The 144,179-nt window shown below is 47.7% G+C and overlaps 1 long non-coding RNA gene across 1 annotated transcript; it reads left to right on the top strand.

Moving 5' to 3' along the window:
* The first annotated feature begins 64,906 nt into the window (after positions 1-64,906).
* LOC142295641 (uncharacterized) lies at positions 64,907-130,068 on the top strand. Its single transcript, XR_012751507.1, has 4 exons — positions 64,907-64,993; positions 115,098-115,258; positions 115,380-115,535; positions 129,558-130,068. It is a non-coding gene; the product is annotated as an uncharacterized LOC142295641 (long non-coding RNA).
* Positions 130,069-144,179: the final 14,111 nt, after the last annotated feature.

The raw sequence follows: 144,179 nt of genomic DNA, 5'->3' as shown, positions 1-144,179 counted from the left end.
CAGCAAGAGCAGTTCTGGGTGTATATTGCTAATCCCTGCGTAACCGTCCCTGTATACACTAGCATAGATAAAGAGATCTTTAGAAAAGTATTTCTAAAGATATTTTATCGTATGCTAATGAGCGAGGGGACTAGTCCCTTGGGTGTTAGTTCCCCTGGCTAAACAGCTCCATTAGCATGTTAGTACGCCCCTTTCGGCGTGCAAATATGCTAATGAATGAACAACGTCAGAGGATGATCTCAGTCACCTCTCCGCTGCCATCGTGTCCAATGCTGGATTTAGGCTCAGTGCGCATGACCCCGGAGTTTAGGTCATGTGCACTATGAAGCCGGGTGCACGTGTCCTGGCTTCAAACTGATGTAGTGCCCATGACCGGAACACCAGGGTCATGCGCACTGAGCCAAAATCCAGTGTCCGGGCAGTAATGGCAGTCGGAGAGATGAGTGAGATCATCCTGTGACACTGCACATTCATTTGCATGTTAGCACGCCCACAGGGGCGTACTAACATGCTAATGGAGCCGACTAGCCAGGGGAATGAACGCCCAGGGGGCTAGTCCCCTCGCTCATTAGCATACGATAAAAGAACTTTAGAAATACCTTTTCTAAAGCTCTCTTTATCTATCCTAGTGTATACAGGGACAGTTAGGCAGGGATTAGCAGTACGCACCCAGAACTGCTTGTGGTTCTGGGTGTATATTGCACCTGACAGGTTCCCCTTAATATTTGGTACAGAAACCTTTGTTTGCAATTACAGAGGTGAGACGTTTCCTGTAGTTCTTCAAGTTTGTACACACTACAGCATGGATTTTGGGACATTTAAAAAAACACTTGTAATAAAACGCACTCAAAACCACAATGAAAAAAAATGCAACTAACCCATTAATAGGTGCCGAAAGTCTGCAACATCAAAAACCCAGCAAATACTCATTGTGGGAACATAGTTTGAGGGGGTTTCCTCAAGGTTCTCCGGTTTTCTCCCACAGTCCAAAGACATTACTGGTAGGAAATGGTACAATGGTATCTATGTGTTCCCTTTATTTTTTTGAGCAATATAGATTGTGAGCCCTAATGAGGACAGTGATGATGATGTCTGTAAAGTGCTGTGTAATCTGACTGATCGATAAGCAATGCCTAATAAATAATATACTTGGCTTAAAAAATATTGCTTTTGCCTTAAGGCCCCGTTACACGCAACAACATCGCTAACAAGATGTCGTTGGGGTCACGGAATTCGTGACGCACATCTGACCTCGTTAGCGACATCGTTACGTGTGACATGTACGAGTGACCGCTAACAATGTAAAATACTCACTTGATCGTTGACACGTTGTCCATTTACCAAATGTTGTTGCTCGTGTTGGACGCAGGTTGTTCGTTGTTCCTGAGGCAGCACACATTGCTACATGTGACACCCCAGGAACAACGAACAACACCGTACCTGCGTCTTCAGGCAACGAGGTGGGCATGACTTCCATGCGGCTGTTCTCCACCCCTCTGCTTTAATTAGACTCCTGCCGTGTGACGTTGTTGTGACGCCGCACGAACCGCCCCCTTAGAAAAGAGGCTGTTCGCCGGCCACAGCAACGTCGCTAGGAAGGTAAGTAGTGTGACGGCTCCTAGCGATATTGTGCCCCACGGGCAGCGATTTGCCCGTGACGCACAAGCGACGGGGGCGGGTGCTTTCACGAGCGACATCGCTAGCGATGTCGCTGCGTGTAAAGCCCCCTTTAGTGCCAATTTCTAATAATGTCATGGCATCCCTGGTGACAGTAGTATAAAGCTATTGAATATATAAAGAGCCACTGGTAGGAGAACCAGGCTCTGCAGAAATGCGAGAATTGTAAAGTGTGCCAGTGTTACACACCTACAAAAAATATGTTTTGGAAAAGAATCAGAAGACGACTTGTGCAATATTAACTGTTACAACTATGAATCACAGTATGCTGAGTGGGGACCCCGTGCGCTGATTCAAGCTGTTATTCATACCAGTGAACCTTACAGTCCATGCAATATTCAAAGCCAAAAGCCGCTGACTCATGAAGGTGTGTGCGGTGCTGAGCAGGACGGTAATCCAGATCACACCTTCCCTTGCACTGGATTTCACAAATGTAGCAATTCTGATGTTTTTGGTGAATAATAGACCACAGGAAGTAGGTAAAGAGTTCGGAACATCCTGTGGGAATCATAGGTGTTTACTAAAATGTCATAGCGTAGGTGGTTACGTCACATCGGAGGTGTTGTAAGAGTTTTCAGTGTTTTTACAAACTCCAATGTATATACAGTAGATATCTTTACAATCACAATTAACCTGTCACCTCTGCAGACCATTTTCATTTTTGCTTTATCATTTCCTCCCACAAATGAAAATGTATCAACAAATTATCAACATTCCAAACTGAGTAAAACTTCACCTTAGGCTGCTTTCACACTACGTTTTTTTAACATGCATCATGAACGTCTTTTTGCTGTAAAAGCGGATCCTGCTTTTACAGCAAAAAAATGCATGCAAACGCATGTGGTATTTTGCAGGATCCTGTCACTTTAAGTTTATGGGCGGGCATTGGAGTCATGTGATCGGGAGTCAGTGGAACTGAACGTGATATTGTTACAAAGAAAACCTCGCATCACCTCTCGTGGGTGCTCTGGAGAAAAATAAGTCAAGTAATGGAAACTCCGGCACACTCACTATCACCCTTGGAGACACAGAAAGTCGGAGACATGTAACTGATATCAAAATCCTTTTCTTTTTATTTTGTGGTGAAAAACGTGTATCAAAAAAGTGCTGTACAATAGTCCGCCAATCTCAACGTTTCGGCCTATCTGGCCTTCTTCAGGTCGGACGGGCTCAAGGATGAAAGGACTGGAAGTGGATGAACATGCATAGGACACTATCGTTAGACCAATGCTGAAATGCAGTAAGGATTATGGGATACAGGGTAATGGAAAACCACAGTGCGGTCACACTCGTCAGTGTTTAATGGAAAACATTGTTAGCTTAAATGACTGCCTGGCTGAGACTCCACTGGTATTTTGTCTGGATAGGGGTCCTAGAGGTACAGTGGTGGGAGTCCAGGTAACATGTGCCTGTGTGATGTAGGGGTGAACCGCATAGGACGTGACGAGTGTGACCGCACTGTGGTTTTCCACTCCTGGTCCCTATGCACTATTCCAGTCATCAATAGAGATCACCATATCTAAACAGACCACTCTAGACGTCTGACCACGTCATAGACCAATCTACATACTATGGAACACTGAGGTGATGGCTCTTAGATAATCCAGACCCTTTGCGTACGATTGGGTATCATTATACCATTGATTCAACACAAGGTTTGAGACCCATATGCCTTGATAACAGCACTATCCGACATCGTCTACGCATAGTGTATCCTGACATTGATTACCCTGTATCCCATAATCCTTACTGCATTTCAGCATTGGTCTAACGATAGTGTCCTATGCATGTTCATCCACTTCCAGTCCTTTCATCCTTGAGCCCGTCCGACCTGAAGAAGGCCAGATAGGCCGAAACGTTGAGATTGGCGGACTATTGTACAGCACTTTTTTAATACACGTTTTTCACCACAAAATAAAAAGAAAAGGATTTTGATATCAGTTACATGTCTCCGACTTTCTGTGTCTCCAAGGGTGATAGTGAGTGTGCCGGAGTTTCCATTACTTGAACTGAACGTGATAGACTGGGAGCCGGCATCTGACAGCTGCGGAGGCTCGTAACCAAGGTAAACATCGGGTAACTTGCTTGGATACCCGATATTTACCTTGGTTAAGAGCATTCGCAGCTGCTAGGAGCCGGGCTGCCTGCTCCCTGCACACATAACCAACGTAAACATCGGGTAACTAAGAGAAGCGCTTTGCTTGGTTACCCGATATTTATCTTGGTTACGAGTGTCCGCAGCTCTCAGGCAGGGGAGAGAGAGAGGAGAGGGAGGGTGGAGAGTGGGAGGGGGAGAGGGGGAGGGGGAGAGAGACAGAGAGGGAGGGTGGAGAAAGGGAGGGGGAGAGAGAGACTGATCACCCGAGGCTGGTATCTGGGCATGCTCAGTAGAGCAAGCAGGATCCTGTCTATCAGCATGCCAGCGTTCACATGCGTTTGCATGCAGTATAATCAGGATCCAGCAATTTGCAGTATTACAAAGTAGCATTTTTGAAAAATGTTAAAAAACTGCAAGTCGCTGGATCCTCACTATAACGCACGCAAACGCATGTGAACGCATGTTGACGCGAGTCCATTGCAAATGCATTGAAATGAAAACGCATTTGCACTGGATCCGTTTTTGCGTTAAAAAAAGTTCAGGACGCATGTTAAAAAAACATAGTGAGAAAGCAGCCTTATTGTATATTAAATTGGTCGAAAGTAGAATGCGCCTTTTAAATGGAATCTGTCACTATGGTAGTAGAGATGGGCGAACCCACAGATGTACGGGTTCAGCAGGTCCTGCCGGACTTTAAAAAAAAAAGTCTGTTTTGGTACTGAACTTGACCCAAACTTGACCAGGGACGCTGAACCCCGTATAAGTCTAAGGAACCCGAACCTAATTGTTAGAAAATGGTGTTAGTAAGGCCTTGGGGGACTGCAAAAGCAAGCAAAATGGGAATTGACCCTAGAACGCGCAATTATAGAAATCTAAACTTTCACATACCTGGGGCCTTTTAGGCCTGTATGCAAATAACATGGAGTAACTCAAATAGAAATACTTTTCAAAGTTTATTTGAGATGTGAATATTTCAAAACATTAAGTTAACAAGTAATCTTGCAGAAAATAGAAAACAAGTAACCTAGCAGACCTGCGAGGCCCCAGGTATGCGTTCTAGGATTAAAGCAGGACAGTTATACTTACTGAGTTTCTGCGTGGCAGTCACACTGCTTCCGGGTCCGCTCATTGAGGCTTATGAATATTCACTGCTTCCCTCACCCAACCTCTGGGACAGCATCTGTTTACTTGCAGTCAGACTGCCGGCATCTGTGATTCGTTGCCTGCACACTAGCTGTCTAGGTCCCGAAGTGGAGTGTAAAAATGAATAAATAATTGAATAAAATGACATGCGGTCCCCCGTATTTTGATACCCAGCGCAGATAAAGCAGACAGTTGGAGGCTGCAGACCCCAGCTGCGTGCTACATTTTGGCTGTGAATCAAAATACAATTTTTCTATTGATGGCTTATCATTAGGATAGGTCATCAATATCTGATTGGAAGGGGTGGAACACCCATCACTCCCGCTTAACAGCTTTTCCTGGTGTGTGGTAGAGGTCAGAAGTGCTTAGTTGTAGAGCTGCACATCTCCTTCAACTGTATAGTGGCCATGGTCGGGTGCTGTAAATCTGCCCCTTATTCAACTCAATAGGGGGCATATATGCAGTACCCGGCCGCAGCCACAATACAGATGATCGAGCTGTGCAGCTCCACAACTGAGCACTTCCACCCACTGTTGGCTCCAGGAACAGCTTGTCAGCCAGGTTCTGTGTGTTGCCCTCTCACCAATGAGAAATTGATGACCAATCTTAAGGATAGGCCATCAATATAAAAGTCCCAGATAACCCCTTAAGTTATTGTTCTTGATAGCACATCCACATCATCCAGTGCAAATATGTGCTGTCGAGAACAATAATATTCAGTATGCACACAAAATCTATGCGAAGTGTGGTCACCCTGTCTAAACAGGATATTAAAGGGCCGCTGATCGGTAAACATGTAGCCATTTGGCAGTCATATAGTGTAAACCCGCCCTAAAGGCCGCTTTACACGCAGCGATCTCGCTAGTGAGATCGCTAGTGTGCGTACCCGCCCCCGTCGGTTGTGCATCACCGGCAAATCGCTGCCTGTGGTGCACAACATCGCCCAGACCCGTCACACTATTTACCTGCCTAGCGACGTCCCTGTGACCGGCGAACCGCCTCCTTTCTAAGGGGGCAGTTCGTTCGGCGTCACAGCGACGTCACTAAGCGGCCGCCCAATAGAAGTGGAGTGGGAGGAGATGAGCGGGACAAACATCCCGCCCACCTCCTTCCCTCATTGCGGGCAGCCGCAGGTACGATGTGGTTCCTCATTCCTGCGGTGTCACACATAGCGATGTGTGCTGCCGCAGGAAGGACGAACAACCTGCGTCCTGTAACAGCAACGATATTTGGGAACTAGACAGCATGTCAACGATCAACGATAAGGTGAATATTTTTGATCGGTAGCGGTCACTCGGATGTGTCACACGCAATGACGTCGCTAACGAGAACGGATGTGCGTCACGAATTCCGTGACCAAATGACATCGCGTTAGCTATGTCGTTGCGTGTAAAGCGGCCTTTTCTAAAAGTTGTTTCACATGCTCTAGCACTGATAGATGGAGAAGATGTTTCCTGCAAATGATTTTTATTGTGTATATTATGTCATCCATAAATGTTTCTGTATTTGTCTTACTTTTGTATTTTTGAACTTGTGACCCTTTAAATTGCAGATTTTAAGTCACAGATGATTTATTACAAGACTTATATTCCTGTAGTTATACCACACATAATGATTGGCAATAAAAGGAAACAATGTTTGTTGTAAAAAGATTACCATTGTCTTTCAAAAAACTTCCATGATTTTTTTGTCTAAGTTCATGTATTGTGTAGTTTCCCTCTACAATCCTTTACTGAACTTATCTGTTTACACACAAGTAGGTCGTAGGTGTTCAGATTGAAGACACTTTTTAAGTATGTGCAAAGTAGCTTTGAATTATTCTTAAAGGGAACCTGTCACCAGATTTGGTAACTATAAGCTGTGACAATCACCACTGGGCTCTTATATACAGCATTCTAACATGCTGTATATAAGACCTAGGCCGCTGTGTAAAATGAAAAAATGACTTTATAATGCTTACCTAAACGGTCGGTTCGGTGCAGACTGGTCAAATGGGTGGCTCCGTTCTCCGGGAGGAGCACCTCCTCTTTTAGCCATCTTTTTTCCTCCTTCGTCTGAAGCCGGGGTGCATGACGTGCCCTATGTCATGCACATGTCGCGGCCGGGGAGGGCGCTGCGCTCACCCACTGCTCGGGTCCGGCTGCTGCTGCTGCTCGCTCGGTCGGTGGCTCGAGTGGTGGGCCGGATCCCGGGGACTCGAGCGGCGCTCCTCGCCCGTGAGTGAAAGGGGTGGTTTGGTTTAGGGATATTGTCCGTGACACCACCCACGGTTTGTGGTGAGGTTGGGACACCACCGCTGCTCTGTACGGGGATCCTGGGAGCGTTGACAGGGAGCAGCTGAGATGTTTTCTCCCCTCCGTGGGTAGGGGGTTTTGGTGGTCCCGGGGACCGGTGGTGGAGGTCGGAAGGTAGGTTGCGGGGCTGGGCCAGGTGCAGGGTCGCGGGGCAGCGCAGTGCCAGACGGCACGGTGGTACTCACTCAGCCAGTAATGCACACGGAGTCTCTGGTAAAACAAACGGCTGGATGGACGAGTCCCACAAACGGCTGCGGCGGTCACTCCCGGTAGGTTGGCGGTAACTGTCTCTCCCTGCACCGGTGTTCTGTTCTCGGCCCCAATGGCTTCCCACTGATAGCCCGCTCCCCAGCGGTATGTTGGCTAAGGGAGCCCTTCCTTTGCCCGCAGGCTCTGGCCCTGGGAGCTCTAGCTCTGGCGGTAGCTTTATCTCCCTCACGGTTTGGACGGTTGCCTTCAGTTGGGTCTTTACTGCTGGGAAACCCCGGAGGTTCCCGTCGCTGACGGATTTGACCGGTTTAACGGCGACTCCTAGCCTGGTTGGGGTCCGTAGGCCCTGCCAGATGGTGCTGGCTTCTCTTCGCTCCCCAGTTCGGTACCGGCGGGCCACCGCCCGTCCCCAGTCCTCACGGTTGTGCATCAATCGGCCTCTCCTGCAGACGGTCACCACCGTCTGCCAACCTTGCTGTCAGGTGCCCGGGCCACGTACCCGGACACGGCCAGTCAGCTCCTCTACTACCACTTCCTCGCCCTTTGACTTCCCTAACGGAACTGCTTTCCTTTTCCTGCCTCCAGGGCTGTGAACTCCTCGGTGGGTGGAGCCAACCGCCTGGCTCCGCCCCACCTGGTGTGGACATCAGCCCCTGGAGGGAGGCAACAAGGATTTGTGTCTGACCTTGATGTTCCTAACCGGGGTGTAGGGTGTGTTGTTGCAGTACCTGTGACGTCCTGGCTTGTCCAGGGCACCACATTCCCCCTTGGTTAAACGCAGAACGCTGCTCGTCCATCACCGGTTTTATTTTCACAACTAGGAAAAAGGTAATAAAATGGTAAAACATATAAAACACAAGCATTCTTATAAAACGTCCCTTAACGGGAGGCACTTTCTTTTAACGTTACTAAACGGTAGTCAATTTTTATTAACGGTAACGGCTTCCGCTCTCCCCCCGCCCAAACAACCTGGCCCTGATGCTGCCCTTAAGAAATGGGCAGCACCCCTTGCCCCAGTCCAGAACCAAATTGCCCGAGCGGGTACGGTCTCTTTCAGGGGACCCACGTCCATGGGGGACCCCTGACCCCCGGAGGATCGCCACCAGTTACGGTAGTGGCGGGCCTGGGCCATCCCTTTCCTCCAGGCCCATCCTTCCAAATCAGCCTCTCCGGAGGCGGTCACGATATAAGCCAACAAATATATTTACATGCCACTAAGTTTGTGGTTGCCCTGCAAGTTCTCGGGCTTGTCCGTAAGAAGTTCCCTACGCAACAGTTGCAGAAAGTCCCTACAGGGACTAGTTGCCGGCAACGGCCGGTTCAATCACGGTGTCAATCTGATAAACTTCTTCGGTTGATTCAATCTTATCATTCAACAATATTTAACAACATACAAGAACATCACAGGGTGCTGGTGGTCCCAACGGGGACTCTTGCAGCGGGGCCGCTGCCATCACTTTAGATCCACGGTGTCGGTTGGGGGAGGGGGCTGGGCTGGTACTCGGGCCTCATGTCTGCCCCTCAGCTTGGCGTCCAGAGCAAACCAACCCCTCTCCCCGCAATGCCTAGTGTACTGGACCAAATCCCCTGGCATCAGGTTATAGCCCGGGTGGTCCTCCGGCAAGTGGGCATTGATGTCCCGTCGGGCTATAAAGACTTCGGCCTCCAGGCCCGGCTCATATATAAATCCGTACCCCCAACGGACATCAAATCTCCTCACTTGTCCCTCATAGATCGAGCCCCGTACGCGGAAAGTGGCCTGGTGGAAGCTCTCCTTTTCTCTAATCGTGCAGGCTACCAGCTCCGCCTTCCTCCTCTCTCTGCAATTTCCTGGCCCAGCGGGGTCTGTTCCCTGTCCCAGTAAGGGGCTACTGCGGGCCCTGGCGCACGGGTCGGGCCCCGCGAGACCTCCTTCACGCTGCCCACTACTGGCATTCTGGGTGGAAGGTTCCGCGGTGTCATGGCCTGGGGTGCTGCCTCACAGCGGCGACCCGGCGCGGCCTCAGCCGAGGCATGGGGGATGGGCACAGGGATCGTCTCCCGCTTAACCTCCGCTCCCTCCTACACGGAACGGCCTGCCGGAATCGGTATGGCATCGGGCACGGTTGTTGCGGGGGCCTCCGGTATAGATCCGCCGACGGGCTCGGCCTTTGGCAACTTCCAAGGAAGCGATTCGGGATGGTGACGAGCTTCTGATGCAGGTCAGTCCGCTTGGGCGGACGGGCGGGGTACCGCTACCGGTTGGGCGGGTAGCGGGCCTAGTGGCAGGGCGGTAGCGACTAACGCGGGTAGCGGGGGAGTCAGCAGGGTGAGCGGGTGCAGGCCGGGCCCCTCAGCTGCAGTGGCCGATTCCTCGGGAATACAGGGGCGTGGGTCTCTTACCCGTTCCTCCAGATCTTCCTCCACCTCGCGTCTCCGTGCAGCCGCCACCACGTCCGCCATGTCGGCCTCCCACTCCTCCAGGAGGAGCTGCACACGGAACTGCAGACGGCTGCTTAGCTGGACGGTCCGGACTTCCACCCACGCTGCGGTGCCAGGCGCGGGCGCGGGGACTACGGTGTTGTCGGTCGGTCTCAGCATCTTAGCAGCGGTCTCTTCCAGGAACCAAAGATGGCCGCAGAGTCCTGGCATCCCTGCTTTTATAGCCGCGGTCTACATGCGGCCAGACGCCATCCGTCCCCCTTGGTGTCTTTTTGGCACCTCCTCTTCAAGGGCGGAGCTTCGGCTTTTGCGCCTCCACTACTAGGGAGGACGCTCGAGTGGGGACTTTTCGCGCCCAATATGGCGGCTTCCGAAAATTTTCGGCCGGACACCTCCGGCGGGACACAAGGCGCACCTCTACCAGATGGCAGAGCGGTACGATCCTGTTCGTGATGCCAAGTTGTCGCGGGCGGGGAGGGCGCTGCGCTCACCCACTGCTCGGGTCCGGCTGCTCCTGCTGCTCGCTCGGTTGGTGGCTCAAGCGGTGGGCTGGATCCCGGGGACTCGAGCGACGCTCCTCGCCAGTGAGTGAAAGGGGTGGTTTGGTTTAGGGATATTGTCCGTGACGCCACCCACGGTTTGTAGTGAGGTTGGGACACCACCGCTGCTCTGTACGGGGATCCCGGGAGCGTTGACAGGGAGCAGCTGAGATGTTTTCTCCCCTCCATGGGTAGGGGGTTTTGGTGGTCCCGGGGCCCGGTGGTGGAGGTCGGAAGGTAGGTTGCGGGGCTGGGCCAGGTGCAGGGTCGCGGGGCAGCGCAGTGCCAGGCGGCGCGGTGGTACTCACTCAGCCAGTAACGCACACGGAGTCTCTGGTAAAACAAACGGCTGGATGGACGAGTCCCACAGACGGCTGCGGCGGTCACTCCCGGTAGGTTGGCGGTAACTGTCTCTCCCTGCACCGGTGTTCTGTTCTCGGCCCCAATGGCTTCCCACTGATAGCCCGCTCCCCAGTGGTATGTTGGCTAAGGGAGCCCTTCCTTTGCCTGCTGGCTCTGGCCCTGGGAGCTCTAGCTCTGGCGGTAGTTTTATCTCCCTCACGGTTTGGACAGTTGCCTTCAGTCGGGTCTTTACTGCTGGGAAACCCCGGAGTTTCCCGTCGCTGACAGATTTGACCAGTTTAACGGTGTCTCCTAGCCTGGTCGGGGTCCGTAGGCCCTGCCGGATGGTGCTGGCTTCTCTTCGCTCCCCGGTTCGGTACCGGCGGGCCACCGCCCGTCCCCGGTCCTCACGGTTGTGCGTCAATCGGCCTCTCCTGCAGACGGTCACCACCGTCTGCCAACCTTGCTGTCAGGTGCCCGGGCCACGTACCCGGACACGGCCAGTCAGCTCCTCTACTACCACTTCCTCGCACTTTGACTTCCCTAATGGAACTGCTTTCCTTTTCCCGCCTCCAGGACTGTGAACTCCTCGGTGGGTGGAGCCAACCACCTGGCTCCGCCCCACCTGGTGTGGACATCAGCCCCTGGAGGGAGGCAACAAGGATTTGTGTCTGACCTTGATGTTCCTAACCGGGGTGTAGGGTGTGTTGTTGCAGTACCTGTGACGTCCTGGCTTGTCCAGGGCGCCACACACACGCTTCGGCACTGAGGTTTTGCTCAAGCGCAATACAATACTTTGATCTACCCTGCTCATGGCAGATCAAAGTGCACCTGCGCAGGACCTCAATGACGACACGTGTGCATGACGTAGGGCGCGTCATGCACCCCAGGGCGCGTCATGCACCCCGACTTCAGAAGAAGGAGGACAAAGATAGCCGAAAGAGGAGGCGCTGCAACCGGAGAACGGAGCCACCCATTTGACCAGTCTGCACCGAACCGACCATTTAGGTGAGTATTATAAAGTCATTTTTTCGTTCGTTCTGCACAGCATCCTGGGCTCTTATATACAGCATGTTAGAATACTGTATATAAGAGCCCACTGGTGGTGGCCGCAGCTTTTAGTCACTGACAGGTTCCCTTTAAAGTAGGTCTGCACACACACACACACACGCACACACACACACACACGCACACACACGCACACGCACACACACACACACACGCACGCACACACACACGCACGCACACACACACGCACACACACACGCACACGCACACACCAGATTTCTGACCAATTACTCAAATCTTACAGATGATGAAGTGGGATTGAGTTGGTTTTATCCCATTTTTATGGGATAAAAAAATTCCCATGTTTCTTTTGTGTTTTTATCCATTTTATTTTACATTTTGATGTTACCTTGTATCGGCAAGCGCTCCTGTGTATAGGAGAGTCGGCTGTGATTTCTGCCAGCAGAACGATCAACTGAACAATCTGTTGTGTATGGAGATGTATGTTAAAATATACAATAGATCTTTGCCGTAAAGCTACAAGAGTGTAGATATAGTATGTTGTGCATATTGGCTCCTACTAGTCGTTAGCAGAGCTATTGTCATTTATAGCCGTCTGGTTCTTATAAGCTGGGTTTACACACTGCAACATCGCAAACGACATCGCTGTAACGTCACCGGTTTTGTGACGCAATAGCGATGTTGTTTGCGATGTTGCAGTGTGTGAATCCTATCAGCGACCTGGCCCCTGCTGTGAAGTTGCTGGAAGTTGCTGATCACTACAAGTCGTTCAGGACCATTCCTAGGTCCTTTGTTTCCCGCTGTGCAGCATGAAGTTTCAGTGTGTGAATCCTTTTCAGCGACTTTGTTAGCAACTTCCCTTTCAAAAGGCTGCTTATCAACGTCCCCAACACCCAGCCAGGTCGCTCTGCAGGTCCGGATCGCTGGTAAGTTGTTGGCCAGGTTTGCCGGGTTGAACGCTCACCAGAGACTTAGCAGCGACTTATGGAGATCGCTATTGCGTCACCAAACCGGTGACGTTACAGCGATGTCCTTTGCGATGTTGCAGCGTGTAAACCCAGCTTTACAGATGCTAAATATTTGCATGGCCACATCAGTGTTATCAGCAGTCATTAACTATTTATATGTAAAGTACCTGCACACTGAGGCCTGCCTGTCAGGCTATGTTTTCTTTTCTCCAGTCTCACTATATGCTTATCATTACAGAGGAGTGATAGTGTGAGTGAAGAGTTCTCCAAGTACACTTAGCGAGCACTTAGCTAATGCAAACTATGCCTAATTGGTGCAGATACAAATACCAGCTTACATACTGTACATGTGTTTTTTATATATGTATGTATATATATATATATATATATATATATTAGTTGTCGCGGGCGGAGAGAGGTCTTTGGGGAACGCCGCTCGCCTGGGGAATCTCTGGCGCTCGGGTCCGGTGCTTCTGCTCCTCGGTGGCTCGAGCACGGGGCCGGACCCGGGGGCTCGAGCAGCGCCTCCTCGCCCACGAGTGAAAAGGGGAGGTTTTGGTGGTGGGATGTCGGTTGTGACGCCACCCACAGGGTTGTGGTGATGGTGGGCACCACCGCTGCTGGTGATGGGGGTTCCCGGGAGCGATGGCGGGGAGCAGCTCAGGTGTTGGCCCCTCCGTGGGTACTGGCAGTTGGTCCCGGGGCCCCGGTTGGGAGGATTGGTTGGAGAGTAGGGGATAGGTGCAGTTGCCGATGCGGGGAGGCCGCGCGGATGCGGGGCAGCAGCGCAGCGCTGTGTCAGACGGCACTGGTGTACTCACTCAGGTAGTCAATGACAGAGTCTCTGGTAAACCAAACGGCTGGATGGACGGGGCCCGCAGTCGGCTGCGGTTTCTTCACCTTTCCCCGGACGGATTGGTGGCGGCTGTCTTTCCCTGCACCTGTGTGTAAGTGTTTGACCCCTATGGATTCCCACGGGTTGTCCGCTCCCCGGCTTGTACGTGTTGGGAGAGCCCGTTTTGCCCGCAGGTGCTGGCCCTTGGATCTCTGGCATTTGGCGGTGGCTCTTATCCGGACGGGTTGGGCTGTTGCCTTCTGACGGGACTTGGGTGGTAATGAACCCCTGAGGTCCAGACCACAATCAGGTAATTCGACTATGGTGGTGGCATATAGCCTAGTTCGGGGTCTGAGTACCCTGCCTGGTGCTCCGGTATAATGTTAGATCCCCGATTCGGTTCCGGCGGGCCACTACCCTGTTCCGGTCCCTTACGGTTCCGCTGGTCATGTTCCTGGTCTCCTGCAGGCGGCCACTGCCGTCTGCCTTCCTGACTGTTCTGCACCAACTCTCCACTCCACTGTCCTGCAGTCAGGCCAGCAGATTCCTCGGGAGGCGTGTCTTTCCATCTGACTCCGCCCACCTGGTGTGCCTGTCTAACACTGAGGGAGGCAATTAGGTCTTTGTGGTTGACTGATGGTACCTTTCTAGTGTGGGGGGTGTATGTGGTGATGTTGTGACCTGTGACCCCTGGGGTCCAGGGCGTCACACAAGCCGCTATGAATTACTACAATCCTAATGGCCAATGATGGGCCCTAATGACTTTTATAGTGTAGAACAAGCTTCTCGAAAATTTTGATATGAAGACTGCGGGCAAAGGAGCTCCTCCGATATTTACATGCCGGGGAGCGGACTACCAGTGCTCAGGCACAGTGGTCAAACTACAACATAGGTGCAGGAGAAAGGTGGACATTGCCAACCCGACTAGGAAGCTGCAGCCGGCTGCGGGCCCCGTTCATACCTTCGTTTGGTTTACCAGTGACTCTGTGTGGTTTAATCGTGAGTACACCAGTGCCATCAGGCACCGCATCGCGCTGCACTGCAACCCTGCGCCTTGCACCCCGGCCCTCGCACCACCGGGCCCCGGGACCAACACCCCCTACCCACGGAGGGGTCAACACCTAGCTGTGCCACTACACCGCTCCCGGGAGCCTTCACCGCAGCGGTGTAGTCCACCATCAACACAACCCGTGGGTGGCGTCACGAACAATCACCCCAAAACCAAATACCCGCATTCCCCCGTGTGTAACGCCAACCCCCTTGCAGAGCGACGTGACCCCCGCGTCCGTGAGAGGCTCGAGCCACCACCCGTAGAACGCGAGCACGGATCCGAGCGGCTCGGCGGCCGTAGCTGAGGCCGCAGGGCGGTCCACTTGTACTGTAGATGGAAGCTATTGTGACCAGAGCTTTAGAGGAATAGATTAACGTTTAATTTTCAGATATATTTTTTTATATATATATCTAAGAGATGGTTAACTCTTTAACTTAACTTTAACCTAGCGAAGTGAAATAAAAATGCCCCATACTACTAAAATCATCACAATAATAACAGCGCATGCAGCCAACCTGATACCAAGTGCAGGAGTGTGGGTAAAATAATACAGGAACGGCTAGTGAAATCCGTACTGTAGCAATATCATTATACACACTATTTATCTGATCAAATCACAGATAGGAGCAGATTCAGAAGCCCTTAGTGCGGTCACAGGAATAATCAGAGGATTGTTTTTGCTGCCTTACCTGATGCTTTTGAAGCTTGCAGAAATGTCTGGAATCTGTTTGGAATATTCCCCCTTTGTAAATTACGCACCTGACTGGGCACAAAAGGGATTTGGTGTGTTTGTCTTTTTGGCTGCCCCGTCACATGTTTTTCATCAGACCCTGCTAAGAGCAATATGAAGGGAACATTCCTCCTAGTGCTAGTGTTACATGCCCAGGTTAAAAAATGTTTGGATTTTTTGATAAGCTTTATAGCTCAGAAAAATATTGCTATAGGGTTGCCATCCTGCAAGTTGTGTTGTTCAGCTATGAATTCCAACTCCATTGATTATACAAATACTAGTATATAGCAAGTGTTAGAAGTGGAGGTATAATGCAGTGCATGGGATGTTATAACACCTGCACATTCCTCCTCCCTGGAGTTACGTCATTTAGAGCCATATGTCATAACATGGTCCACAAAGTGTGCTTGGATTTAGTAAAGAGGAGTCGGTTTCTTTACAAGAGATGTATACTTACTTAAAATATATACTATAAGGAGATATGTAGAATATGACGATTTCTTGCTATAAATGGTCACTGTGTAAATGTAACCTGCCAGCGGATATATGCTGCCCGATCCACTTGCAGCATAGAATCATAGAATGTTAAGGCCCCTTTAAACACTGAGACTTTCTAGCGATCCCACCAGCGATCCGACCTGGCCGGAATCACTGGAAAGTCTCTACATGGTCGCTGGTGAGCTGTTGACTCGCCCACCCCAGGGCTATGGGACACCCGGTGCCGGGCCGGACTAGTCCGGTGGTAGTCAGTGGTGGCTGGGCCCGGCTCCGTGGCCCTGGTGGGTGTCAGTAGAATATGTGGCTTGCTTGTTAATGGTGGTGTTCGTGACGCCACCTGTGGTATGCGGCTAATAAGCCGCCGCTGCTGTGTGAGGCCTCCGGGATGATGTGATGGCAGCTATGGTGGTACTGCTCCCCACAGGTGGAGCAATGCCCGGGGCACTGTTGGTGCTTGTGAATGTCTATGCAGCTGAAATAACAGAGACCACTTCAAGGGTGCAGTTCAAGTTCTTTACTCACAGTTCTTGTCACAGCTGTAGGGACCCTTGGACTGCTGGGACCACTGTCAGGGACCTCCGCCGTTTCTGGGTGATTCTGAGTGAAAGCCGGTGCCCTTCTCTTAGTGTCTCTTTCTTCCGCTGTCTCCCTTAGCCTTGCCTTTGTTAGGGTGGACCTGGCTTGGCCTCCACTACAGCCTCCAGGCTGGGGGGTCACCTGTCGGCTGATTACCCCTTTTCTGAAGGTCTGCTGTGGGTTCTGGCCCTGGGAGCTTACAACGTCCCTGGGCCTCGGTTTTTACTGTTTGGAGATTGTCTTTGCACTCCTCCAGTCTCTAGGGACCGTCCCCTGTCGCAGCTTAATCACTCCACCGATGTCAATGTGGAACAGGCCACCGCAGCCTGCAACTACCCGTGGTGCCTCTAGGCCCTCGCTTCGGTACCTATCAAGGACTGCTTGTGGTACCTCCAGGACTACCCGTGGCCCTGCGACTCCTTCTGTCTCCTACGTGGTGTCACCTGGACCTCTGGGTCCCAGGGTCTTCACCAGGAAGCGTCTCTTTCAGTTCCTCTGCTCCTGGCTGACTTGGAGCTTTCTTTCCTTCTTTCTTTCTTTCCTTTCTTTCTCCTCCTTGCCTGCCTCCAGCAGGCCTCCTCCTCCCTCCTTTCTCTTTCACAGCTACATGCTACTTCTCTCACTCCCTGAGGTAAACTGAAACTAACTTGACCTTCCTTTCTCTATCTGCTCTCTGGTGGCTCCTCCCACCTCCCCAGTTGCTAAGCTACCACCCTATGGGAGCAGGGATGGGTCTTACAGCCCCTCTCAGCATGCAGCATGGGAGGGTTGCCTGCCACTTTCCCTGGTCCTGTGTGTCCCTAGCAATGGGTGTAGTGTGGATTTACCAGGGGACCGGAGTTCACTCTCTTCCTCTCCCAGAATGGGGCATCACACCGCTTGATGGGGTGCAATGACCTGTGGCGACGGAAGCCTCAGGGGCGCCACACTCCCCCACAGCAAATCCCAGCACATCCTCGGGCTGAAAAACAACAAAAACATATGGAGAAACTGCAAAACATTTTTGGTATGCAAAAAAACATAAAACAATAAAACATTTCTTCCCTTTATGGGAGGCACATATCAGTAAACATTGCGAACTTCTTATAAAGAAACTATGCGTGCACTTTCAGTTCATTGCACAGTTTGGGCACTTCCCCCATAATTCTGGTAGGGGGCACAACGGGTGCAACTATATACATTTTCGGCTACAACAAGTCCAGTAGCCCGGCAGTTCGTTTCTTTCAATCAACAATGGGACATAATCAACCAGCCACTAAGTCCAATGGCCTGGTTACATAAGACACATAAGACATTCACCGGGGCCCACATTCCAGTTCAGTGGCCCGGTACACATAAACATGGGGGGGGTGACGTCTTCAAAAAGCATGAGGGGCAGTACAGCAGGAAAGGGTGTCATTTCGAAAAGAACATTAGGGCAGAACACAAGGGACATCTTCAAAAAGAATGAGGGCAGACAGGGGCTATATACAGTTCAGCTGCTTCTTACTTCTTTACATGTAGAGATTCTTCTCCGGCTCCCCACCTGGCAGCAGGTAGACAGCGGTCAGCACAGTCTGCGTCTGCTGGTCTTGGCGGGCCGTGCCTGGCATGGCGGCGGCCTGTATTGGAGTCACTGCTGTGACTGATTCTTGACGGGCCGCACCTGGCGTGGCCGCGGCCTGGGCTTGGCGGGCCGCATCTGCGGCGTGGATTAACGTCGCCGCTGCGGCGGGATCTTGCTTGTCCGAGCGGGGTATCGCTGCTGGGGCCTGAGCTGGACGGGCTGGGCTGGGCGTCGCTGCTGCGGTGTGGATGGGCGTCGCTCCGGCGGTGAAATCTTGGCGGGCCGCACCTGGTGTGGCTGCGGCCCGGATCGGCGTCGCCGTGCCGGGCATCTTTCCAGGGACCGCGGGCATGGCAGCGGGGGTTGGGGCACTCGCACCGGCAGGGGTATTAAATGACTCACCCCTCAGTAGCATCTCCGGTGTTCTGGCGGTCGCTGCTCCGCGCGTCGCTTGTCGGATCTGCTGCATCACCTTCGCCTGCAGCCCTTCACACCACTGGTCCATCTCCCAGCTCCACCAGTCAGCGGAGTCCAGCTCTGGATCGCTGCGTGTGGACGCCATCCTCTCTGCGTCTCCTTCTGCACGATCTCCCAGCAGCAGACTCGTCGCTTCTTCTAGTAGCAGACTTTTGATGTTGCTCAGCAGCAGGCTGGTAACTTCCCGCTCCTTCATCCGGTCAGCCATCCTCCCGACCTCAGCCTTCAGCCCAGCGGCAGTCACAGGCCTGATCCAGGTGAGCTCCTCTTGGCCTCCGCTTACAGGAGCCATTTTCTTTCTCTGCTGGTCTGGCATTTAGACTCTTCCTGCCAGCCGGCCAGCTTTTCTAGTCGCCATTTCTTCTTCCTCCGCCTTCCATGGCGGGCACCGCTTCGCGCTCTTTTCTTGGACAAGGGGGCGGGGCTTCTCTTCGCGCCCTTTCGTCTTGCACGCCCCCCTTCTTCCCGCTCTCAGCAGCGCTAATGGCGGCGGTTTCTCAGTAAAGTACACAGTCTGTCACATGGTTCTTCAGGCGCACAGTACCCGGTTAGACCGGGCACGAAATCCTGTCCGTGACGCCAAAAGTTGACTCGCCCACCCCAGGGCTATGGGACACCCGGTGCCGGGCCGGACTAGTCCGGTGGTAGTCAGTGGTGGCTGGGCCCGGCTCCGTGGCCCTGGTGGGTGTCAGTAGAATATGTGGCTTGCTTGTTAATGGTGGTGTTCGTGACACCACCTGTGGTATGCGGCTAATAAGCCGCCGCTGCTGTGTGAGGCCTCCGGGATGATGTGATGGCAGCTATGGTGGTACTGCTCCCCACAGGTGGAGCAATGCCCGGGGCACTGTTGGTGCTTGTGAATGTCTATGCAGCTGAAATAACAGAGACCACTTCAAGGGTGAAGTTCAAGTTCTTTACTCACAGTTCTTGTCACAGCTGTAGGGACCCTTGGACTGCTGGGACCACTGTCAGGGACCTCCGCCGTTTCTGGGTGATTCTGAGAGTGAAAGCCGGTGCCCTTCTCTTAGTGTCTCTTTCTTCTGCTGTCTTCCTTAGCCTTGCCTTTGTTAGGGTGGACCTGGCTTGGCCTCCACTACAGCCTCCAGACTGGGGGGTCACCTGTCGGCTGATTACCCCTTTTCTGAAGGTCTGCTATGGGTTCTGGCCCTGGGAGCTTACAACGTCCCTGGGCCTCGGTTTTTACTGTTTGGAGATTGTCTTTGCACTCCTCCAGTCTCTAGGGACCGTCCCCTGTCGCAGCTTAATCACTCCACCGATGTCAATGTGGAACAGGCCACCGCAGCCTGCAACTACCCGTGGCGCCTCTAGGCCCTCGCTTCGGTACCTATCAAGGGCTGCTCGTGGTACCTCCAGGACTACCCGTGGCCCTGCGACTCCTTCTGTCTCCTACGTGCTGTCACCTGGACCTCTGGGTCCCAGGGTCTTCACCAGGAAGCGTGTCTTTCAGTTCCTCTGCTCCTGGCTGACTTGGAGCTTTCTTTCCTTCTTTCTTTCTTTCCTTTCTTTCTCCTCCTTGCCTGCCTCCAGCAGGCCTCCTCCTCCCTCCTTTCTCTTTCACAGCTACATGCTGCTTCTCTCACTCCCTGAGGTAAACTGAAACTAACTTGACCTTCCTTTCTCTATCTGCTCTCTGGTGGCTCCTCCCACCTCCCCAGTTGCTAAGCTACCACCCTATGGGAGCAGGGATGGGTCTTACAGCCCCTCTCAGCATGCAGCATGGGAGGGTTGCCTGCCACTTTCCCTGGTCCTGTGTGTCCCTAGCAATGGGTGTAGTGTGGATTTACCAGGGGACCGGAGTTCACTCTCTTCCTCTCCCAGAATGGGGCATCACACCGCTTGATGGGGTGCAATGACCTGTGGCGACAGAAGCCTCAGGGGCGCCACACTGTCAAACAGGCAGATCTCACCAGCGACCAGCCACCAGCCAGCAGCGACTCGTGTCGCACTGAACATACCCGAGCACACTGCTGCTGTATCGAGTGGTCAATTTACATAGAGAATCCAAACTCAAGCACTGATTTGTTTTGTAAAGCCCGTGTTCAGTAGGAACACTGAACTTTACTGTTCAGGTTCACTTATCTCTAGTGGTGAGTTCTCCTTCAAGGAAGTCTTCAAACAGAGGCTGGACTGTCTGGGATGGTTTAGTGAATCCTGCATTGAGCAGGGGGATGGACATGATGACCCTGGAGGTTTCTTCCTAAAGGCCCCTTTACACACTGCAACATTGCTAGTGATATCGCTGTAACGTCACCGGTTTTGTGATGTAATAGCGACCTTACCAGCGACATTGCACTGTGTGGCACGCATCAGCGACCTGGCCCCCGCTGTGAGGTCGCTGATTGCTACAAGTTGTTCAGGACCATTTTTTGGTCCATTGTTTCCCGCTGTGCAGCATGCATGTCACGTCCCCACCAGATTCCGCTCCTGCGACTTCTGCTCTGATCGCCAGACGACGCCATGTTCCCACCATGGATAGTGCTGGTGATGGGAGAGGAGTCGGTGCCCGTGGCTCTGCGGAGCACAGGCTCCGCTCATCCACTAGGCTGGGTTTTCCTGGAACCTGCAGTACCACTGGCTGACTGTAGGTGGCGTGTCTTCCAGCTGATGTTGCCAACATTCACCTGCAGCCAATGGGAAGACACCACACCCTTCTTATTTCCCCTCCTGTCACATGACCACTGCCAGAGATAGTTCTGTACTCCTGGCTCATGTGCTGTTTGTATTGTGATTCCTGTGCGCTGACCTTTGCTTGTTGTTAACTACCCTCCTGCCTGTCGTTTTTGTACCCTGCTGCCAGTTCCGGATTTGACCTCTGCTTTGTCTCCTCACTACGCCCTTGCCTGCCGATTCTGTTCCTGTTTTGCATCTCCTGGTTTTTGACCCTGCCTGACGACCACGGACTACAGCCTGGCACAGATAGTGATCTCTGCGGCTCTGTGTAATTCCACATCCCTGTATAGGGGTTAAAGGGTTGCAGAGTTCTTGGGGTCCTGCTTTGTGAGTGGCTTTTCACTAGATTCCCCTTACAGCCAGTCTGAGTCTGTGGCTACACTCAGGAATTACAATGCATTGCTGTGTTTGACAGCGGTGACCAACGAGCACTGACTTTGTGTAAGCGGTGTACGCTGGTAACCAGGGTAAATATTGGATAACTAAGCAAAGCACTTTGCTTGGTTACCCGATATTTACCCTGGTTACCAGCGTACACTGCTTACAGGCTGCCGCTGCTGGCTCCCTGTACACGTAGCTAGGGTATACATCGGGTTACTAAGCAAAGCGCTTTGCTTAGTTAGTTAGTTGCTGGGTCGCGTCCTCTTCTACAGTCAATTTATAGATGACCTGCTTTTTATATGGTCTGGCATCCAGGAGGAAGCAAAAACATTTGTATGTACTCTCAATTCTAACCAGTGGACAATTTTTCTTGAAAAGTTCTTTAAATTGCCACAGTTAATTTGTTATCTCTGTACTCCAATGTCCATGAAAATTACTCTTTTTATTTTTAAAAATTATTTTAGGTTCTGAAAATAGTTGTGTCTCATAGTGGGTATAGACTAGGAGTTGAAAACTAATGTTAATTTTGAAAGATTTTGATTATCTAGGGTAGACGTGAGTGAGCTGACCGCTGTGAAAATTATAGACCATCAGCCTCTAATGTTGTTCCACAGCAATAGTTGTTATGCACACTATAGTGCTCATGTGGAAAAATAAAGAAAACTAAGGTCTAACTCAACACAGCTACACTTGAGCCACCTGGTTCTTGCACAAACTAGAGGTCCCAACTGCGCAGTCTCTAAAGGCCCCTGCACAGACTGAAACAACCTTAACCAGGTGATTTAAGATAAGCCATCAAGGGTATCACGTACCTCCTTAAGAATCCGAGGGAAGGTTCAGCATAAAAAATAAATTTAACCCAAATAGGTCACAATCTGACAGGGAATATCACTTGGCTGAAAGGCTTTAATTCAAAGCAGGGTCTTTAAAATATCACCAGATGGAAAGAAACGCTATCGGAAATTTTAAATAGTTACAACTGCCAGTTAATAAGGCAGGGCTGAAATGCAGGATAGAAAACACCTGCTGGTGGAAAAGGAATGACCACAAAGTAAAGATGATCAGAACCTGACAAAAGACTGAACTTCACTGTGGCTCATTAGAGAGGGAAAGAGATCACAGCACAGAGCATTGCTGGATCAAATCCTGAGGCATGACATCTGCCATCTCCTATCTCAGTTATGGGAAAATCTTCCCTGAATGCAGATTTTACTTCAGAATAATATAATAATAATGGTTGATAATGGTTGATCAATTCTGGCAGAGAAAGAAGCAAATTTGTCTGATAAAATATGTTACAAAGTTGATTAATTTCATGTCTACTATTGATTTATGAAATAAAACGTAAAATCTTAAAACAACTACTACTATTTAAGTACTAGACCTCACCAATGTGACTGTATTGCCATGTTTGATCAATTTAGATAAATTGATCACTGCAGTTAAATGATCTCTTATCAGCTGTACATAAGCCAATCAGTGGTCGTTTAATTGTCTATTCAGACAAGCCAACCAAATCTCTGTGAGCACAGAATAATCTATTCGGTGTACAATGAATTGTTAATAGTGGATCAATCATCCCTTTCCACAAGGCAATGTGCTGTGAAGTTGATGACTTTAATGCTGACTTGAAGGATCCAATCACCCGAAAAACAAATATTTTGCTTCTTCATCAGGTGCTTGCTGGTACGTTTACAATAGCCAATAATCAGTGGCCAATAGCCAATTGTGTTCTATCAATAGCTTGTTCCTGATTATTGGCTGGTCCACATGGGCCTTTAGGGGTGCTTCACACATAGCGAGATCGCTATCGAGATCGCTGCTGAGTCACGGTTTTGGTGACACAACAGTGACCTCATTAGCGATCTCACTCTGTGTGACACTGAGCAGCGATCTGGCCCCTGCTGTGAGATCGCTGCTCGTTACACACAGCTCTGCTTCATTTTTTTGACGTTGCTCTCCCGCTGTGAAGCACACATCGCTGTGTGTGATAGCGAGAGAGCAATGATCTGAATGTGCAGGGAGCAGGAGCCGGCTTCTGGCAGCCAGTGGTAAGCTGTAACTAAGGTAAATATCGGGTAACCAAGGGAAGCCTTTTCTTGGTTACCCGATATTTACATTAGTTACTAGCACCGCAGCTCTCACGCTGCCAGTGCCGGCTTCCTGCTCCCTGCACACGTAGCTGGACTACACATCGGGTAAATAAGCACAGAGGTTTGCTTATTAACTCGATGTGTACTGTGGCTAGGAGTGCAGGGAGCCAGCGCTAAGCGGTGTGCGCTGGTAAGAAAGGTAAATATCGGGTAACCAAGCCCTTGGTTACCCAATATTTACCTTAGTTACCAAGTGCAGCGTCGCTTCCACGCGTCGCTGCTGGCTGGGGGCTGGTCACTGGTCGTTGGTGAGATCTGCCTGATTGACAGCTCACCAGCGACCATGTTGCGATGCACCAGCGATCCTGACCAGGTCAGATCGCTGGTGGGATCACTGGAGCATCGCTAAAGTGTGACGGTACGCTTACATGTGAGATGTAGAGTTTTGTGTATTGTGGTGATAGTATCCTCTGACTCAATCACTTTCTCATCAGTGCGTCGTTATAGAGGAGATGATGTTACTTTTATCTGCAGTACAGGAGACAATATACATAATCGTGTTCCACTCATGTTTTCATCACTTGTCTACTGATGTGGTCACTAATAATTTCCTGTGTTTCTCTGGATGATTCATATCAGTTTTATCCCAAGACTTTCCTACACCTTCCACCTTTCCTTAGGCTAAGTTCACATTTCCGCTAAAATCTATCAGTCACAATCCGCTGCTCTTGTAAACAGCGGAATCCGTTTAGCGGATTCCGCTGCTCCCATAGACTTGTATGAGCAGCGGATTGTGACTGATGATGCTGCGTTGCACCCTCCGCCCGACTGATCAGTCGTGGAACGACTGACCGCCGGGCGGGGGGAACGCAGCATGTAACGTTTTTTGAGCAGCGAGATCCGTCGGATTTCGCTGCGCATGCTCTCTGGCTCCCTGCACACGTCACCAGCTTTGGTTGGTTACCCGATATTTACCCTGGTTACGGTGCAAGGAGCCAGCGCTAAGCGGTGTAGGCCCGTAACCAAGGTAAATATCGGGTAACCAAGGTAAACATCGGGTGCTTTGCTGTTACCCGATATTTAGGCTGGTTACGTGTGCAGGGAGGCCGACACTTCCCCGCTCGGTCCCGCCCCCTCCCGCACATGTATGTACACACACACACACACACCTGTCCCCAGCCATGCAGACAAGCACTGCCACTGACACCCTCGTCTGGCCCCGCCCCCTGCTCGGCTCCGCCCCCTCCCGCACTTTGCATGTGCACACACACACACATACATACATACATACATGCACATACACACACTCACTCACACATACACTCACCTGTCCCCAGCCATGCAGACCGCAGCACTTCTACTGACATCCTCAGCGCCTGGCCCCGCCCCCCGCTCGGCTCCGCCCCCTCCCGCACTTTGCATGTGCACACACATACATACATACATACATACATACATACATGCACATACACACACTCACTCACTCACAGATACACTCACCTGTCCCCAGCCATGCAGACCGCAGCACTTCCACTGACATCCTCAGCGCCTGGCCCCGCCCCCCGCTCGGCTCTGCCCCCGAACTCCGCCCCCCGCACACAACGGAATCCGACAAAGAATTCTGTTCTTTGTCATCCGTTGTACAGCGTTGAACAGCGCATCAGTCACATGCGTCAAGCGACGCATGTGACTGATACAAATCAACGGAAATATGAACTTAGCCTTAGCCTTTAACATGCTATTACAACAAAATAACCCTGCATAGCACTGGAGGCTTATGACATAATTGCCCTCAATCATTGGTCTTTATGTGGCTTCACTGCAGAAGGAAATGTCTTCTTTGGCCTGCCATAAAGCTGACCTTCCAGACGGTGCCCCAAGCCATAGTCAGAGACAGGGACGGTTGCATGGCATGTGCTGGCTTATTTCTGTATGAATACTTTCATTCAGCAGTTGTTTACTTTGGCATAACATTGAAGTTTCCTTCATGTGACTGAAATGATTTTATAGCTACTTGAACTTTTAGTAACTAGATAAGCCTCTCGTATGATTCATCGCGCTGTATGTACACCCAAGCCTATCAGGTAGGAATTTCCTATTTTCAATATTTTAATGATTTTGCTCAACAATATTATTTTTATTTCATGGTCCGAATGGTACAGGCTGTATACATCTTTGTGCACATTTTATTAATCTAGAAACATGCCATAGCATTAGTAGGAACCTGGTTTCTGGGATTAAATGCATAGATATAGAGATTGCATAAGTGAAGTTGCACATTGTATTACAATTCTTCTCTTACTTTTAACATCCTTCCACTCGATCTTGAGCCATTGCGTCTTGATGGATGAATGCTCTTTAGGAAGATCGATCTTGTGCGAGCCTAGATAGATCCACAAGGGTCTTTTTTGTTCTTACCTTGATAGAATCAAGCCATCGCGTTGTTGGTCTTCTTAGCATTGATCCTTCTATTTTTCCGACCATGATGTCCCTCTCTAGTGATTGCTCTCTTTGTATGATGTGTCCAAAGTAGGCAAGTTGTAGCTTGGTGATCCTTGCTTCGAGTGACATGTCTGGCTTGGTTTGTTCCAAAATTGATTTGTTTATTCTTTTTGCCATCCATGGTATTGATAACATCACATTTCAAAGGCATGGATTCTTCTTCTGTCTTGTTTCTTTATCACCCAGGATTCACATCCATATGTGACTACAGAAAAGACCAGACTGTATGTGAACCCATCTTTGGTATTGTAGTATATAGTGTAAATTTCCGCCTCCTATGAAGCCCAGCCTGTTGCAGAGCTTCACTGGAGTACCAAGATGGCAGCAACGAGGACCTTCAGCAGGCCTACTGCGGCCACGTAACCCACTGGTGCCCTGCGATTTCTTCACAGGGATCTGATGGTAGCAAGTGCGCTCATGATCTAGCAGTGATGTTATTTTAATGCTGCTGTCACAGATTGACATCTATGCCATGTGGCGGAAGCCCAGTTCCTGAACCCTCTCCACACTTGGTCACCCCAGAGTAGGATGTGCAATTATGCCCATATGCACAAAGGTGTCAGGTTTCAGGACTCTGTTTTTTCTGTTTATCCTTTTTGGGCTTTTTTTGCACTTTTCCAAAATGGTGTCCCCTACTTCATTCTTCTAAATTTGTTCTGTGTCCTCTTGCCTTTATAATCCCATTCCAGCCTCCAGTCCACTGCTTGAGTATTCTTCCCGGTTTCCTACGCCTAGTGGCATCTCAAGTTACTCCAGCAAATCCTATGTGAAACTCCTGTTGCTGCTCTTCAGAGGTTCTGCCACCTGCTGCCTCCAGCTGCTGATGGCTTGCCCCTGCTGTGGTTCTAGCCTGACCTGCCTTGCTGACACGTAAGCTGGCTTGCTTAATTAGCTGCTCTGTTGCTTCTGTCGCGGGCGGGGAGGAGGGTGCCGGCACCGCGCTCACCCCTCTGCTCGGGTCCGGCTGCTGCTGCTCAGTGGTGGCTCGAGCGGTGGGCCGGATCCCGGGGGTTCTCGAGCGGCACTCCTCGCCCGTGAGTGAAAAGGGGATTTTGTTGGGGAGATTGTCCATGACGCCACCCACGGTTGTGGTGATTTGTAGCACCACCGCTGCTCAATCTGGGGATCCCGGGAGTGGTGATGCGGAGCAGCCAGGTGTTGTGTTGCCCCTCCGTGGGTAGGGGTTAGTGATCCCGGGGCCCGGTGATGGGGTGGAAGGGTGCAGGGCCTGGTGGGCGCAGGGACGCGGGGGCAGCGCTGTGCCTTGCGGCACTGTGGTACTCACTCAGCCTGAGACGTTGACACAGTTTTACGGTAAACCACACGGCTGGAAAGACGGTTCCCACGGACGGCTGCACTTGCTCTCCCAGTAGGTAACGGTGATGTCCCTTTGACCTGCACCTAGATACGGTTGTTGGTAGCAATGGATTCCCACCGGTTACCCCACTCCTCGGCCTGGATATGAGCCAGAGGAGCCCACTTCTCTTGCCTGCAGACGCTGGCCCTGAGGAACTGGTGCCCTGGCGGTGGCGGTGTTCCTCACTAATGGTTGGACGGTTGTCTTCAATCGGGACTTGGTTGTTGGGGGATCGACGTCCCCTTCACTGACGGATTCGGCAAATTATGGCGACTCCTAGCCTTGCCGGGGTCCGAGAGGCCCCTGCCCTGGTGCTGACTGTCCTTCGTATACTGCTCCAGACCGCCGGGCCACTACTCGACCGCGGTCCTTCCAGCAACCTCCGAGCAGTCCCCCTCCAGACGTTCACCGCTGTTGCTGACCTTGCTGACCTGTCCTGCACTTAGCTGGACTCACTTCAGGCCTTTCTACGCTCCCTTTTGTTCCTTTTCTTCCTTGCTCCACTACTACTTCACTTTCACTTAGCTCCTTTACCACCTCCTTCTACTTCCACTCCCTTCTCTTAACTGCCTGGTTCTTCCCGCCTCCAGGGCTGTGTACTCCTCGGTGGGCGGAGCCAACCGCCTGGCCCACCCCCTGGTGTGAACATCAGCCCCTGGAGGAAGGCAACAAGGATTTTGGTAGCTTAGGTGTTCCTAACTGGGGTGTAGGGTGTGGTGGTGTAATGACCTGTGACCCCTGGCTTGCCCAGGGTGTCACATTCCCCCTTAGCAAAATGCAGACCGTCCGCGGGCTGCCCGTCCAACACCGGTTTTACTTTTCTGTAAAATGTAAAAATAACATGTAAAACATAACATCATCCCACAACGGGAGGCACATTTCTTAAACGTTACTAAACGGTTTTACTGGTACGGTTTCCGCCCTCTCCCACCCAAGCAACCTGGCCCTGATGCTGCCCCTAAAGCCCAGGCAGCACCCCTTGACCCACAGTCCAGCACCAGTTACCCGAGCGGGATCTGTCCTTCCCCTCCAGAGGGTAGCCACCGGTTCCTTTGGTGGCTGGGCCCCAGCCTGCTCTGCTGAGGGCCCTCCCTCCAACCTGCCTCTCCGGAGGCGGCAACTGCGGAAACGGTACTGTAAAACAACATATTTACAAGCCACTTAACGTTTGTGGTTGCCCTGCAAGTTCACGGGCTTGTCCATGGATAGTTCCCATGCTAGCTTTTTAAACGGTCCCCACGGGGACAACGGTGCCGGCTCCAGCCGGTTCAATCACAAAGAATCAGGTGAAGTACTCGGTTATCATTTGGCTTATCATTCTCAAAACTTTTCAACACTTTTAAACAAACTCAAAGGTGGTCCCAACGGGGACTGGACAACGGTGCTCCGCTGCCCTACTCCAGGCCTTCAGCTTCATCCGAGGGAGGGGGTGCAGGACTCACTCTGCTCTCCTGGCTGCCCCGCAGTTTGGCATCTAGGGCAAACCACCCCCTCTCTCCGCAGTGTCGGGTGTACTGAACAATGTCTCCCGGCATCAGGTTGCGGCCGGGATGCTCCTCAGGCAGGTGGGCATTCACATCCCGCCGGGCTACAAACACTTCGGCCTCCAGGCCCGGTTCATAGATAAACCCGTAGCCCCGGCGGACATCAAACCGCCTCACCTGCCCCTCGTACAGCGGACCCGGAACGTGGCCTGGCGGAGATTCTCCTTTTCCCGGATAGCTCGGGCCACCAGCTCGGCCTTCTTCCTCTCCCTCTCTCCGATCTCCAGGCCCAGCGGTACCGGCTCCCTGTCCCAATACGGCGCTGCTGCGAGCTCCGGCGTACGGGTCGGGCCCCGCGGGACATCCTGGACGTTGCCCACTGTCAGGAATCTGGGCGGCGTGTCCCGCGGTGTCTTGGCCTTGGGCGCTGCCTTACAGCAACAACCCGGCGCTACCTCAGCCGAGGTGTGGGGGATGGGCACAGGGGCTTTCCGCGGCTTGGCCTTCGGCTCGGAGCGGGTCATCGGCTCCAACTCGGGGAACTTCTCAGGGGCTGCCTCCGGTGCAGACTTCGGGGCCTTCCACGGCAACACCTCCGGCTTGCTACGGGCTCCGGCTACAGGTCGGCCCGCCGGGGCGGGCATGCTGGGTATCGCTACCGGTTGCGGTGGCAGCGGGCCTAGTGGCGGGGTCACGGCCTCCGAGACGGGTGGCGAAGAGGGCAGCGGAGGGAGAGGGCTTGGACCGGGTCCCTCAGCCGCAGCGACCGGTCCCTCGGGGACATAGGGGCGTGGGTCACTCACCCTCCCTTCCTCCGCCTCCTCCTCGCGTCTCCGCACGGTGGCTATAACGTCCGCCATGTCGGTCTCCCACTCCTCCAAGAGGAGCTGCATCTTGACCTGCAGCCTTAGGTGGAGCTGTGCGGTCCGGATTTCCACCCACGCTGCGGTTCCCGGCGCGGGGGCCACGGTGTTTCGGGACGGCATCCACATAGCGACTTCTTCTTCCAGGAACGGAGTGACTGCAGAGTCCTGGCGTCCCTGCTTTTATAGTTGCGGTTACATGCCATCAGCCACCATCGCGTCCCCCTTAGCTTCTTCCCGGCCACTCCTCTATTGGGGCGGAGTTTTGGCCTTCGCGCCTCTGCTACTCGAGAAGACGCTCGAGCGGGAACTTTTCGCGCCAAAGATGGCGACTTCTGGAAATTTTCAGCCGGATACCTCCGGCGGTTACAAGGCGCACCTCTACCCAACGGCAGAGCGGTAAGATCCTGTTCGTGACGCCAAGTTGTCGCGGGCGGGGAGGAGGGTGCCGGCACCGCGCTCACCCCTCTGCTCGGGTCCGGCTGCTGTTGCTCAGTGGTGGCTCGAGCGGTGGGCTGGATCCCGGGGGTTCTCGAGCGGCACTCCTCGCCCGTGAGTGAAAAGGGGATTTTGTTGGGGAGATTGTCCATGACGCCACCCACGGTTGTGGTGATTTGTAGCACCACCGCTGCTCAATCTGGGGATCCCGGGAGTGGTGATGCGGAGCAGCCAGGTGTTGTGTTGCCCCTCCGTGGGTAGGGGTTGGTGATCCCGGGGCCCGGTGATGGGGTGGAAGGGTGCAGGGCCTGGTGGGCGCAGGGACGCGGGGGCAGCGCTGTGCCTTGCGGTACTGTGGTACTCACTCAGCCTGAGACGTTGACACAGTACGGTAAACCACACGGCTGGAAAGACGGTTCCCACGGACGGCTGCACTTGCTCTCCCAGTAGGTAACGGTGATGTCCCTTTGACCTGCGCCTAGATACGGTTGTTGGTAGCGATGGATTCCCACCGGTTACCCCACTCCTCGGCCTGGATATGAGCCGGAGGAGCCCACTTCTCTTGCCCGCAGACGCTGGCCCTGAGGAACTGGTGCCCTGGCGGTGTTCCTCACTAATGGTTGGACGGTTGTCTTCAATCGGGACTTGGTTGTTGGGGGATCGACGTCCCCTTCACTGACGGATTCGGCAAATTATGGCGACTCCTAGCCTTGCCGGGGTCCGAGAGGCCCCTGCCCTGGTGCTGACTGTCCTTCGTATACTGCTCCAGACCGCCAGGCCACTACTTGACCGCGGTCCTTCCAGCAACCTCCGAGCAGTCCCCCTCCAGACGTTCACCGCTGTTGCTGACCTTGCTGACCTGTCCTGCACTTAGCTGGACTCACTTCAGGCCTTTCTACGCTCCCTTTTGTTCCTTTTCTTCCTTGCTCCACTACTACTTCACTTTCACTTAGCTCCTTTACCACCTCCTTCTACTTCCACTCCCTTCTCTTAACTGCCTGGTTCTTCCCGCCTCCAGGGCTGTGTACTCCTCGGTGGGCGGAGCCAACCGCCTGGCCCACCCTCTGGTGTGAACATCAGCCCCTGGAGGAAGGCAACAAGGATTTTGGTAGCTTAGGTGTTCCTAACTGGGGTGTAGGGTGTGGTGGTGTAATGACCTGTGACCCCTGGCTTGCCGTAGCAGAGCACGGGACTGTTCTGGACACTAGAAACTGCTCTGCATTTGTTTTCTGAACATTGTATACTGCTCTGCATCTTTCTTCGGACTTTCAGAGACTTCCTTCTGGAGCTTCAAAGCTAAATCACATTATCATGTGATGTTTTCAAGAGACTTTCCTTAAAGGCTTCATTTGACATTTTCACTGTGTTTATGGACTTCATTATTTTTCCTCTGCACTTGTTTGCTAATCACCGTGTGTTACAATACAAACTTTATCACCTATAAACCGTGTTCAGTTATGTCACGCAAAGAGATTTCTGAGTTATCCATTATAATTATTACAGACAGTGACACAGTATGTAGTATTGGGGAAGAGTCACATCAGAAAGTGACTGGTGATTTCAATTCTCACTAAAACTTGTGGTCTCAACATGGTTTTCCTGAGTAATTAACACCTGACTCCAGAGGATTGTGGCAGCGGACGCTCCATCTTCTTCCTACAGGTGCTATTTACTCACCAAGGGATTATTTGAGCATTAAAATATATTTTTAGACAATATTAACACTAGAAGTCCCAGAAATTTTAAGCTCCCCCCCCTGAAGGCCTGAAAGAGGGTCAAATGACCCTTAGTCCAAACTGAATAGAACTAGAAACTAAATGGCTAAACTCAATGGAAAACAACAACCTCCTGTGGTGCGACAGTAATGGCCTTAATTACAGAACAAAAGACGGTGATTATAGGATGTTAGCTAAAATCCTTCAGGTCATTCGATCCGTCTCTGGGTTCCAAAGGTAGAAATGTTAATGACCCCTCTCTGGGACTTCTAGTGTTAACTGGGTTGTTTACAGGTTTGTAGCTGTAGATACATTACTCTAGTTAAGTTTTTGCCCCTTTTATTCTTTACGTTCATATTCCCCAATATATGAAGTACATGTGTTAATGCAGGTGTCCGCCATATTTGTTCAGCTTATCTTTTACTGAATTCTCATTTCCGCAACTGAACAAATAATTACATATTACAGTGACAACTGGCAAGGACGCATCTATCATTGAATTATCACTGTACATAATGCATCTGTCATAACAATAGCTCTAAGGAGAAATTGCGGTTAATTGTTAAAAATGGCTTCCCAGATGCTTTCACCTGCAAAAGCTGGAGTCACACCTCTGAACCCCTCCAGGCGTTGTACCCAATGCCAACAACGCACTGCACGTTCTGTGTGGGGTGACATCTGATCCTTTCATGCTCTACCCACTCCCACAGAAATAATACAAACTTCACGAGTGAAACAAACAGACGTTTATGGGACCCCGCTGACAGATGACTCAATGTTTGCTCAGCAAAGTTGCTCAGCCTGTGTTCCTGCAGGTTTGCTGTTACCTGGAATTGTACGAGTTCTAGCTTGCACCATACAGCTCGTCCATTTGACACTTGAGCTGCACCCACCTTATCAGCCCGGTATTACTATATAGCCGGTTACCAGCTGTCCTTCATACACTTTAGATAACTTTCAGCCGATCGGTCGGCAGCCATCTCACCCAACTGTCCCATACAAGAATGCTCTTGTGTTTTCTATGAAAGAGTCACTGAGATCTCACCACATCTCTGGTGGTGGTTATCTGTTGGAGAACAAAAGGATCAGCAATCTGAAATCAGACACACCAGATCCTTATCTCCCCAGAAGATCATCTTATGGCCACCAAATGCTGACTGTCAATACCGGCAGGTTCACCTGACTGACTGTCAATACCGGAAGGTTCAGCCAACGTCTGTCTAATATGTATGAGGGCTTTAACACTTGACAGCCATCGACACCTAAAAATTCAACATGGATTGTAAATGCAAGTACAGTAATATGCCAATATGCAATCAATGTTTGTACCAAGAAAACCAGGTTTTCAATTGTGCAGGTTTATACTGTTAATAGCCAATAATACCCGATCAGTGGGGGTCTGACTTTAGGCATCGCTGACATTCAGCTGTCTGAAGGGACCACAACACTACGCCAGTCCTGCAGGCTTTTCTACTGTGTTCATCTGATCTGCATACTGTCTGTTTAGTAGTGCTAGGTATAGCAAACTTGATCAATATAAAGGGAACTTTTAACGTGGAAAAATGCTATTAACTTGCAGATATGGGGTTAATCTGCAGGTTAATAGCACTCTGAACCTGCCCGGCACAGCACATTAAACGCCGCTGCCAGGAGGAAATGAACTTTAATCCTCCCAGCAGCGTTCCGGTTTCAGTCATGGAGGCGGTGTCAGTGCGGGTTCAGTCACCTCTCAGAGCTGCGGCTGTAACCGCGCCCCCGTACTGATTGACGCCACTCATCATTAGATCCAGCTGTCAGTCAGTGTGGGAGGTGCTGTTACAGCCATCGCTCTCCATACACAGAGCGGTAACTGAACCTGCACTGGTGCTTCCCCCATGACTGAAACAAGAACACTGCTGGGGGGATTAAAGTTCATTTCCTCCCGTCAGCGGGGTTTAATGAGTAGGCACCGGGCAGGTTCAGAATGCTATTAACCTGCAGATTAAACCCATATAGTAATTTAAATGCCCCAGAATTCTGCCAGAATGAACCCCCAAAACAGTCACATATCCAAGTACCACGTTTATAATGTGTTTTCCACTTTTTTTCAAACTCACTTAACAAATGGGAGTGACTTGTCTAGAAACTATGGTGGATAAAATGTGACATGTCACTAATTGGTGATGTGAACCTTAGGCGGGCTTTACACATTGCGACATCGCTACCGATATATCGTTGGGGTCACGTCGTTAGTGATGCACATCCGGCGCCGGTAGCGACATCGCAATGTGTAAATCCTAGGTGCGATGATCAACGAGCGCAAAAGCGTAAAAAATCGCTGATCTGTGCCACGTCGTTCATTTCTATAATGTCGTTACTGCTGCAGATACGATGATGTTTCTCGTTCCTGCAGCACCACACATCGCTGTGTGTGAAACCGCAAGAACATCTCCTTACCTGCGTCCACCGACAATGCGGAAGGAAGGAGGTGGGCGGGATGTTATGTCCCGTTCATCTCCGCCCCTCTGCTTCTATTGGCCGGCCACTTATTGACATCGCGGTGACGACGCTGTGACGCCGAACGCACCTCCCCCTTGAAGGAGGGATTGTTTGGCGGTCACAGCGATGTCGCCGACCAGAAATGTGCGTGTGACGCTGCTGTATAATGTTCGCTACGGCAGCAAGTGTCGCGGGCGGGGAGGAGGGTGTCAGCACACCGCGCTCACCCCTTCTGCTCGGGTCCGGCAGCTGCTCCTGGTGGCTCGAGCTGTGGGCCGGATCCCGGGGTTTCTCAAGCGACACTCCTCGCCCGTGAGTGAAAGGGGGTGTTTGTTGGGTGTGGGGATTGTTGTAGTTCGTGACGCCACCCACGGTTGTGGTGATTGCACCACCGCTGCTCAGTGTGGGGGTCCCGGGGATGGTGATGCGGAGCAGCCAGGTGTTGTGTTGCCCCTCCGTGGGTAGGGGCTGGTGATCCCGGGGCCCGGTGATGAGATGTGAAGTGTAGGGCCTGGAGGGCGCAGGGACGCGGGGGCAGCGCTGTGCCTTGCGGCACTATGGTACTCACTCAGCCTTACACACGGACACAGTTTGTACGGTAAACCAACGGCTGGTAGGACGGTCCCACAGACGGCTGCACCTGCACTCCCGGTAGGTGACGGTGATGTCCCTCTTCCTTGCACCTGTGTTGACTGATGGTAGCGGTGGATTCTCTCCGGTTACCCGCTCCCCGACTGCAATCTGGGCCGGAGGAGCTCTACACTTTGCCCGCAGGCGCTGGCCCTGAGAAACTGGTGGCGGTGGCGGTGTCTCTCCAATACGGGTTGGGCTGTTGCCTTCAATCGGGACTTGGTTGTTGGGGGATCTGTGTCCCCGTCACTGACGGATTTGGCAAATCTGGCGACTCCTAGGCTTGCCGGGGTCCGAGAGGCCCCTGCCCTGGTGCTGACTGTCCTTCGGAACACTGCTCCAGACCACCGGGCACACAGCCAACGGGGTCCTTCCAGGAACTTCCAAACGGTCCCCCTCCAGACAGTCACCGCCGTTGCTGACCTTGCTGTTCTGGCCCTCACAAAGCTGGACCCTTCAGGCTGTCTTTCTCTTCTGTCACTTTACTTGCTTTTTCTCCTTTTCTACTTTCACGTTCACTTAACTCCTAAACTGAACTCTCCTCTTTACTCTTGCCCTGCCTGGGCTCGACTTCACTCCTTCCACTTCCTCCTCCCTGACAGAACTCTGTTGTTTACTCAAGCTCGTCCCTGAGCTATCTGCCTGGTTTCTTCCTGCCTCCAGTGTTGTGAGCTCCTCGGTGGGCGGAGCCAACCGCCTGGCCCACCCCCTGGTGTGCATCATCAACCTCTGGAGGAAGGCAACAAGGATTTGTGGTTAGCTGTGATGTGCCTACCTGGAGTGTGGGGTGTGGTGGTGTTGTGACCTGTGACCCCTGGCTTGCCCAGGGCGACACATTAGCACCAGATATCGCATGTGCGACGGGGGCGGGTGCTATCGCGCTCGACATCGCTAGCAATTGCTAGCGATGTCGCAGCATGTAAAGCCCGCCTTACACTACATTGTAACTGACTTCTACAGTATATCCAGCACCAGTCGCTCCATCCTCCTCCTTCCTCCCTGTTCTTTTGCAATTTGAAGTGCACTTCTGACATTCCCCACTTCCTAATAGACAGATCACTTAAACTTACAGAGTATTCAGGTAGTTTATATCCACGCTGCTTCAATTAAAAACAAAATAAACAAACACCCTGCAGTAATTAAGTACGTAGTAATAGTACGTCTACATAACAGAAGGCACTGTTAGTGGACACTATTATGATCAAAAGAGAGTAAAAGCCATCCCACTGCGACAAGGTGACCCCAATTAATATGGTCCCTAACTCTTGTAGTTCACCTTTCTACATTCCGGCATGCTTCAAAATAGTCCAGAAGTGCCTTTACTTATTTTCCAAAATAGACAGGTGTAGAGCCTGACCCAGACCGACTGTTTAAACACCTGCCTGTGGAAAGTTACATAGACTAAATGCACACCCCAAAAAGGGGGAGCCATGATCCTATATGCAAAAGGTATAACAAACTAAAGCAAGACCAAAGAATTTAGCCTGAACACATGTTGGTATAAATGCAATGTGTAGGTACATATTCAGAGTGTTATTTACATGTACAATTAATATTTATTCATTTATTTATTTACTTACTGCAGGGTATTTGTTCATTTCCTTTTAAGGCTGGACTCACACGAACGTATAAAAAAACGGTCCCATTCTCGTTTGCGAGAGTAGGACGATTTTTTCACACTTGTCATCAGTGTTCTCTCAGTGTGCTGTCAGTATGCTGTCCGTGTGCAATCCGTTTTTTACTCAGCAGCTATTAGTCATTTACAGTCAATTACAGGAACATTTACAGTGTTCTATGCTACATGATAGAATTGTATCCATAAAAACGGATGTCACTAGGATGGTCCGTGTGCCGTCCATGTGACGTCCATTTTTTTCTTGCACCCATAGACTTGTATTGGCGATTCTCGGCCGTTTTACGCATGAATACGCAGCATGCTGCCGCTTTTCTCGCATCCAGAATCTGGATGCGAGAAAAGCTGACCAACAGCTCGCACTCATAGAATAACATTGGTCCGAGTGTAATGCGAGAATTTCTCGCATTGCTCTCATCCGTTTTTGTCGCTCGTGTGAGCGTACCCTTATCCTCGGTTTTGTCTGTTATGGCGACAGTGTGAATGTGCACCTAGAGATTTCACTTATGCCAACATGTGCTCATTTCTTTGGTTTTGTTTCCATGGATTGCTTAGGCTAGTTTCACACATTCAGCATTTCGCCAGATTGCTGGATCCGGCATACTCCAGTACAGTGTAATACAGTACAATGGCATCGCGGCACCTCAGGTCACATGCTGTCATGTGACCAGAACATGTGAGCGGAGCTTGCCGCAATGCCATTGTATAGTATTAACACTGTACTGGAGTATGCCGGTCTGGCGCCCCTAGACTATCAGGCCGTCACAAGGTTTTGCACAATCTGCCCTCCCGTGCAATATCCACCTCCTTCTTGGTTATGGGTCCCCAAATACATGGTGTTGCCTACATCAGCTAATCAAAATCCTAGGTACACTCTGCCCCACACCCACCAGACACACCAGGGGACGGCCTGAGTGGAATAGGGTCGCCCACTTGGGGGGTTGGTGAGGGGAGGTCAGGAGTGTCAGGAGTGGAGAGTTGAACTTGAGAAGTGAAGGAGAGAGGAGGTCAGGAGCCAGGCTCCTAGGAAGCTATCTAGGTGGCAGACGATGGTCTGGGCCTAGAGAAGCTGGACCCCCGGTCGCAGGGGATCGTGGCAAGGGACATGGAACTGTCAAGGAAGACAGCCGTGGGCCTTGCACCATCACCGGGCTGGGATCAAGGCACGACGGGGTACGTGGACCCTAGGTCAGGGAGTAGCTTCAGGCAACCTGACAATTTAAGCGACGAGAACGAAGCCTTCAAGATCCGCTCTCCACCCGCTCCAAAATCAGGGTACTAGCGCAACGAGGGGGATAGGACTTTCCACCCAAACGGTCCAGAAAATCCCAAGCGTGAACCCTGAGAGCAAGCTCCCACACTTAGCCATAGTGGGGAGCGGGACCCGGCAAGTTCCATACTACTGGGACCAGCAGAGAAGTAAACTTAGTGCCAGAAGGCAGGTCACGGTGTCATGGGAGGAATTTGGGTTGAAGACTGCTAATGGAGTCCTTATTTGGGATATCCAGAGACGGTGCCGTATTAGCTGTATACCAGTGCCGAAATATCCATGTATCAGACAGTGAACACACTGACATGCTCTCCTTGAGCTAGCATCACCAACTGAGCTCGTGTATTCTATTGTTCACGCATTAAACACATCACTTCAGCCTGAAAGATATTTTCAAAAACCTTTCCATTTGCTCACACATACTGATAAAGAATAATTAGGGGAGAGTGCGTATGGGTAGCATTGGGAGAATGCATGAGATCATACATCATCCCAAATAGTACACTTTGAAGACGACAATGAGATTCTGTAGAAATAATACATGGGAGTATGGGATCACCCGCCTCATCCTACAAATACTACATTCCTTCTCCTGTGAATTTTACTGATAAGGCTTCCAATTAACTTAATGAATATCTCCTTTGTTCATTTATACTTTGGCTAACTTTTTCAATATACAGCTTAGAATTATACTATGGGTCCATGCGATGGCTACATAGACAGACCGATAATTATGCTTCTACATCTACATTTTGATTATTTATATACACAGATATTCTTATTACATTTCAACAAACAAGATATTGCTCAGTGCCACCTCCACAACGGATCACCAGGCAGCACCATTAGGGATGGGACCCCAACTAGCTCCCCTCAGCAGCAGCGGTATACAGAACTTTGGTTTATCCAGTTGTCCGTGTCAGCTTAATGGACTGAGTGAGTACGCAAGTGACCCTCTTCACTCCCCACGGCACTCCCCAATCACAATCACTGAGTCCCGGGGCATCCCCCCTACCTGTGGAGGTTCTAACACCTGGCTGCCCCATTCAATCACCCCCGGGTACTCCCAACTGCAGCAGTGGTACTCCAAATTACCACATACCTCGGGTGGCGTCATGAACTCTAACATGATCCCCTGTAAATACCCCCTTCATTTGAGTGGCCGCACAACCCCCGGGTCCGGAGACCCCTCGAGCCACCGTGGATCCGGATCCGAGCAGCCCAGCTGCTGGCACGGGGGTGGCACACCGGATCCAGCAATCCAAAGAAATGCTGAATGTGTGAAACTAGCATTACCTGGTCTGCAGCCCCTTTCACACATCAGTTTTTTTGCATCAGTCGCAATCTGTCGAAATGTGAAAAAAACGGATCCAGCACTGGATCCGTTTTTTTCACATTGACTTGTATTAGCAACGGATTGTGACGGATGGCCTCACGTTTCATCCGTCGTACCATGGATCCGTCAAAAATTGTCTGTGTGGCCGACGGAAGCAATGTCCACAGCCACGTTTTTTGTGAACGTCAAAAAAACGGACAACGACGGATCCTTCGCCGTTCGTTTTTTTTTTAGAATGGAAGCCTATGTGCGCAGGGTCCATAAAATGACGGATTCCGGTGACAGACTCTGTTTTTTGTAACTGAGCAAGCCCAGAACGGGTAAAAACCACTGTTGGGCTGGTACGACGGATCCGGTTTTTTACAGGATCCGTCACATCAGTTGTACCACAATCTGTGACGGATCCATTGCATCAGTCACAAAACGGATTGTGACTGATGGGAAAAAAACTGATGTGTGAAAGATAATGTCCTTCAATTCTGTTATAACAGAGGTGCACAACATTTTTTGGTGCAAATGCCACATCACCATACTGATCCAATCCTAAGGGCCTCAAAAATTTGAAAGAGGTACTTACATAAATACATCACCAGAAACATTAACAGTACATTAATATATCACCAGAAGCAAGTATTGAGTACTTGAACAGGATTTTGAGAGTTTCTGCTCCAAAAAAAGCAGTGTGAACATACACTAACTTAAACTGAGTTTCTGGAGCAAAAACTCACCAAATCCTCCTCATAGTCTCAGATCTTGAAATTTTGAGGATTTTTAAGTTTATCATAGCCATGAAGCACCTTATTTATTGCGACGTGTACAAAAGCAGAACCACCATTAGCACATGTATGAGGCACCAGTATCCCGTCAGTGCATGACCGCAGTGCAAAAATCAACAGCACATAAGTATCTCCTATACTGCACCTCCCTGTACTTCTGGCATCAAATACCCCACCCCCCACAATGTCCATTTCCATAAAGTCAACCCCACAGTGCCCCTCTCCTTAATCTCCCCCATAATATCCCTCTCTGTAATGTCCCCTACACACTGCATCTCTCTGCAATATCCCCCCACACAATGCCCCTCTCCCCACTGCCCTCTCCATAATATCTCCCCCACACACTTCCCCCCACACAGTGTGCCATTGGACTGGGCTCACTCTGGAGGGGCATGACTAAGCAACTACCTTGTCTTTGCTAGAGCCTCATCTTCACTGTTAGGTTAGGTTTGTGCTGGAAACTAGTCATCAGGTACCATTCCAGGGGAACTCTCTGCACTGTAGCAGCTGTACCCAGGGGTCAGGGATGCAGGTATGGACTCAGGTGCAGGCCGGATGGCTGGAACAGACTGGGTTGGTATATACTGAATGGCTGGTTGAGATTGGACAGCTGGAACAGGCGGATGGCAAGTATTGAGTGGACGGCAAGTACTTGAAGGATGGCTAGTATAGACTGGACAGCTGGAACAGAATGGACAGGTGGTACAGACAGGATGGCTGGAACAGACTGGACTAAAGGATTAGGCAGGAACATAGGTATAGGTTATCTGGCACAGGATAAGGGCTCAGATTATGGGCACAGGATATGGGACCTGACAACTAGCAACCATGCATCAACAGAATGAACCCGAATTGGGAGGATGCCTTAAATACCCAGTGCCTCTCAGCCATAGGCAAAAAGGCACTTCTGACTTAGGGCACGCTGGCCCATTAAGAGCAGGAAGGAGCGTGCTCATGCCCTAAGCATGCTCCCGGAAGACCCGTGCGGTGTGCGCAGGCCCCGGGAGCAGGAGGCAGGAAGTAAAGTGTTCTCCCAGACAGAAGCCACCACTGAGCAGTCAGTAAAGTGAGTGTGACACGCCCACCAGGGCCGCGGGGCACTCAGAATCGGGCCGGTTCCGTTCAGGAGGTCACAGCAGCAGGGCCCATCTCCGTGACCCTGGCGGTGTCATTTTAAATGGGTGATATATTTACAGAGGGGAATGAGTCGTGACACCATCTGTGGTATTCGGCAACGTATAGCCGACGCTGCTGGATGGGACCACTGGGGCCGATGGTGACACAGCTAAGATGGTACAGCTCCCCACAGGTGGAGCTGGGCCCCAGGGCAGCCGTAGGCAGTCTTTAGCAGATGAAGTGCTTTGAATAGCGCTGGGCTGGTTGCGCAGACTCCAGGACACAGCGGGATGCAGTCATTAGCTTTTTACTCACAGTTGGCAGTTCCAGGTTATCACGGCCGGCTGGTCAAACACCGCACTTGGAATGCTGATTTCTGCGGTAACGGGATCCAGCCAATCCCCAGGTAATTCGGAGGCACATAATTGATGTCCCTTTCTGTGTCCCTTTCCTGGTCATCTTCCTGCGCTGGCTTCGCCCTCCTGCTCTGCGCTTCACACACAGTGCCCCGAGCCAGTGTCCACGAGCCTTGCTTGGGAGGCTCCTCTGCCCTGTCCCCTAGCCCTCTGTGGTCACCTTTTCAGCGGATTTGTGTGTGGCTGCGGCTTCGGCACATAAGGTACCTCAGCCTCCGGTTTGCTAGCTGAGAATGGTTGATCTCCACTAGCCTAGGTGCCGGTTCCCCTTTGTGGCCTAGTCCCTCCACACCGGTGCGTCGGCTGTGGATGCGAGCTCCACGGGTAGATCTTTCACTGCCCGTGACTCTGGGATCCCTTCTTCCTCTCCTACTCCCTCCTAGTCCTGGGACGAGCTCCACCGGCTCCAATCCTCAGGACCTCTCTCTTCCTTCTATCGTTTGCCTTCTCTCTCTTCGTTGTTTTATCTCCTTCTCCTGTCTAGTTCCACCCACTAACTAAGCCCCACCTTCAGACTGGCTCCGGTGCTGTGCTCTCCCTTAGGAGCAATTTTGCCCTAACCCTGGCCTGAAGTGGTGTGTCTATGCTATGACTTTGTGGATAGCGGCCTGTGCCCCCTCCTTACCAAGGAATGGGTTACCACACCTCTGGCTGAGGTGCAGTAACTCTGTTGCGACTGGACCCTGCCGGGAGGAGGAAGCGGGACAACGCGAGAACACTGGTGCCATTACACCCTCTCCATATTATTTCCCTACACAGCCCCTCTCTATAATGTTGACTCAAACTGCATCTCTTAATAATGCCCCCACCTCACATTGATTCTCCTTAAAATATCCCCTCACACTGCCTTCTACAAAATATTCTCACACACTGCTTCTCTTCACACTGTCCCCTTTCACAATCCCCCCTTATTAACACCTATAATGTTCATAATTGCCCCATAATATCTTCCATAGCTCCATCATATTCCCCATTGTTAATAATGTCCCCCCCAACTCCATTATGTCTCCCATTGCTCCTTAATATCCCCTGTAGCTAAATCATATCTCCACAGATTCATAATATCCCCCACAGCTTCACAATGTCCCCCACTGCTCCACAATATCCTCCACAGATCGATAATATGCTCCAAAGCTCCATTATGTCCTCTGGAACATAACACCAATCCTGAAACACATTTCAACCTTGGCTCCTCCTGGAGAACTTACCAGTCCCTGCTGCGTCATCTGTGGCCCAGGACTAGCAGCAGTGTGATAAGGGTAGAAGTGTGCTGACCTCATCACCCTGCTTTATGTCGGGGCAGGGGCCTACAGAGCTTCTCTTCTCTGTGCTCCTTTGCCCCTGTCCTGGCGCCACAGTGTTCTAAAAGACGCAAATATATTTAAATATAGGAATAAGGGCGTTGGCATATCCCGGTTCCAATGGGCCAAATCAAACCCTGGCCATATGTTATACAGGACTGTGCTATATAATTGGGGACTAGTTCTATATTGCTCCCCAGTTCTGCCTTAGATCATGGTGACAAACCTACCTCTGCTACATCACTGGGTGCTCTGCTATATTGCTACCGTACTAGATCTACTTTGGATTCGGCAACAAAATTCTGTTCTTCTATAACACAAAGTCAACTCTACTGTTGGACCAGCTTGGCCTTAGACTCCATGACAAGCTCAGCTTTGCTACACTGCTGAGACAATTCTGCTTCAAAAGTTCCTTGTCACTAAAACTCAACTCTGCTTCATCAGATTCTGAGATTCTAGTTTACTCCTCCTGTTACCACAGCTTCTGATGTTCCATCTGGATCTTCCTTCTAACCAACGTCATCTGTTTGTGTTGCCTAATGACTGATCATTGGGACCAAGGATATTGTAGACCCATCTCTCCAGATGAGACATACCACAAATTAATGTACGGTTTAAAGAATCACTGGAATTTGTTACGTTCTTGTGCATACATTTCTTAGTTATGGCGTGAGCCTTAGTACATAAGCACAGGGAACAGTCAGTAATAAAATAACAAGACTGTTTTGTAGGAGAAAGGTATGGCATATTCGTCATAGATGTCCTAGAGATGAAGACCGATAAGACGTCTAACAAGACCTGACTCGTCGGTGATCCACATATTTCTGATGTGTGTTTTTTTTATATAATGCATCTCTGTGCAGGACATTTCTGATCATTCCTCCAGTCATGTTCCACCTATCTTATTTTTATTATTTGATTATTTGCAGAGTAGAAAGGAAAAAAGCAGAAAATAGAAATAACAAAATGTCTGTAGGAAGTTCGAACATTTTTTTTTTGGGTATAAGAAAGGTGTCAATGAGGAAACATACAGTAGCTGCCAAAAGTTTAACATTTTTTTTAAAAAAGCGTTATTACTTCTGTGTGGTTGTTGTTATACCATTTCCCTGGTGATTTTAGTAAATGATTGTCAGATCCAGGTATGAAAATTGTGTTTGGCATTGTTTTATCCCTTTATGTGTTAGTTTTCCACATATGCAGGGCCAAATGATTTGCATATTTTGTCATGGGTAGCCTAATTTTGCCTAAAAATTTTTTTTTGCTTCTTTGTGTATTTTCGCATTTTGTATCTATGTTTATATGTATGTGTATAACTGTTTTTTCAATATACAGTATATAAATAATGGGTATATGTTTTTAGGGGTGTTTTTTGTTTAGTTATATATGGGTCTAGTTTCCAAAATGGGTCACTTGTAGGGGTTACTTAGGAACCAAAAGTTTGGACACACCTTCTCATTCAAAGAGTTTTCTTCATTTTCATGACCCTAAAAATTGTAGATTCATATTGAAGGCATCAAAACTATGAATGCAAACATGTGGAATGAAATACTTAAAAAAGTGTGAAACAACTGAAAATATGTCTTATATTCTAGGTTCTTCAAAGTAGCCACCTTTTGCTTTGATTACTGCTTTGCACACTCTTGGCATTCTCTTCATGAGCTTCAAGAGGTAGTCACCGGAAATGGTTTTCCAACAGTCTTGAAAGAGTGCCCAGAGATGTTTAGCACTTGTTGGCCCTATTGCCTTCACTCTGCGGTCCAGCTCACCCCAAACCATCTCGACTGGGTTCAGGTCTGGTGACTGTGGAGGCCAGGTCATCTGGCGTAGCACCCCATCACTCTCCTTCTTAGTAAAATAGCCCTTACACAGCCTGGAGGTGTGTTTGGGGTCATTGTCCTGTTGAAAAATAAATGATGGTCCAACTAAACGCAAACCGGATGGAATAGCACGCCGCTGCAAGATGCTATGGTAGGCATGCTGGTTCTGTATGCCTTCAATTTTGAATAAATCCCCAACAGTGTCACCAGCAAAGCCCCCCCACACCATCACACCTCCTCCTCCATGCTTCACGGTGGGAACCAGGCATGTGGAGTCCATCCATTTCACCTTTTCTACAAAGACACAGTGGTTGGATCCAAAGATCTCAAATTTGGACTCATCAGACCAAAGCACAGATTTCCACTGGTCTAATGTCCATTCCTTGTGTTCTTTAACCCAAGCAAGTCTCTTCTGCTTGTTGCCTGTCCTTAGCAGTGGTTTCCTGGCAGCTATTTTACCATGAAGGCTGCTGCACAAAGTCTCCTCTTAACAGTTCTGCTAGAGATGAGAAAGTGTGTCCAAACGTTTGGTCTGTACTGTATATACACTCATATTCTGCATTGCATTTTTAGTACAGTATATTTGGTTCTCTTTAAAAACTCTAATTCTATTTTAGTCTTTGTTCATTAAACCTATGTGTCATTCATGACTTTATAGTTATACAGATCAAAGGCTGGGGGCACCAGATCACTTCTCCTCCCTCTGTAAACAGGTAATTGAAACAGGTTATCTGATGAAGAGCAGACATGGAGTGTGTATAGTAATTAACAGGTAGCTATCAATGTTGGATAATCATTTAGGCCAGCAGATCTGTCCTGTACACTGGCACATAGTGTGTTAAATGTAGGAGTGTCCATGCTTTCACTTTGTGTAGCCCTTCTGACTGCTGAGACCCACACCCCGCAAACAAGACCCTCCCATGTCCGATTAACCACTCCGAGACCAAATTAGCCAAAATACAAACTTTATTAGGAGAGCTTTATCAAAATTAAACAACTCTCATCTTTTATTGTGGATGGAGGTCGGTCACAGCACAATTAACCATTATTAATCAATACTTTCAAACGAAACTTTGTGCCAGGCCGGACTTCCGGCGCACTTTAGCTTTCGTAACCGAACAACTGTTTGGCTCAAAACCGCTGTGACTTGAAAAGATTAACCAAAAGATAGGGAGGGAGGGTGGGACAGCAGCGTCCGGATCTCACAAGGTGAGGAGAGACCGGAACCAGGAAGAGGGGGAATATTTATAGGGGAAAGAGTGGGATCATGGGAACATTCCCATTGGATAACACCCCTGGAAGGGGGAGGAGGGAGAATCGGACATGAGAGGGAACTTAATCCCTTACTACCAGGGCACAGCAGTCAGGGTGCATTCAGTAAAACACTGACATGCCCTATAGACTGCTGAGACCCACACCCCGCAAACAAGACCCTCCCATGTCCGATTAACCACTCCGAGACCAAATTAACCAAAATACAAACTTTATTAGGAGAGCTTTATCAAAATTAAACAACTCTCATCTTTTATTGTGGATGGAGGTCGGTCACAGCACAATTAACCATTATTAATCAATACTTTCAAATGAAACTTTGTGCCAGGCCGGACTTCTGGCGCACTTTAGCTTTCGTAACCGAACAACTGTTTGGCTCAAAACCGCCACGGAGGAGCAGAGGCCCTAGACTGTGCTCCGACCCCCACCCATAAAGAACAAAGCCTGCTCAATACCATCTTGCGGCGGGAACCGAGGTCATTTCACCCGGCATGAATGACGAGGACCACTGGAGTTAAGGCAGACCTGGCAATCTCCACAACTTCAGGTATAACTTGAGCCCATATGAGACCCCTGATGCCTCTCCAATTCACCTCGAAGCCACGAAAGCCAAATATAGGAGTGGCCCAGTAACCAAATTACAGACTTAGCCGCGCCTAAAAGGAAAAAACTGTTAGTGACACGTATACAATAAGGTAAACCTGTTTAAGTAATTGATTAAAGAAGCAATAATACCGGACTAATACATTTCGCAAAACATGCAGAAAACCACCGGCCTATGCATTGGGCAATCCCACCCAAGCGGCCTCAGTCGCCGCCCCTATCCAAAGGAGTGAGTACCAAACTCGCTGGCGGGTAGACCCAGAAACGTCAAACATTTACTAAAAACCGCTAAGAATTGGAATCTCGTCAGAGGGGAACTGTCTTCATGGACTAGAATGAAGAGTTACCATGGCGCAAAGTGATGTAGTTACGGATCAGTCTAACAGGGCACGCTGGGCCAGGAATAAAAACAAAAATAACCAGCAGCCATTCCCGGTTTGATCAGTCTTAGATTGCCGAATTCTTATCCTTAAACCCCCATTACCCGATGTGATGTCGTCGTGCCGAAGGCCCCCGTGGGTGCCTCCGGCAGGAGAAAGCAACTCACCAATGCGCAATGCGCCAAAAAGGCTATAGCAAAAGAAGCAGAGAAAAGAGCAGACTCGAAAGGAGGCCGATGATAGTAGGAAGAAGGCTAAAAGAAACCGGCCTTCTGCGCTCCCTTCTAGGCTGCCCCCTGCCCCACGCCTTAACTGCTTGTTGGACTATAAAAAATTTAGTAATGTCCAACCAACCTCGTAGTTTGAAATGGAAAGCAAGCCCCGGCAGATAGTTCAGGTGATACAGGTACTGGCAGGTAACATCCAATCTGGCAGAATCAAATGTAGAAACCGTGTAATTTGCTGCGAAAAAACTAACCATTCCGCCCATGCCTTACCGTAAGCCAGCCGGGGCCCCTGAAGACGTCACCAACGGCAACAGCTGCATTCCAACAGATCCCATATGCTGTGTGGGCACGATATTCCCTCTGTTTGGGCGCAAGGACAGAGCTGTCGGAACTTCTGAAATTGAAAACGGGAAAGTGAGTCGGCGATAGTGTTGCACCTGCCAGGCACATGGCGAGCCCGGAACCAAATATTGAGCTCAAAACTTGAAGCACAAAAATTTAAGTAATTTTGTAACTGGCAAAGAGGATGAAGTCAGGTGATTTATCACGTACACCACCCTCATGTTGTCAGTCCAGAATCAAATCCGTTTATTTCTGAAGGGCGGGCACGAGATGGCGACCGCTGTCACAATGGGGAATAAATCGAGGCGAGTTAGATTGGACACGAGACCATTGGCGTGCCAAGATTGGGGCCAATGCTCAGCACACCATTGAACACCGAAATAACACCAAAACCCAACGATCCAGATGTGTCGGAAAAGAGTGATAGCTCTTCATTGGGGGCAAAGTTATCCTAGAAACAAGTTTGTCTATTGTACCTGGATACAAAATCGTTCCAAATTAACAAATCAGCCCCTAGGCGGGATGTAATCCTGGTACGGAGATGGGGAAGCCAAACGCCTTTTGTAACCAGTGATAACCTCCGGGAAAAACTCGACCCATTGGCATGACGAGACAGGCAATACTAGAAGGGCCAAGAAAGATTGCATCTGATGGAAGGTCACTCTACGGACCGAACAAAAACCCCATGATCAGTGAGCGCAGCTTCAATACCTTGTCATCTGGGAGACGAAAAAACCATCGCATTTGAATCTATCTCAATACCAAGAAAAGAAAGGACCGGCAAAGGACCGACTGTTTTTCCCCTTTGCAACGGGACACCAAATCTTGACATCAAGCTGCAAAACGTATGTAATAGAAAGTGGAAGTGAGTGGAATCTTGGGGGCCTACAAAAAGAAGTCATCAAGATAATGAGTAACGGATTGAGAACCGGATTCAACTTGTACAACCCATTCCAAAAAAAAGAACTAAATAGCGCAAAATAGGAACAAGAGATTGAGCATCCCATAGGAAGGCACGTATCGTAGTCATAACAACCGTCTGCAAAACATCCCAACAACTGGTAGCAATCAGGGTGGACTGGGAAGAGGCGAAAAGCCGACACAATATCTGACTTGGCCATCAGCGCCCCCCCGCTTGCCGAACTAAACCCATAGCTTTGTCAAAAGAAACCTACGTCACTGACGTGTCCAATTCAAGTATACCATCGTTGACGGATGAACCTCTCGGGTGAGACAGGTGATGAATTAGACGGAATTTTCCTGTTTCCTTCTTAGGAATGACCCCAAACGGAGACACCCGAAAGTTGTAAAAAGGTATCACCTTAAAGGGTCCCTTAAACCTGCCTTTATCTAACTCGCTGTTTAGTTTATCAAGCAAAACCTCATGGAGTTCCGTTGCTGACTTTAGGTTCCGGACAAAAACGGGTTGTCTGTTAAGGTTAAAAAGGGGGTAAAGAATCCAAAAGTGAAGCCGAAGTGCAGCTGAGCTGCCGCCTCTTTATTGAGGTACCGATCGAGCCACAGCCCCGTCTCTGATACGCTCACTGGTGTCTCGATTTTCAGGTGAATTTGACGACTTTGTTGGGAGCATTTTTCTGCTGCATGGGGGCCTCCGCAGGTAGAGCATTCAAGCTTATATCTGCAGAGACCAAAGAATCGGCAGTGCCGCTGGGTCTACGCACGGCCACTGAACTGGAACCGGACGAGCTGCCAGGGGCCGCGACATGAAAGGGGACTTTAGGAGTCATCATGAAGCGCAACCAGGAGTCCGTAGCTTTAACAAGTCAACATATATAAAAAGCTCAGGACAACAGTCAGGATGTTTCTGACCCATGCACACCCTAATACGAAAAGGCTTGCAGCCAATTATTAATAGTTTTTGCAACCCTGGGGTTTTGTTTTGTTTTTTTAAAGGCCGTTCAGCAGAACCCTCTCCTTGTCTACAGTAAATTGATCAGTGGAAACAAGCAACCAAATGTCTATATAATCATTTGCCCAAAATATTTTTTTTTTTAATTTTATTTTTTACAGTCTCTGGGTCAAAGTGAGAGTCTAAGGGGGGGGGATACTGCAAAAGAATGTATCCTTATGTATATCAGCCCTAGGAGGGGGCTCGTATCTCTTTTCAGGTTGATTTCAGAGTAATAAAGGGTTAACCAGAATTTTTTTTTTTTTTTCACTCGGGGTATTTAAATGGGCCAACAGAGCTTTTAATGACATAGCTGTAGTATCGGCACCTCCCCAAGCCGGAGAATAATTGTACTCACCGACCGCTGGAGCATCCGTGGGATTCACCGATATATGTTGAGCCGCTACCGATCCGGCGGCATGTGGTTGAACCACATAGGGTTCGGCATCTCTCTGGCGGCACGATCTGCGACGAGAGTGCCTGCTGGATGTCCTGGAGTCGTCGGATGAATCAGCCGTGGTTGATGGCGAACGCCATCCTGATGACCGAGACCGACGGCTTCTGCGAGAGGATGTGGACCGTCGCTCAGAATAGGCAGAGCGGCGATCGCGATCCCTACTGGATCGCCTGCGTCTATATAGGCTACGGGAATGTGAGGAGTCAGAGGAGTCGGAGGCAGCGGAGCGGTGTCCGCGCCCAGGCGTCACCTACCATGGGCCGTGCTTCCAGCACCCGCTGCATCGTGGACAGGGAGGACCCGGGGTAGGTTCTGCAGCTCCGGGGGCAAGGCCGACACTGTATGTGATGCGTGAGGCAAGGCTATCCCCTCTGGTGCCGCTGGGGGGCAATGCCAGCACCTGCGGAGCAACAGGATGCAAAGCCATCCCAACAGTAGCTGCAGGAGCAGCAAGCGGCAAAGCCATCACCGCAGCTGCTGCAGGAGCCATAGCCATCACTGTTGCCACCGCAGGGGGCAAAGTCATTCCCCCACTCATGTCTATGTGTTGAAGAGACAACTGGGGAGATAACATTGTAGTTGAGGGAGCAGCTGCCCCCACCCTGCCTGCTTCTCCATTAGTGCATTGTGGCAGGGGAGGTAAGAGTAGATAATTGCATCCTACTAGCAAACTCCTCTGCTGAGGAGGATCTGCAGCTATTATTTCCTCCCATGGCTGTGTGTGGGGACGCTATTACAGGTGGAGTGTTGGGCTGAAGCAGCAAGGATGGGGTTAAGCCTTGCTTCCAGAGCGCAGTGATTTGATTTATTAATTACAGCGGCGCCGCTTTGCCTGTAGGACAGGAGAGGCTTGCGGCCGCCGCGCGTGGTACTGTGGTCGGGCGTGTGGGCGTTACTGAGCGTGGGAACGTGCACGGCGCGCACGTGATTCGCAGGCACGTGGGGCGCACGCCCGCCCCGCGCTCGTGCGCAGTGTGTGACTCAGATGCTCTGGCGGGCGGCTTAGACAAGCAGGCCGCCTGCCGGCCGGATTTTGCGTCTGAGCCTCAGGAGGAGGGGAACGCTGCTCACCTATAATAGCAGCAAGCCACGCGTCACCCTCCTTCCTGATCCTGTCCCTGACAGCCTTGTCCAGCATGTCAGCCATCTCTCACCGGGAACGACAGCAGCGTCCGGATCTCACAAGGTGAGGAGAGACCGGAACCAGGAAGAGGGGGAATATTTATAGGGGAAAGAGTGGGATCATGGGAACATTCCCATTGGATAACACCCCTGGAAGGGGGAGGAGGGAGAATCGGACATGAGAGGGAACTTAACCCCTTACTACCAGGGCACAGCAGTCAGGGTGCATTCAGTAAAACACTGACATGCCCTATAATCTGTACATAGGCGTGGCGCCCCAGGGCGTCAGGCCCCACAGGGTATTACAACACTTTTCAGGGGTAATCTATCCCGGGTTAGGAGGGGGTTAACTGCCGGTGCCTTCACAAAACACACACATACAATAGTAAGGTGCTTAGTCACAGGGGGTTGGACTAGGGCAGACTGGATAGTAGATAGCCATCAGGAAGCATGGGACTTTCCCAGTCGCTAGGACAACCACTGGGGGTGGGCACAACATTGGGTAAAAAGAGGCGCAACCAACACACTTACAGCAGAACCTTCCTGGGCAGAGCTTGGGATAACATCTAGCACTGACAACAGGAGTTAGTGTTTCTCTCTCTTCGTGAATCCGTAGCTTGGAGCAGGAGGCTCAGCCCAGGTTCCGGATAGCAACCGAGGGACACTTCACTAAAAGACTTTTACGAGCACCGGCGGTGACCGCCGACTAACTGTGATCGGCTGGAGCCCATCGTGGAAGAGATCGGTACTCTGTGGCCGCGCCTGAACTACTTGTGAGTAAAAGACCTGGAACCTCTGCATCAACGGGGACTACTCCCACCCCCATCATCCTCACTGGGGTAAGCCCACTCGCTCCGCCTGTGGGGAGAGACACCATTTCGGCTGCACCCAACATCTTCCCCGGTGAAAGACCCTGCAGCGGCGGCCCCATCCCTGGCCGCTTACCACAGGTGGCGTCACGATCATCTAGTAGACTTTCCTAACCGTCACTACTACCCCCATCCTCCATCCTGCCTCCCTACCACCCTCCAATTCTCCATTCTGTGTGCCTCGGGGCAACAGAACCGAGCCAGGCCACCCCGTGACAACGCAGAGGATCTGCACCCCCGACCCGGCAATGAGTAGGTTAAAACACCTGCCCCATGGGGCGCTACATAGGCAGGACAAGATAAAACAATATTTTAATTTTTTTTTTAATTTTTATTCCTATTTCTACAGAATCCATGGATATATCCATGTTTAGAGACCATATTGCATCAATTGGTGAAATTGCAAATGTTTTGCGAGCTGGCAACCCACCTGAGCACAATATCTCCCCAAATTATGGATCTATCATATTCATGTGTGGTAAGTACTGAATGTTGGAAGGATGTTCAGTAAGATGATGGCTATATTGTTTGTTTAGGAGGTTCCTGGGGAAAATATAAGAGCAGAAATGAGGGCAACACTTGATGAAAATCTAATCAGCCATCCTCCTCTTACCTCAGCCAAGAGAGCAGCGAGGAATCTGATAAGACCCTTTATAACATCTTATCTAAGAAATATCATTTTCAGACCCCAGGAGAAGCAACAAGTATTGCAGATCTCTCCATATTTCCCGAGCGTTCTTCTCCACCAGAAGCTCTCATGGGTCCAATTTGTTAGGCCGAAAACACACTTCCGCATAAAAAACGTACGTGTCTCACATTCCGTTTTTCGGGTCCGTGTTCCGTTTTTTTTGGGGCGTTTGTCCGATACGTGTGACATCCGTGCGATGGCGTATGCTTGTGGAATGTCGGTGTATGTGTTCGTGAAATGTCCATGTGAAATGTCCGTGTGTGTGGTAAAATGTCGTTTGATACATGTCGGCAGACAGCAGACAGAGTTGCATGATGAGAATGAACTCGGGTGAACTTCACCCGACTTCATCCTTATACCGCGGTTCTGTCTGTGTCGCGTACTGTTTAGCGGTCACCCGTGAAGGACTCACCAGTGACCGCTAATCCCCTGAGTGACTGCAGTGAGCAGCGCGCTTAGTGCTGCCGTCACTCAGGTTACCCGCTGGATCCTCCACGAGACCGCACCTCACCTGTGACTTCATCGCTGTCACTCGGGCGACTTGCTGTCACAGTTGGAGGATCCAGCGGTGGCCGCGAGTAACCTGAGTGACAGCTCAGCTGATCCCGCTACTCACCTCAGTTGCTGCGGGGAGGTGACAGGAGCGGCGGTGTTCTTCTGCAGCTTCTGTCACCTTCATGTAGCAGAGCTGGAAGCGACGCGGGACCTCCGTGGTTTACGCCGGACATGGATGGGTATTTGGGGCATAATAAATTGGTAATTTGTTATTGTTTTTTATTTCAAATAAAGGCTTTTTTCGTTGTGTGTGTTTATTTACTTTAACTTGCAGGTTAATCATTGGGGGTGTCTCATAGACGCCTGCAATGATTAATCTTGGACTTATTGGCAGCTATGGGCTGCCATTAACTCCTTATTACCCCGATTGCCAACGCACCAGGGCAAAAAGGGAAGAGCCGGGTAGAGTCCCAGAACTGTCGCATCTATTGTATGCAGCATTTCTGGGCAGCTGCTGGCTGATATTGTTAGGCTGGGGGGCTCCCCATAACGTGGGGCTCCCCATCCTGAGAATACCAGCCTTCAGCCGTATGGCTTTATCTTGGCTGGTTTAAAAATGGGGGGGGACCGCACGCCGTTTTTTTAAATTAACCCCTTCACGACCGCGGGCAGTAAAATTACGTCCTATTTTAACGTGACTTAACGACCAGGGACGTAATTTTACTGCCTAAACTTCATTTGATTGCCGTGGCCATAGCAACGGCTTTCAAATGATGTCCCCTGCTGTTTCTTACAGCAGGGGACCTTTGCTTGACCCCAGGGGGGGTGGCATCGCCACCCCCTATCGACGATCGATGTGATTGGCTGTTCAAATCGGAACCGCCAACCACATCGATCGCACTAATTTCGGCAAAAATAATGCCCGAATTAGTGCGATCCTGTGAGATCCAGCTATGAGATGCCGCAGCTGCTGCAGCATATCATAGGTGGACCTCAAACATGCCGCCCCCAGCCCCTGCAGCACTGATTGGAGCGATCGTGCTATGACGCGCAATCGCTCCAATCAGTGTGCAGTGGGGCGGTCTGATCTGGCGGTGGCCGCCCTCCCCAGGCCTGTACTGCTCTGGGGACCCTCCCCCAACATGGCTGCAGCGTGGAGTGGCTGGTACTTTTGGTACCACGCCACCGCTGCTGCCGCCGCAGACGCCGCGTCTGCTGTCACCGCGCCAGCTCCAAAGGTAAGTATTGCGCTCCGGCGATGGCCCCTGCGCGCTCCCGTGAAGGCCCCTGCGCGCTCCCGTGAAGGCCCCTGCCCGTGCCCCCCCAGATCTGCCCCCCTACGCCCCGATCTGCCCCCCTACGCCCCGATCTGCCCCCCGGCATCCCGATCTGCTCCCCACGCGCTCTGCCTGCCTCCTCTGTCATCTGCTTCCAAGGTTCCTTCCTTCTGCTTTTGCTTCTCCGCCCCCTCTGCTCTCCCTCTAACCCCCCCCCATCTGCCCCCCCTCTGCCCCCCCCTCTCCCCATCCCCCCCTGCCCCCCCCCCGACGTCCTCTTACCTGCCTTCACGGGTCGTCCGAGGTCTTCACTGGCCCGATCACATCTGCCTCCATCGCTGGGTCCTTCTGCTGATCTGTCCAACGTCCTGCCTGCTGCTGGTGTAAAGCTGTCTATCTCACTGCCTTCTTGTTCCTCTGCAACTCTTCTGGTCAGTGATCCTCTTGGTACTGTGAGTATAACTTTTTTTTTTTTTTTTTTCTTGTATCCTGTCCATTTTTACACCTCATCCGTCCGTGCGTCCCGCCAAGCGCTGATCAGGGATGCAGATAACGGATCTGCATCCGTGGTCAGTTTTTGGCATGACTTTTTTCCGTATTCGCGACGCTTTTTGTATCGCGTCCGTCCGTGCGTCCCGCCGAGCGCTGATCAGGGATGCAGATAACGGATCGGCATCCCTGCTCAATTTTTGGCGTGACTTTTTTCCGTATTCGCGACGCTTTTTGTATCGCGTCCGACCGTGCGTCCCGCCGAGCGCTGATCAGGGATGCAGATAACGGATCGGCATCCCTGCTCAATTTTTGGCGTGACTTTTTTCCGTATTCGCGACGCTTTTTGTATCGCATCCGTCCGTGCGTCCCGCCGAGCGCTGATCAGGGATGCAGATAACGGATCGGCATCCCTGCTCAATTTTTGGCGTGACTTTTTTTTTCCGTATCCCCGACGCTTTTTTTATCGCATCCGACCGTGCGTCCTGCAGCGGCCGATCAGTGCACTGCGTCTGTGCGTTTGAAAAGTCAAATGGCGCTCCTTCTCTTCTGAGCCCCGCCATGCGCTCAAACAATTACTTTCCACCACATATGAGGTATCTGCGTACTCAGGAGAAAATGCACAATACGTTTTATGGTGCATTTTTTCCTGATAGCCTTGTGAAAAAAAAAGCTACCTAGTTGAAGCAACCGTTTTGTGGTAAAAAAAATTTTTTTCTTTTCACGGCTCAACGCTATAAACTTCTGTGAAGCCCCCAGGTGTTCAAAGTGCTCACCAAACATCTAGAAAAATTATTTGAGGGCTCTAGTTTCCAAAATGGTGTCACTTGTGGGGGAGCTCCACTGTTTAGGCACCATAGGGGGTCTCCAAACGTGACATGGCGTCCGCTAATGATTCCAACCAATTTTGCTGTCAAATGGCGCTCCTTCTCTTCTGAGCCCCACCATGCGCCCAAACAATTACTTTCCACCACATATGATGTATCTGCGTACTCAGGAGAAAATGCACAATACATTTTATGGTGCATTTTTTCCTGTTACCCTTGTGAAAAAAAAAGCTACCTAATTGAAGCAACCGTTTTGTGGTAAAAAAAATTTTTTTTCTTTTCACGGCTCAACGCTATAAACTTCTGTGAAGCCCCCAGGTGTTCAAAGTGCTCACCAAACATCTAGAAAAATTATTTGAGGGCTCTAGTTTCCAAAATGGGGTCACTTGTGGGGGAGCTCCATTGTTTAGGCACCTCAGGGGGTCTTCAAACCTGACATGGCGTCCGCTAATGAGTGCAGCTAATTTTGCATTTAAATGGCGCTCCTTGCCTTCCGAGCACTGCCGTGTGTCCAAACATTTGATTTCCACCACATATGAGGTATCTGCGTACTCAGGAGAAAATGGACAATACATTTTATGTTGCATTTTTTCCCAATACCCTTGTGAAAAAAAAAGCTACCTAGTTGAAGCAACAGTTTTGTGGTAAAAAAAATTTTTTTTCTTTTCACGGCTCAACGTTATGAACTTCTGTGAAGCCCCCAGGTGTTCAAAGTGCTCACCAAACATCTAGAAAAAATATTTGAGGGCTCTAGTTTCCAAAATGGGGTCACTTGTGGGGGAGCTCCATTGTTTAGGCACCTCAGGGGGTCTTCAAACCCGACATGGCGTCCGCTAATTAGTGCAGCTAATTTTGCATTTAAATGGCGCTCCTTGCCTTCCGAGCACTGCCGTGTGTCCAAACATTTGATTTCCACCACATATGAGGTATCTGCGTACTCAGGAGAAAATGGACAATACATTTTATGTTGCATTTTTTCCCGATACCCTTGTGAAAAAAAAAGCTACCTAGTTGAAGCAACAGTTTTGTGGTAAAAAAAAAATTTTTTTCTTTTCACGGCTCAACGTTATAAACTTCTGTGAAGCCCCCAGGTGTTCAAAGTGCTCATCAAACATCTAGAAAAAATATTTGAGGGCTCTAGTTTCCAAAATGGGGTCACTTGTGGGGGAGCTCCATTGTTTAGGCACCTCAGGGGGTCTTCAAACCCGACATGGCGTCCGCTAATTAGTGCAGCTAATTTTGCGTTCAAAAATTCAAATGGCGCTCCTTGCATTCCGAGCACTGCCGTGTGTCCAAACATTTGATTTCCACCACATATGAGGTATCTGCGTACTCAGGAGAAAATGGACAATATATTTTATGTTGCATTTTTTCCCAATACCCTTGTGAAAAAAAAGCTACCTAGTTGAAGCAACAGTTTTGTGGTAAAAAAAAATTTTTTTCTTTTCACGGCTCAACGTTATAAACTTCTGTGAAGCCCCCAGGTGTTCAAAGTGCTCATCAAACATCTAGAAAAAATATTTGAGGGCTCTAGTTTCCAAAATGGGGTCACTTGTGGGGGAGCTCCATTGTTTAGGCACCTCAGGGGGTCTTCAAACCCGACATGGCGTCCGCTAATTAGTGCAGCTAATTTTGCGTTCAAAAATTCAAATGGCGCTCCTTGCATTCCAAGCACTGCCGTGTGTCCAAACATTTGATTTCCACCACATATGAGGTATCTGCGTACTCAGGAGAAAATGGACAATATATTTTATGTTGCATTTTTTCCCAATACCCTTGTGAAAAAAAAAGCTACCTAGTTGAAGCAACAGTTTTGTGGTAAAAAAATTTTTTTTTCTTTTCACGGCTCAACGTTATAAACTTCTGTGAAGCCCCCAGGTGTTCAAAGTGCTCATCAAACATCTAGAAAAAATATTTGAGGGCTCTAGTTTCCAAAATGGGGTCACTTGTGGGGGAGCTCCATTGTTTAGGCACCTCAGGGGGTCTTCAAACCCGACATGGCGTCCGCTAATGAGTGCAGCTAATTTTGCGTTCAAAAATTCAAATGGCGCTCCTTCCCTTCCGAGCTCCGCTGTGCACCCAAACAATTGATTTTTACCACATATGGGGTATCGGCGTACTCAGGAGAAAATGCACAATAAATTGTAGGGTGCACTTTCTCTTTTCTCCCTTGTGAAAATGAAAATTTTATGGCTAAAGTAACATTTTTGTGTTAAAAAGTAAAATTTTCATTTTTTCCTTCCACATTGCTTTGGTTCCTGTGAAGCACCTAAAGGGTTAATAAACTTTTTGGATGTGGTTTTGAGCAGAGTGAGGGGTGCAGTTTTTAGAATGGGGTCACTTTTGGGTATTTTCTGTCACCTCGGCCTCTCAAAGTCACCTCAAATGTGATGTGGTCCCTAAAAAAAATTATTTTCTAAATTTTGTTGGAAAAATGAGAAATTGCTGATGAACTTTGACCCCTTCTAACTTCCTAACGAAAAAAAAATTTGTTTCGAAAATTGCGCTGATGTAAAGTAGACAAGTGGGAAATGTTATTTAGTAACTATTTTGTGTGACATATTTCTCAGATTTATGGGCATAAATTTTCAAAGTTTGAAAATTGCGAAATTTTCAAAATTTTCGCCAAATTTCCTAAATTTTCACAAATAAACGCAAAAAATATCGGCCTAAATTTACCACTGACATGAAGTACAATATGTCACGAAAAAACAATGTCAGAATCGCCAGGATCCGTTGAAGCGTCCCAGAGTTATAACCTGTCAAAGTGACACTGGTCAGAATTGCAAAAAATGGCCCGGTCATTAGGGTGTTTTAGTGGCCGGGGGTGAAGGGGTTAATTATTTATTTATTTCACTGCACAGTATAGACCCGCCCACCGGCTTCTGGGATTGGGTGCAGTGAGACAGCTGTCACTCAGCGTGGGTGGCGTGTTTGACTGCAACCAATCATAGGCGCCTGTGGGCGGGGGAAGCAGGGAATACGAGATTAATTAATGAGCGGCCGGCATTTTCAAATGAATTGAAGCCGCGTATTTTCAGCACAGCTGTTCCTCACCGCGCTGGTGATCGGGGATTGGTAAGTATGAGCCGGGTGAAGAAAAAGACTGAGCGCCAATGTAAGTATGACTGAGAACAGCAGAAATAAAGGTAAGTAGACTGACTTTAATAAAAAAAATAAAAAAAAAATAGATTGCTCGTTTAAAAACGCACACGGACGAAATGTGCTGAACACGGACATACTCCGTGTGCGGTTGGTGCAGGCACGGACCCATAGACTAAAGCAGGTCTGTGCCTGCGTGCTGCCGGCCAAAAACGGACATGTCGTCCTTGTAGAAAACCGCACACACGTACTTACCACACGGACACACGTTCCGTGTGATTTTACGTGTGAGTGCCATCACCCATAGAATAACATGTGTCTCCGGTACGTGCAAAAACGTAACAAACACGTACCGGAGGCACGGATGTGTGTTGCGGGCCTTAGAGATATCGGTATTTTATCCCTTTTATTTTATACTGTTTTGCCTGTGTGTATGTCTTTTTATTATCCCAACTTTTGAAACCTGTACTTTTTTTGTATATTTAATCTATAATTTACTAATTGTGCTCCTTGCTTCTCTAAACGTATCCACAAGCCCTGAAGAAGGCGAGAATAGCTGTAGACATACAAAGATATTATCTGAGTAAAGCAATAAATTCTGACTTTATATTCTCCATTATTTTACTGGCAAATTACAATTCATGATTATCAGGTCTATGTCTATCACAGTATTACAGTACACTAAATACATATTGTTGACCTTAACAGACTATAATGGCAGATATGGAGATTTACATATGGGCATTTACATGCCGTCAAGTCTGCAGTGCTCTTCCTACAATGTAATTCACTATCTGCAAAGCAACATTGCTAACCAACCACTCATGTACCATGTGGCCCTAAATACAGTCATGGCCGAAAGTGTCAGCACCCGCAAAATTGTTCCAGAAAATGAAGTATTTCTCTCAGGAAATGATTGCAATTATACATATTGTGTTGTACACTTGTTTATTTCTTTGTTTGTATTGGAACAACACACACAGAAAAAAACTGAGAAAAAAAGCAAATTGGACATCATTTCACAAAACAACTCTACAAATGGGCTTCACAAAATTGTTGGCACTCTCAAATTAATATTTGGTTGCTCACCCATTGGAACAAATAACTGCAATCAATCGCTTCATATAACCATTAACAAGCTTCTTACAACTCTCACCTGAAATTTTGGACCACTCTTCTTTTGCAAACTTCTCCAGGTCTCTCATATTTGAAGGCGCCTTCTATCAACAGCAATTTTATGATCTGTTCACAGGTGTTCAATAGGATTGAGCCAAATTCATTGTTGCCACTTGTTTCCATTAATTTCTGGGGGCTTCTTGAAGTATATCTGGGGACATTATCCTTCTGGAAGACTCATGACCTAAAACGCAAACACAGCTGTCTGACACTGGTCACTACATTGCGACCCAAAATCCTTTGGTACTCATCAGATTTCATGATGCCTTGCACACTGTCAAGGCACCGAGTGCCAGAGGCAGCAAAACAACCTCAAAACATCTGTGAACCTCCACCATATTTGACTGTAGGTACTGTGTTCTTTTCTTTGTTGAATCCCATTCCATTTTCGATAAACAGTAGAATGATGTGCTTTACCAAAAAGTTCTATCTTTGTCTCATCTTTTTACAAGATGCTTCCCAGAAGGATTTTGGCTTACTCATAAACATTTTGGCACACTACAGTCTAGCTTTTTTATGCCTCTGTGTCAGCAGTAGGGTCCTCCTCTGTCTTCTGCCATAGTGTTTCATTTCATTTAAATGGCAATGGATAGTTTGTGCTGACACTGATGGATCCTGAACATGCAGGACAGTTTGAATTTCTTTGGAACTTGATTGGGATTGCTTATCCATCATCCAGACTATAATGCATTGCAACCTTTTATTGATTTTTCTCTGCCATCCACATTAAGTGAGATTAGCTAAACTGGTCTGGGATGTACACTTCTTGATTATATTGAGCACCGTGGACAAAGGAACATCAAGATCCATGGAGATGTACTTGTAACTTTGAGATTGTTGACATTTTGCAACAATTTTTGTTCTTAAATCCTCAGACCATTCTCTTCTCTTTCTGTTCTTCATGTTTAGTGGGTCACACACAGACACACAAAGCATAGATTGAGTCAACCTCTCCCCTTTTTTCTAGTTTCAGGTGTGATTTTCATATTGCTCACACCTGTTACTTGCCACAGGTGAAGTTGAAGGAACATTGCATGCTTGGAGCAGAAATGGTTACCCACAATTTTAGAAAGGTGGCAACCGGCCCATTTTAGTGGTTTTGTGTGAAATTATATCTAATTTGATTTTTTTTTTCTCTGTGCTTTTTTGTGTTGTTCCAATACACACAAAGGAAATAAACATGTGAATGACAAAACATGTGCAATTGCAATAATTTTCTGGGTGAAATACTTCATTTTCTGGAACAATTTCAAGGGTGCCATGACTGTATAACAGGGCTTGAAAGTAAAGAACTCATTTGAGTCACCGCAGTGGATTCCCAATGTAGTGACTTTGGATAACGCTTTTTTCCCTACTAGTGACCTCATGTTTGTGTCTGCGGGCGGTATGTTATTTACAGTTGATGCTATCCTGCTTCTTAGGCTTAGTTCACAGGAGGTGAAAACCTCGCTGCAGGCATTTGGAAAAAAGTGCATTAACACAAGTATGCACTCAGCAGTACATCAGTCAAGGGATGCGTTCACGTAGGACTAATCTACAGAAAACACTGTGAATTTCATTGCATGATTGCTGAAGATTTTAGTGGTTAGAAATAAAAGCATAAATTAACATACTGAAGACTTTACATCCACAACACAGGTTAGCTTCATCTGCAGATTTGTTCTGCAACGTCTGAGAGAGATTCTTAAAATCTCATCAGTCTTACAGCTTCTGTAACATACGGTAGATTCTTCACATGTATATCGGATGAAAATCTTCTGTTTGTCAATCCCGTCTGCATGTATCCATAAGGAGTTGAGATATGGTTAAGATGTAATTGGGATATGCCACTAAAGGGGTTGTGTGCTGTAAAGATAAGTTATCGCCTACAGGATAAGTGACAACTAGTGAAGAGTGAGCGCTCGTTACTGAAATTGAGCAGGTTGGAAGTTTGGATGGGCTTGATTCAAGTAACAAGTATAATGGACGTCAATGGGGAACGCAAACATTTTTCCAGAAGATCTCCCCTGGAGGGCTGGGTGTTGGAAAATCACTGAAATTGATGGATACAGCACTTAAATGGAATGGGTACAGCATGGGAGAGATGCTTGATGCATCTCTGACTCCTAGTTCATTGTTGGGAACTAAATAAATAAATGATTAATTGTAAAAATTGACATGGTGCCCCCAATTTTTGATAACCAGCCAACGTAAAGCAGACAGCTGCAAGCTGGTATTTTCAGGCTTGGAAGGACCATGGTTATTTGGCCCTTCCCAGCCTATAAATATCAGCCGGCAACTGCCCCAGAATTGGCGCATCCATTAGATGCCGAAATTCTGCCTCTTTGTCTGGCTGTTCCTGATTGTCTTCTGCAAATGCAACATGGCATGCACTACCTCTTTCAGCCTATTGTGAGCTCCAAAAGTCGAATGGCACTCCTTTCCTTCAGGGCTCTGATGTGCGGCCAAACAGTAGTGTTCCACCACACATCGAGTATCTGTATACTCAGGAGAAATTGCACAATAAATTCTATGGTCCAGTTTTTGCTGTTAGCTTTGTGGAAATGAAAGACTTGAGACCAAAACAATATTTCTGATGGAAAAACTAAAATTTAATTTTTTTTCCTTCTATATTGCTTTGGGTCCTGTGAAGCACCTAAAGGATTATTAAACTTGCTGGATGTGGTTTTGAGCACTTTGAGGGATGCAGTTTTTAGAATTGTGTCACTTTTGAGTACTTTCTCTTACAAGCCCCTTAAAGTCACTTCAAATATGAAGCGGTCGGTAAAAAAAATAGGTTTTGTAAATTTTGTTGTAAAAATGAGAAATTGCTGAAAATCTCTTCACCCTTCTAATCTCCAAACGAAATAAAATGTTTCAAAAACTCTGCTGATGTGAAGACGACGTGTGGCAAATGTTGTTTATTAACTATTTTGTCTGTGATAACTTCTGGTTTAAGGAAGATAAAAATTAAAAGTTTGAAAATTGCTAAATTTCCCAAATATTTGCCAAAATTCTAATATTTTCACAAATAAACATAAAAAAATTCACCCTAAATTTACAACTATCATGAAGTACAATGTGTCATGAAAAAACATTCTCAGAATAACTGGGATCCGTTGAAGCGTTTCAGAGTTGTTATCTCATAAAGTGACAATAATCACATTTGTAAAATTTAGCCTGGTCAGGAAGGTGAAAACAGGCTTTAGATGTAAATTGTTTCATATTAAAGAAGACCAACCACCAGGATTTTCCTATATAAACTAAAGGCAGTGCTATACTGGCGCTATCATGCTGATTCTAAACATATCTTTAGCTGTGAGATCGGATGTATAGTTTCTGAAATATAGGCAAGTAAAATTTGTGAAATACACTGTTACTTGATTGATAGCAGCTACAGAATATCTAAAAAGTGGGTCGGGTTTTGCTAGTTATTCCCACCTCTGTCTGCCTGCCTGACCTTCCTCCCCTTGTGTGTTATTACAGAAGAAGGAGAGAGGAAGGACATGGGGGAGGAAGGTCAGGCAGGCAGACAGGGGAGGGAATAACTAGCAAAACCTGACCCACTTATTAGATATTCTGCAGCAGCTTACAGTCAAGTAACAGTGTGTTTCACAAACTTTACTTGCCTATATTTCAGAAAGTATCCATCCAATCTTACAAGTAAAGGTATGTATAGAATCAGCATGATAGTACCAGTATAGCACTGGCTTTAGTTTATATAGGAAAATCCTGGTGGTTGGTCCTCTTTAAAGATCAGGAGAAAGAAAGATCAGGCTGTTGGCCTCCAACATGCTTGATCGTTTTGCTCTCCCCATGTTCTGCCAATTCAGATTTTATGCATGCTTGACCAAAGGTTCACATATATCAAACGTTGGGAGTGGTTTATGGTAAGCTTAGCGAGGCTGCCCCTGGTAGCTGTCTGACGGATACTTCCTATCCTAAAAAAATTAGTCTGAAGAAGTCTTAAGTTCATAAAAAATAGACCGCACAGTCATAAAGATTTTGGATCATTGTCAAATTCTGGCTAAAGGAACTCTCACAATAATCACAATGGAAATGTCATTTCTTCTCGTTTTTCCCTATGTTTAGCTTTGTGACATCCCACATTTCTCTGCCAATAACACTTCCTCCTGTCTTAAAACAATGAAGCCTAACAAGCCCACGTTGCTGTATTTCCAATGGCTACATAGATACAATAAGTGCTTCCTGTAAAGCCAATATTTACAGACAGAAATGTTACTCACTGCACCAGTTTACCAGAATTCCGTGACTTCTCTCGTTAACCTTTAACCTGCCGCTCCTAGGGTTGCTGAGAAATTAATTGCATTATCCTACAGACAAAAGAGGCGTTGATAGGAAGCTAGTAAAAATAGTACATGAAAAGTATAAAAAAATACGCCCTTCAAAAGCCCTGCTTGGATCTTTCAACTCTATATAATTTCTTTTCAATTTTTTTTTACAGAATGGGAGACAGAAATCTTTTACAAATGTTTTCCCTCTCCTCGTTAGGATTGGTTCCTATTTTTAGTAAAAAATATTAATAGCATTAAATGAAGAAAAGAATACGGAGCTGACATCTCTGCAGAAATAATGTGTGTCCTGACTTGTCACACACAATTTATGGCCTATTGTATTTGACTCCTGATTATATTCAGGGCTTTTGTAAATCCTACACTTGCCCGTAATATATTTAATGAAAAACTCTGCTTACCATTTTCTCCACACACACAAACGCCTACTCAAAGTCCTATTTTTGCACAACGCTAGGAATCAAATCATTTAATTGATATTCCATAACCTCCAACACTGACAAATCTGACTACACGCAGCACTCACTACAAAAAATTGCAACTGATTTGTATAACTTTTCTGAAGCATATTTGCGGACCAGAGTGAACCTAAGGCTATGTGAACACATTCTGTTTTTATTGCTGTTTTTCATGCGTTTTTTTTTGTTTGCAGATCTTAATCAATACTGTGTGGCGCCCCTGAGGCTCCAGTCGCCAGAGTATTGCACCTTAATTAAGGAACGGTATTCGCCTCAGGTAAGGGGGGGTTAATTACCGGTGTTCCACATTCACCTTTTACATACAGTCAGGTCAGTCAGGTGCCTTCCCACTGGGGGGATGGCCCAGGGTGGATACGGGGGTGACCATCACGATGCATGGGACTTTCCCGGTCACTGAAGCCAGCCACCTTGGGGGCGGGTTCCACTTGGCGTAGAAGTAGGAGCAACGTCAAACAATCTTCAGTCAGTTTACCCGGGACTTCAGTTCTGGTGACACGACACCACCACCTTCTTCCTTTTTCTTTTTTTCACGAGGCGTGTGGCGTTAGCGGAATGCTTATCCCGGGTTCCTCACTACTGGAGGGGCAACTCTTCGAAAGGACAATTTCCGAACACTGGAGGCTTCTTCCAACTTATCCGAAGTCGACGGGGCCCATCACAGCGGGTGACCGGTACTACCCGGACTCGCGGCATAACAATGAGTAAAACAACCTGGAACTGCAGCAACTGACTCGGACTCTTATTACCAGCGCCCCGTGCCTCGGCACCAACGGCCCCCACCACCACTACAGTCCTTATCATACTCCCAGGGGTCCGCTCCACCTGTGGGGAGTGAAACCATCTTTGCTATTACTACCATCCGCCCTGGAGGACAGCGACAGCAACGGCGGATGGTAGTAATAGCATACGGCAGGTGGCGTCACGAAATCAACCTCCTCCATCACCCTTATCCACTCATCTCTCTCAGTGTACACCTTGGGGTCACGAAACTGGGCAGAGCCACCTGTGACATCCCCTGATCCTCACTGACCCGGTGACAAGCATTTTTCCCCGACCCCTGGGGTGCTAAAACTGCAAGGAAAAAATGCATCTCAGCAAAGTCTAGGAGAATCCTGAGTTGCTGTGCACATGTTGCTTCTTTTTTCCTTGCAGATTTTGGTGCTGAAAAAAGAAGCAGCATGTCAGTTGTTCTAGCACTGACACTTCGCCTCACACACCATGGATCCAGCATGGTGTGTTAGGCTCTCCGTAGCTCAGTAACCTGGGATCGTCATGGTGACAACCCAGGGTTGCCATGGCAACGATTGGGTCCCTGTGATCGCATTACAGAGACCTGATTGCCTGGGAGAGGTAAGCAATCCTTCTCCCTGCCTCCTGAATTCTGCGATCACATTAATCACAGCATTCAGGGGGTTAGGCAGACGCAAGCGTCGTGAGAGGCGGGTCCTGGCTGTAACATCAGTGAACACTGTGTGCAAGTGTGGATTTAAAGATAGTGCAGCTGCCAATCCGAGCACTACGGCCCCTGGAGATTAGCCTTGGGGTCACAGAATACATCACCACTCCTGCCGACCAGGGTCTCGGCAATTGCTTGGGTGCAGCGGTTGCTGATGCCGGCCCTGACATGTGGCCTTAAAGGTCAGTAAAAAGAAGGATCAGGCTGTTGGTCTCCAACATACTTGATCATTTTCCTCTCCCCATGTTCTGCCAAATCAGAATTTATGCATGCTTGACCAAATCAAGAGTTGACGTTTAATGAAAGGTTGAAGGAGTGTATGGTAAGCTCAATATGGCTGCCAAAATTATGCAATTGAAGACCATAGCATTTCCATTGTTAAACTATTATCATGTTGCTCCAGCCTGTTGCAAGCAGTAAGCAGCGCCCACTGCAGGAGTAATGTGGTATTACAGGAGGTTCTCTTTGAAGCATATTATACAGTTTGGATCCCCTGCCTGGTGGATCTATATGTCTTGATTGGATGTTTGTTTTAACAGCAAAACCCCTTGGAATGAGGAATTATACTCTAGGGCTGGGGTCCTAGATAACAGAGCATTTGACGTGTGGCTCTAAAGGGTGCTTTACACGCTGCAACATCGCTACCGATATATCGTCGGGGTCACGTCGTTAGTGACGCACATCCGGCGTTGTTAGTGACATCGCAGCATGTAACACCTCTGAGCGACCTAAAACGATCGCAAAAGAGGTAATATTCGTTGTTATTGGAGAGGTCACTCCAACACCAAAAATAGTTGACAGGTGAGTAGCGAGGTTGTTCGTCGTTCCTACGGCAGCACCCATCGCTATGTGTGACACCGCAGGAACGAGGAAACTCACTGTACTAGCGTCCCGCCGGCAATGAGGAAGGAAGGAGGTGGGCGGGATGTTTGGCCCGCTCATCTCCGCCCCTCCTCTGCTATTGGGCGGCCACTTAGTGACGTCGCTTTGACGCCGAACGAACCGCCCCTTAGAAAGGAGGCGGTTCGCCGGTCACAGCGACGTCGCTAGGCAGGTAAGTAGTGTGACGGGTGTAACCGATGTTGTGCGCCACGGGTAGCGATTTGCCCGTGTCGCACAACCGACGGGGGCGGGTACGCTCGCTAGCAATATCTGTACCGATATCGCAGCGTGTAAAGTACCCTTAAGACTCTCTCTTCATGAAAGTCTCAGCGACTTCTTACTGTAGCATTAAAAATGTTTGCAAATGCCTTGCTTATTTTTAATAAGTTCTACTGTGCCACCCCCGTGCCAGCTGCCGGTCGCTGCTCGGGCCCGGACCTTCAGGGGTGGTGGCTTGAGGGTCTCCGGACCCGGGGGTCTTGTGGACACGCCGAATAAAATGGGGGACGTAGATGTATGGGCGAGGCCGTAATAGGTTCGTGATGCCACCCACGGTGTGTGGTGAGGTGGGACATCACTGCTGCTGTTATGGGGCACCCGGGGGAGATGTTGTCCAGCAAGATGTTAAGCCCTCCATGGGCAGGAATGGTAGCCCCAAGACCCGATGGCTCTGGTGCAGGGGGAATGACCACTGCAGGGGGTGTTGGTGTACTCACTTTCAGTAAAACACACAAGTCTCTGGTAAACCAAGGTGGTGGTTGCCGATGCCGTGGCCGGCTGCGTTCGGGATCCCCCACCCGACTGGTGGTCTCTATCCTTTTCCTGTACTGTTTAAGTAGAAAAGACTTCCCAGTTTGATACGTAGGAGTCCGCTCCCGGCTGGATGTGGCCTAAGGAGAAGTGCCCGCAGACGCTGGCCCATGGGATCTATGGGCCCTGGCGGTGACTTCTTATCCCTAATCGGTGGGCTGTTGTCTTCTATGAGGGACTTTGGGTGGGACAGGACCTCTAGTCCTGGCCTCAATCGGTTAATTAACCAGTTCCACTTGTTTCTGGCTCCTGGCTTCAGGGTCCGAGTACCCCCCTTTGTGCTACGGTTTCCGGGTCGGTTCCCCGTATTGGCACCGGCGGGCTACAACCCTGGCCCGGTCCACCTCGGTTCCACCGAGCCGTCTTCCCATCTCCTGATGATGGAGACAACTGTCTGCCTCCTAGCCAAGGCACCAGGGCTCCTACCCTGGCACCTGTCAGTCAACTTCAGGCCTGACACACAGGCCTGACCTCCAACTCACACTCCTCTGTCCTTGAACTCCAAGACTGATCTGACTTACTTTCCCACCCCCGAGCTGTCTGGACCCCTGGGTGGGCGTGACCCAACCACCTGGTCCTGCCCACTGGTGTGTCTATCTGTCCCTAAGGGGGGTGACTAGGGTTTAATGGTTGGCTGTGTGTTTCCTAGTGATACCTCCTGTAATGCCTCCATTTAGTGGGGGTTTAGCTGTATCCTGGTAGGGTATTAGTTTTTGGTCTGGGCGATGTACACATTGCAGCCCATCTTTGCTGTAAGTAATACTTAATTTTTGGAGGATATAATCCTCTTTTTGCTGCTATTTTCATATTTAGTGCAGGGACCTACAAGCATGAGGTCCCGTGACGAGGGTTGTAGGCTTCCATTTTATGGCCATTAATACCAACTAAAAACTCATATTTTTTGTACAGGTTACAGCCAGGCCCCTTTCTGTTGGGCCTTGCATATTAGAGTTTCTGTCCATGTATGATACACTGGTGGAGTACGTTTTGACAGCCCGCCTGATCTAATAGTATGGGCGTCACTTAATAGTCTGCGGGCTTGTGACTGTGTATCTGCATGTGTGAACAGCGCGCTATACAAGCCATCAGTGTGCAGTTTTATCATCTAGCAATCGTCCCCTCCATTTCATGGAGGTGTGTGTGTGATTTGCTCCTCCTGCACCTGTGATGCCTCCACTTAGTGGGGGTTTAGCTGTATCCTGGTAGAGTACTAGTTTTTGGCCTGGGCGATGTACACACTGCAGGCCATCTTTGCTGTAAGTAATACTTAGTTTTTGGAGGATTTTTATTACTCTTTTTGTTGCTATTTTTATTTTTAATAAGACACAATTTTGCAGAAGCTGCAAGGTCAATAGATGTAAGCAAGGTATTTATAGGGAATTTCTAATACAGTGGAAATCCAATGCCACTTTTATACAGTTTACCTTGAACACAAGTTAGACATTGAGCACTACGTGCAGCCAAGAAATAATCTTAAAATGAGACATTTGGAGCCACATGCTCTTAAGATCTGATTTATAATATGATTATTCCTAATACTATATAGTATACTATATAGCATCATTGTTGAGGCAAAAGTTCTGTTATAACAATAGTGAGAGTTTCACCATTCGTGTCTACGCTGACATAGTAAAGCTGATATCTTTATTCAAAACTAGAGATGAATCGAGGGTAAATTTAATTTACTATACATTTCAGAAAAAGTTTGGATTAGCAAAATCTAGATCTTTTTGTGATTCAGTTAGCTCAAATGAAGCAAAATTGTGGCCTACTGACCACCATTTTGATTAATAAGTCAGGAAAAAACCTACCTCGCCACGCCACTTACCTATCCTGGCACTGCTACCTTCATCCTACTCCAGTCTTCTCTAGTTCTGCCTTTAGCTTTTTTCACTCTTTGGAGCCTCTGGCCCTGACTAGGCCTCAATAGACATTATGATGTTGCTAGTTGATGCACATAATGCTGCGGGAGGCCTAGTGAGCTCCAGAGGCGCCAAAGCCTGAAGAGGACCGAAGGCCTGGGTTGCCAACTGATCAGAAATTCCAGGACAATCCCTTAAAATAGGGCACTTTATTGCCCCATCCTTAAAAAAGAATTAAGGCGTCCATGACAGTTTTGAAGCTGAAGGAACTTTACATTTTACATCGAATGCCGCTAATATCTTCATATCAGAACTATGAGCTGTAAACATGTATCACTTATAATCTTAATGATCTATTATGGTTTTATAATATGTCCATAAAAATATTTTCTGTCTGTGATTTTTTGAGAAACTGATCAGAAAAAAAAATCAAGTTGATGAAAAAACTGAAGCCAAAGGAGTGTAGCGAGACATTTTAGGGCTGGGTGGAGACATGAGGAGTCAGGGAGGTGAGGTGAGGTGATATTTTTTTTATTTTTATGTTATGGAGTATGGAGAAACCTCAGAGCAATATAAACAACTTTTACCAGAAATTCGATTGATTCAAACAAATTTGAAGCAAATCAAATTTCATCACCAAATTTAAGCAAATCTGGCAAATCAAATTTTGGACCACAGGGTCTAATGACTGAGAGTCTTAACATGCCTGAGTAGTTTCATTCACAATGGCAGCAATTATTGTCAATTGAAAACAGTCTCTAAAGGTCATTTACATGATGTAATTATCTTTAATTGTGATTAATGGTTTCGGTGCAACAGTCGGATCTTCTGGTCTATTTTAAAAGGTTGATGCGCTTGTCGTGTGTAGGACACTTACCACTATATGAAAGAATAAAATGTTGCCGTATAACAAGCTATACAAGTTGAAAGTTAAAGAGAGCCTGTCAGGTCCCCTATGCCCTCCACCCCAGTAGCATTCATAGCTCTATGCCCAAATTCCCTCCTAACCAGCCCTGTATACCGCTATTCACTAATATGAATGTTTAAAAAACTACCTAGAAACCTCCCTTTTCCTATGCTAATTAGGCCTGTGATTATCACATAAGCGTTAGTTTCCCTGACTAGTCGGCCATTTTTCCATGTTATCACACCCCTATGGGTAACATGATTTCCACTAGCCGGCGTCACCGTCAGCTCCTGGAAATCTTGCACCTGCGCGCGGCTCATTTCGGCTGCGTCACTATGCCTTTGAAGCCGGGTTACACTTCACAGCTTCATTTTGCGCACTGCACATGACCAGAAGTTCAGAAAACATGTACATGAGCCGTCTTCTGAATTTCTGGTCATACGTAGTGGTCCTAATAAAGTCAAGAAGTGTAACCCGGCTTCAAAGGCATAGTGACACAGCCAAAATGAACCGCATGCATGCACCAGATTTCAAGGAGCTGGCAATGACGCCAGGTTGTGAAAATCATGTTATTACACCCACAGAGGAGTGATAAAATGGATAAAGGGCCGACTAATCAGGGGAACTAATGTCTCTGTGACTGGTCATATACCTAATTAGCATACGGACAGAGAGGTTTAGAAGTAATTTTTTAAACATTCATATTAGTGAATAGCGTTATACAGGGCTGGTTACAGAAGGAAGTTTGCCATACAGGTTACAATGCTGCTAGGTTGGAGGGAACAGGGAACAGTCTAAGAAAATAATGATATATCTCTTCCCATCTGTTCATTTCCCATGTGAACCCCTTATGTCTTCCCTTTCTCTTATAACTATCACACCAATCCTGAATAAGCCATCCCTTGCCCAAACCTCGACATCCGCTATCGTCCCATATTGCTACTCCCATTCGCATCAAAACTCCTTGAACAGCACGTCCATATTGAACTTACCTCTCACTTCTCATCCAGCTCACACACCTAGTCTAAGCTTACATGAGCTAAAAATTAGACAGGTTTAGTAAATCTGCCCTCTTGTGTTATGAATAGTGCAGGGTTTGAAGGGTGATATTTTACCATTGGACCGGCATGAATGTGCAGAACCTGCTTGCACCTATATATACAATGTACTGCAACGTCATACATTATAAGGCTATCTGTACCATACAATTATTAAATGGTCACTGATAGTCAGTGTAATGTAATGTACATGATAGCCAATGTAATGGTAAAATTGCAGTGTACTTTCTCATTTTCAAGCCCCCAAAAAATCTGAAATGCCGACTTGATGGTAGGACGTGGGATTGGGTCTTGTTATCTCAACTACGGCTTTCCTGTTTTTCAAACTACATACAACAGAGAGGCAGGCTTATAATTTAGAAATGGCAAACCCTTAGACAATTGAAGGCTAAACAACACTGGGAAGAGGAACTAACCACTCAAATAGTGGATGGCGAATTACAGACTTTACATATTAGACTGTTGTTCCCACCAAAATAAGTTTTAACATGTTGTGTGGAATTAGAGCATCAAGATTATGAATTTACTATGGTGAAGGGTGAAATTAGATTATTAGCATCATAGGTACGGTAACCGTACCATACATTGGCCAAATAATACAGTCATACTATTGCTGCAATAACAGTATCATACAGTACTGCCACCAAATGCTTATTAAAATAATATACTGCCGCTGATTTAGTAACAGTAATTAGTAATGAGCGAGCACTAAAGTGCTTGAGTGCTTGTTACTTGAATCGAGAGGGTCCAATACTCGAGTAATGAGAATAATGGAAGTCTATGGGGAACTGGACCATTTTCAGAAAAAGAGGCTCTGTAGGTCACTCCAGATCAGCGTCAGACTTGACGTTTCTCACACATGGTGACATCGCCATACGGTAAGAAACTCTATGTCTGGCGCTAACCTGGATTAACCTATGGAGCTTCCTTCTGAGAACAAGGCTCCTTAGGTTGGAGTACAGATTCAGGGGACATTGTAGAACCACTACATAATGGATTATGTTGGATCGTCATGTTATTGTTTTTTTTTTTTCATAAATTGGTGAACAAGGGATAGTGTGGAGGAGTCTTTATTCAAATAAACTATTTTCTCCTATGTGTTTGTGTGTGTGTGTGTGTGTGTGTTTTTTTTTACTTTACACTTACTGACTTAGTAATGGAGGTGTCTGATAGACACTTATCTATTGCTAATCTCTGGGCTTGATGTCAGCTGATATTACACAGCTGATAACAACTACATAAACCAGCTTCTCTGCGCAGCGTCGGCAATTCATTCAACTGAAATAAAGCGGCGGACCCTTGCACTGGCCACAAATGTCACGGGATCTATGTGCCTGCGAGCTGCAAGAAACAGAAAAAGGACATTGAGGTAACAGATGACAGGTGAGAAAAATAATTTTTATTTATTTTTATGTGTATGTGAAGAACGGCATATTAGGGGAAATTACTACAGGATGGGACATTGCTGCAATAAGGGGACCAGGATGGGAACAAGGACGGGCACATTACTACAGGATGGGCTCAATGATAGGCACAATCTTACAGGATGGGCACAATGATTGGCACATTACTATGGGATGAGAACATTACTAAAAGATGGGGACAAGGATGGGCACATTACTACAGAATGGGGACAAGGATGGGCACATTACAGGATGGGCACCAGGATAGAAACATAACTACAGGATGGGGACCAGGATGAGACACATTACTACAGGATAGGAACAAGGATGGGCACATTACTACAGGATGGGAACAAGGATGGGCACATTACTACAGGATGGGAACAAGGATGGGCACATTACTACAGGATGGGGACAAGGACGGGCACATTACAGAATGGGCACCAGGATGGGAACATTACTATAGGATGGGACATGGATGGGACACATGACTACAAAATGGAGTCAAGGATGGGCACATTACTACAAGAGAGGCACAAGGATGGGCACATTACAGGATGGACACCAGGATGAGAACATTACTACATGATGGGGACCAGGATGGGACATATTACTAAAGGATGGGGACAATGATGGGTACATTACTACAGGATGGGGACAAGAATGGACACATTACTACAGAATGTGCACAAGAATATGCACCATACTACAGGATGGGCACAAGGATGGGCATATTACTACAGGATACACACAAGGACGGGAACATTACTACAGGATGGGGACTAGGATGAGGCACATTACTACAGGATTGGGACAAGGATGGGAACATTACTACAGGATGGGAACAAGGATGGGCACATTACTACAAGATAGGCACAAGGATGGGCACATTACAGGATGGACACCAGGATGAGAACATTACTACATGATGGGGACCAGGATGGGACATATTACTAAAGGACGGGGACAATGATGGGTACATTACTACAGGATGGAGACAAGAATGGACACATTACTACAGAATGTCCACAAGAATATGCACCATACTACAGGATGGGCACAAGGATGGGCATATTACTACAGGATACACACAAGGACGGGAACATTACTACAGGATGGGGACTAGGATGAGGCACATTACTACAGGATTGGGACAAGGATGGGAACATTACTACAGGATGGGGACAAGGATGGGAACATTACTACAGGATGGGGACAAGGATGGGACACATGAATACAGAATTGAGTCAAGGATGGGCACATTACTACAGGACAGGTACAAGGATGGGCACATTACTACAAGATGGGCACAAGGATGGGCACATTACAGGATGGACACCAGGATGAGAACATTACTACATGATGGGGACCAGGATGGGACATATTGCTAAAGGATGGGGACAATGATGGGTACATTACTACAGGATGGAGACAAGAATGGACACATTACTACAGGATGGGCACAAGAATATGCACCATACTACAGGATGGGCACAAGGATGGGCATATTACTACAGGATGGACACAAGGACGGGAACATTACTACAGGATGATGACTAGGATGAGGCACATTACTACAGGATTGGGACAAGGATGGGAACATTACTGCAGGATGGGGACAAGGATGGGGCACATTACTACAGGATGGGCACATTACTACAAGATAGGGACAAGGATGGGCACATTTACTACAGGATGAGGACCAGGTTAGGCACATTACTACAAGATGGGGACCAGGATGGGCACATTACTACAGGATGGGAACAAGGATGGGAACATTCCTATAGGATGGTGACAAAGATGAGCCACACTATTACACTTTATTACAGGATGGGGACAGAGATGGGCACATTTCTACAGGATGGGGACAAGGATGAGCACACTACTACAGGATGGGGACAATGATGCACTTATTACGACAGGATGGGGACAAAGATGGGCACATTATTACAGGATAGAGGACATTACAAGATGTTGGCCAAAATTACAATATGGTGCTAATTGTAAATAATATTACTTACAAGATGATGATAAAATGTAAAAAGTAAAAAAAAAATTCTGAATAAAGCATGATTTTTTTTTTACCATTAAAAATGCTTTTTTATATATCAAGTAATATTAACAAACAAAAAAGTGCACATTTGTTTTCACCACATCCGTAACAACCCAAGCTATAAAACCATACCATAACCCATATGATGAATGCCATTTAAAAAAAAATAAAGCAAACAAGTGAAAAATGTTCAGAAAAAGTTTTTCAAAGGTGTATAGAAAAAAATATGGTATCACTAAAAATGTTACTTTGTCCTGCAAGGAATGCGGCCACCAAATTATTTTTTTTTCCATGTGCGGTCCATATACCCAGCTGAGTTTGAGACCGCTGATCTACATTAACACTTACAGATTTTACACATACTTTGAAACTTCTTATAGATACTTTGAAATGTATTCATCCCTGTTAACTTTTTGAAATAAACCGCTATTAGCTACGACACATACCATGAGAGTTTTACCTTCCCAGTAAGTTTGGCAGCTGCAGACATTTTACACTACATTAAAGAACCAGACTGTATAGAAAGCGTTATTAATAATAATAATGACCCTATTGTATTACTTGTACTTTATTGCCAGTGACGACTTCACCATGGTAGATAATAAATAGATATGAGATATCTTTCGCCTGCTGGTTTCCTCCATTTTCTTAGGTCTTTGAAACATGATTTATGGATCTCATGTGTTCCTTTCTGTTTATCATTGACCTCAGGTTCTCAGTAGTTTAACATATGACACTTTGGTTAATACTAATTGAAAACAAACTAAATACATGTAATGCCCTGCAGGTCATGACTGGGTTTCGCAAGAGTGACCTTAGACTGTAGGAGGTTAGCTCTAGTACTAAAACCAGATGACAGAATAATCCCAAACCATCACTATATTCTAAAAAGGCAACAAGGATCCATAAAAGAAGCCTATTAACCCAGTCACATAAAAGAGAAATGGAGAGGAAGAGGCAGACAAGCATACAAATTGGCCAGAAACCGACAAGAAACATGGCCCCAAGCGCTTCAACCCGGGGACATCTGCCATACAAAGATACATTATAGTCACTTCTTCCATCGGACATTTATATATTAGACACCAGTTGGTAGTAAAGATTAGCAATCAATCCATCTCATGGTATTTAGACCTTGCCCATCTTTATCGTATGTAGGATAACTTGGTAGATAGTGTTTGATAATTTAGTTGAGTTGAGCCAAAACTAATTGTTACATTCTAATGGCAATTGAGTTCCAAGATACTCAAAGAAAATATTTGATTGGGTAGGTGGACAATAATACCCTATAGGAGGTTTTCCGATGACTCCAGTTGGGGGTCTACATATTCTACTTGACCCGGGACTACATTGGGGTGGGCAATCTGAGTCTGACAATTGATCTTTTAGATATTTTTAGGAATATCAACGTAGGGTATCTGGGATTGGATAAAACAATGTACCAGAAATACCATCACTTTTGACAATGGGACGTTGTATGTTTTTTCATTTCAGCCCCAATTATTACAAATGCAACTGTTTTAGAGAACAAGCAGACCTTTTTTTGGTAATCCTGGACAATCGCGTAAAGGAGTGCATTACAGGTGACTGTTATGAGACATCATGTTAGCAAAAACATTACAGCGGACCGTCTGATTTGACGGCATCATGTTATAGAGCAATAGGAGTTGACAAGATAAATATATAGTTTTTAGTATAACTTGTATTTTAATCTAAATCCCTGCTTTTTTAAACCTAGGAGTCCAGTGGGCGGTTTTTAATAGTTATAGGGGAAACATGTTACTACATTGGAACGTTAATGGAATTTCTATGGTTTTTTTACACACAAAACTTCCCCTTATGAAAGGAAATACGTTCCATATTACGCCACTAACATATCCAGAAAAAACAGCTCCAGGTAAAGTTTTTTGTTTCTCTGCTATTTTACTACAGAATCCAGTAATGTGCAGGAAACAAATTGTACAAATGATTAGCAAAATTACATGAAAATGTTTCAGTGTAATAGAAAAAAAATGATGCTTTAGTGTAGTGTGTACATACGACGTGATGTGACACTGTGATGATATGTAGTGTTGTTGTGTTGCCAATATGGGACATGGAAACTAATCTAGGACATATTGTATGATATAGTTACAGCCATATATAGAGTCAAGAAAAAAATCAAGTACACCGTTTAAATTTTAGTAAAGCCAGCTTTACACCTTACAATTAGGGATGCGATCTCGTATGCGATGTGACATGCCCAGGTCGCATATGCGATTGAATGAGATTGCACGTAGGTCGTTCATTTGCTGTCACAGGTGCGTTAGTAGCCTATGTTAAATTGATCAATTTTGTGTGCGATCCTTTGGATCATGTGTTCTGTGACGTATGCATCGGGCACCCTTTTTTTTTTTATTTATTGACTTGCCAAGCGTGTGTAATGTGTAGGGATGCGTTTTTACTATGTCATCTGCCATTCAGCTCTGCTACATGGCCGCTAACAGCAGACACAGACAGCCATGTAGCAGAGCTGAATGGCAGATGACAGCAGACACAGACAGAGCCGCACTGTCAGAATGAACTCGGGTGAACCTCACCCGACTTCACGGTCATGCTGCGGCTCTGTCTGTGCCGCGTCCTGATTAGCGGTCACCAGTGAAGGGCTCACCGGTGACCGCTAATCCCCCGAGTGACTGAATTGAGCAGCCCTCTCTCATACTCACCGATCCCCGTTCCCCGACGCTGCACGGCATTCACACTGCTCCGGCGGCTTTTACTGTTTTGAAAAAGCCGGCCGCCCATTAAACAATCTGGTATTCCCTGCTTACCCCGCCCACCGGCGCCTATGATTGGTTACAGTGAGACACGCCCCCCACGCTGAGTGACAGGTGTCACACTGCACCCAATCACAGCAGCCGGTGGGCGTGTCTATACTGTGTAGTGAAATAAATAATTAAATAATTAAAAAAAACGGCGTGCGGTCCCCCCAATTTTAAAACCAGCCAGATAAAGCCATACGGCTGAAGGCTGGTATTCTCAGGATGGGGAGCTCCACGTTATGGGGGGCCCCCCACCCTAACAATATCAGTCAGCAGCCGCCCAGAATTGCCGCATACATTAGATGCGACAGTTCTGGGACTGTACCCGGCTCTTCCCGATTTGCCCTGGTGCGTTGGCAAATCGGGGTAATAAGGAGTTATTGGCAGCCCATAGCTGCCACTAAATCCTAGATTAATCATGTCAGGAGTCTATGAGACACCCTCCATGATTAATCTGTAAGTGACAGTAAAAAAACACACACACATGAAAAAATCCTTTATTAGAAATAAAAAACACAAACACATTCCCTCATTACCAATTTATTAACCCCCGACAAACCCTCCATGTCCGGCGTACTCCACAGTCCTCCAGCGTCGCGTCCAGCTCTGCTGCATGGAGGTGACAGGAGCAGCAGAAGACACCGCCGCTCCGGTCACCTCCACGCAGGTAATGAAGACAGCCGCGCGATCAGCTGATCTGTCACTGAGGTTACCCGCTGTCACTGGATCCAGCGGTGGATGCAGCGGTGGCCGCGGGTAACCTCAGTGACAGATCAGCTGATCGCGCGGCTGTCTTCATTACCTGCGTGGAGGTGACCGGAGCGGCGGTGTCTTCTGCTGCTCCTGTCACCTCCATGCAGCAGAGCTGGACGCGACGCTGGAGGACTGTGGAGTACGCCGGACATGGAGGGTTTGTCGGGGGTTAATAAATTGGTAATGAGGGAATGTGTTTGTGTTTTTTATTTCTAATAAAGGATTTTTTCATGTGTGTGTGTTTTTTTACTGTCACTTACAGATTAATCATGGAAGGTGTCTCATAGACGCCTGACATGATTAATCTAGGACTTATTGGCAGCTATGGGCTGCCAATAACTCCTTATTACCCCGATTTGCCAACGCACCAGGGCAAATCGGGAAGAGCCGGGTACAGTCCCAGAACTGTCGCATCTAATGTATGCGGCAATTCTGGGCGGCTACTGACTGATATTGTTAGGGTGGGGGGCTCCCCATAACGTGGAGCTCCCCATCCTGAGAATACCAGCCTTCAGCCGTATGGCTTTATCTGGCTGGTATTAAAATTGGGGGGGACCGCACGCCGTTTTTTTTAATTATTTAATTATTTATTTCACTACACAGTATAGACACGCCCACCGGCTGCTGTGATTGGGTGCAGTGTGACACCTGTCACTCAGCGTGGGGGGCGTGTCTCACTGTAACCAATCACAGGCGCCAGTGGGCGGGGTAAGCAGGGAATACCAGATTGTTTAATGGGCGGCCGGCATTTTCAAAACAGTAAAAGCCGCCGGAGCAGTGTGAACGCCGTGCAGCGCTGCGCTGGAGATCGGGGATCGGTGAGTATATGAGAGAGGGGGTAAGAGGGATAGACTGACATGGACAGAGAGAGAGGGACAGAGATAGTGACGGACTGACAGAGATTAGTGCATGACAGACATTGTGAGGCGCTTCAGAACGCAGCTTTTCAGCTGCGCTCTGAAGCGGACCTTTTTTAAGCTGCGGTGCAGAGCGCACACCTGCGCACATAGCCTCAGACACCAAAATCGTATGAGGGATGTCACACGTTTCAATTGACTAGTTTCGTACTACCAAACGTCCAATGTATGAGGAATAAACGACGTGTATGCGATCACCGTATTTTCGTTCAATATCGATCGCATGTAGGTTTCACACGCAAACACGTCACGAACGATGCCGGATGTGCGTCACTTACAACTTGACCCCGACGATGGATTGAAGGATTTATTGAAGTGTGTAAAGCAGGCTTTAGTCTTAAAATAAGGTAAATACAGCGTCAGATAAACAAAACTTGAAAAATTACAGAAGTCATTACTACCAAAAATTAGGCAAAAGAAGTGTGTGAAAAATGTGAGAATCTGTAAGCAGGTTTTTCCTACCCCATCTAAGAGCAGAATGATATAGAGACAGAGACCCTGATTCCAGCGATGTGTCACTTATTGGGCTGCTTGCTGTAATTTTGAAAAAAAAAAACAACCCTTTTATCTGCTGCAGATCTACCTGTTCTCTGCTTAGCTCTGCTGCTTAGTATAACCACACCCATGTAGGAGGTATCCTTACAAGCGGGGTACACTTTAAGAGACAGTACCCCTGTTCCTGTTCCCATGGACTGGGCTGGCTAAGCCGGCGCTTCTTGTTTCTTCCCCCCTTACATAGCTGGATTCTTGCTTTAATCTGGCTAAAAAGAGTGGGAAAAGGACAGGAGGACTGTGCGTGTCGTAGGCAGAGACGGGTGTGTGTGAGTGTCACAGGACATGTACAAGAGAGAAGCCGTCCAGTTGTAAAAGCTTGGAGTTGTGCGGTATCGAAAGAATTACGGGACTGATGCAAGAAACTTACTGCAGTTGTTCCGTGAGTGACCCCTGAGTTCAGTGGTGTGAATACCAAACTGAGCAGAGAATATGTTGCGGGCGGGGGCCGCTGCCGCTTCTGGGGCTGCTCGGATCTGGGTTACTGCTGCGGCTCGAGTGGTGACCGGACCCGGGCTCGCACGTCCGTCCGTCCTCACAACCATCGGAAAGGAGATATTTACAAGGGAGTTGTTGTGTCTGTGACACCACCTGTGGGTTCCGGTGAGGGATGGTGGCACCGCCGCTGCCTGGTGATGGGGCGCCCGGGGCTGATGGAGCGGGGCAGCAAGATGGGATCCCCTCCACGGGTAGGGAAGGTGTAGTCCCGGGGCCCGAGGATGGAACACGGGAGTGATGGCTGCTGGAGGTGGCGCTCCGGGCTGGACTGGGGGACAATGGTGTACTCACAGTTCAGTAATTTCACACAAGTCCAGTAGTAAACCAAGTTGTCAGTGGCCGGCTGCCTTAGGAGGGTGCATTCGGGCCCCGCACCCAGGTTAATGAACAGGTATCCCTTCCTCCTGCACTTTGTGTTTTTCCTTCCTTTTGGACGACTTTGCATGGAACAGAGAAGTCCACTCCCGGTTCTGTATGTGTTGGGAGCTGTGGCCCATGAAAGCTGACCCTTAGGATTTCAGTGGGTTCTGACGGACATCCTATCCCCCGCACTGGGCTTCCGTTTCGCTCTATCTGGGCAGTTAATGGGACAAAGTCTGGAACCTTGTCCGCGGCTGGTTAATTGGAGAGGGGCTTGCAACCTTCCTCGCCCTAGGGTCCAGGCAGCCTGACTGTGCACGTTTCCGGACCGGATTCCCGCTGTCGGTACCGGCGGGCTACAAACCTGCCCCGGTCCACTTTAGGTCTCCCGCGACCGGATCTCCATCGCCTGTGGCCCTGCTCACTGTTTCCCACCTAGCCTGGTAGTCCAAGGGCTACGACCCCTAACTATACTGCTGTCAGCTCTCCACTTTACTTCTCTACACTTCAAAGCCTGAACTTGATCTGTCTGACTTCAACTTCCACTAGAACTGTGTAAACTAGACTGTTGTGTTCCCGCCTATGACACCTCAGGACCCCTAGGTGGGCGTTCTCATCCGCCTGATCCTTCCCACTGGTGTGTCCTTATTATCATGAGGGGGTGGCTAGGGTTTAATTGCTGTGTGTTATGCCTAAGTGCGGGTTGGTGATGGTGACAAGGAGGATATGAACTGTTTGAGACTACCTGGTTTTGCCAGGGCGTCACAAATACACACAAGGCTGGCGAAGCCCAACTTAGAAGTCAGAAGGAAGACCAAGCCGACACCAGGACTGAAACCTTAGGAGTTGGACTGATCCAGTCAGTACCGTGAGTCAGTATTGGGTGCGCACTCTGTAGGGCGTAGCGTTGGCCTTATCAGCCAGAGCGCGGCATCCTGTTAGCGGAAGCCAGTTAGGTTGTAACATAGTGTAGTAATTGTATTGCGTTGCTTGTTCCGTACTCATAGTCTTGGGTCTATGATAGATGAGGATACGTGCGTTTTGCCAGCCCCAGCTAGTAGCCAAAACTGGTAACACATTCTATTTTAGTATATTACTACTTCTATGATTTAGAATGAAGAGAGTTAGCAGCTGCCAAGTGCTGCTAATCAAATGTTAAAGATATATGGAACCAACTTTTTTTATTATTATTATTATTATTATTATTACTATTATATCTTTTTTTTTCTTCTATGCATATTGATGTTACTTATAAATTACTGTCATCAATTTTGGTATTAATATGAGTTATATTAATTATGATAGAATCCGATATCACACCCCAAGGGGCAGCACGTCTTTTTTCCTAAAAAAAGAGGGAAAAAAAAGGGAAATTTCTCTTGTTACAACTTTCACTTAATCTAAATTACTTTGTAACGATGTGGTCCTAAGGATTAAAAACACACACTTGTTTTGGAGAGATGTTCTGCACACATTGAGGGCTAGGGCAGGGGTAGGCAGGGTAGGGTAGGTAGCTGCTTAGAATGCTGCCTCCTGCCTCGCCAAGAAAGGCGCACTTTGGGAGAGAAAAGAAACGACATTGCCGAATGTCTGCCTCCACCCTGCACCTGCATCCAGACACAGGCATTCAGCACAGTAACGGAGGCAGCGCAGGCCCAGAAAAGAGAAGTGTCACCCCAATCTCTGCCTGAACCCCGACTGTTGATCCCTCCCCCTGTACTCTATGGTATTTGCGTCTATCAGACATGAATATAATTGCTGTGAGAAGAGGAGCTGCAATCAGCTCTCTGCTCTGTCGGGAACTCCAACAGAATGCAGGACTCTTCCGGCTGCACCCTATTAAAGTCCGTGCATGTGTGACGCCCTGGACTAGTCAGGTCGTCCCAGGTAGTCACACACAACACCACACCCCCTCCCGGTTAGGTGACATCAGTCAAACTAAAAACCTTGTCACCACCCTCCAGGTTTGATGTCCACACCAGGGGGGCGGAGCCAGGTGGTTGGCTCCGCCCACCAAGGAGTTCACAGACCTGGAGGCGGGAAAACACACAGTGAGGTTCAAGTTGAGGTAGTGAGCAGTCAAGTTCACGGGCAGTCCTGTGTCCAGGCCTGCCAAGAGACTACCAGGTGGCTGGGTCAGAGCCCAGTCGCCATTGGCAAGGAGGCAGACAGTGGTGGCTGCCTGCAGGAGCTGGGATTACTGCCGGTGGAACCGTAGGGACCGGGGTCGGGCGGTGGCCCGCCAGTACCGAACTGGGGAACCGACTGGTACCCGGAGCACCAGGAGGGGTACTCAGACCCAGTACAAAGCCCTGAACCGACAGGGCCGAGTCAAATCAACTGATTGAGGACTGGACTTAAGGACCTATCCCACACAAGTCCCTTTAGAAGACAACACCCCAACCATACAGGGTAAAGCCACCGCCAAGGCATAGAGACCCAAAGGGCCAGTGTCTGCGGGCAAACGGGCTCCTATGGCATATACAAGTCGTGGAGCGGACAACCGGTGTCTAGGCATAGGAGTCAAACATTTACACACAGAGGTGCAGGAGAAAGGCGGAAACCACCAACCTATTCTGGGAGAAGCTGCAGCCTGCTGTGGGCCCCGTTCATCACTCCGTTTGGTTTACCAGAGACTCCAGTGTGTTGTGTCAGAGTGAGTACACCAGTGCCTTCGGGCCGCGCACCGCACCGCACCGCAACACTTCACCCTGCACCCCGGCCCTCGCCAACCGGGCTCCGGGTCAACACCTAGCTGCGCCATTACACCGCTCCCGGGAGCCCCCATACCTTCACCGCAGCGGTGGTGTCTACAATCACCACAACCCGTGGGTGGCGTCACGAACTTACATCCCAAACCAAACCACCGTGGCCCTGGCCGTGGAACTCCTCACCCAAGTCCCCGCGTGTAGCGCCAACTCCCTTGCAGAGTGACGTGACCCCCGGGTCCGTTAGAGGCTCGAGCCACCACCCACAGTACGAGCACGGATCCGAGCGGCTCGGCAGTTGCAGCCGAGCCCGCGGGGCGGTACACATGCAGGGATGTCAGACGGCATGCTGCAGTGACATCTTTGTGCCATACAGCGCCCACTGCTGTACAGGATAGAAGAGGAGATGGATCTGCTCTAGACGGTGAACCTGGATTAAGTGAGTATAGATTTTTTTCTTATACTTGCCAATGAATGGGGGATATGACAAGAGGAGATGGCTGTGGGGAAATATGTGGGGCAGGATGTGGGGAAAAGAGGGGTTGGTTGTGGGGTTAAGAGGGGCTGACTGTGGGGAGATACTTGGGACTGACTGCGGGGGTTATACATGGGGCCGGCAGTGGTGACATATGTGGGGCTGACATTACAAGAGGGGCTGGCTGTGAGAACATTACATTGTATGTGAAACTGTAGGGAACATTATACTGGAAATTGTGCGGGACATTAGATTTGGGGGCTGTGGCAGACATCATTTTGTATATTGGGGGACAGTTGTAGATATCATATGGTATGGACAGCTATGGTGACCATCATACCATATAAGGGGACAGTGTGAGGAGGGGATATAATTTGGAGAAGACAACATGGTGGCAGTATGAGGGCATAGTGTCAAAAGGGGGCAGATAATGGATATGGAGAAGGGGCAGTGTGAAATGGGGGCACACGATGGAGAAAGGTTAACATGGCGAGGGCACAGTGTGGGGATATAGACAGTGTAAGGGAAAACAGTAGAGATGCAGCAGCCAAGATTAAAGATATAGTTCATAAGGGCAGACAGTGTAGCGGTTATTTCTCATAATGGCAGACAGTGGGGTGGATATAGATAATTAAGGCGGACATTGTGCAGGCCATATACCATAGGAGACTTACTTAGATCATGATATGAACAGATATTGTTATGCTGAGGGCACTTTAGCAGCACTCTTATTTTGAAATGCATTGTGTCAGGATGTTGTGCAGATGACCGGAAAAGAGGACATTTAGAGAGAAAGCTGTGGATGTGAAAAGTCATCATGGAATCTAAACAAGAAACGACTCAACCAGAGGAGATGTCCTTTATAGGTTACTTGTTGATACTGACTACATCTCATCAGTACTGTGGTTTCTAGTCTGATTATTACTGATAACAACTCCCAGTTTATCCTTACCATTGTTAAGGACATACTATGAGTTGTAGGTCTATGAAATACAAATTTATATGAGACTCACTTTACATTACAATTGCTTACTGTACTAAGCTTGGTGATGTATTCATGTACTGATGGTTCTGTTGACATATACATGTACTGATAGTGGTTCTGGTGACATATACATGTACTGATGGTGGTTCTGATGACATATACATGTACTGGTGTTGGTGCAGTTGTATTTATTTACTGATGGTGGTTCTTGTGATGTATTCATGTGCTGATGGTAGTTGGAGGGAAAGAGGGATGCATTAGGGATCCTTTTAGCTTAATCTCTGACCCATTAACTTGTCACTGAGGGTTCATCGGGGGGGGAAGGGGACATCATCAGCTTAATCTGCCTGGGGCACTAAAATACCTTGTCCTGGCTCTGACACTATGTACTATGATCACTATGTACTATGATAGAGGGCAGTTAGTTGCTGGAAACATTTCTGACTGATGTTCCTGCTCTTTAAAATGTTTTCTATGCTGGGATTTCAAAGGTTTTTGAAAAAAATAAAAAATAAAATGATAATTTATTGCTTTGTAATCCTTGTGGAATTTGTATTGCTACTGTTAATTAAATGCTCATCAACTAGTGTGACCACCGCTATAAAAGCAGACGTTTTGGCAGTTTAGTGTCTGAAGCACTCAGGTGTGTTAACACAATAATGCTAGGGAGGAAAGACATCAGTAATGATCTTAGAGAAACAATTATTGCTGTCCATCAATTTAAAAGGGTTATAAATAGGGATAGGCGAACCCGAACTGTAAAGTTCTAGACCCTTACCAAACACACAGTATTCGTGCACAAGGTCCCGAACACAGGTTTTCCTTGGAAACCCGAGTTACAGTTCGGGTCGAGTTCGGGTCCAGGGGCTGTAAAAAAAAAAGCACATTATTAAAAAACATTATGATTATACTTACCAGTCCAGCGACGCGTCCTGCAGACCCGCTATCTCTCAGCCGCTTCTGCTTCCGGGTCAGATCATTTAACTTCCAGCGGTATTCACTGCACTGCTCTTTACTTGGCAGTCTTCGGCTTTTTTCGGCTGTATTCCCGGTGACGTCAAGGGTTCACCCGAGTCCATGGCTTAGCCATGGACTCAATTGAACTTTGACTATCACTGTCAGCCTGCTTCTCGCTCTGTAGAGACACTTGTCTGTACATAGCAATGAAGCAGAGCTGACATTGCTCTCCCTGTGGACTACGTCGGACTAAGGATTTTTTTTATAATAAAGATGGAGTTTCTGAATGTTTTTTGTTTTATTTCAAATAAAACATTTTTTTCTATGTGTTGTGTTTTTTTTTTTTACTGTTTACTAGAAATTCATGGTGGGCATGTCTAATTTGGCGTGATACCATGAATTTTGGGCTTAGTATCAGCTGAGAATACAAAGCTGGTATTAACCCCTTTATTACCCAGCATGCCACCACCATCAGGGCCGCTGGGCGAGCCGGTAAAGCACGTGAAAATGGCACTAAGAAACAATGCACCATTTCTTATGGGCGGCTATGGGCTGCGTTTTTTAGCATGGGAGGCCCAAAATGCTTGGGCCACCCTGCGCTGAGGATTCCAGCCCCCCGCTGCAAGGTTTTACCTGGCTGGCCATCAAAATATGGTGGAAGCCCACGCAATTTTTTAAAAAAATATTTATTGAAATAATTAAAAAAAAAATATTGGGCTTCTCTGAATTTTGATTGCAAGACAAGGTAAAGCCAGGCAGATGGGGGTGGCAACCTGTAGCCATCCGCTTTATCTCTACTGAGAATCAAAAATACTGCAGAGCGCTATGTCATTTTTTTAAATGATTTATTTATTTTTAAAGTACTGTGATGTCAGGCAATCACAGGCATCGGCACAGAGAATGGGCATCTGTGATTGACTGTTGGAGTAACCTGAAATCAGCTCATACATTCGTATGTGGCAGGAACTGCACACAGCCATATAGCTTATAGCGGAGAGGACAGCCATGTAATATTGCTCAGCTGGTCACACCTACTAACTCGGAGGCAAATCATACACTCTGGGCATGAACAAAGGAAGATGTAAAAATGTATGGTCTCTTTCCAGATATGACGTCATTTCCCTCATGTGATAGGGGAGTGTGCAAAATATTGCCCGATGTTTCCAGACTGAATAAACTTTATTTTATAAAGTCCCCATGGACAAGGAGTTTTTTATACTATAAGTGAGGGTCTGGGGGCACCAATCTATTGATGTTATAATTATAGTGGATGGGTGGTAACATAACCACCAAGCAAGCCAGTCATGCCCACTAACGTGGAAGCAAACTACACATTACACTGTTTGCTCCACCCTGGGAAAATATCACACCCTAGTTGCCTGCTTTCTTTGTGCCACACAGCCTGTGGAATAAAGTAGTTAGTTATAAACATGAGATCATCAAATAGCGGCCGTGGATGTGGTGCAGCTAGAGGTGCTGGTGTAGCGGCTGCAAGGAGAGGACATGCTGAGCCTGTGCCTGTTATGCCACCAACCGAAACACCTTTCCGAGGAGCACGCCGGTGAGAGGGGAGTATATTTCATTCCGTATGCCTAAGTATTGCTGGATAGATGGTGAGCACAGAACATTCTTCTGCATTTTCTTCCACCCAGTCCACTGCAGAAAGCCAAGATTTTGCACCTGCGGGCCATAAGCAACCGTCTTCCTCACCACCTTGCAAATCAGCCAAACTGTCTGAGGCTGAGCCACAAGGCATTCAGCAGCCTCTAATGCTTTTTGATGACTCTGCTGCCTGGGGTTCCATTTCCCATCCACCCGTCCCTGTCCCAGAAGTGGATGAGACTGAGTGCTCTGATGCCCAATCACTTTTTCTGTTGGAGAATGAGTCCATGGGAGGGCCAATGCACACGGTCAACAGAGCACCACACAACGGCTCCGATGATGATGAAACACAGGTGACAACTGCTGCGGATGTCCACGATGTGCATACTGGCAAGGAGTGAGGAGTGTCTGGAGGATGATGAGGGCTTAGACCCCACATGGACTGAAGGACATCATAATGACATGCCCAGTTCGGACGATGAGGTGACAGTCAAGCTTCCCCAGCAACACAGCCATAGAGGGAGGAGGGTGCAAAAGGACAGTTGCCGAGCCCAAACCAGTACGTCGGCTGCCCCTGCCCGCTGCAACATTGAAATGAGCACACCTAAACTTGCTGTAAAGACCTCCCTGGGGTGGCATTTCTTCAAACAATGTCCTACCAACAGGATACGGGGGATTTGCAAACTGTGCCATCAGAGCTTAACGTGAGGACAAAATGTTCTGAGCTTGAGCACCACCTGCATGATGAAGCATCTGGAAACAAAGCACTCGATTCAGTGGAATGCATACTTGACAAGCCAAAAAAGATCAGAGCCTCGTCCTGCTCCCGCTTTGGCTGGTTCTCAGCCTCTTCTTCACAAGCAACAACATTGCCACTGACCTCCCCGCAAATAGAGGTTGTGACTGCAAGACCACAAACACCATTGTCACCAACCATGTCCACAATCTCACATGGAAGCGTTCAGCTCTCCATCCAACAAACCCTTGACAGAAAGAGGAAGTATGACCCTACCCAGCCACGAGCCATGGTCCTGACTGACAGAATTACAAAATTGCTCTCTTTACAAATGTTGCTGTGCCGCCCCCGTCCCAGCAGCCGGTGCTGCTCGGACCCGGATCTACGGTGCGGCTCGAGGGGTTCTCCGAACCCGGGGGTCACACGGACACTCCGAATAAAAGGGGACGTATTTATATGGGATTGGTTGTAAAATGTCTGTGACGCCACCCACGGTGTGTGGTGAGATGTAGCACTACCGCTGCCATTGCAGGGCTGCCAGGGATGTTGAGCTGGCAGCTGGATGTTAACCCCTCCGTGGGTAGGGATGAATGTCCCGGGGCCCAGTGTCTCTATGCTGAGGATAGTGAGTGCAGGAGCCGGCGCACCAGGCCAGGCTGGGGATGTTACTCATGGTCAAATAAAGCACACAAGTCCTGTGGTAAACCAACGTGATGGTGGCCGGCTGCCACAGACGGGTGTATCTGATCCCACACCCAGGTTGGTAGTCAAAGTCTCTCTCCTCTGCACTCGGTGTGTTGTAGGTAGGACTTCCCGGTGTAAAATTCGGGAGTCCGCTCCCGGTCCTTTGGTTGGGAGCCGTGCCCATCTGACGCTGACCCTTGGGATCTACGGGCCCTGACGGTTGCCCTATTCCTCTCTGTGGGTGGTTGTCTACTTTTCGGGACTTAGGTTGGAACAGGACCGGATGTTAACCCCTCCGTGGGTAAGGATGAATGTCCCGGGGCCCAGTGTCTCTATGCTGAGGATAGTGAGTGCAGGAGCCGGCGCACCAGGCCAGGCCGGGGATGTTACTCATGGTCAAATAAAGCACACAAGTCCTGTGGTAAACCAACGTGATGGTGGCCGGCTGCCACAGACGGGTGTATCTGATCCCACACCCAGGTTGGTAGTTAAAGTCTCTCTCCTCTGCACTCGGTGTGTTGTAGGTAGGACTTCCCGGTGTAAAATTCGGGAGTCCGCTCCCGGTCCTTTGGTTGGGAGCCGTGCCCATCTGACGCTGACCCTTGGGATCTACGGGCCCTGACGGTTGCCCTATCCCTCTCTGTGGGTGGTTGTCTACTTTTCGGGACTTAGGTTGGAACAGGACCTAAAGTCCTGCCCTCAATAGATTAATTAGCTAGGCCGTCGGTGCCGGTCCTGGCTTCAGGGTCCAAGTACCTCCTCTGTGCACACAGTTTCCGGGTCGGTTCTCCGCTGTTGGTACCGGCGGTCTCCAACCCTGTCCCGGTCCACCTCGGATCTCCGCAGCCATCTTCCCGTCTGCTGCAGACTCTGGCTACCGTCTGTCACCTAGCCAAGGTGTCAGGGCTCCGACCCTGGCACCTGTCAGCTTGGCACCTCCACTCCAAACTTCAACTATCACTTCACTGACTGTTTTCCTGCCTCAGGCTCTCCAGACCCCTGGGTGGGTGTTCCCTATCTGCCTGGTCCCGCCCACTGGTGTGTCCATCCTTCTCTGAGGGGAGTGACTAGGGTTTCAGGTCGGCTGATTTAACCCTTTGTGGGATAGGTGTTATGCGGGGGCCTACATGTACAACTACCTGGTTTTCCAGGGCGCTACATTGCCATTCCAGCTTGTGGAAACAGACTGTTCCAAGCCGCTACTATTTTTTTATGTCTGCCTTGCACACACATGTTGTGGACCACATCAAGTGTGCACTGGGCAACGCCATCAGTGGAAAGGTTCACATTACCACCGATACGTGGAACAGTAAGCATGGGCAGGGACATTACATCTCACTAACTGTCCACTGGGTATATCTAGTGGCTGCTGGCCCATAGGCGGAAGAAGGCGTAGCGCATGTTCTTCCACCACCCAGAATTGCTGGATGTTGGTTGGTCAATGTTGTCTCCTCCTACTCCACTTCCTCATGCAGTTACAGTGACACCGACACCAGCAACTTCAGCACAGCCAAGGGGAAACAACAGCAGGCTGTTCTTAAACTCATCTGCCTGGGGGACAAATCCCACAACGCGCAGGAGCTGTGGAAGGGAATCAAACAGCAGACAGACGAGTGGTTGTTGCCAGTTAACCTGAAGCCCGGACAGGGTGTGTGTGATAACAGGTGAAATCTAATAGCAGCTCTGGGTCTAGCCGGTTTGACACACATCCCTTACCTGGCGCATGTCCTTAATTTGGTGGTGGAGACCTTCCTAAAAAAAATTACCCAGGTATGTTCAACCTGCTGGTGAAAGTGCGGGCAGTGTGTGCTTCCTTCTGTCGTTCTCACCCTGCAGCTGCCCGCCTGTCTGTGCTACAGCATCACTTCAAACTTCCTGCTCACCATCTGATATGTTACGTACCAACAAGGTGGAACTCCACCCTGCATATGCTGGAGATACTGTGCGAGCAGCAGCAGGCAATAGTTTGAATTTCAAATACAACACGCACGGCAGAATCGTTCTGCGGAACAATCCCACTTCACTACCAATGAGTGGGCCTCCATGCGGGACTTGTGTACTGTGTTGTGCTGCTTTGAAATCACCACCATCATGGTCAGTGCAGATGACGTCACGATCAGCGTCACTATACCAATTTTATGCCTGCTGTACGCAACTATTGAGTCCATGATACAGGAGAGGGAGGAGCAGGAGGAACATACAACATTAACACCAACATCAGGACTGGAAGGTGGTACAGTTTTGGAGGATGAGGATGATTATGATGAGGAGAATGAAGACGAACCTTGTTCCCAGCAGGGTGATACTCTAAGCAGGTCACGGGCATCACTTGAGCGTGGCTGGGGAGACACAGAGGATATAGACATTACACCTCCCACTGAGGACAGCTTGTTGACTCTGGGTAGCCTGGCACACTTGAGCCAATTCATGCTACTGTGCCTGAAGAACGACCGCTGAGTTGCCAGGATTGTAAACAATGATGATTACTGGCTGGCCACCCTGCTGGATCCCTGATAAAAGGAAAACATAGCATCATTAATTCCATCCGTGAAATGGGACAGCAAGATGCAGGAATACAAGGTTGCATTGGTGCAGGCACTAAGTACCGCGTTAACATCTGACACTGAGGAGTCAGCGGAAGAACGAGGAAGAGAAGCAAGGCACCAAAGCAGCTTGGGAATCCGCACCATGTCTCCAGGCAGGGCTGATCTGACCGAATTTTGGCAAAAGTTCACGAACACACCAAAATATCGAGCATCAACGTGTAGTACAGCGCCAATAAGCAGGAGGCAACATTTTCAGAACATGGTGCAAAACTACATGTCCACGCATCTTGAGGTGCAATCTATTGGGTCTGCCCCCTTTAACCTCTAGCTCTCGAAATTGGATACCTGGCCCGAGCTTGCGTTCTGTGGCACAGTGGGTAATAAAGGGGTTAATACCAGCTTTGTATTCTCAGCTAGTACTAAGCCCAAAAATTCATGGTGTCACGCCAAATTAGACATGGCCACCATGAATTTCTAGTAAGCAGTAAAAAAAAAAAAAAACACATAGAATTTTTTTTTTATTAAAAGTAAAACAAAAAAAATTTAGAGGCTCAATCTTTATTATAAAAAATCCTTAAGGCTGCTTTACACGCTAGCGATCGCAACCTCCCCCGTCATTTGTGCGTCACGGGCAAATCGCTGCCCGTGGCGAACAAAATCGCTAGTACGCATCACACATACTTAGCTTCCTAGCAATGTCGCTGAGGGCGACGAACAACCTCTTTTTTAAGGGGGTAGTTCATGCGGCGTCACAGCGACGTCAATCAGCGGGCCACCAATAGAAGCGGAGGGGCGGAGAGCAGCCGCATTCACGTCACTCCCACCTTGTTGCCTGAGGACGCAGGAACACTGTTGTTCGGGGTTCCTGGGGTGTCACATGTAGCGATGTGTGCTGCCTCAGGAACGACGAACAACGTGCTTCCCAAAAGAGCAACAATATTTGGGAAATGAATGACGTGTCAACGATCAACGATTTGGTGAGTATTTGTGATCGTTAGCGGTCGCTCGTAGGTGTCATACGCAACGACGTCGCTAACGAGGCTGGATGTGCATCACGATTTCCATGACCCCAACGATATCTTGGTAGCAATGTCGTTGCATGTAAAGCGGCCTTTAGTCCGACGTAGTCCACAGGGAGAGCAATGTCAGTTCTGCTTCATCTCTGTACAGATAAGCATCTCTACAGATCAAGAAGCAGGCGGACACTGACAGTGAATGTCAAAGTTCAATCGAGTCCATGGCTAAACCCTGAAGTCACCATGAACACGGCCGAAAAAAGCCGAAGACTGCCAAGTGCCGAGCAGTGTAGTGAATACCACCAGAAGTTAATTATCGGACCTGGAAGCAGAAGCAGCCGGGAGACAGCGGGTCTGCAGGACGCGTCGCGGGACCGGTAAGTATAATGACAATGTTAATTATTAACTATATTCTTTATTTTACAGCCCTACCCGCGCCCCATCCCATATATGTAAAGTCCAAGCTCGGGGTTCGGACGCAAGTTCGCGTGATCCCCAGCCCCGAACTCGAACTTTACAAAAAGCTCAGGCGAGTCTCCCGATCCCAAACATCGGGGGGGTTCGCCCATCACTAGTTATAAAGCAATTGCCAATCAATTTGAAGTCTGCCATACTACAGGGAGAAAGATTATTTACCAATGGAAAATATTCAAGACACTTCAAAATTTCCCAGGAGTGGAAGTCTTAGGAAATTCATCCCAAGGTCAGACAGTGAACTGCTCAGTGAAATTCCAAGAAAACATAGAACTACAGCTCAGACTCTAAAGGCCTCAGAAGGATAAATGTTCAAGTTCAAGGCAGCATGAGAAAAAGACTGAACAAGTATGACAGATTTCTTTGGAAGGGTTGCCAAGAGAAAGCCTCTTCTTTTGAAAAAACAAACATGACAGTAGGACTAAAGTTTGCAAAGTTGCATCTTGAACAAATCAGAACAATTCTGTAACAATGTCTTTTGGATAGATCAAACCAAAGTAGAAATGCTTCACCATAATTCACTGTACCACGTTTGTCAAAAACAAAGCACAGCCCATTAGCACAAACCTCATACCAACTGTGCAGAGGTGGAGGGGTGATGACCGGATAGGACCTGGGTACTTGAGTCATTCAGTTGACCGTGAACTTTTTTTGCCAGCGGTTTTGACATTGACTGCTGTGTGATGAGTTATTTAGAGGCCAGACCAAGTGTACCCTGTTATACAAGCTGTATATGCGACCTCTTTACATTGTATCAAAGTGTCACATCTTCAGTGTTGTCACATGAAAAGACATAAAATATTTACAAAAATGTAAATGGTATATTAACTTTCATATATATATTAAACACCTTCAGACTGGTTGAATATAGCAGGGAATTTTATAAAGCCATTAGGGAACAGATTTTGCCTGTACTAACCACTTGTTTGAATACTATCCTTCAAACAGGTGTCATCCGAGATAAAAAGTTATACCGAAACAAGTAAAAGACCCTATCGATCAATACCAAAAATACTTTCTAACATAATGGCAAGTCGACTTTCTTACCTACTACCACACTTAGTGGGTCCAGCTCAAGTAGGATGCGTAAATGGGATAGTTGCAGTGATGAATCCGCGAAAAGCACTGACGGTGTTGGATGTAGTACGCTGCTGCTCACACCCAGGGGCAAGACCGGCTTTGCTGGACCTAGATGCGGAAAAGGCCTTCGATAATGTGACATGAGAATGGCTGGGGACAGTGTTAGACTCTTTGAATATCAAAGGTAATGTCAAAGTTTTTGGGGGGAGATTATAATAGCCCTACAGCTAGAGTTTATTTGCCAGGCTTTCTGATTTCTCTTCCTTACACAATGGAACACATCAAGGTTGCCCGATGTCACCATTATTAATTGACTTCGCCTTAGAAACCCTAGACTGATACACTGAGGAGTCAGATTTATTTTCTGGTATAAAGGTCGGAACCAAACTTACAAAAATTGCTCCTTCTGCAGATACATTATACTATTCCTGTCTCGTCCAATGGATCAATTCACACGTATTTATCAATTTATACATCGGTGGTGATGCACGTACCTGTGTTCGTTGTCACCGCTTCAGACACCAGCTTTAGGGTCAGTGTGCATGATCAGAGATCCCAATGTGGCGCCCCTGACCTGGTCAGGCACCACTGAGTACTGCACCCATGCTGGGGACAGTACAAACAGGTAATCCAGAAGGCTGACCGAGGTGTGACTACACAGGCGCATAGTGATCAGGTCTCACACATGTACCTTTGAGAGGACCCCTGGGGATCCCAGGAGGGGGCAAAGCCTTCACCTCCACTGGAATAGTGGAGGGGGTAAAAAGCCTCCATCTCCACTCAAGGGGTGTGGTGGAGAGCCTGGTTGCTAGGTGGCGTAGGCAAGAACAGGGGAGGAGGGGCAGTGAGCCGGTTCAGCGTGCAGTTCAGGGGGAGCAGACGTCAGGAGCAGACCCCTGGGGCTGTGGCAGTCTGACAGCGTCCGCGCAGTGGCTACCGACGGGGGAGAACGGTCACCTAGTAGTGCTACCCGAAATCCATCTTCAGCTAAAGAGAGAGCAACGGAGTGGGAAGTAAGGAGACTGCTAGGGAGTTACCAGGCCCACACGGGTAGTAGGTCCCAGTGCAGGGATAGATCCACCTTTCCTTGCCAAACCTGCTTGAGGGGGTACTTTACGCCCCCAAGAACACACTAAAAAGTCCGCAGCCACGTCGCCACAGTTAGGGCCCATAGTTCACAGGAGGCAAGCAGCCGGAGTGTCCTGGTCCAGGCTACAAGCAAACGGACAAAACGAAGGGGAGAGAGGCTTCAGCAACTTCCCTGGGTGACCCCCATAGGGACTAAAAGTCGGGGTTACTCCAAAACGCAAAGGGCTAAGGAAGGCGAGTCGGTAGTCACCCTCATCAGTCAGCCTGAAGGATACCTGGTTCCAGCCTGGTTCATCCCAGCTACGCCCGGGTTACTCACTCTGCCACCTTCTGTGAGTAAAACCCCTGAAAGACATTCTGCTTGTGTGGAGTTATTCTGCGCCTTGTGGTTCTACACACCTACACAGGGCCCTGGGGCTTGCCTCACTCTCAGGGGGCTACTACAACCGACTGCACCCACCATCAGCCCCAGGCATCCCTTAATTTGCAGTGGCGGTCCCCACTGGCCGCAATTCTGAGAGTGGCGTCACGACAAATAGAAGATTTCCTACCTGTGACAAGATCCAGCCGAGTGGAGTCCCTGAAGGTAATGCACCGACACTGCACCTGTGGGGCTTCACATCTGGCGTCACGAACAGGATAAGGACTAGACCTGTTCAGACAGGTGACCATGTGCCTGGGCGGTCCGCTTGAAAAATTGGAAGCGCCGCCATATTGCCACCATGAAAAGCGCGCTGAAAAACAACAGCAGCCCGCGCTGGGAGAAGTTACCGCCCACGAAGAGGTGTGGCTACCCAGAGATCCCCTGCAGAGTCCTGACCTCGCCAGTGAAGAAAGCGGAGGCGTTCAGAGACGTCGGGACAGAAAGGGAGCCAGAAGCCTGCTGTTAGAGGAAATGGCGTCTGGATGCAGAGATCCCGAGCCAGGCTCCGCTGCCTGGTGGGCCCGAGAGCTTACTCAGTGCTGCAACCAACTAGAAACCAGGGTTCTACGGCAGCTCAGCGAGGGACGCAAGGAGCTCCTGGGGATGGCTACGGCGGTACAGGCCTACGAGGAGAGGGCCACGCGACGAGTGCCAGACCGAGCGGCGACGACTCAGACCCCGATGCTGCTACCGATGGGTGAGTCCAGTGTTGCCCCTGCCAGCACGAGTGCCCCGACCCATGCTGCCACGCCCGTAGTCCCCGAAGAGGCGCCCGCCGCGGCGATGCTGAACCAGGCCGCAGCCACGCCAGGTGCGGCCCGCCAAGCCCAGGCCGCCGCAGAGATGCCCTGCCCGGCCCGTAAAGATCCGGCTGCCACCGCGACCCTCATCCATGCCGCGGGTGTGACGCTGACCCAGGCCGCCGCCTTGCTAGGCCCGGCCCGCCAAGACCCCACCGCAGCAGCGACGCTCATCCACGCCGCAGGCGAGGTGCTGAACCAGGCCGCAGCCACGCCAGGTGCGGCCCGCCAAGCTCCGGTCGCTGCAGCGACGCCCAGCCCAGCCTGCACAGATCCCATCGCAGCTGCGACGCCAATTCAGGCCGCCGCAGCGATGCCCTGCCCGGCCCGCCAAGAACCGGCTACAGTAGCGATGCCCGCTAAGACTTCAGCTGCAACAGCGACGCTGATCCAGGCCGCCGCCATGCCAGGCGCGGCCCGCCAAGACCAGGCCGCCGCCATGTCAGGCGCGGCCCGCCAAGACAAGAATGTACCACTGTTTACCCCGGCCTGCAAGGCCAGAGCAGACACCGCTCCCCAGTCTAAGGAAGTCCCTGCTAGGAAGTCCCTGATAGGAGAGGACCCTGAATACCAGAAGCTGAAGGCTGACCTAGAGGCCCAGTTCCCAAAGGAGATGGTGGACCGGTATCTGCTCCCTCCACATACCCCTCAGAAGACTCTGGAGATGTCCACGCCAAAAAGTCCACCGCCCGGGCCAGCTGATGAACACTCATCCCCAGCGCTGCCACCAAAGGAGTGCTCAGAAGAACTAAGGGGGAGAGGAGGCCAGGAAGCTGAGGAGCTGACCCCGGAGCCATCAGCAGTGGATCCATGCCCAGAGCCAGAGATGCTGCCGTATTCCCGCTGGGATGAAGAGGAAGATTTGTCCAGCAACCTCACCTGGGAGCCTGCCAGCAGTGAAGCAGCCACCCAGCAGAATCAAGCCCGCAAAACACGGCGCCGCAGTAGAACCAAGTTTTCCCCTGCACCGCAGTCTCCAGAGAATAGAGATGAAGTCACGGCCAGAGACCTGGAGGAGAAACGGTTTCTGAGGAGAGCCAGATCCCAGGTTAGAGGGCCACTTTGTCGTGGAGTTGTGGAAGACTTCAGTTTGAAGAGTGGATATGGTTTTATAGTAGCTCCTGGTATGAAAGAAGGCATATTCGTGAATAGAAGAGACGTTAGAGCTCATTTGCCCAGAGGACATCCAGGCAGAAATCTGCGAACAGGAGACTCAGTGGAATTTACCATGCACCAGGGAGAAAGAGGCTGGTATGCATTGGATGTTACCCCATGTACCAGAAAGCCTTACAGCAGTCCTGCAAAAGAAACAGACACAGAAGAAGAAAGGAGAGATAAAGAACCCACTGATGAGACCACCACGGACGATGAAAGAGATCTAGAAACCAACAGGTGCCGCAGCCCTACAGGCCCAAGCCCTGGTATGGAGGAGTAGAGGAAAGTAAAGTCAGAAGTACAACAAGTTACTGTTTTGACCAGTTTGAAGTTTTTGCAACGTTTATAAGTTTAAGCATGTGCCCACATAAACTAATGTGAGAAATGAACCTTAAGGCTATGAACTGGCTATAGCCACAAACTCTCGCAGTGTAAATAGTTACACCAGAGGGTACCACCACCAGGGCCAGCCTGTTTAGGGGCCTGGCTCGCCTGCAACCAGGGAGCACGTCCGTTATGGGGCCTTGGCTTACCTGCAACCAGAGAGCATGCCTTTTTATGGGGCCTGGCTCTCCACCACAAAGAGGGTACCTGGTCAGCACCAACTGTGGAGGCCGCCTCTACATCCTGCCAGAAGAGGCTGAAGGCGCGGATCTACCAGGCCAGGTATACCCTGAAAACCACCAGACCCTGGAAGCCGAGTCTACATCCTGCCAGAAGTGGCTGAAGGCGCGGCCAACGGGAGAGGCAGATTGGAGGAAAGGTCTGGGGAAGTAGATGGCCCAGATCTGGTTACCAAAAGGACCGGTGACCTGCCTCCTGAAAGGGTTTGGGTGGGTTAACGGACTTGTGGGTGGAGGGTGGTGATGTATGGTACCTGGTGGTTTTAAAAGTTTTACCATGTTTTACTGTTTTATGCATTTTAAAATGTTGTCTTGCAGCCCGAGGACGTGCTGGTGATAACTAAGGGGGAATGTGGCGCCCCTGACCTGGTCAGGCACCACTGAGTACTGCACCCATGCTGGGGACAGTACAAACAGGTAATCCAGAAGGCTGACCGAGGTGTGACTACACAGGCGCATAGTGATCAGGTCTCACACATGTACCTTTGAGAGGACCCCTGGGGATCCCAGGAGGGGGCAAAGCCTTCACCTCCACTGGAATAGTGGAGGGGGTAAAAAGCCTCCATCTCCACTCAAGGGGTGTGGTGGAGAGCCTGGTTGCTAGGTGGCGTAGGCAAGAACAGGGGAGGAGGGGCAGTGAGCCGGTTCAGTGTGCAGTTCAGGGGGAGCAGACGTCAGGAGCAGACCCCTGGGGCTGTGGCAGTCTGACAGCGTCCGCGCAGTGGCTACCGACGGGGGAGAACGGTCACCTAGTAGTGCTACCCGAAATCCATCTTCAGCTAAAGAGAGAGCAACGGAGTGGGAAGTAAGGAGACTGCTAGGGAGTTACCAGGCCCAAACGGGTAGTAGGTCCCAGTGCAGGGATAGATCCACCTTTCCTTGCCAAACCTGCTTGAGGGGGTACTTTACGCCCCCAAGAACACACTAAAAAGTCCGCAGCCACGTCGCCACAGTTAGGGCCCATAGTTCACAGGAGGCAAGCAGCCGGAGTGTCCTGGTCCAGGCTACAAGCAAACGGACAAAACGAAGGGGAGAGAGGCTTCAGCAACTTCCCTGGGTAACCCCCATAGGGACTAAAAGTCGGGGTTACTCCAAAACGCAAAGGGCTAAGGAAGGCGAGTCGGTAGTCACCCTCATCAGTCAGCCTGAAGGATACCTGGTTCCAGCCTGGTTCATCCCAGCTACGCCCGGGTTACTCACTCTGCCACCTTCTGTGAGTAAAACCCCTGAAAGACATTCTGCTTGTGTGGAGTTATTCTGCGCCTTGTGGTTCTACACACCTACACAGGGCCCTGGGGCTTGCCTCACTCTCAGGGGGCTACTACAACCGACTGCACCCACCATCAGCCCCAGGCATCCCTTAATTTGCAGTGGCGGTCCCCACTGACCGCAATTCTGAGAGTGGCGTCACGACAAATAGAAGATTTCCTACCTGTGACAAGATCCAGCCGAGTGGAGTCCCTGAAGGTAATGCACCGACACTGCACCTTTGGGGCTTCACACCAGCACTTCCGATCATGCGCACTATGAAGCCAGATGTATGTGACCCAGCTTCAGAGAGGTCTAGTGTACATGAACAGAAGAGCCTGGACTTCTGATCTTGCGAACTAACCCTAAAGCTGGTGTCTGAAGCGGTGACAACGAACACAGCTACACGTGTTGATGATGACTCTGAGCAATGGGCATATAATAACATGTTAGCACGCCCCTGTGGGTGTGCTAACATGCTAAGAGGGAGAGCTAGCTGGGGAAAATAATGCCCTGGTAACTAGTCCCTGCGCTCATTAGCATCTCATAAAGGATATTTAGAAACACTTTTTCTAAAGATCTCTTTATCTATTCTACTTGATACAGGGACAGTTAAGCTGGTGTCACACACAGCGACAATGACAACGACGTCGCTGCTACGTCACCATTTTCTGTGACGTTGCAGCGACGTCCCGTCGCTGTCGCTGTGTGTGACATCCAGCAACGACCTGGCCCCTGCTGTGAGGTCGCCGGACGTTGCTGAATGTCCAGCTTCATTTTTTGGTCGTCACTCTCCCGCTGTGACACACACATCGCTGTGTGTGACAGCGAGAGAGCGACGAAATGAAGCGAGCAGGGAGCAGGAGCCGGCATCTGGCAGCTGCGGTAAGCTGTAACCAGCGTAAACATCGGGTAACCAAGGGAAGACCTTTCCCTGGTTTCCCGATATTTACCTTCGTTACCAGCCTCCGCCCTTGCTGCCAGCGCCGGCTCCTGCTCTGTGCACATGTAGCTGCAGTACACATCGGGTAATTAACCCTATGTGTACTGTAGCTAGGAGAGCAAGGAGCCAGCGCTAAGCAGTGCGCGCGGCTCCCTGCTCTCTGCACTGTGACATGTAGCTGCAGTACACATCGGGTTAATTAACCCGATGTGTACTGTACCTAGGAGAGCAAGGAGCCAGCGCTAAGCGCGGCTCCTTGCTCTCTGCACATGTAGCGACGTTATGATCGCTGCTGCGTCGCTGTGTTTGACAGCTAAGCAGCGATCATAACAGCGGCTTACAAGGTCGCTGCTACGTCACAGAAAATGGTGACGTAACAGCGACGTCGTTGTCGCTGTCGCTTAGTGTGAACCCAGCTTTAGGCAGGGATTAGCAATATGCACCCAGAACTGCTCGTGGTTCTGGCTGCGTATTACACCTGACTGGTTCCCTTTATGATAGGAAGAAATGAAGAACAATTATACTTTGAATTAAACCCTTTTAACACTAGAAGTCCCAGAGAGGGGTCATTTAACATTTCTACCATTGAAACCCTATGGAGCTCGAAATTCCTGGGACTTCTAGTGTTAATTAATAATATCAAATGTAAAAAAAATGGCCTCAGTTACCGCTATCTTTTTAGGCAGATGTCACTTGGTTAAAATGATTCGTTTTTCCAGACTCCTGTATCCCCTCCAAACACTGTAACTGCTGCTAAAACATTTAGACATAAAATAAACAAAGCCTTTTCTCATTTCATTTGGACTGGTAGAAGGCCTAGAATTTAAATGCAAAAACGTACATTACATAGAAGAGAAGAAGTGAAATTCCCAAACGTCAGGGCCTATAATACAGCCAGTCTGTTTCATCATGTGGTAGATTGGCTACATAATACAAATAATGACTCCAGGGTAAGCTTAGAGAAAAAGTTGCTGCCCCTTGGGATTTATCGGCTGTTCTCCACACAAAACAGGCTAAACTTCAGCAGAGGGTTAAATCTTCTCTCTTATTACTAGATACTATAGCATGGTGGACAATAGTCAGGAAAGTATTTTATCTACCTTTTTAAATTTTTAAACAAATGTCAATCTTTAACCATCCAGAATTCCCTCAGGTTCAGAAATCAATTGTGTCCTTCGAATGGTGTCACGCTAGGTACAGGGAAGTACCAAGGGAAAGGGAAGTACGAACGGGGAAAGGGAAGGGAAACCCTGTTTCTAGGGAAGAAGGAGATGGTGACCCCTAACTAAACCTACCACTGGTCCCTGGGGTACCTCACCACCCTAGATAAGTTCTGCACGGTGTCTATGTTTTAAACTATGGAATAATAAAGCAAAGATTTTTATAAATTGTCTGCGAATGCTGTTTTTCCTTCACTCTAGATTGCTTCTGTACAGGAACCGGTCTGATAGTTTTCCATGCACCATGCCCTCTGAGATGTCCTTACCCGCTATGGTGAGCTGAACTGGTCTCTTGCTTCTGTGTTGGACTAGTCCTAGTACTGGACCCTAATTAGGGAACGGGTGGGATCAGCTCTTCAATTCATCAACCCCACTAAACACTAAAGAAGACATAAAGAGGACACACCGGGGGAAATGCATGAACTACTTATCCACAGATGACTCAAGCAGGAGTTCTGCAAATTTTCAGCAACGATGTCACAGAGGAGTACAAGCCATCTGCTTGCAACCAGAGGTTGAGTGAACGGAATAATATCACTAGCACCTGTCCAGGGAAGATGGGAGTATTTAAGCACAAGGGGAATACTGATAATCAGCTGTTGGATGGAAGGCAGAGCTTTGCTTGGTCCTAAAAGGGAAGAGATGAAAACCCAGCAGGAACTCTACCTACTACAATGAATACTGACAGCAGGAACAATAGAAACGCATGGAGCATTTTGTGCAGCCAAATGCTGTGACCTTCTATTGCCAGAAACCACATGACTGCCTGTCACCTGTGACATACCTGTGACAGATAGTCAGTCAAAGTCTGAGAAGAAAATACCAAGTTAGATCAAAAAAACAACCATGCATAACACAATGAAAAATTGGATTCTATATACAAAATTTATGCATAAATAGTGTATGGGTTGTAGGAATATGACGGACCTATGGAAATTCAATAGGGGCACTAAAATTTAGAACAAAGTCTGAGAAGTGCAGAAGATGTGATCCACACAGAAGAAAAAATATGGCTTAAACCTCAAAAAGTTATGGACAAATTTCAGATAAATAATAAGTACCATACTTCTTATACGTTTTGCAAGTTCACTCTTTTTATTCTTCTAGGCTCCATGTATTGGATAAAGAAGAAACTCAATATATCTGGACAACATCGTACATCCAAACACCCATAAGGTACATTATACAGTATCTTCCCTGTATAATAACATAAGACATAAGACACACATTTCTGAAATAAGACCCTAATAGACTCTTTAGAATCTGGGAAAGTTGGACGGAAGATATGAATATATCAGGGGTGATTCTCCAAGGGTGGGAGATGGTGAGGAAGAACATACTGAATGAAAATTGGTTAATGTAAACGGCCCTGTATGACTTCAACATTCCAGCATCCCCTAACTTTCCTATCAGGATAGCAGCATGCCCTAAATATATTACGCCTTCTACTAATTTATGGCATGGGGTATGGGAAAGCACAGTTCACTTGTCACATACACCACAAGTTCTGCTTTTTTACAAATTAAAAAATCCAGAAGAACAGGGGCAAAGACATGCCAAAAGCATACCTAGAAACATACATGCATCCTTGATACTAGCATTCCGAAGCTTGTATAAAGAATGGCTTAAAAACAACACATCAGTAGACATGGTGGGGATATCTCCAATGAAACAATTGTTGGGAACTGAACCTATGGAAGCAGAAAGACACAAAAAACACTGGCAAGAAAGGTTTTCCCGATCTGTAAAAGTTTTATTGCTTTTCATTCTGGGTTCGATGAAATGAAAAAAAATTGGTCAGTTAATTTCACCACATTGAACGGTATTGTTTGGAAAATCTAATGGTGGTGTCACACACAGCGACGACGACAAAGACATCGCTGCTAAGTCGCCATTTTTTGTGACGTAGCAGCGACCTCAACAGCAACATCGCTGTGTGTGACACATAACAACGATCAGACCCCTGCTGCGAGATCGCTGCTCGCTCTTGAATATTCCAGGTCATTTTTTGATTGCTGCTATCTCACTGTGCCTAATGTATCCTTGTGTTTGACACCACAGCAGCGACGGTTGCGACGACGCTGAAGGCAGTGGCGTAGGACTCAAGGCAGGACAATGGCGTGTTTTTGCGGTGTATTTTACAACGCCCCCACGACTCTGATTGGTGGTCACAACAGGGTTCCGATTGGGTAACTTGCCGAAGGCATTACAGTGATTTCATTCTTTAAGTTCCATTCTTTGTTCCACGTAGTAGATTCTCTATCTGCTGTCGCTAGTGTGTCGTTCTTTGTGGATCTGAATGAAATGAAATAGAATGAATGAAAGCACTACTGCGTCTTCCTTTGTTTGGCACGGTCACCCAATCAGGCGCCGCTGTAGTGATCACCAATCGGAACAGAGGGGTGTGAAAAAGGCAACGCAAAGGCGCTGTAGCGATCACCAATCGGAACAGAGGGGCGTGAAAAGAGGCAACGCAAAACATGTCTAGGGGTAAACACCACGCCTCTATCAAGGTCTGAGTCGTCGCATAGCGATGCGTGTGACACGTCCCAACTACCGTCGAGGTCATTATGATCGCTGCTCCATCGCTGCTTAAAATTACATGTTTGACAGCTTACTAGTGAGCATGTAAGGTCGCTGTTACGTCACAGGAAATGGTAACGTAACAGCGACGTCGTTGTCGCTGTCGTTGTGTGTGAACCCAGCATAAGAGGGACTTTAGAGATTTTTAAAATCACAACTTCTTGAGGGAGTAATGTAAAAGATAATAACATTTGTAAAATGCAGTATGTTAAATAAAGTATTTTCCCCTCTTCCCCTCCTCTTTCTACCTCCCCCCCTTTTTCCCCATCTTTCCCTACCCCTTCCACAATGGCTGTAATAGATTTGACTTTTGTCCTTGTAAGCTCAATTAATATACCCAAATTGGGCTTTGCATATTGTTTGTTTGTAAAGTGAAAAGTTTTAATGAAAAAGATATAATAAAAAAATAAAGTATAGCTTTGCATTATGCATGAATGCCCACAAATCTTAACGAACTTAAGTCACATTGTAAAGAAGAGTGGGCTAAAATTCCTCCAAAACAATGTGTGAAACTTTTAAAGTGCTAATAGTGGTTCTACGAGCTTCTGACTCACGGTGTATACTTACTTTTTTGCATACTAGTTAATCTTAGGTTGTACTTACTGAATTTTAAGACCTTTTAAGGACTTGATATGCTTTTTTTATTATTATTATTATTATTACTATAAAATAATAAATAAATAAATATTTATTTTTATATAGCGCTAACATATTCCGCAGCGCTTTACATACATCACTAACACTGTCCCCATTAGGGTTCACAATCTAAATTCCCTATCTGTATGTTTTTGGAGTATGAGAGGAAACCCACGCAAACACGGGGAGAACATACAAACTCCTTGCAGATGTTGTCCTTGGTGGGATTTGAACCCAGGACCCCAGCGCTGCAAGACTGCAGTGCTAACCACTGAGCCACCATGCTGCCCTATTATTATTTCCAGTGATGGGCAAATACTAAAATATTCAGTTTTTATTGATACACACAGTGCAGATAGTGCCTCTATAAATCAAAATATACGTTAAGGTAAACAACTCACAGGGCAGCGTGACCTAGGTTCCACACACAGCAAATTCATTGGACCAATTATATATATTTGTACATATAGTGGAACCAGACATGAGTAAATTATATAACATCAAAAGAGCAGCCTATTTATATGTATACAGTATTATATTGAGCAAATAAATATACATATAGGTAAATAAAGTGCTTAGTTATAGTGCTTTTTTACTGGCTTCACGTATTGCCATATTGCACTTTACCATATTGCACACAACCCAAATGTTATACAAAAAATTATTATCATATGGGATTTGTATTACGTCATCACAACACATGTAAATATTGCATATAAATTAGCCCAATTGCAAAATTGATGCTCAGATCCTGACAATCCATATATACAAAAAGTCTCAAAATTCCACTATATTAGACAAAAGTGGCTCATGATAATAACAGATTAAATTAGCAAATCCAAACATAGTATATATGGATAGCCCAAATTAGCCCAAACATTGCCCCATTCAACCTGTTTTTTTGAGGAAATATGGGGAAAATATGTCCGAATATATATATAATTGGTCCAATGAATTTGCTGTGTATGAAACCTAGATCATGCTGCCCTATGAGTTGTTTACCTTAACGTATATTTTTATTTTATAGAAGCACTATCTGCACTGTGTGTATCCATAAAAACATAATTTTTCTACTAATAAAATAAACTGATATAATAAATCCACTTGGAGACTAATTTATATTTTTATATATGCAACTATAAGTCGATTGTAGGTACATACTAATGTTGGGGACCATAGTAAAGAAGATAACGTAACATAATTATAATATGGATCTGGTGATTCTCATCTTAAGGTTTTTGTCACTAAAATATTCAGGTCCGGATTATTCGTCTCAAATATTCGTATTATTGGTATATCCGCCACGAATAACAAATCTAATGCAAGCCAATGGGAAACGGAAATAATTCTGGCGAGGCTGCAAAAATGTTGGAATGGATGGAAATGTGCTGAAATTGAATGGGAACAGCATGGGAAAGATGCTTGGATGCATCTCTGAAACACAGGTCGCTTCTGTCAATAATGTTATCAGAGTATCACACACTCTGACATGCGGTTCCTGCCTATTTATGTCAAGCACTGAGTTCACCTAATGCCGCAGCTGGCTGCTCACAAAGAGGGTAATATGAGAACCACCAGAAGTGACCTCAGGTGAACTCGGTGCCGGACTGTGCTGCCGGCGTGACACGCAGTCTGACAGTCCAGCACAGAGTTCACTTGAGGTCACTTCTAGCAGCTCCCACGCTGCCTTCAATGTGTCCCGGAGGCCGCAGTGATCGATCACAAGTTCTAAGTTCTTCACTACTCACCACTCACCATGGCCATTGTATGTAGCAGAGCCGGGATTGTCGTGGGACCTCGTGTGGATTACGTTGGACCTCTGGGGCTGTGTTTGGGGTTAATAAATTAGTTAAAGTGGGTGTGTTTAATATTATTTAAAATAAAAGATTTGTGTGTTTGTGTTTTTTTTCTTTTTACTTACAGGGTTGATAATGGGGGAGTCTCTTATACACCTCTCCGTTTCCAGCCCAGAGCTTGATGGCAACTGTGATTTTTGATAAATCACAGCTGACATCAACCCCATATATTATCGCAATTGACACCGCACCAGGGCAATCGGGATGAACTGGCTAAAGCGCCAGAATTGGCACATCTAATGGATGCGCCAGTTGTTGGGCAGCTGTGGCCTGCTATTTTTAGGCTTGGAAGGGCCCAATAACCACCAGAATACCATTCCCCATCTGTCTGCTTTATCTGCACTAATTATCAAGAATGAGCAAGAGTCCACATCATTATTTTATTACTTATTTTAATAATTTAAAAAACATCATGTTGGAGTCTCTATTTTTGATAACCAGCCAAGATAAAGAACACAGCTGAGGACTGCGGTCCCAAGCTGTCTACTTTACCTGCACTGGTTATCACAAATGGCTATCAGCATTACTGTCATAGGAATACAATCCCCTCATGTTTAGTGGCTGAAAATCAGGTGCCAAACATGCTGGGAGGGGACTTGAAACTCACAAGGTGAATATCAAAATACTCAACGAGTAACGAATATCCCGAATATCTTAATATAATATCACTAATTATTTCCTGTTATATAAAACCAGAGAATTTAAAAAAGATGTTCTTATTTTTTGGCATGACTGTATGTGATCACTACATATTATATTTATGTACAGGATTGCTATCTACAAGCCAAAGACAGCATTTTAATAACAGCTGTTGATCTACATTACATGAACAGCCAAAAATTCAACATAAAGAGTTGATTTTCCAACATGTTTGAAAGGTCAAGAAAGGCATTTATAATGCAAAGCTTTTGGATCCTCCTCATTCCAAAAGAAGGGCTGGACTTGTGTGGCGCCCCTGAGGCTTCCGTCGCCACAGGTCATTGCACCCCATCCAGCGGTGTGATGCCCCATTCTGGGAGAGGAAGAGAGTGAACTCCGGTCCCCTGGTAAATCCACACTACACCCATTGCTAGGAACACACTGGGACCATGGAAAGTGGCAGACAACCCTCCCATGCTGCATGCTGGGAGGGGTCGTAAGACCCATCCCTGCTCCTATAGGGTAGAACAGGGCAATTGGGGAGGTGGGAGGAGCCATCTGAGAGCAGACACAGAGAGGAAGGTCAAGTTTAGTCAGTCTACCTCAGGGAGTGAGAGAGTGAGGAGCCAGCATGTAGTTGAAGAAGGAGAACGAGAGAAAGTGGAGAAGGAGGAGGAGGCCTGCTGGAGGCAGGCAAGGAGGAGAAGAAGTAATGGAAAGAAAGCTCCAAGTCAGTCAGGAGCTGGAAGGAAAGAAAGAGACGCTTCCTGGTGAAGATCCTGGGGCTCAGAGGGTCCAGGTGACACCACGCAGAGAACAGAAAGGGTCCCAGGGCCACGGGTAGTCCTAGAGGTACCACGGGTAGTTGTAGAGCTGCGGTGGCCTGCTCCACAAGAACATCGGTGGAGGGATCAAGCTGCAACAGGGGACGGTCCCTAGAAACCAGTGGAGTGCAAAATCATCTCCAAACAGTAAAAACCGAGGCCCAGGGAATGTTGTAAACTCCCCGGGCCACAGCCCACAGCAGTACCCCCAAAAAAGGGATAATCAGCCGACAGGTGACTCCCCAGCCTGGAGGCTGTTGTGGAGGCCAAGCCAGGTTCAACCTACCAAGGCAAGGCTAAGGAAGACAGCAGAAGATAGAGACACTTAAGGGAAGGGTACCGGCTTTTACTCTCTGAATCACCCAGAAACGGCGGAGGTCCCTGACAGTGGTCCCAGCAGTCCAAGGGTCCCTGCAAGACTGTGACAAGAATTGTGAGTAAAGAACTTGAAACTGTACCCTTGAAGTCGCCTCTGTTATTTCAGCTGCATAGACACTCACAAGCACCAACTGTGCCTCGGGGCATTGCTCCACCTGTGGGGAGTAGTACCACCACTGCTGCCATATCACCCCCCGGAGGCCTCATACAGCAGCGGCGGCCTATTAGCCGCATACCACAGGTGGCGTCACGAACACAAACTTTATTCACCAAGCCACATATTCTACTGACACCCACCAGGGCCACGGAGCCGGGCCCAGCCACCACTGACTACCACCGGACTAGTCCGGCCCGGCACCGGGTGTCCCATAGCCCTGGGGTGGGCGAGTCACTTGCATCTTGGAGTAGCTGAAGTACAAACAGTCATAAGAAGGATGGTCTTGTTCATTCATCCCTATCACATGACCCGGGCTGCTGTGGCTTCTGATGTCCAGTGATGTCACGTCAACTTCCGGAATTGGAACTTGACTTGTCATCACCCAGGTGGGACCCTAACTCCCTGAGTGACTGGGCATTGGGCAGAGTGCAATTGCATGTCACAGCCCAGCATCTCACACGCTTTCACCTTCACCGCTTAACAGAGCGCCGCAAGCACACAAGATGCTGTGACGTGCGATGAAACTCCACCCACAGCCCAGTTACTCAAGAAGACTGCGTCCTACCTGGGTGATGTAAGGTCAGCTTCCAATTCCAGAAGTTGATGTGATATCACTGGACTTCAGAGGCCACAGCAGCCTAGGTCACGTGATGGGGATGAGTGGACAGTGATAGCGCCGTGCACAGGCTGAATTGGAAAAAGAAGCTATTTATAAAAAGCCTTCTTTCACTTCTGTACATCGATGTGGCCACTATGCTTTGTAGTGGACCACCTCTTTAAGTCTTTCAATTCTTGTTTGATGGATTTTCATCTATTCTTCCTTGGAAAAGTCTTCCAGTTCTGTGAGATTCCTGGGTCGTCTTGCATGCACTGCTATTTTGACATCTAGCCACAGATTTTTAATAATGTTCAGATCATTGGACTGTGAGAGCCATTGTAAAACCTTCAGCTTGCGTCTTTTGAGTTAGCTTATTGTGGATTTTGACATGTGTTTAGGATCATCATCATCCATTTGTAGCAGTCATCCTTTTTTCAACCTCAGCTTTTTTACATCTTGTGTTATGTTTGTGTCAAGAATTTGTTGAAATTTGATTGAATCCATTCTTCCCTCTACTTGTGAAATGTTCCCAGTGCCATTGGCTACAACAGAATTCTAAAGCATGATTGATCCACCCCCAAAGCTTAATGGTTGTCGAGATATTCTTTTCCTGAAATTCTGTGCCTTTTTTTTTCATCACACATACCATTAATCATTGTGGCCAAAGAGTTCTATTTTAACCTCATTTGTCCACAGGACTTGTTTCCAAAATGCATCAGCTTGTTTAGATGTTCTTTTGTATACATCTGATGCTGAATTTTACAATGAGGATGCAGGAGAGATTTTCTTCTAATGACTCTTCTATGAAGGCCATATTTGTACAGGTGTCTCTGATCAGTAGAACAATGTACCAAAACAGGAGAGGCTGCTAATTCTTCCTGAAGCAGGGGTTCTGTTTTCCCTCTCTAGCAATTTTATGAGTAGCTCTCACAGAAATTTTGCTTGGTCTTCCAGACCTTATCTTAACATAAACTGTTCATGTTAACTGCCATTTCTTAATTACATTTCGAACTGAAGAAAGGTCAACTTGAAAACGCTTTACTATCTTCTTATAGTATTCTCCTGCTTTGTAAGCCTCCACCAGTAGCTAGGCAGCTACTTAGAAGAACCCATGGCTGCTGGGTTTTGGCACAATGTTGTAGATGGCTGGGTTTTTATAAAGTTGTAAAATTTGTATCATTCGGCCTATCTTAACGATGATAGTGAACAAGCTGTTGCTGCTCAATAATCAACCATGGGGCAAGAGAATTTAGATCCAATAGCACAGGAGAAATAATAAAAATAAGACAACAGTTCTTCTGTAATAGTGATCATGTAATTTATGTCATAAATTGCTATTGCGAACTGCAGTATGTTGGCAGGACCACACAATCACTCACGTCACTCATAAATGACTATCAGCACAATGTTAAAAATAGCTTTTTGAAGCATAGCCTCTCCCGACATTTTAGCAGTTAAACATGACACAGCATTTTGCATAACATTAACTTCCGTTGAAAGCGTACCTGTGGACACATTGAATAGACATAAAGTATTAAACCACAAAGAATCATATTGGAGGTGCTTTCTTTCTAAGGATTTATCTATCTATTACAGTTGGCTGTTCCATATGGTTCTTCATTTGTTTGATGTTTGTATATCATACCCATCAGCAAATATATGACTAAAGGGGGAGTTACACGCAGTGATATCGCTAGCGATATCGCTGGGGAAAGCACCCGCCCCCGTCGTTTGTGCGTCATGGGCAAATCGCTGCCCGTGGCGCACAATATAGTTAGGAACCGTCACACGGACTTACCTGCCTAGCGACGTCACTGTTGCTGGCAAACCGCTTCCTTTCTAAGGGGGCGGTTCGTGCAGCGTCACAGTGAAGTTACTAAGCGGCCACCCAATAGAAGCGGAGGGGCGGAGATGAGCGGGACGTAACATCCTGCCCACTTCCTTCCCTCCGCATTGCCGGCGGCCGCAGGTAAGCTGTTGTATGTCGTTCCCGAGGTGTCACACGTAGCGATGTGTGCTGCCTCGGGAACGACGAACAACCTGCGTGCTCAACAATCAACAATTTTTAAAAAAGGAATGACGTGTCAACGATGGACGATAAGGTGAGTATTTTCCATTGTTAACGGTTGTTCCTTGCTGTCACACGCAACGACGTCACTAGCGATGCCGGATGTGCGTCACGGGAATCCGTCATCCTGGCGATATATCTTTAGATACATCACTCCGTGTGACGGGGCCTTAAGAGCAAGGATTGGTCGAAACATTATATTGCTATTCGCTCTTTTTTTCATTTATATGTTATTTGAATAAATAATTCTGTTTGCATCATCAAGACTTATCCTGTGTGCAGGGGATTTTCTATATTATTGATTGAGGATGTTTCCTTCTCTACTTGCACCGGCCTCTCACAAGGACTGAGTGCCTACCATTAAATTGAAGCACTAACTTATCTATAGTCGTTGCTGAATGAGAGGCACGTGACAGCAACAGCCAATGTCTGCTACGACAGAGCCCCAGGTTATACCGGAGTATTGGTAATTATGCCTGCACATCTGTCCATCACACGTTGCATAAATAGCCCAGCATTAATTATTCTCCTTCATACAGTTTATTATAACAAAGGATTGAAATTTATGCGTATCTCATTAATGGCAAATGAGCCAAATAAATTAAATATTCATAACGCTTTTTAATCAAAACTACATTAAAACTTATTTTACTGTAGAAAGACATCACATCCCTTAGTATGAAATTAATATGCAGGTGCAAGTACTCCGTGGCTGCATACATTGGCTACAATACCAGGGGCAGCGTTATTTAAAACATGACAAACTAAAAAGATACATAAAACAATACAAAAAAACCTATGTAAAAAGGCACTCAAAAATGCAATAAAAAAATGCAAGTATCCTAATTTACTTAATAGAGGTATAAATACTGCAGAAAATCAGTAACATCAAAGCCTCACCAAAAACCTATTGTGGGCTCTAAGCCAAAAGGGGATTTCCCAGCATTGAAAAATAAAAAACTGCAAAAAAAAAATGCTTTTATTGGACTCACAACATGCCATGGTGGCATAAGGTACGGTAACTTGTTTTGTGTCTACTAAAAGTCGTTTTTGAACTTTTTTATTGTTTCCATTAGTTGTGTTTTGTCTAGTATGGAATCAAAGACTTGACTTAATCCTACAAAAAATGTAGTTTTTATTGTTTTGCTTGTGCGGTTTTACATCTTTTTTTACATAAACAAAACAGATGAGATTTTTCTAAACTCATAGACATGCTGCTTTTATTTTCAGGCTGGTAATTGACCTATTTGCTGATTTTTTTGGTCCGCAACATGTCAAGTTTGCCCATTAATGTGTTGTCTTTATTAACCCCTTTTTGGGGGAGCATTGTGTACAGAGACTGCTGCAGCTAGAAGCAAACATGGTTTTACAACTCAGAAATAGACGACAGTCCACACATTCCCCAGTTCAGTTAGCTCCTCTCATTTTCTCCAGGTTCCTCAGCCAGTCAGTGCTTTCCTCTGCTGACGCTCTTCCTCTTCCAGTTTTCAAAGAAGGGCAAAGGTTTCTGAGAGTTGTAGTCAAAGGCAATGTAACAAAGGAGGGATTAAGCGGTGGTTCAAAGGATGAAGAAATTTCACTCTAAATCCCCATCTCTTTATTGCCCAATCTAAACAATTTTCTAATTATTGTTATTATTATTATTATTATTATTAATATGGCTATATTCAAAATTTCCTATTGTTTCCTTAATACATTATCTAACTACTACTCATTTTTTTTCTCCTACTTCTTGTCTAATGATGCTTCATTTAAGAATCCCAGTGCACACTGGGATACTTAAACAAAGCGTCTTCAGAGGGCAGAGGTTGCAGTCACTGTCACAGCCCCTGCCCCCTCCTTCTAATGAAGTGTTATCAATGACTCTAGTTTCTGGGGCTGCTCTATCCCTGCTGTCTCTGCTCAGTCTCTCCCTGCTCACTGTTCAAAGTGCAATCTGATAAGTGACAATGTCTGCTCTGTTGCCTGCTCAGATCAGTAGAGCCGGCAACACAGAGCAGCGTGTTGCCGGCGCTACTGATCTGATCTGGCAACAGATCAGATGCCTGGTGCCAGAGTGCAGTGGTGTTCAGAGACCACTGCCAAGCCCACAAGTGGCATCAATGTGGTAATGGAGCCAGTCTCTGCATGCTGCCAGGTACTTTGAGTGCACTGAAAATGTGTGCTGCTCTGTGTTGCCGGCTCTACTGGTCTGAGCTGACAACAGAGTGGATGCTGTCACTGTGCAGATTGTACAGTGCACACCAAGTAGGGAGGAACAGAGCAGCCCTTGAAATGAGTATCACTTATGACACTTCATTTCAAGGAGGAGGCAGAGGCTGTGACAGTATCTCTGCTGTTGTGAATGTCAGTTATGCTTTTGCTGCTGTGAGGCTCCCTCTTGTGGCCAGGAATGGTTTGGACAGAGACCAGGTGTGCTGGAGCAATGGGCGTTTCCATTGATAACTCTCTGCCTATTTAAACCTTGGCCTCTTGGCAGTCTGAGCCGGTTATCATTGTCCTGTAGCTCACCTGCCTTTTCATCTTGCTTCTGACCACATCTACCCCAGATAAGTGCTTGGTTCTTTCTTAAGTTGTTTTGTTCTTTTGTTCTCATCTGGGTTGTCAATTATTGTGGTTATTGTCCGTTTATTTGCAAGCAGGAATCTTCCCTCTCTGTTGCTTAGCTGGGAAGCTCCCTGCAGCTATGTTTGGAGTTTTGCTCCTCTAAGTCCATGTGTTTGTTGCTTCTAGAATTTGTAATTGTTCCTGTTTTCTGTTATTCATCCTTCCTTCCTTTAGGATAGCTAGTTCTCCGGCTGGGTTCGCGGTGCATAGGATGTTAGTTCACCCCTCAGCTACTTCTAGTGTTGATGGTTAGTAAGGGATTGGCGGCCAGATTAGTTGCCAATGCTCTTGTCACCTTTTTGCCAAATGGTCTATTGTGATCTTCCATGGTTTCGGATCATAACACTCTGCCCCCTGCACTGATGATCCTTTGTTTGCATATTCTCAAACAAAGCATCAGCAGACAGGAAGTAGGATAAAAAAAATCAATAACAAAAATACAATATATCCAGCTCACCAGTCTCTCTCTGTCTGGATTCCACCTGGGTCGGTGCACGGTATCCGTGGTTGGTGTCCACAGCTGTCACAATCATTGGAAATGAGGAGGGAAGGGAAACATATCCAGCACTATGTCTTTAAAAAAAACCTTCAAATTTATTAATTCCAAGTAAAACAATGTTTCTTATATGGACTAAAACAATCTCTCCATATGCCTTATAGTGCCTTACATGTTTCAGAGAAGAACTCCTTAATCATAGGCAAATAAAAAGAAGCATATAGTGGCTTAAATAAGATCCATAGACAACCTAATAAATAAAACAATACCTTAATAAATTTGAAGTTTTTTTAAAGACATTGTGCTGGATATGTTTCCCTCTCCTGCTCCTTTCCAATGGAAAAAAAAATCAATGAATAAAAAATCAATAGTACTTAGATAGTGTAGCCAGGGTAAGGTAGAACATTTTTCATACAATTGTCTTGCTCTCTTCCCCGACAGGGACGCTGGCACTCTCACCTTCCAAGTCATTCTGCTCCATCCATAGGCCGTGATGCTGTCCTCCGAGATCTGTGGACGCCACTCGGACATGCCCCTTTTCTTAAAGGGCCAGTATGCCCTAACCAGGAAGCATCTCTCAGCCCATTGCTGAAAGGCATCAGGTATTTAAGACAGGAGGTGCCTGAGCAATGAGTTCTCTACTTTGCTAATTCAGAGGTCTCTTTGTGCTGACGCTGCTGTTACTGTGCTGTGTGCTGTTGCTGATTCCTATTTGTGTTTCAGTTCATTACATGTCCGCTACTGCTGCAACGAACCATGCTGGCCGCTTCCACGATATCCGCTGCCAATGCCGCAACTCTCCACACTGGCCACTTCCACTATATCCACTGACACAACTATCCACAACAGCCGCCTTCCACAATATCTGCTGCCACTGCCGTAAGTATCCATACCAGCCACTGCTACTGCATCCATCCATCCCGGCCAAATCCATGACACCGGCTGCTGCTGCTTCTGCTATCAGAGACTGTTTTCATATCTGTAGTATCAGCCTGCCAAGCTACCAAAGATCCCCTGAGGCTGCCCTTTGTCGACCACCTACCAGCTTGTGTGTCTATAGCCACCTCCAGTGGCTTTAGTGAAGTCTCGGTAGCTGTCTAGTTCGCTCCTCGAGGCCAGTTATCGGTACCTTTGGTCCAGTTTATCCACTGGTTCCATGCTTGCCCCATGAGCGTAACACACAACAAAATCCACAAGAAAAAATATCATCAAAAAAGATATTTTTAAAGATAAAATTTAAAAAAAGTTCATGCTGTAGCAGTCAAGTAGAACAACACAATGCTGTTAGTGTGAAAATTTACAACTACAGACCTCTTTGTGGATAGAAGCAAATCTGCAATGTTTAAGCTTCCATAAATGAGACGGCCTAACACTAACATGCACTATTAACCAGAAATTTAACTTGTGAAACATTCAAAATTCTTGTAATCAAAGTTTACAGAGTGCTTCATGATGAGTGGAACTATAATACGTACAGTCAGGGCCAGAAATATTTGGACAGTGACACAAGTTTTGTTATTTTAGCTGTTTACAAAAACATGTTCAGAAATACAATTATATATATAATATGGGCTGAAAGTGCACACTCCCAGCTGCAATGTGAGAGTTTTCACATCCAAATCGGAGAAAGGGTTTAGGAATCATAGCTCTGTAATGCATAGCCTCCTCTTTTTCAAGGGACCAAAAGTAATTGGACAAGGGACTCTAAGGGCTGCAATTAACTCTGAAGGCGTCTCCCTTGTTAACCTGTAATCAATGAAGTAGTTAAAAGGTCTGGGGTTGATTACAGGTGTGTGGTTTTGCATTTGGAAGTTGTTGCTGTGAACAGACAACATGCGGTCTAAGGAACTCTCAATTGAGGTGAAGCAGAACATCCTGAGGCTGAAAAAAAAGAAAAAATCCATCAGAGAGATAGCAGACATGCTTGGAGTAGCAAAATCAACAGTCGGGTACATTCTGAGAAAAAAGGAATTGACTGGTGAGCTTGGGAACTCAAAAAGGCCTGGGCGTCCACGGATGACAACAGTGGTGGATGATCGCCGCATACTTTCTTTGGTGAAGAAGAACCCGTTCACAACATCAACTGAAGTCCAGAACACTCTCAGTGAAGTAGGTGTATCGGTCTCTAAGTCAACAGTAAAGAGAAGACTCCATGAAAGTAAATACAAAGGGTTCACATCTAGATGCACACCATTCATCAATTCCAAAAATAGACAGGCCAGAGTTAAATTTGCTGAAAAACACCTCATGAAGCCAGTTCAGTTCTGGAAAAGTATTCTATGGACAGATGAGACAAAGATCAACCTGTACCAGAATGATGGGAAGAAAAAAGTTTGGAGAAGAAAGGGAACGGCACATGATCCAAGGCACACCACATCCTCTGTAAAACATGGTGGAGGCAACGTGATGGCATGGGCATGCATGGCTTTCAATGGCACTGGGTCACTTGTGTTTATTGATGACATAACAGCAGACAAGAGTAGCCGGATGAATTCTGAAGTGTACCGGGATATACTTTCAGCCCAGATTCAGCCAAATGCCGAAAAGTTGATCGGATTGCGCTTCATAGTACAGATGGACAATGACCCCAAGCATACAGCCAAAGCTACCCAGGAGTTCATGAGTGCAAAAAAGTGGAACATTCTGCAATGGCCAAGTCAATCACCAGATCTTAACCCAATTGAGCATGCATTTCACTTGCTCAAATCCAGACTTAAGACGGAAAGACCCACAAACAAGCAAGACCTGAAGGCTGCGGCTGTAAAGGCCTGGCAAAGCATTAAGAAGGAGGAAACCCAGCGTTTGGTGATGTCCATGGGTTCCAGACATAAGGCAGTGATTGCCTCCAAAGGATTCGCAACAAAATATTGAAAATAAAAATATTTTGTTTGGGTTTGGTTTATTTGTCCAATTACTTTTGACCTCCTAAAATGTGGAGTGTTTGTAAAGAAATGTGTACAATTCCTACAATTTCTATCAGATATTTTTGTTCAAACCTTCAAATTAAACGTTACAATCTGCACTTGAATTCTGTTGTAGAGATTTCATTTCAAATCCAATGTGGTGGCATGCAGAGCCCAACTCGCGAAAATTGTGTCACTGTCCAAATATTTCTGGACCTAACTGTATATTGCCCATTGTACAGGGCCTTACATCTACACGTCTCTGATTTCATACAGAGACATACATATATATTTATATATGTATAAATATATGAGGGGACAGTACAGAGACCTTTCCAAAGATCTTTTTACACCTAGGCCTGCGACTGGAACACGGGGGCATCCGCTACGTCTTGAGGAAAGAAGGTTTAATCATAATCACAGACGAGGATTCTTTACTGTATGAGCAGTGAGACTATGGAACTCTCTGCCGCATGATGTTGTAATGAGTGATTCACTACTAACATTTAAGCAGAGCCTGGATGCCTTTCTTGAAAAATTTAATATTACCAGTTATGTATATTAGATTTTATGACAGGGTATTGATCCAGGGAACTAGTCTGATTGCCGGATGTGGAGTCAGGAAGGAGATTTTTTCCCCATTGGAACTTGTTTGCCACATTGGGGTTTTTTTTTTGCCTTCCTCTGGATCAACATGTTAGGCTACGGGTTGAACTAGATGGACTTAGAGTCTCCCTTCAACCTTAAAAACTATGATACTATGATACTATGATACAGACTTTTTTTCTGTTATAGGGTAAAGAATATATATCGTTCTGACCCAAAATGACATTAGCATTATTCACATTTCTATATAGCCTTTCTGTTGATAAAACTATGTTTTTTAGGTACAGGAAATATTAATGTAGTTGACCACTACTTAACCACCACTTTTGAATAGTCTAAGTGTGGCGCCCTGGACTAGCCAGGTCGTCACAGATAACACACAAACACCCCACCCCCATTAGACAGGGACACCAGCCAAACACAAAACCCTTGTTGCCTCCCTCCAGTGTCTGATGTCCACACCAGGTGGGGCGGAGCCAAGCGGTTGGCCCCACCCACCGAGGAGTTCACAGGCCTGGAGGCGGGAAAAGTGACAGAGTTTGGAGTTTGAAGTGAGAGGAGTGAGCACTTGGGTGTCTGGGTTTGTGGCCCAGGCACTGACAGCAAGGTTGGCAGACGGTGGTGGCCGTCTGCAGGAGTGGTGGAGCAACGCGGAACCGTAGGACCGGGGTCGGGCGTTGGTCCGCCGGTACCGACCGGGGAGCGAAGTGAAGCCAGCACACACAGGCAGGGCCATCGGACCCTGACCAGGCTTGGAGCCGCCGACAATAGTCAAATCCAAATGTGACTGGAACCCCAGGGGTTTCCTAACAGCAAAAGTCCCGATTGAAGGAAACCGCCCACACCGTGAGGTTATACAGCTACCGCCTAAGGCTAGAGACCCAAGGGCCAGCGCCTGCGGGCAAACGGGCTCCTCCGGTACCCATACACCGGGGAGCGGACTACCGTTGTGGATCGATAGTAGTCAACTAAGAACATCAAGGTGCAGGGAAAGACAGCCGCCATCACCTGTCCGGGGAGAGACACAGCAGCCGGCTGTGGGACCCGTCCATCCAGCTGTTTGGTTTACCGAGGACTTTTTACATTTCTTACTGAGTGAGTAGACCCGTGCCATCCGGCACCGCGCCGCGCTGTCCCTGCATCCCTGCACCTCACCAACCCAGCCTCCCCGTCACATCATCGGACCCCGGGACCACCGACCCCTACCCACGGAGGGGGAAATCGCTCTGAGGATCCCCGTCACCAGTAGCGGTGGTGCCCATCTTCACCATGACCCGTGGGTGGCGTCACAGACTAAATTCCCCAAACCAACCACCCCTTTCACTCACGGGCGAGTCCCCGGATCCGGCCCACCGCTCAAGCCACCGAGCAGCAGTAGCGCCGGACCCGAGCGTTAGTGAGAGCGCAGCAGCGGTGGCGTCCTCCCCGCCCGTGACATAAGGGTGGTAGAAAAAAATACTCATATTCATTCGCAACGTTTCGGCCTTTTATGGCCTTTATGTACACTTGTGGGATAAAAGTTACAATGAAAGAATAACAGGGTAAGTCATGTGTATAACTGCGGCTGTGACCCCAACAGCAAAGTGCTGGTTTGATGGAGGTGTCAGCGTGGTGAGTTAGGTCAGGCTGTCATTTTTAGGGCTCATGTGCACATTGCGTACTGACATGCATTTACGCTGCATATAGCACTGCAGCGTAAATACATGCGTCCTGCGTCCTCTGCACAATCTATGAAAATTGTGCATGAGACGTGCGCACGTTGCTTTTTTGAATGCAGCGATTTGGGTGCTAAAATTTTGACCCAAATCCGTGCGTTCATAAAAGCAGCATGTCAATTATTTGTGCATTCTGGATGCAGCTCCACTCTGTCTATGGTGGTGGCAGCATCCTGAGCGCATGAAATCGGCTTTTTTTTAACAAAAATACTGCATTCATTATACAGTGTTTCTGCAGCGATTTGATGCGCACATGTGCTGTCAAATCGCTGCCGAATATTCTGCAGTTCTGTGCGCATGACCCCTTATATTGGCCATGTAGACTATTACACACTATAACTCACACTGTACATTAGCAGCAATAGACCGATTCAGATCCTTTCTTTGTTATTGCAGCAAGTAATGAGCACCTGTCGTAGAGTAAGTGGAGCTGTGACATCCTCTTGTTGTGGATGCTCGATCCTGTGCATTCAGCTGTTTATAGAAGTGCTACTTGTGATTATAACCATGTCTCTGATAATAATGAACCTGCTCAAAACTCTTGTGTAAAAAAAAAAAAGGATATGCGAGTCCAATATAACCTGCAAGATTTTTATTTTGTAATCATGATATTATATGAAAAAAAATTAGCATAAATTAAATAAGATCCATCTTGCACAAAACCTAATGTAAACAATATGTAATTTTTAGCCGTTTCATTCCCTTCAACATGAGAGAAACTGCAGGAAGGCCACAGGGTTTGTCTTCAAAAGGTCCCACAATTATTTGAGGTCTTCAATAGTATTGGTCTTCTAATGTGCACTGAAGGGACCGTTTGGGCCTCCATAGGTTCCAGGGCCTGGGTGCGGCTTCTATCCCTTCACCTACTACCGGTGAGGACATTAAGTGACCGCTGCATCCCATCAGGAGCCACTGATCGGCTGTAGCTTTCGAATTTTGTCCAAGAAGTTACAGCATTAACAAGATAGTTCTAATTATTTGAGAATTGATAATTTCTAAGGAAGAAAAGTATTTGTTGAAGGGACAGCTGACGGCTGACAGCTATCCTATATGTATGGGCAGGCAACACAATCCTCGCATAATAAAAGAGACATGAGAAGATGCCTTGTGGATACGGTCCAGAGCTCATCATGTAACCAGATAATCTTTCTGTAAGGAATGCTGGCTCTCAGAAGTGAAGTGATGCATTTGGAAATAATCCAAGTGACAACATGAAAAACACAAGAGGTCAGGCCGACTATAGACACCGGCCGGTGTTAATGGGGCAGAGCGGATAATAGGACAGGGATGTCTCCACATGTTGTGCCAAAACAGTCTCCACAGAGGATCCTCATTCTGTCTCCTGCACCCATGACTGAGGAGACAAGCAATGAAAACAAAGGAGGCAGACGGAAGGTGAGAAGTTCACAAAGGAGACCACAACACAGCTTGTCCTCAGCGTCTAGACTCCACAGGCCAGCTAATAAAAGGCCATATGAGAATGTAAAAATGTACTCACTGACCGAATTATGGAAAGGTCAGCAACATTTAAGTAAACACTTCTCATAACAGAGGAAACATTTACACGCTTTTCTAATATGCTGACCATGGACACCATGATGTTGGTGTTTCCTAAATTATTATGTTTCTTATATAGTTCCATCATATGCCATAACACTTTACAGACACCATCATCTCTGTCTCCATAAATTCCCAATTGGTCTGTGGAGTGTGGAAGAAAACCCTCACAAACACAAGTAGAACATACAAACTCCTTGCAGATATTGTCCTTGTCCATAAACAACTGAACTACCATGCTGCCTCGTATGGATTACGTTGGACCTGCAAGGGTGTTTTTTTGGGGGTTAATAAAAGGGCGAAAGAGGGTATTTTATGCCAAATAAAGGATTTTTCTCGGTGTTTGTGTATTTCTTTTTTCTTACAGATTTAGTGATGGGGTGTCTCATAGACCCCTTCCCATCACTAATTTTGCTGATGACAGTTGAGCGCTGTTATTAACCTTAAGCTGAGTAAAACGCCGAGTTTGTCGCATTTAATGGATGTGACAATCTCGGGTAGCTACAGATTGCTATTTTTAGGCTGGGGGCCTAATAATCATAGGCCTCCCCAGTCTGAGAATACTAGCCCCAGCTGTTAGGCTTTATCATGGCTGGGTATTAAATTTTGGAGGGGACCGCATGACGTTTTTCAATACTATTTTTTTAAATAGTTAAAAAAAAAAGGCCACATGCGGTTTCTCTTATTTTGATACACAGCCTAGATAAGCGCAGGGCTGGGGGCTGCACCCTGTAGCCATATGCTTTATCTGTGCTGGGTATCAAAATATGAGGAATCCTATGCAAAATGTTTTATTTATTTATTTTTATACCATATTACTGACCCACAGACAGTGCCTGTGATTGGTTGCAGGCAGACGCTGTCACACAGGCTGGAGGGCGCGTCTGACTCCAACCAATCACAGATGCTAGGACGGCCGGTGGGCGGGAAAAGCAGTGCATATGGATTAGCAATAATGAGCAGGCCTGGAAATGAAGAAGAAGCCGTGAGAGCAGCGTACAGCCACAACGGAGGCTCGGTAAGTATGACGCACTCACTTCATTCTTATTTTATTTTTTTTTCCTTTATTTTTTTAATTTCTCGAGTGCTGAATATGAATCAAATACCCGGAATCCCGGCAGCTGGGTATTTTTGAAACCACACGGATCCAGACTTTTTAGAGTCCAGGTCCACTAATCTCTAGTTAGGAGACCTCCATATAAATAGAGGGCCGACTGGTCCCACCAAAATTTTCATGTTCACTGAACTATAATCTAACGTGTATGGTGGCCTTTGTGAGGAAAAAGTTAACTTTAATGGCTAGAAAAATGATAGAAATTCATTCTTCTATGCAAAGTGCACAAACAGACTTGTTTACGTAACAGACTCTGAGAGAAGATTCAAGGACTCGGAATGTTATGACTTAAAGGAGAGATAACACTTTGCTGGGAAGAAACTGCTTTTTGCTTTGAGAATAAAATTTATGTTATGTTGTTTTGCTGGGAAAATGTAATCCACGCTTATGACGAATCTAAACTAATGAATATGCATATCACATAGTTATGCCCAAAATTAGTTTGGTATAACCCTGTATGTAAACAATAAATCAGTATTCTTTTCGGAGTGCACACTCCACCGTTTGTATCTCATTGAGGCTGGGGGAAGCAGGTGGGATTGACAGTACTCCCCTCGCATTTGGTCATCGCTGGCAACAATTGTGACCTATTAGTCAACCTAACATTTCTGGTGCCCGAAACAGGGACCCGTGTGTCTAATCCAGGACCCAGTGGACCGTCTTGCCACCCGAGGGCGAGGAGACCAGACGTGGGGATCAAAAACACCTGGCCAGGTAAGAGCTGAACCTTCTTCTGCTCTTTTTCTCCTCATCTCTGCTCTCCCTCTCCTCACTGCTGCAAGAGGGACACTGAGTAGAAACTGGGTAATTGGCGGGTCACCACTGAACTCTGAGAGAACTCTTGCCAGTAGATATTTTTTCAGTGCTCCGTCTCTTTGTCTGTTTTTCTGTGCTTTGTCTCCGTGTGTCTGCTTTTCTGCGTTTTGCCTCTGTGTTTCCGTCCTGTCTAAATGGATGTGATATTCACTGCCCTAGTGTTAGTTGGAGGAGCCCTGTTTGCCATTGCTATCGGATATAGAGTATACCTCTGGTACAAGAAGGGTAACCCACCACCATTCTCCATACTCAGCCCCCTCTGAACACAGTTAGGACCCCACCTTAGTAGGAATACAGATAAGGAGTCAGTCTCTGGGTACTTCCAGGATAGGTGAGGCTAGTCCAAAGGATGTTCAAGGGTCTAAAAGCTGAAGAAGATAGACGAAGAATGGGTCAAGGAATATCAAAGGACAGAGCTGGATGCACCCTGCAGCATCTCATTAAGTGTTATCATGGAAAACGAACAGCCAGTCAGTCCAAGGAAGTTTTTAAGACATTTGGATTGAAGGGGAAGGACCAACTGGACCCCAACAAATGGGACAAAATAAGAGCTACCAGAGCAGGAGTAATAGCAGATAAATCATGGACTGAACTGGTCAGAACTCTTTCTGACATGGCAAAAACAGCCCACGATCAAGGTTGGACATACCATGAAGAATCAGACACATGGGAAGAAGCTGAGAAGAAGGCTAATAAGGATCTTGAGCCTCTCCCGTACCTGTCAACTACTCCTGCAACAACCCCACAAGCAGCAGAACCCCAGGGATAGACCTGCACCAATTGTGGCCAGCAAAACCCAGACTGGGAAGAACCATGCCTGGCTTGTGGAACCCCACATCATAAACAGCCCACAGCACCAGCACCTCTTTATCCTATAATAGAGAGAAGAGCCTTCATAACACTACCTGTTGACCCATAAAACCCAAATGCTCCCAGAAAACCAGTCGCCCGTGGGTATGAAGTATATGTACCCTGGACTCCTGCTGAACAGATGGCTTTCCTGCAAAATACTCCAGACCCGACTAGAAACCCCGTCAGTTTTTCACGCTACCTGAACTAAATACAGGTCTCTTACCGGAGCACCTGGTTGGACATGGAAGGTTTGTGTAGAGTCAAAATGTCCCCTGAGATGTATGCCAAACTTACTGCCCATCTGGCAGGACAAGTCCCGGACAATACCCATACTGTGGCATCATGCCAGGACTTCATGGGAAGGCTCAATCTCTTCTGTGCCCAGGAGCAAAGAACAAAGGGCACATTGTTACCAGTGCATCAAGGTCCCATGGAGAATGTCAGTTCATTTTACTATAGACTGATGCAGTCATTCGCAGATGAAGGGCTGGACTTACAAGCAGGTGTGATACATCGCCTGATGGTAAGATCCTTCATGGATGGAATACATGCACCTCTGGCAGATAGGTTTAAAGTATGCTGCCCCGAATGGAGGAACATGGAAGACATAGATCTTCTAGTCAACAAAGCAAGTGGATTGGAAACCGACGCCAAAGATAAAAGGACCAAGAAGATCGTCATAGCGGCAGTGGACGGTCAGTCAGAAGTCACAAGAAAAAAGGCACCGACCTGCTACTATTGTGGAATCAAAGGACACGTGATCAGAGACTGCAGAAAGAAGAAGAGGGACACTCAAAACCAGCCCGAGAATCAGGTAGAGAAGACTGCCTGACTTGCGTCAGCACGGGATAGGGATGCCAGAGGTCCATTTATACACGTCCCCCTTCAAATTGGCAACAAGGAAATAAGGGCTCTGGTGGACTCAGGAGCCTCATGCTCCGTACTCCCCAGGAACCTGGTACCTGAAGGATCCATCTCATCCGAGTCTACTATAGTATCCGGTTTTGATGGACAAGCCCAGATAATCCCAATAACACATCCATTGAAGGTGAAACTGGGACCACACATGTTTGTGTCCAAATTCTTAGTGTCCCCCCTGGGTGGGGATGCCCTAATGGGAGCAGATGTACTATGAAGATTACAAGCTCAGATTGTCTACAATGAAGATGGATCTGCTGTCCTGCAAATTCCAGAGGATATTCCTGAAGAAGTCCTGTGCACCATTCAGATGATCGAAGATCGACCAGAATTTGATGCCACACAGGAAGGAAACACGGATCCTGTATTTCCCGAAGTTCCTGCAAAATTCTGGTCCACATCGAAAACTGACCTCGGCACACTACCCATGCCCCCCGTAAAAGTTTCAGTCAAGCCTGGAATTACACCACCACAGCTAAGACAATATCCTCTCAATGTTCAACAGGAAGCTGCTCTGGACTACCAAATAAAAGAACTGCTGAAGTCGGGAGCTCTCAGAACTACTAAGTCTCCTTACAACACTCCGCTATTCCCTGTCAAGAAAAAACAAGTGAAGAAAGGTGACCCAGTCACGTACCGGATGGTACACGATTTGAGGGCAGTGAACTCAATATTAGAGCCCCTCACTCCTGTTGTTCCTAATTCACATACACTGCTCACACAGGTACCGGCTACATCTACCCATTATATGGTCATAGACCTTGCTAATGCCTTTTTCTTGGTGCCACTGGACCTAGCATGTCAAGATCTTTTTGCAGTCACGCAAAAACAAAATCAATGCACGTGGACAAGGCTGCCCACAAGGGATGCAGCATTCCCCGACACTGTATACTCAGGCTATGAGTAGTGTCCTTCAAGGCTGGCAGCCTCCTGACCGCTGTGTCCTTCTCCAGTATGTGGATGACCTACTACTGTGCTGCCCAAGCGAAGAAGAATGTAAAACGGCTTCATTAAGTCTTTTAATCTTCCTAGCAGAATCAAGATGCAAAGCAAGCAAGGACAAGTTGCAATTTTGCAAGACAAGGGTCACTTTCCTGGGTCATTGTCTCTCTGCAGGACAAAAACACCTCAGCCCGGACAGACAAGAAGTCATCAGGAAGGCAAACGTCCCTAGGACCCTCAAGCAACTCAGAGGATTCTTAGGACTAATATCATTCTGCAGACAATGGATTCCCAATGTGTCACTACTCATGCAACCATTGTATGATTGCACGAAGAATGTTCCTTTCTTCCTTACAGAAGAAGCTCGACAAAGCTTCCAGCGCCTCAAGGAACTAGTGATTAATGCACCTGCTTTGGCACTACCAAACTATGATCTCACCTTTTACTTGTTCGTAGCAGAACTTCAAGGATTTGCCATGGGAGTACTCACCCAGAAGACGGACAAACATCATATAATCGGGTACTACTCCTCTCAACTCGACAACGTCACCAAAGCAGCACCAACCTGTGTCCGTGCTGTTACAGCAGTTTCAAACGTACTGCAGAAAGCATCTGAAATCTCACTCGATTTCCCGACCACCATCCTTACCAGCCATGACATCTATGCTGTTCTCAATCAAGTGCAGCTGAAACACCTCTCCATGGCAAGACAAGTCAGACTTCAGTGCACGCTGTTGCTACCCCCGAACATCTCATTTGCTCAAGTGACCAGTCTAAACCTCGCTGATCTGCTGATCTTCACAAGTTTAGAAGGGGGGACAGAGGAAGAGAGTGAAAAACGTACCAGCAGCACACCATTTGACCATGATTGTCAGGAACTCATCGACCATGAGGCAAAACCCCTGCACAATATTCAGGCAACACCGCTTACAAATCCAGACTTTAAACTTTTTGTGGATGGTAGCAGATATGCCGATGACACAGGCAAGTTCCACACCGGATTTGCGGTAGTGACCCTACATGCAGTCTTAATCAAACAACCGCTACCTTCATGCATATCTGCCCAAGAAGCGGAACTTCTCGCCCTCATCTGGGCAATTGAGTTTCTGGAGGAACGAATAGCGTACATCTACACGGACTCAGCCTATGCACACGGCATTGTGCATGATTTTGGCACTATCTGGCAGACTAGAGGATTCCTCACAGCGACAGGAAATCCTATCAAGCATGGAGCCTCAGTGAAGAAACTAATGTAAGTAGCCTCCTTGATACTAAAGCAGCTAGCTATCATAAAGGTTGCTGCCCACACCAAGGCTCAAACACCCGAGGCAAGAGGAAATCGCTTGGCCGACCAAACTGCAAGACAAGAAGCCTTACTCCCTTTGAAGGAGACGGAAACAGTGTCAACGATGGAGGAAGAAACGCAGAACCTCTCTGAGACACAGGAAAACGCCTCTGAGGAAGAAAAGGCTGGATGGCGGGCCAAGGGGGCACAAAAGGTGGAGGGGATTTGGCGCCTAAATGGACTTTCCGTCCTGCCACGCAGTTGGTTCCCTGCCATTTTCCAAATACTCCACTAACCTACGCACGGTAGCATAAACTCAATCATGAACCAGATGCAACCTCATTGGGCAGCCCCCGGGTTCAGACAATATGCCTCCCAGAGAATAAAATGGGAAGCTGAGACCCAGGCTATTTATGCGTATGATATGGATTGGCAATAGGTGTGGTTGGGGAGGGTTCACAAACGAAAAACTACTCTTACATATAGCTATTGGATTTTTCAAGTCAGTATTCACACAGCAGTTTCTGCTATTTCATGTATTCCCCTTACATAGTCACTGGTGTGCATACCTTATCTCCCCATAGTGATGTTTTTTAGGTTTTTGCACCCAGTTCAGACTTAGAATGGTGTTCCAAACGTTATTCCTTATTTGTTAGTAGTTTTTCGTTTGTGAACCCTGCAGAAGAGACTAACTGAAACCCACCAAAGGGTCTATTCTTCTCTACCTGATCCTGATGCCGTTCCAGGAACCCACTCCCTAAAGTCTGGTGACCGGGTCTACCTAAAGAAGCACGTGAGAAAGACCCTTGAGCCATGATTCGAAGGGCCTTTGACTGTCCAGCTGACCACTCCAATCTCCGTCAAACTTGAGGGGAGATCGACATGGGTCCATGCCAGCCACTGCAAGAAGGCCTAATACTGCTGATAAGTATTTCTATGTGTACTTCCTTTTTGGGGCCTTCTACACCACGGCAGAATTCATTTGAGACCCACCATGAAGTGTTAGTTGAAAAACTTGAGATCACAGACTGGTGGGTATGTACACATGTACCTGTGACAGCCTCCTCCATGCCTTACTTAGCTATACCAGTCCCAATAAACGAGGTGTTCCAATGGGGAGACTGTTACAATAGACTATCAGTCAATGACACAAAGTACCAAAAACTGTGGAACACTAGTGTGCCCATACCAATAGTAGGATGGGTAGATTTTCCCTGGTGGCAAGGCAACCTTACTACCGGCCTTCCCGGAACCCAGCAATACTTAGCCTTTGAAGGAAGCAGCTGGGTACCCCGTAATTACTCAAAAACACCTATTATGGGCAATATTCCAACTGAAGGAATCAAAATAAGTTTTGGGCGAACCTCTGACCGTACAGATGCATTTAAACCCTTGCTGTTAGAGAGACAGCTGCATGACCATGGGTGGGTATACAATTCATTGTTCCCAGAAGGCACAAATAATACTTGTTACTCCAAACCCGGAAATTTATGGTGCAATGATTCAGACCCATATGTGCCTGGCCGAGAAACCTGTGGTGAACAGTCCGCAGGGTATTGTAGTCTCCTAGGCCAACTTCCCGGATGGTGTATGCTGAGAAACATATCGGCCTTTATAGATATAGTACATAGACTTATACTACAACATTCTGCCATCTGGGATCTCCCGCCGCAGACCTACTGGGTTTGTGGTTACAATGCCTACAAATGGCTACCAGTAGGAGTAAATGGCACCTGCACCTTAGCCCGCTTGACTCCTCCCACCTTCATTATCAATATCACTGATATACCGGCAGGGAAAATGCCTCTCCACCTACTGGTAAAGCGAGTGGCAGATAACAAAAAAGACAGGCCTAGTGGCCAACCCCATGTGGTTGAAATGAGCCATGTCAACAAATTTTTCAGTACCCTTTTTCTCTACCCTATGGTAATGCCGATGTATGATAAGTTGGTAGAAAGTACTGACTATCTTGATGTTCAACCCTGCAAACTCATTTAAGGGAATAGGAGGATGGTTAATGGGGATACTGCAATCAGTATTCCAAGTGCTACTATGTTTATTAGTTGCCTATGTAGTGTTTAGATTGCTAATGGCTTTCTTTTCCTGCTGCTTGAGGAAATGCAGATATAAAGATTATTCAGCACCAATATGAAATCACTAATATGTTTTTTTTTTCTCTGCTCTTTCCTCTAGAAATCACCTTGGTGTATTATGATGTGACTCTTGTCGGGAGTTATGCAGGAAGTTTCTGGAGGACGGATGTGGATTTCCAGCTTTCACGTCCCTAAGCAACCCGCGGCTTGGATAGCATCTGGTGGCTAGCCTGCTACACAGCTTCTCGATAGGCCCCAGTCCATCACGCACGCCAAAAGGGGGGATTGTGAGGAAAGAGTTAACTTTAATGGCTAGAAAAATCATAGAAATTCATTCTTCTTTGCAAAGTGCACAAACAGACTTGTTTACGTAACAGACTCTGAGAGAAGATTCAAAGACTCGGAATGTTATGACTTAAAGGAGAGATAACACTTTGCTGGGAAGAAACTGCTTTTTGCTTTGAGAATAAAATTTATGTTATGTTGTTTTGCTGGGAAAATGTAATCCACGCTTATGATGAATCTAAACTAATGAATATGCATATCACTTAGTTACGCCCAAAATTAGTTTGGTATAACCCTGCATGTAAACAATAAATCAGTATTCTTTTCGGAGCGCACACTCCACCTTTTATGTGTACATACCAGTGTCTGTTTGTATCTCATTGAGGCAGGGAGAAGCAGGGGGGGTTGCCGGTACTCCCTCCGCATTTGGTCATCGCTGGCAACAGTTGTGACCTATTGGTCAACCTAACACCTTTTATTGGGTGGGCTTATAATACAATTTATTCTTATAGTGATTTCCTCCCCACCCCATTCTTGTGCTTAAAGACAACTTGTCCCTAGGTCAAAAGTGGGCACTTGTTACTGTTATTTTACTCCTACTCCTCCCTGAGGTATGTAGCGGGTATTTTAAATCTTAAAAATTAGCCCTCAAGTAAAAAGGCCTATATTTCTGAAACCGTATGTGTGGCGGCCCTGACCTGGTCAGGCGCCACTTAGTACTGCACCCATGCTGGATCAGTGCAAACAGGTGATCCTGAAGGCTGGAATAGGGTGTGTACGCACAGACACATAGTGACCATGTCTCCCACACCATTGAGGGGACCCTTGGGCAGACCCAAGAGGGGGCTTGCCTTCACATCCAATCAAGAGGTGTGGTGGAGAGGCTGGAAGCTAGGGTTGCAGTGGCAGTCAGAAAAGGAGGAGGAGAGCCAGTCTGTTAGTGGAGACACAGTCGAGCGGACACGCTAGTCAGACCCTGCACGTGAGTAGCCGCTGGCGGGGGAGAACGGTTACCACACAGTCAGCATGAAAGACACATGAATAGAGTCAGTCATTCGAGTGCGGGGACTCCTGGTAACTAGGCACGCACGGGGAACAGGTCCCTAGAGTAAGACATCCATTTAGTGGTCTGCTAAAACCTGCCGGTGAGGGTACTAGAGGTACCTAACCAACCATACAGAGTCCCAGCCTCAGCAGAAACGATAAGTGGGATCGAGCCTGGAGCCATCTCACTTGGTCCACGCTGCCGGCAAACGGGCCAGAAAGGGGAGAAAAGGCAGTAGCAACTTCCCTGGATGAATCCCTCAAGACTTCAAGTCAGGGGTTATCCGAAACAAGAAGTGCTAGGAAGGCGAGCTAACGGTTACCCCTAGACTGGCCTAAAGGATACCTGGTTCCACCTGGTGTATCTCAGCATCGCCCGGGTTTCTCACAAACCAGCAAAAGTGAGTAAAAACCTGTTGCAAGACACTTCGGACTGAGACTGAGTTATTCTGGAACCTGTTGTTCTACACACCCGAGCCCCTGGGGCCAGCCTCACTCTCGGGAGGCCACACCATCCGATTGCAGACTCCATCAGCCCCAGACGCTCGTTAAACCTGCAGTGGCGGTCACCCATATCCCTGACCGCAAACCGAGAGTGGCGTCACGACTCAGATCTACACAACCTGACATACCTGTCGCCAGAGATCCCAAAGAGAAGACCCTGCGGCATCCCTGGAGGTGGAGTGGTGTCCCTGAGGCGACCGCTGCAGGTGGGTGACTCATATGTTGTATATAAAAAAAAAATGTAATAAGAGTTATTTTGACCTGTGACAGATCCTAAAAAACTGGCCAATATAAGTTAATGAATTTTCCTTTTCTATCGAGCTGAAGAAAACATTCTTTAAAGGGAACCTGACAGCAGATAAATGCTGCCCAATCCGTTGGCCTCATCCTTCAAGTTCAGGCATGGGCTGTACTATTCTGCTTGGCTATGTGTGACTCTGAAAAGCCGGTGAAAAGGTGGGTGCCCGGCTGCCTCTCCCCACCCACTGACAGTGACTGACAGGTATCTCCCTATGTGCGTGTTTAGGCTCAGACGTTTCAGCTGTCCGGCTCCCTTTAAAGGGGTTGGAGCACACTACCTTTACTACCTAACTATGAAATAAGTGATAAATATGTTATTATGGCATCCAACCACCCATCACAAGATCAGGAGTCCTGTGTTCCCCCGTGAACACGTGTGAACACTGTTCAATTCATATTCATTGGGACTGACTGAGCTCATGGTCCTCTGCCCCATTCACCCGTTTGTTACTCATTTACTTCATGTTTCTTGTACTTGTGTTACATATTAAACCCTTTTCATACAGCGTCGTGATAATGGAAATAATGCTGCTTTATTATAATAAATAATAATCACTGATGAAACAGCAGGAGGAGCGTTGGGCCCATAAATACAGCAGGGTGATAACAATTCTCCATTTTCATCAGTTTGGTGCCAGCGCTAGGCAAAGTCTACCTTTTTTTTAATTCCTAACGTTATATTTTTATAATCCAGGCGGTTTAAATGTAAATGTAATTCCTGGCAGATCTACAATTCATGCATTGTTTATATGATAAGCTACAGGAAAGAGGAAATCATCGTTAATAGATAACATAATGTGTGCACATATACTGTATACCAGGTGGCGGAGAACACTCAGCGTAGTTTTCAATCAATACATTACAGTGAGTATGTAACTTAAAACAGCGCTCGTTGTGGCATACACACACGATAGAGACTGTTCATTGTAGACCTAAAATTTTTTATCTCTACTGGCTAACACTGTACAAAGATATATTTTACCTGTATCATTGTAGACCTACAATTTATATAGGTCCCCGTAACAAAATAACACGGCCCAGTATAGGTGCGGATATAGGGCCATATTGGAGTACCTACAGTAGTAGCAGAAGTTATTCCTCACAGAAAGGAACAATATTGCTTCACCTGAGTGAGCCTTTCTATTTCGAGGCACTGTAGCAGTTTCTATGGGGGTTTAGGGTATATGGGTTTTTTTTGAGGCAATCAAAAACAATGAAGCAGTTAAAAGAAGTATGATGTTAATTTCTGGGGTACTCTGGAAGCTGCTAGCGATGTATAGTTAAATAATAGACAAAAGACACCCAGCTTCCCCGCTGATCAGTTGTTCCCAGCGCCAGCGGTGTCCGGATAAGCTCAGAACTGTACGACACAGCTCCCTCAACTGCACAGTGACTCATGCTTGGTACTGCGGTTCTGCTCCAATTCTTTCAAATAGAGGCGGCTGTGCAGTACCTGGCCGCGGCCACTATACAACCGATGGCGCTGTATTGTGCACTTCTTAGCTCACCCAGCTGGCGGCGGTGGCACTGGACACAGTGGATCAATGAGGTTTTTTGTTGTCACACCCCAATCAAAATGAAATTGATAACCTAGTCTTAAGGCTGCTTTACACGCAGCGACATCGCTAGCAATGTCGCTCGTGAAAACACCCGCCCCCATCGTTTGTGCGTCACGGGCAAATCGCTGCCCGTGGCGCACAATATTGCTAACACCCGTCACACTTAGTTACCTTCCTACGACGTCGCTGTGGGCGGCGAACAATCTCTTTGTTAAGGGGGAGGTTCATGCGCCGTCACAGCGACGTCACTCAGTGGCCGACCAATAGAAGCAGAGGGGCGGAGAGCAGCCGCATTAACGACATGCCCACCTCGTTGCCGGAGGACGCAGGTAAGCTGTTGTTTGTCGTTCCTGGGGTGTCACACGTAGCGATGTGTGCTGCCTCAGGAACGACGAACAACCTACATCCACAACGACCAACGAGATTTTGAAAATGAACGACGTGTCAACGATCAACGATTAGGTGAGTATTTTTGATCGTTAACACTCGCTCGGAGCTGTTACACGCAACGACGTGGCTAACGATGCCGGATGTGCGTCACGAAATCTGTGATCACGACGACATATCGTTAGATATGTCGTTGCGTGTAAAGCCCCTTTAAGGATAGGACATCAATATAAAAGTAGTGGTTTACTCCTTTAAGCTGTTGTGATCACAATAGTTATTCACAGGTGCTGGGTGCATAACACATGACTGCATGATTAGTGCACACATCTGGAGCAAATGTACAGGGAATGTTGTGAAGGGGTTAATGATAGTAATCTCGTGTATATTTATATTATAACCACATTTCACTATTTTCTGTCACTTCTATTGTCTGGGGCAGACTCTTGTCTGAGTGGACATATGGCACAACATCCAGAGCTTCTTGGACCATGAATGGTACACCACTACTACATAAGTGACAGGCATCCATAGGCTGAGGGAGGATATACCTGCATATGCATAATGTTCTCTGCAAGTTTATCTGCAACCCCTATAGTTAATCCAGTGGCTGCCAGCAGCTGTTGACTTGACACTTTTGGAGATCAAACATCTGCTACTAGAGGTGTAACTTGAGGCTCTTAGGCCTCAGAGAAGAATATGTAACAGGCCCCCTACCACTATGGGCCAATGATAATGCCGGTGTCTTCTCCTGTGGCTGTGAGGCCTTTGGCTCCGATCAGGCATGAGATGCTGGGTGCAACTGCTACCTTTGCACTTCACAGATATACATGTCTGTAACGTGAAGAGGTGTGCTAGCAGTAATCAAACTTAGGCTGGACTCACAAGAGCGTATGGCATCCAATGCGAGAGCATCGAATGCGATATGCTAATGTGACGCCCTGGCGCCTCCAGGTGGTCACAGAAGTATACTCCACCCTACATAACACCTTCCCACACAAGGGTCCATCAGCCACAAAATCCTAGCCACCCCCCCAGGGTAGGAAGGACACACCAGTGGGCAGGACCGGGTGGATTGGGAGCGCCCACCTAGGTCTTGAGGATCCGGGGGCGGGAACGAGTCAGATCAGTTTTGAGTTTTTGAAGTTGGAAGTCAAGTGGAGAGGAGTGACAGTGACAGACTGTCAAAGGAAAGCTGTGCCTAGTGAGAGTAGACAGGGTAGTGGCCCTGGTCTACTGGATAGGTGGTAAGCAGTGGACCGTGTCCAAAGGCGACTGGAGTACGGTCGCGGGAGATCCAGAGTGGACCGGGAAAGGGTTGAAGCCAGTACCAACAGCGGAGATCCGGTCCGGAAAGCTTGCACAGGCGGGGTACCTGGACCCTAGTTAGAAGACGGTTGCAAGCCCCTTCTCTAATTCACCAGGCGCAGGTTTCAAGCTTAGCTCCAGAAGTTTAGCCCAGATAGAGCGAAACGGCCGTCCACCACGGGGGATAGGGTATCCGCAAACACCCACTGAAATCCCAAGGGTCGGTTTTCGCGGGCACGTCTCCCAACCAGAATACACCGGGAGTGGACTTCCCCGTTCCAGATGGAGTCGTCCAAAAGTGAGGAAAAATTGCAGAGTGCCGGAGAAAGGGACATAGGTACACCATCCCGGGTGTGGGACCCGAGTACACCCGGACGTGGCAGCCGGCCACTGACACTTTGGTTTACCAACGGACGTGTGTGCAATTATTCTACAGTGAGTATACCAACACTTCCCGGTCCGGCCCGGCGCGCCATCTCCGGCATACAACACTCCCAGTGTTCTGGACACACAGCCCTGGGGCAACCATCCATACCTTCGGAGGGGTTAACATCCAGCTGCTATCCTATCACCCCCGGGTGCACCCCAACAGCAGTGGTGGTACCACATCTTACCACACACCGTGGGTGGCGTCACGAAGTATTTACAGCAATCCCCATACATATACGTCCCCTTTTATGTGAGTGTCCGCGCGACCCCCGGGTCCGGAAATCCCTCAAGTCATTGCGGATCCGGATCCAAGCAGCCCAGCTGCTACTGACGTGGGGGCGGCACACTAATGACCCCCGGCTCAGACTCTGCTTCGAGCATGAGCCTAGTGTCATGCGACTGTAGTCCGATCTTGCAATCGGGTCACAGCTGCGAAGCTGAGGACGGCAGCTGCGGAGGAGAGGGAGGGGTTAATACCCCCATCTCCTCCATTGTCAGCCTGTGCGTATGTGACGCCCCTAGACTATCAGGTTGTCACAAGGTACTGCACAACCTATCCTCCCGTGCAGTATTCCACCTCCCTCTTGGTTCTGGGTCCCTAGCTTAATAGTGTTGCCTCTAACAGCAAATCAAATCCTAGATACACCCTGCACCACACACTCCAGGCACACCAGTTGACGGCTTGAGTGGAATAGAGTCGCCCACCTGGGGGGTCAGGGAGAGGAGGTGAGGAGTGTAGTCAGTCAGTGAGTCAGTCAGTGAGTAGTGAGCTGTGATGAGCTCAGAGGAGGTCGGGAGTAGTGGCTCCCAAGAGAAGCTGTCTAGGTTGCAGACGGTGATCTGGACCTAGAGGAGTCAGACCCCCGGTCGCAGGGGATTGTGGCAAGGTGCCTGGATCTGTCAAGTAGGACGGCCAGCAGCCTAGCACTGTCACCAGTCCGGGACCGAAGCCACGGCAGGGTACACGGACCCTAGGTCGGAGAGAAGCTTCAGGCAACCCGACAACCTGAGGAGAACGGAGCCTTTATGATCTGTTCCCACCCGCTCCAGAATCGGGGCATTAGCGCAACGAGGGGGATAGGACTTTCCAACCCAAAACGGTCCAGAAAATCCCAAGCGTGAGCGCTGAGAGCAAGCTCCCACACTTAGCCGGCAAGTTTCAGACTACTGGGCCACCACATTGAAGTTAAACTTAGTGCCAGGAGGCAGGTCACGGATCACCAGGCAACACTATAGGGGATGGGACCCGGACGAGCTCCCCTCAGCGGCAGCGGTACCCAGAGAATTGGTTTACCCGGTTGTCTGCCCCACTTCATCACCCCGGGTATTCCCAACGGCAGCAGCGGTACTTCCAAGTACACCATGGGTGGCGTCACGAACTATATCTAAATTCCCCTGTACATAACCTCCTTTCATTTCAGTTGCCGCAGGACCCCGGGTCCGGAGACCCTCAAGCCACAGTGAACCCGGATCGGCTCGGCTGCTTCCCCGGGGGAGGCACACGTACATCGCACTGCACTGGGATAACATCCGAGTGCAGTCCGATGTTTTTCTCGCACCCATTCACTTGAATGGGAGCGAGTGATACAGCTCTCGCAGAAAATCGCAGCACGCTGCGACTTTTTTCGCATCCAGAAGCTGAACAACTGCTGTCCCACATTGACTAACATTGGTCAGAGTGCAATGAGAGATTTTCTCACATTGCACTCGTCCAATTTCAACGCTCGTGTAAGCGTACCCCTAAGGGAAGGGTATATTCACACAATGATTTTCTTCTTTTTTTTTCCATTTTTTTTAAGCAATCCACTATGAAATATGACTGAAAAAGCACTCCAAAAATATATGTTTAATGTATTTTTTTAAGTTAGAAAATTGACCAAAAAGTGTGTAAAAACATTTAAAAAAATGCTTTTAAAAGGTTTACAGAAAAAGGAAACAAATATTAACAAAACGCTTTAGTAAACATTAACAAAACATTAATCAAAACACTTAAAAGGAATCTGTCAGCAGGTTTTTGCTACCTAAACTGAGAGCAGCATGATGTAGGCAAAGAGACCCTGAATCCAACAATGTATCACTTAGATTACTGGGTGCAGCTGTTCTGACACTATCAGATTTTTTAGCTTTAGTCATGAAGCAGAGCTAAGAGCTGCTCCTACCCACACCAGGCTCTCAATGGAGATTGTACATTGATAGTGAGTTAGGGGTACATTGATCAGAGGAAGGGGTTTGTCGGACTGCCCTGAAGGTGACTTTGTACTCCGAGCAATTATAAAGATCCTGCTGCTTAGACAAACATAACAAATAAACAACAGACCTGACTGTGACAAGAAAGGCATCCCTACATTTTCTGTGTTAACCCTTGCAGCATGCTGCCTTCAGCTACATAGCAGAAACCTGTTGACAGATTCCCTTTAACCCCTTCACGATGGAGGATGTAACGGTACGTCCTAAATCATGAAGGGGTGATCACCACCAGCTGCTGTGGTGAGCCGCCGGTGATCCCCGCACATGTCTGCTGATTTGTACAGCAGATATAAGTACCTCGCAGGGTAGGTGGATCCGCGATCCCACCACTCCTGTTAACCTCTTAAATCACGCTGTCAAAATGTGACAGCGCAATTTAAAGTACCTTTCTCCGCCACCATCGGAGACCCTGAGACGCGATCAGGGAGAGACGATGGTTGCCGTGGTAGCACGGGGTCATGTGATGACTCCTGTCGCTATCATGATGTAGTTCCTGTTACAGCCGGCAGAGCAGCGGCTGTAACAAGAACAGAGCATTTCTCCTGATCAGAGAGATGCTGCTCTGATTAGGAGAAATAAATCAGTGATAAGACTGCTGATCCTTATAGGGAATAATGAAAATAAAAAAAAAAGTAAAAAAAAGTTTTAAAAAAATACAAAAACCTAAAACTTCAACTCACCCCTTCATTCGCCCCATTGAAAAGTAAAGGGTCAAAAAAATAAAAAAATATACACATATTTGGTATCACCAAGTTCAGATATGCTCGATCTATGAAAATATAAAATCAGTTAATCTGATCAGTAAACGGCATAGTGGCAAAAATATTCCAAGTGCCAAAGTTACTTTTTTTGGTCATCGCAAATTTTGCGCAAAATGTAATAACAGGCAATCAAAACATAGCATCTGTGCAAAAATGATACCATTAAAAATGTCATCTGGAGACACAAAAGATAAGCCATCACTGACCCCCATACCCCTAAAAATAAGAACACTATGGGTCGTGGAAAATGTTGCAAAAAGTGTGCCACTTTTTTGGGACAAACTTCTGAATTTTTTTTACCCCTTACATAAAAGTAAACCTATATATGTTTGGTGTCTACGAACTTGCACTGACCCGAGGCATCACAGAGACACATCAGTTTAACCATATAGCGAACACTGTGAATAAAATACCCCCAAAATAATCGTGCAATCGCACTTTTTTTGCAAATTTTTCCACACTTGGAATGTGTTTTGCTATTTTCCAGTACACTATATGGTAAAACTCATGGTTTCATTTAAAAGTGCAACTCGTCCCGCAAAAAATAAGCCCTCATATGGCAAGATTGACTGAAAATAAAAAGGTTATGACTCTCGGAAGAAGGGGAGCAAAAAACAAAAACCGAAAAATGTCCCATGGGGTGAATTGTTAAAGGAGTATTCCCTTCACATGCATTTATTGCATGTCCATTGGATATACCATAAACGTATAACATATGTGGATATCTTCTGTCTCAAAAACGGAACATATGTTGCTGTGAGTGAAGATGTAGTTGGAGTTCTCATTTTCTTGAATCAGAATTCTGACCCCTTCTCCATGAAAAACAGGACCATTCCCTGTTTTGAGGATACATGCAGGTCCCATTTCGAAACAGGTTCTGTTACAAAATCCACAACAAAATCTGCCTGAAATACTCTATTGGTTTTAATGGGAAAATACACTTAAGGGTACTTTACACGCTACGACATCGCTAGCGATGTCGAGCGCGATAGCACCCGCCCCAGTCGCTCGTGCGACATTTGGTGATCGCTGCCATAGCGAACATTATCGCTACGGCAGCGTCACACGCACATACCTTGTCAGCGACGTCGATGTGACCGCCGAACAACCCCTCCTTCAAGGGGGAGGTGCGTTCGGCGTCATAGCGACGTCACTGCGGCGTCACTAAGAGGCCGGCCAATAGAAGTAACATCCCGCCCACCTCATTCCTTCCTCATTGCCGGTGGACGACGATAAGGAGATGTTCGTCGTTCCTGCGGTGTCACACCTAGCGATGTATGCTGCCGCAGGAACGACGAACAACATCGTATCTGTAGCAGCAACGATATTAAGGAAAGGAGCGACGTGTCAACGATCACCGTTTTTGAACGATTTTTCGATCATTGATCGTCGCTCCTTGGTGTCACACGCTGCGATGTTGCTACCATCGCCGGATATGCGTCACTAATGACGTGACCCCGACGATAAATCGTTAGCGATGTCGCAGCGTGTAAAGCACCCTTAAGTCTATGTGCAGGCGCAGTATTTTCGCTGAGATTTCGAAACAGAAAATCAAAGGTCTTGAGGAGTTTTGAAATATGGAGGTGGATTTGGAGAGTTTCCATTCAGTTTCCACTTCAATCTCTTGCAAAAAAACTCCCCCCAAAGCTCTATGTGCACACAGCCTAAGGCTTGAAACACACATCCGTGAAACACGTGCGTGTTTGGTCCGTTTCCGTGTATACTGGAGACACGGCCAAACGTGCACCAATGTTACTATATCTCAGCGGTTACACTTGCGTTTTTGGTTATGTCCGTTAGTCCGTCTCCGTGATGCGTTTTGTGGGCCGTGTCTCACGCCAGCATGTCCGTTTTATTCACGCAACACGCAGCACGGACCCAATGAAAGTCAATGGGTCTGTGCGCACGTCCGAGTGACACGGACGCATCTCTGTTTGTTCCCTGTATGTTTTGTGCTTTTTTCATGTCATGTCAGTCTTTTTTCTTTTTATGTTTCGTTCTCTCCCTCAGTCCGTCGGTCGGTCTCTATGTCTGTCTGTCCCTCTAGCTGTCTGTCGGTCAGTTCCCCCCTCTCTCATACTTACCATTCCCCGATCTCCAGCGCGGCGCTGCACTGCTGTTATAAAAACTCCGGCGGCTTTTCCTCTTTTGAAAAAGCCGGCCGCCCATTAATCAATCTCGTATTCCCTGCTTTACCCGCCCACCGGCGGCTGTGATTGGTTGCAGTGAGACACGCCCACCACGCTGAGTGACAGGTGTCACACTGCACCCAATCACAGCAGCCGGTGGGCGTGTCTATACTGTGCAGTAAAATAAATAAATAAATAATTAAAAAAACCGGCGTGCGGTCCCCCCCCATTTTAATACCAGCCAGATAAAGCCATACGGCTGAAGGCTGGTATTCTCAGGATGGGGAGCTCCACGTTATGGGGGGCCCCCCACCCTAACAATATCAGTCAGCAGCCGCCCAGAATTGCCGCATACATTATATGCGGCAGTTCTGGGGCTGTACCCGGCTCTTCCCGATTTACCCTGGTGCGTTGGCAAATCGGGGTAATAAGGAGTTATTGGCAGCCCATAGCTGCCAATAAGTCCTAGATTAATCATGTCAGGCGTCTATGAGACACCCTCCATGATTAATCTGTAAGTTACAGTAAAAAAACACACACACCCGAAAAATCCTTTATTAGAAATAAAAACACAAACACATTCCCTCATTACCAATTTATTAACCCCGACAAACCCTCCATGTCCGGCGTACTCCACAGTCCTCCAGCGTCGCGTCCAGCTCTGCTGCATGCAGGTGACAGGAGCTGCAGAATACACCGCCGCTCCGGTCACCTCCACGCAGCTAATGAGATGAGTAGCGCGATCAGCTGCTGTCACTGAGGTTACCCGCGGCCACCGCTGGATCCAGCGGTGGCCGCGAGTTACCTGACTGACAGCAGCTGATCGCGCTACTCACCTCATTAGCTGCGTGGAGGTGACCGGAGCGGCGGTGTCTTCTGCTGCTCCTGTCACCTGCATGCAGCAGAGCTGGACGCGACGCTGGAGGACCGTGGAGTACGCCGGACATGGAGGGTTTGTCGGGGTTAATAAATTGGTAATGAGGGAATGTGTTTGTGTTTTTATTTCTAATAAAGGATTTTTCGGGTGTGTGTGTTTTTTTACTGTAACTTACAGATTAATCATGGAGGGTATCTCGGGGAGACGCCTGACATGATTAATCTAGGACTTATTGGCAGCTATGGGCTGCCAATAACTCCTTATTACCCCGATTTGCCAACGCACCAGGGTAAATCGGGAAGAGCCGGGTACAGCCCCAGAACTGCCGCATATAATGTATGCGGCAATTCTGGGCGGCTGCTGACTGATATTGTTAGGGTGGGGGGCCCCCCATAACGTGGAGCTCCCCATCCTGAGAATACCAGCCTTCAGCCGTATGGCTTTATCTGGCTGGTATTAAAATGGGGGGGGGACCGCACGCCGGTTTTTTTAATTACTTATTTATTTATTTTACTGCACAGTATAGACACGCCCACCGGCTGCTGTGATTGGGTGCAGTGTGACACCTGTCACTCAGCATGGTGGGCGTGTCTCACTGCAACCAATCACAGCCGCCGGTGGGTGGGTAAAGCAGGGAATACGAGATTGATTAATGGGCGGCCGGCTTTTTCAAATTAGAAAAAGCCGCCGGAGCAGTGTGAACGCCGTGCAGCGCCGGGGATCGGGGATCGGTGAGTATGAGAGAGGGGGGGACACTTCAGTCACTCGGGGGATTAGTGGTCACCGGTGAATCCTTCACAGGTGACCGCTAATCAGTACACGGCACAAAGACAGAGCCGCGGCATGACAATGAAGTCGGGTGAAGTTCACCTGAGTTCATTCTCATCCCGCTACTCTGTCTTCCGACATGTAGTAACGACATTTTGCATCACACACGTACATTTCACACGGACAACACATACACATGTCAGTTATTTCACTCACGCACACACGGACATTCCACACGCACATACGGCTAGCATACGGGATACACACGCAGGCCACACATACCATAAAAACGGACCTAAAAAATGGAAAACGGACCCGAAAAACGGCCCGTTTTACACGGACGTGGTTTTCACGGATGTGTGGCGGAGCCCTTATAGTACACATGGTGCTGTTTTTCCATGTGTTTTTTTATCACATGTAAAGGTAAATAGCTTCAATTCTTCAGGTGTTTCTGCTTGAAAATTTTTGATTTGTGGCTCAATTCAAGCAGATAATACACCCCATACACAAAAAAACACAGCAAAAATGGGCGGCAAATCCTTCAAACAGGAAAAATAACTTCAATAAACTGAGTAAAAATACTACTGCAGCAATATATACTGCTCAAAATACAAAATCCTTGTTTAAGTGTTCCCAGTATATTATCCTCCCTGAACACTATTGATTTTTGTTCCTGAGGAAGGGGTTTTACAGCTCCAAATGCGTAGAACAATAAAATCCAATGTCCTAATCCCCGTTGATCTTCAGGGATTTTCTTCTGGCAGCGCGGATAGACCCTTCTCTTCCATCTCCTCGAACACCATCTTCCCAGGTTCTGCAGCAACCTTCCTCAACACATAGTTATAGTGGTTGTGTCTTTAACACAACCGCACCAGGTTAGTGCACCTTTAAAATTCTTTCTGGTACCACCAGATAAGACACCATATGCACCCCCCTTCTTTGTCATTTCAGTTTCACGACATACATACAGGACATATCAGTAACGCCCTATAGGTAATTTGTAAGTCCCCCCTCCATAATACACCACAGTGGCAAGTGATTGGCTCCAAAGTCACCAAATGAAGTTGTCTTCTGCGAAAATTGTGTAAGAGTTTGGGCCAACTATAGGTTCCCCGGATAAACTGGTGGGCCAGTCCAATACTTGTGCCAATCACAATGAATGCTAGTGAAGGTGGCCGTGCAGAAATCCTACAAGGTAATATTTCTGCCAGCCATCGAATGGCAGATGTGGCAGCTTGTAAGTCACACCCGGCCACAATTGCTATTATTAGCTGAGATTGTTATGGGCCAAGCCCTAGTCAGATTATATATATATTTGTGAACAGTTAAGGAAGGAGGTACTTGTGCATATCCTGGAGACATTGGCCATGCATTGTAGAATTGTGGCCAGGAATCCATGACGTGTTAGTCACTGACCCAGTGCACTGTGAAGTGGTGTTACCTGGTCTCTGGCCATTGTGGAGAGATAAGAGCCCAAGCTTCCTGTGTTATGGTCAGAAATAACCAGTGAAGGACGCTTCTCACTCCGATAGCGCTGGGCTGAAAGCCTCATGTTATGTAAACAGCATTCTCAAGTGCTGTCGAGGAAGGAGCCGACACACACAATGTCCGACATGTTTTCTACTGTTGTCATTTGTAAAGGACTTAAGTTGTGTAACTCAATCCAGCATTTCCCTTGTTATGCAGGTCGCATATATTATCACATCAATACGCGATAACCTCTAAAGATGGGAACAACCCTCTAAGCAATGTAAAGTAAGCAAAAATTGATTGGAGAAATAGGAAACTTTTTCATTCTTCCTTCTGCTGTCCTGAGTTCTTTCTTTCTGGAAGCGTATGAATAAACTGTCAACTGGATATCATTTCTATACACATAGGGTGTGTCCATTCAATGCTGCTTGTGTGGGGACAGACACACCCTATTGACAGAAGGTATACTAAAACCTAGCCAATTTATTCATACATTTCAGAATGATTAATAGAGAAACGTCACAAAGCTGAATTCTAAGATGTTTCAGTTTTAGTAATTCTTGCAGGAGAATATGTGGCACCCCTGAGGCTTCAGTCGCCACAGAGGTACTGCATCTCCACCAGAGGTGTGATGCCCCATCCTGGGTAAGGAAGAGG

This window comes from Anomaloglossus baeobatrachus, chromosome 3 (assembly GCF_048569485.1).
Source record: "Anomaloglossus baeobatrachus isolate aAnoBae1 chromosome 3, aAnoBae1.hap1, whole genome shotgun sequence".
NCBI lineage: Eukaryota > Metazoa > Chordata > Amphibia > Anura > Aromobatidae > Anomaloglossus > Anomaloglossus baeobatrachus.
Note: the sequence above shows the minus strand (reverse complement) of the source record. Positions and strands in the feature narration are given on the sequence as shown.